Source organism: Mustela nivalis (genome assembly GCF_964662115.1).
Source record: "Mustela nivalis genome assembly, chromosome: 14".
Lineage (NCBI taxonomy): Eukaryota > Metazoa > Chordata > Mammalia > Carnivora > Mustelidae > Mustela > Mustela nivalis.
Window position 1 is genome coordinate 300907 of NC_139033.1, and position 141890 is coordinate 442796.

The window sequence follows — 141890 nt, forward strand, 5'->3', positions numbered from 1 at the left end:
CCTAGTTAGAGGGGTGGCTCCAGTCGTGCCTCCTTGCTCTCCCCTGATGCCCCAGTGTGGGTGGGCCCCTGGGAACAGCCAAGCCACAGGCCACCATCCAGCCCTAAACCTGGCTCTAGACCCCAAGTTCTTGCCCTGTGCTTTTGTGCCCTTGAATTCCCTGTCTGGGTTATGGTCATTCCAAGTAGCAAAGCCAGGATTCCAACCTGCTTCTAGTTCAGGCCAGAGGCTGGGCCTCCCAGGCTGCCTGCCTCCTGGGTTCCCCCGGGGTGCTGTGAGGCCGCAGGTGGGCTTCGGCTCCATGTGAGGGGAGGGGCTGCTGGAGTGTCTGGAGGCGGCCTGAGCCACGGTGTGGGACATGATGCCGGAACCCGGCTTCTTTTTACCGTCCTTGCAGCTGTTCTCATGTTCTGTGTTCTCATCTGTAAAACGGGGATGATTTTGTCACATACCTGATGGCGCTGTTGTGAGTTTTGGGAGATCAGTGAAGCTCAGTCAGCTGCCGCTTACATACCATTTATGGTCACCCCTAGAGGCCTTCTGTATAGCTGGTCACCCAGCACGACCCCTGGACTGCTCCCCCAGGGTGTGTGGGGTGCTACACTTGGTTCACTGACCCAGTTGCGAAGGGCTTGGTGCCGTCCTGGCACCCACGTAGGGCTGTGTGCATAGCAGGGGAGGCCTGCATCAAACTGGGGGCTCTCCAGTTCCCGCCCCAGGCCAGACGGCAGGCTCCCCCATGCCTGGGCAATTAAGGCGGAGACAGGATGTAAAGAAGAGTCCAAACCATGGGGTTCAAAGCCCACACTTGCTGTGTGACCTTAGGCAGGTCACTTCACATCTGAGCCTCGGTTTCTTCCTCTCAAACACCTACTACATTGCAAGGATGTGGTGAGGCTCCAGGGACATACAGTGTGTATGAAAAGGCCCAGCACAAATGGACTGCTGATAAACATAAAGTACCTTGGGTGGTCTCCTGCAGATGCCCTGCCCCCGACCCGGCACATGGGCCCAGGTGGGTGTGTGCTGGGGCTGCCCAGCCTCTTTGGCCTGCTCGCAGTCACACTGCCCCCCTCCCCAAGGAGGCTTGGAGAGTGTTGGGGACAAAGGAGAAGCTGGGAAGGAATGTAGTGCGACCATCCCCAGACCATTCTGGGAATGAGCCACCGGGCCCGGGTTTGGTCCTGCCTCAGCCACGCTACAGACTGATCGCTGGCCTTGGCCCAGTGGCCTTTAGCCTGGGTGCTGGCATGTGAACAGGGTACATGACAGCGTCCCCCTCTCAAGAGCTAGAAAAGTAAGTGACCCACGGAATGCCTGGTGCAGTGGGCACCCCTGGCCCACTTCCTCAGGGCTCTGTGCTGGGTCGGCTGGGGAGGAGATGGCCCCGTTCTACTCCTAAGGGAGGGAAGGCAGAAAGAACAAAACAGGAGCTACAGAACAATTCCACAGCTGAGACACCATCTGTGTTTTCCTTTTTTCTTTCTCTTCGTTTTTAAAACAATATAGTGCAGACTGCACTTCTCACAGTAGAATATAATGGTCAATTTTAGTATAAAAAAAAAACATTCTCAGAGATTTGTAAATGCACTTAGTGCTTGAACAGGCCTTGGAGAGATACAGTACCGATTCCGGAGTGCCAGAGGGGCCAGGGCTCAGGGAATTCGGGCCTTGGGGATATAACCAGGGGTGGGGGGTGGGTAGAGAGGGATCCCTGCCTGCCTCCCTCCCCAACCCTTGATGGTGCCCAGCCGGCTTTGGAGGGCAGCTTGCCGGAAGGGAGTTGGATTGGGTCTCCCAACTAAAACCAGTAGGTCGCCTCCTGGCTGGCTCCTAGGAAAACCCCAGAAGGCAGGGTAGGTTCCCTCTGACTGGTGTCTAAGATGGCAGGCCCACTGTTAGCCCCTGTGGTGCCTTTGTGCGAATAGGGAAAATGGCGCCCCTTCCTCAAGATTCAGAAAATTGCCATAATAAATATACAAGTCTAGGATGCAAATGGTGTCTCCTTGGACGAGGTGCCCTTGTGCAGTGCACAGCCTGTACAGCTGTGCCCAGCAGCCCTGTAAGATGTGGAGAGAAGGGGAAGGTGGTAGTACAGGGTTTGGAGAGAGTGGGAATGGGGTACAATTCTGTGTTGGGAAGGAATGGTAGGAGAAGGAGAACCCGGAGGAGGAGGAGCAGGGGGGGCTGGTAGTCCTTGGAGCCTATATTAGAATGGTCTTCACCTGGATTAGCCAGTGGGGGACACTGTAGGCCCTGTGACTTTCTATACCCCTCCTTTGCTCCATTTCCAGGAGACTGGGGAGCTCATGGTGGGAGATGTCTGACCCCTGGAGGGCTGCTCTGACCCCACCCTGACTCTAGACTGTCACATTTCTTCCTGTATCCCACCCTGGCCTGAGCTCCTCTCCTGGGAAAGCCAGAAAGAACCATTCCTGTCTTGAAGTGGTTTCTGTCTCCCTGCCTCTGCTGGCTTGGATGGAGGCAGTGGTGGACGTCAGCAGCTGCCCTGGGCCCTCCCCTAGCGCAGCCGGTGGCAGGGAGGGGCCTTGGGGAGTCTGGCGACCATGCTCCTCCCCATCAGGTGGCTGCATGGCAGCAGCCTGCCTGGCTTCCCTGTGGGCATCCATGGGCACTTGGGCCCAGGATGAGGCCGGGTGCCCCTGTGCACCACCCACCCTGTTCCGCAGCCTGCCTCCCCACTCGGCGCCCTGTCCGTCTGTCCGTGTGGCTGCCGGGCGGGCCTTATCTGTAGACGGGCAGGCGGATGTGGGCATGCTGGTGGTCGAGCAGCCGGGGCACAGCCACGGTCTCGTAGCCCTTGCCCAGCATCTGCTCCTTGATGCAGGGTGGCCGGATGTCATTGATGAGATACTCCAGCGACTGCAGGCTGCTGCTCAGCACTGCCGTGTTGCACACACTCTTGCTGGGCAGGCCCGAGAGTGCCTCCGCGGGGGGCCCTGCCAGCTCCCGGGCCGCCCCCAGCCCCAGCTCAGTGACTGCCACAGCCGCCGCTGGGTTGTAGCAGTCGCTGGTGGGGGTCACCAGCACGCTGTTCCAGGGGGCGGCGAAGTACTGGCCCACAGTGAAGCCAGTGGGCAGCCCCAGGCTGCAGTTGAGGGGCGACCCACCAGCCCTCTCATAAACCCGCCCCCCGCAAGCCTCCGGGGACTTGCTGGCCACCGTGCCACCACTGTAGGCCCGCAGTGGCTGGGGCGGTGGCGGGGGTGGCTTCTGCGGCCACAGCAGGTAATCCAGGCCCCCATCTGCGTACCCTGCAGGCTTGGTGGCCCCAGCCAACGTCAAGGCCGCTGCGCTTCCCTGGCCCAGCTCGGCGCCCTTCCGGCAGTCAGGCAGGCCAGCAGCAGCCGCATAGGCCATGCCGGGGAAGCTGGGCACGGGGCCATGCTTGGCCGGGCTGGGGTGGGGACCAGCCACAGCCTGGCAGGCGGGGGGTGCGGCACCCGGGGCCTGGCACTGCTGGTTGAGCTGGTACAGAATACTGTGGATGGAGGGCAGGTTGGAAGGCGGCAAGGGCAGGCCGCGGCCAGGCAGGGGGATGACGGAGGCGGCAGTGGCAGCAGCCGCGGGCAGGCCGGGCGGCGGGGCAGGCGTTTCGGGGGGCTTGGGGTAGGCCAGGGGCCCTAGAGTGCTGGGCGCTGGGTAGGGCGCGATGCCCACCTGCACGGCAGCCGGCGACAGCTTGGTCCGCTTGCCCTCGGCACTCTTGAGCACGCTCTTGGCGGGCCCGGCGGGCGCAGCGGCGCCGGAGGAGGACACAGCAGCCTTGACAATGGCCAGCAGGCCCTGGTAGCCAGCAGTGTGCTGTGGGTAGGGGCTGTAGCGCTGGCCGCTGGTGTCATAGCCATTGATGGTGCGGCCAAGGTGCTTGTGCTGGGGCACCCGGATGTTGGTGGGGAAGATCTTGATGGACAGTGGGCTGTTGGCCACCTTCTCCGCATAGGCGTCCAGCTCGGCCGGGCTCGGGTAGCGGGACGAATGCATGGAGCTGGCCACTGTCTCGCCTGCGGGGACAAGCGGGAGAGGAAAGCACAGGTGAGAGCCGCCTCTGTGACCCAGGGAGCCCATGGCCCGCCACCCGCAGCGGGGCTCACTCTGCCCCTCTCTCCATCGGTTCCCCATCCGTCCCGTCCCCTCGCTCCTCCAGCTTGTTGCATCTATACTCCAAAGCGGCACATCTAGCGTCAAGTACGGGAAGGAAAGTGCACGTCGTCAGCTGAACTCGCACAGACCAAATGCACTCCTGCAACACCCCTGCGGCCGAGCGATGGGACACGGCCAGTTCCCCAGAGTCCCCTGCACCCCTGCCCAAGTGAACAGCTGTCCTGACTTCTGATGGCAATGTCAGGCGGGATGGAATCCTGCTACGCGTCCCCACCCGTACAGGCCTCTGCCACTTAGGGTGGCTTGTGGGATATGCCCAGGTGTCATGGTCCATGCGTTCTCACTGCCCTGTGGTCCTCGTGTGGGATGCAGCCATCACAATGTACTTGTCCTTGTTCCTGTTGATGGCATTGGGGGCAACACACTTAGCACCATATGTCCTCATGTACACATTATCCTGTGACTTCTGTTGGGACTATGCCCAACAGGGGGATTTGGGGCAGATGACTCTGCAGCTCTAGAAGAAGATACCTGCAGTCTGCCCAGAAGACTGTCCCAGGCTCCACTCCCCCATAGAGCACAGACATTCCGGGGGCTCTGCAGCCTCAGTAATGCTCGGTGTCACCTGTCTTAATACCACACTGCCGGGAGTATTACTCCTATTGCTTCATTATCCTCTCTGTGCCTCCCTTTCCTCATCTGTTAAATGGGGTGATGATGACCTGCCACCCTCTGTGGGAGGGTTAAGCATGCTGCTCCAGGAGCGGAGCACAAGGCCTAGAACGGGGGGATATGGTGCAGGCAGCAGCTGCTGCGTCAGCTTCCAGCCTTTGCTCCATTAGCAGGCAGGTGAGGGGGAGTTTACCCACCCCAGCTGCCCAACCCCTCCCTGTCAACTGCAAAGCCAGTGGGGTAACCCCTGCCTTTTCTGCATGCAGTCGGCATGGGGCTGAAGGGTGCACTTTGTGTGACAGGCTGACTGTCCTAGTCTTGGTGGCACAACTGGTGCCTTCTATGAGGCAGGTGGGTTGCTGGTGGGCAGACCCCCTTCTCTCATCCAAAGCCCCTCCCTGGGCCTGAGATATTCCTCAGCATTACCCAGGACCCTCCGTGGGTGGGGAAAGGAGCAGGGGCCTCCCAAGAAATAGTTGGGAAGACCCTGGGCTTTAGAACTGGTGCGATGGGTAGAATCCTGTCTGGTTGTGGGGCTTTGTGGCTCTGGGCAAATGGTCTGGTTGAGCCTCAGTTTCCCCACCTGTGGAATAGGCATCAGGCATAATTATGCCAGTCTTGCAGGGTGGCTTGGGGGAAGGGCTGTGCCAAGGGGCTGAGCAGAGGGTGTGAGGCTCACAGTCGGTGCTGAGAAGGGGGTGACCTCTCTGGGCCCTTGGGCGAGGGGACCCCTCAAGGTCTCCACAGCACATTGCCTTCTTCCTGCCCCATGATCACCCCTGGAACCCCCTGGGGACTTGAGAATGAGGCTTCCCCACACTATGGCTCTGTTTCCTCATCTGTAAAATGGGCATGATGTTCCTGGGGACACTGCCTCCCAGGGTGGCTGCAAGTTCCGATGAGTTGTGCATGGTGGGGTGCGTCAGCAGAAGCAGTTGCTCTCTAGGTGGAAGTGGTAATACCCTCCTATCTGCCTGGGACAAGGGCCTTCCTGGGGAAGAAGGGGCAGCAGCTCAGGCTGCCCTTTCTGACCACAGGTGGGCCTGGCATGGTGGCTGGGTGGAGTGCTGACCCCATCACCTGCCCTCCTCCCCCTCGGTTGGAAGGCCTCACCCCACATCCCATCCTTCCAGAGCCTCAGCCCTGGTCCCCTTGTTGGGCTCACAGCCAATCTCGGCAAGGTATGTGCTGCGATGGGAAGGCACAGGCATTTTGGGGTGCGGGGGGGGCTTACTCAGGCCAGCTTCGGAAAGGAGGATGGCTTTCTAGAAGAAAGAGCATCCCAGTTATGGCAATGTTGAAAGGGGTGAAGAGAGAGCAGACAAACACATGTCAGGCAAAAGAAAACAGCACAGGCAAAGGTCCAGGGGCGAAGAAGCCTATCCCAAGTGGGAACTGTAATTCAGAATGAAAGCAGAAGCCAAGGGCGACAGTCGACAGTCAGGAGAGAGAGGTGGCCTGGGAGGGCATGGGGTAGGGCAGTGGCTTCCCCTACCCTACCCTGAGGGCACATTAGCCAGTCTGGGGATGTACTTGGTCCTCACACTTGGGTTGTGGGAGCCACCACCCCAGCTCCGGGGGTCCAGTGGGTAGTGGCCTGGGATGCCATGGGACATGGCACACATGGGACTGTGTCCTACAGTGCACAGGACCACCTCTGTGCACAGAGAGTATTGGAGAAACCCTGTCCCAGGCCATCGGCAGCCAGGTGAGGTTTGACACTGGAGAGGGAGGCCCAAGCATGCATGTTAGAGAGGTCATTCCCCTGCCCTGAGGTGCAGGAATGCGGTCTGACCTGGGCAGGGCAGCAGGTAGGGAAGAGGCAGGCAGCCCTCAGCATCCCAAGGAGCCCGGGCCAGTGCCCCTCCATCCCTTGGTCCTAATCTGGGCCAGCAGGTGGAGCTGACCCCTGGCAAGTCACTGGCTTCCATCCTTGACCCTGCCTGGGGCAGCCCCCTCCTAAGTGGCCTAAAATAAACTCCGTGTGGAGAATGGAAATGTCACTTTGGCCAACGGGGGAATCTTTCTCCGAGATTGGATTTAAACTACATTATACAAGCAATTTCATGGGCACTTAGCGCCGCTCGGAGAGTCCCGCAAAAAAGGGACCAGCTCTTCATTTACCAGCCATAAATCAGCAGTTGCTATAATGAGCACAAAAATGTCACTTTTATGCAATTTTACAGATGAACAAAACTGGTGAAATTAACTGTGGTAACCTACCAGAGTCAGCAAAAGCGGCTGCTGGGGAAAAAAATTATATCTGTATGTATTTTTGTTCCTCTTCAACCCCCTTCCCAAGCAGGTTTCTGCCATTGTGGTGTGAAAACTCATTTGTCCTCACCATTATACTTTCATTTGGAGTTTATCTTGAGTATCCAATGAGCCACCAACTGTGAAAATGATTAAATCTACAAAATCTATCTAATGGATGGAATAAATTAGGTGTTTAAAACCTTTAAGAAGAAGAAGATGAAGAAGAAGAGGGGGTTTGTAAAAAGGGTTCAGCCTGTTACTGGTTCCCATTCGCTGAGAGGAGGGGCCCATCTGGGCCCCACTGGTCAGCAGGGCTCCCCCAGGGCGGGTTGGGGCCTCCAGTATTTGCGGGAGCCAACGGGGGTGGGGGGGTGCCCTTTGGCTGCACTGAGTACAGGCTGGGCTCTGGGCCCACAGCTTTTCTCGACATCTCTTGTCTGGAGCCCCTGAGCACTCTGAGAGCCGGAAGTGGGGGAATGGGCAGTGACAAGTTCAGCACCACGGCACAGCCCCATGGGGTCAGGGACTCATAGGTTTATGTGTGGCAGGCAGGGGACCTGCTGGGGGACCCCAGGGCCTGTCTTTGTGCTGCTCCCTCCCTGCCTTCCCTGGTACCTCTAGCTGGACTAGGGGACCCCTACCCCCCCAGCCTGGAGGTCCCATTAGTGCCTGGGTGTGGTCACCACAGACACCGCAGCAGATCCCGGTGGCTCTGGGCTTGTCCTGCCCCCCAAGACTCGGGCTCCCTAGCTGGCCTGTCTGCCGCTGTGTCCCCCAGCATCTATAGGATACATAGTAGGTCTCCAGGAATGTCTTACTGGATGACTAGGCTGTGCCCAGATGGACCCATCCAGCCTGGGGGCCTCTGTGCTGCCAGTCACAACACTTGGAAGAACAAGTCCCAGGAGGGACTAAGCTAAGGAGACAACCCATGGCAAGCTGCCTCTCCAAAGCCCCTTTCCAGCCCCATGTCCAGACACTTCCTAGGCCCTTGTCTATGCAGGCAGCACACAGGGCCTTGGAGAAGCAGCAGCAGCCAGAGCAAACCAAGGTTCCCGCCCTCACGGAGCTGACAGTCTCGCAGGGGCGACAATCCTGAGACCCTGTCAGGCAGCCACAGGCCCCAGGGACAGGGACAAAGCAGGCGTGGTAGCTTGAAAACCTGTCCATGAATCCTTTGGCACTCCTCCCACAAGTAGTGGAGGCCCATCTTCCTTCCCTGGAATGTGAAGGAACTCAGCTACTGGATTCTGCGCTGAGTGGGTGGAGTGGGTGCCGGCGGGGCAGGTGGGGATCGTGGGGGGTGGGGCGCCCTGTGGCCCTCCTGGCTGGGCGGTAACAGGCAGCGTGGCTTCGCACAGACACCAAGGTGGCTCTGTGCCGGTCTGTTGGGGTGTCTGTCCCTGGAACCCAGCCACTGTGCTCCGGGAAGCCCCGGCCCCACGGCGGGCCACATGTGGGTGTTTGAGTGGACCGCTGGCATCCACCACCTGACGTGGGAGGAAGCAAGCCCTCGGAAGCTTCCAGCACCAAGCCCAGGTCTCCCTCCCCCTGCTCCCAGCAGCAGCACAGAGCAGACACACCCTTCCCACTGTGCCCTGTTCTCCCAAGCGCACCAGATGGCTGTCAGAGGTCACTGAATCGGGGGGTAGGTTGGTATGCAAGCACAGTAAGCAAAACAGTGGGGCCTGGGGGGCGAAGTGACCCCACAGAGGGGTGCCTAGTGTGGATGCTGTGATCAGCGAAGGCGTCTCTGATAAAGTGGCCTTTGAGGGAAGCCTGCAGAGTGAGGGAGTGAGCTACATGGCTCTCTGACAGAAAAGCCGTCTTCGCAGGGGGACAGCAAGTGCCAAGGCCAAGGGGAATGGGCCAGGCATGCCTGGGGAAGCAGCGTCAGCAGGGGAGGATCGTAGAAAGTGGACAGGGTCAGGCACTGTGAGGACCTGGGCTCCTGCTCCGCGTTGGAGGGCAGGGACCAGAGGAGGGACAGGATCTTCCTCGAGTTTTGATGGACCCCTCCAGCTACTGGGTGGAAGATCGGGCAGGGAGAGGGGGCCTCACAAAGAAGTCCTGGGAGCAACTTCACTGTCCCCACGAGACAGAGTGCCCAGCAGGTCCTCAGTAGAAATGTGCTTTGCTGGGCATTGAAACTTGGGTTCTAGAAGGTTCTGACGAAATGGGCAAAGGTGTACCAACAGTACAGGTCTGTGGAGACAGGAGGTAACAGAGGGGCTGTACCTGCGAGCCCTTGGCCTCTCTCCTTCCCTCTCGCCAAGCCAAGACTTAAAGACAAAAGCCCTAGAGGCTGGCATGGTCTTGCCTGGGAGGGGGGCATTTTAGTTCTCTGTGCTTTTCTGTAGTCCCCAGGGGCTGGCCCTGGTGTCGTGTGAGGGTAGGGGACAGGGGCGCAGCTCTCCTTTCTCCCAGGGCTCTGCCCTTGTCGCCTGCGTCACAGCAGCCTGCTTCAAAGCCACCTCCTCAACTCTTGGCCTTGAGCTGCCCAAGGCCCTCCCTGGCTCCCAGCCTGGGCCCCCGCCCCCTAGGGGAGCGGAGCACCAAGAGCAGCTGGGAGCCTTTTGAGAAGGCATCCTAGAGCGGGGGGCTGGGGAGGCAAGGGTGGGCTGAGTCAGGCTGCTACCCCTCTCTGGGTCTCAGTTTTCCCTTGTGTAAAGTGGAACACTACTGCTGGTCTTGGGAGAGTTTTTATGAGCATCCTCAGGGAGGGCTATGGTTGCTGGTGGTGATGGCTTCACTAAAGTCCCTTCCACAGCCTCCAGGCCCCCCGATGCATCTCTGTACAACTCCCTCCATTGAGCCCCCATGTGTGTGTGTGTGCGTGCGTGTGTGTGTGTGAAGTCTGAGCTGCTCAGGCTGGCATCCAAGGCCCTGGCCATGGGACCCTAACCTCTCTCTACAGCCCTCTTTTCCCACAGCGCCCTGGACATACCCACAGTGTCCCTGGGCTCCCTCTCACATACTGACAGCCATCCTCGGTGGAGTGTTGTCCTGGGCCAGGCACAGTGCCAGCTCCCTACAGCCCTGCCCTTTGGATATCCTCACGACAGCCTGGGAGGTGGCCCTGGGTTTCAAAGGTGGAGGGGAGACATTCAGGGAACAGAGTGTCAAGTGTGGACTGCAGATGAGTGCCCCCTCCTGCCGCATGTTATTGCTGACTACTGGAGGACAGAGGGGCTGGGGATGGGCCAGGGGCCAGAGGCCAGGAGCCAGGAGGCCCAGGCTGAGGGGCGGGGACTGGGGCAGGCGTGGAGGCTGTGCCCGGTCCAGAGGCGTGCACACCCCTGAGATTGTGTTCGGACACCATGTAGGCCCAACCGTATGCCTGCTGGCTGGGAGGTAGCCCGAGGAGCACCAGTTTGAGAACTTGGGTGGCACAGAAAGGATCTGTGAGCCAGGTTCTGAGCTCTGTCATCTGTCCCCTGGGACCAGGCTCTCTGTCGCCAGGCATCACGGACACCGTGGCTCGGGACGGGTGTCTCCCTCCACAGGCTTCTCCGCAGTAACCAAATTCTCCCAGGTCCTTTAGAGCCTAACTAGGATGATGCCCCCCTGTGCTCATGTCCTTGGACATCCACCTCACCTGGTCTATGTCCCACACCCTGGTGGGAAACCCTCCATGTCCGCCTCCCCTCCTCCACCCCCCCCAACCGCTCCTGCAGAGCCAAGTGAATCTGGGGTTGGGTGGAACAGTCCATGTGCTGCCTGGTGCACAGAAGGCACCTGAACTCTGCCCTGGGAGGACGGAGGAAGGAGTGGGGCTTATACCCGGCTGGGGTGGTTGGCTTCGGCCTCCGTGGGGATGGGCTCCACACACCCCTCCCCGCCCCCAGGGCACCCATGCTGTAACTGTTGTCTTCAGGGCAAAATACTGAGGGCAAGCGTGGCTCTTTCTCCCCACCCTGACCCCTGGGAAGATGTGTGGGGTCCCAGCAGGTGTCCACAGAGTCCAATGACTCCCCCCACCCCCACCCCGTTCTGAGGCCCATGGGAGGTGGCAGGGGCAGGAGCCAGACAGAACTGAGACTCCGTGTGCAGAAACCATGGCCCCCACCCTGTGAGTTGGGTCCTCCCTGCCCCACGGCCCCCATTAAAGTCCTGTCAGGAAGTTTAAGAGGCTGGCTGCCAGTGCGGATGGGCCGTCACTGCCATTACGTTAATGTTATGGGCCTTTTACAGGTGCCTTAAAGAGATGTGGTTATTAACGAGTATATTAAGCCAATTAAAAGCAGCCCTTTGAGTGGGATTTAATGTTGCTACAGGGAGACGGGAGAGTGGGACTCCGCAGCCCCTGGAGGAGGGGAGAAGCATGGGTGGCCAGGCGGGGGCTCTGCAGGAGGGATGGCACGGGTGCGAAGCTCAGACCCTGGCTGGGGTCGGGCCGCGGTGTGATCACTTGCTGTGAGACACTTGGTTTCTCATCTTTAGGGGGAGAAGGATGGACAAATCACAGGGGGCTGAAGTCCATGGGCTCCTCTGCCCTGTAAGGCCCATGGTGCCTGCTCCTCAAGGGGCAGTGGAGGAAGGCATGTTGGTGGTTTTGGGGGTTGGGTTGTCCAGGGCAGCGGGGGAGAGGGGCAGATGCCAGCTCCCAGGCTCCAGGGGTCTCAGTGGAACCAGGCACCTCCCACAGCCATGCCAGTGCCTCCAGGTACTGTACAGCTGAAGGCAGGCTCCTGCAGGGCCATGGACACGCTCCCACAGACGTTGTTCCCTTGGGGGACCTTGGATGTTTTTGACTGTAAGGTGGAGTTCTGTACTCCTGGGAGGAGTGGGAGGACTACAGGCGTGCCAGGCACACGGTAGGTACTCAGCGAATGTCATTTCTTTCTCGTTTCTCTTTGCCTGTTGCCTCTTCCCTTAAGCCAGGGCATGTACTACCTTGCTGCGATGGGGGAGGGGTGTCCCCAGGCGCCTCAGGGCACAAGGGGTCCTTGAGCAGAGGGCCTGGCCCAAGCCCACAGGGAGTAGTCCGCATCTGCATTCCCCTTTGCTGCCGACACTGTGCCCTTGGAGGTGGCAGCCTCCTGAATGCTCAATTAACATGACACTAATTAGCTGGTGGCACCAGCAGAATCCCTAATGAGGCCGCCCAGGAAGGGGGGGTGGTGAGGAAGGCGGCTGGGCCGGGGCTGATGCAGCTGTCCTCTGGCCCACACGGTGAGGGCTGGGGGAGGGAAGAGGACGACCACCAACAACCCTGACCTGCCCCTAGCCTGCTGACCCGGGGTTGAAACCAGGTGCCCCAGTCCCCAGCAGGTTGAACTTAGGGAGGTGACCGCAGCTTCCTGGCCTCCATCCACCCTAAGAGGACAGGTCGGGAGGGATTCCACAAGAGAATGCATGTCTGAATCTTGGTACATCATGGGTGCTCAGAAAAAGCTGGCTGCCTGCCTTCCAGCTCTTTTTGGACCAGACTAGGCAGTGCAGGGTGGCGGTGATCACTGGGCGCTGCGAGAACTCTCGTTCTCTAACTACGTGTGTGCACGTGCACACAGGCTCACATGTACACACACCCAGATGCTCAGGGACACGTGTGGAGTCACAGGTGCCCAGATATTGAGGGCCGGCCTGTACACAGAGACCAGGAGATGCTCACAAGCTCACAAGTGTACCTACCCATGGCTTCCATGCCCTGGAGTGCCTGGGGGGCCCTGTGGACAGGGCTGGGGGGACTTTAATCCTTCCCAGCCTGACCTTCTTGCCACTGACCTGTGTCTGTCTCCCTTCCCTGCTCCCTGCCTGGCCTCTGAGAGCCTACTTCTCACTGTCCCCCTGTGCTCAGCCTGCTAACCGCTGCCTGCACGGTGCCCTTTGGAACTGCAGCCTCATCTCCCCTCCTTGTGGCCACACACATTCCCCCCCTCACATCTCCATCCACAACCACGTGGATCTGACTCATCCACCCTTTGCTCCCCAAGTGCCCGGCCCCCTCCCATCCTCCTTGGCACTGCTTTCTCTGTAGTCACATCCCTGCTGTCTGTTCTGGATATCAGTCCATTGTAAGTGCGGCAGACACCCTCCCTGTCTTTGGCTATCTTGATGACTTTTTTATGGTGCATTTTGCCAAGCAGCAGTTTTTTATTTTAATGTGTTCCAACCTGTTTGCTTTAATCATGCTTGTATCCCCTCTTCCCATTTGCAAGTCCTTCCTGGTGAATGTTCCCTGTCATTTGCTTTAAAGAATGATATGGTTTTGCGTTGCTTGGTACCAGATTTTTAGCCTATCTAGATGTCTTCATTGTGTGTGTGGTGTGAGGTAAGGCTCCAATGTCATTCATTCCACATGGATAAGCAGGGGTCCCAGCCCTGCGTGTCTATCCCCAGGGATCTGCAGGGCCTGCTTTGTCCCAGACTGAGCTCACATGCACATTGGTCCACATCTAGATGTTCTACTCCATGCCCTGGCTCCCTCTGTCTCAATGCTGATCCCACCACCTCAGCCTTAAGCCACAGCAGTACGACCCTGGTCCTCTACCCTTCTATTTCTTTGTCAGGCGTGCGTTGCCCATTCTTGGCCTTTTGTTCCTATCAACTTCAAAGTCAGCTTTTCAAGTTACACATACACACACACAAATGGTCAGGATGTAAGGATTGGACTGATTTTTTCCTCTACTGAAATCTCTGTCCACATGCAGGACGTACATCTACGTTTATTTAGGTCTTTAAAAAACATCACTGAATATACTTTTTCTCCACAAAGATCATTTATTTCTTCCACCAATGTATTTTAGTTTTTTAATGATACCATAACTTGGCTAAAATGGGTGGTTCCTAGAAAGATACAAACTACCTGACTTATGAAGAAACAGAAAATCTGAACAGACCTATCACCAATAAAGCACTGGAATTAGTCATCAGAAACTGCACCCACCCCCCCACTGAAGTCACCACCACAGCAAGATCCCATGTCACATTCAGGGGGTACGACTGGGATCAGAAAGCCAGGGGGTAAGTTTCAGTGAAGATGGGGAGAACTGGGGGCGCCTGGGTGGCTCAGTGGGGTAGGCCGCTGCCTTCGGCTCGGGTCGTGATCTCAGGGTCCTGGGATCGGGTCCCGCGTTGGGCTCTCTGCTCGGCGGAGAGCCTGCTTCCCTCTCTCTCTCTGCCTGCCTCTCCGTCTACTTGTGATTTCTCTCCGTCAGGTAAATAAATAAAATCTTAAAAAAAAAAAAAAAAAAAGATGGGGAGAACTGGCACCTCAGCTGTGGCCAGTGGGCACGCACGACAACACAGCTGCTCTGGAAACCTTTCTGGCAGTTCCTCAAGAGTTCAACAGAGAACAGCCATGTGCCCAAGTGACGCAACTCTCCTCAGTTTCACCCGCAAGACCCATGGAAACCTACGTCCCCACATGAATGCATGAACATTCAGGGCAGCATACTCACGATCGCGCCAAAAAGTGGAGCAACCTGCACGTCCGTCTATAGACACGTAAGGAAAACATGCTGTAGCCACGCCAGGGAAGATTACTCAGTAATGACGAGGAATGACATGTGGGTACGAGCTACTTGGGGGCTGAACCTCGAAAACATAGGAAGTGAAAACAGCCAAACACAAAGGGCCACACATTGTCCGACTGTGTTTATCGGAAAGGTCTGAGACAGGCACATGTGGAGACAGAGGGTTAGCGAGTTGCATGGTCCAGACTGATGGTTCATGGGTGTGGGGTTTCTGTTTGGGGCGATGAGGCAATGTTCTGAAACTTCATGGTGGTGATGGCAGCACAGCACTGTGAATTCTCACTACAGGGTATTCACCAGTATGCTTGGAAGGCACAGAGCGTGTGGCACATGTTACCATACACGGAAAGCTGTTTCCAAAAAAAAAGTGATAGTATCTTTTTTTTAATGTAATTTCCAGCTCTTTAGCTGGAAGAGCCTGGCCTGCTGCCTGCCATTGTAAATAAAGTTTTATTGGAACACAGCCATGCCATTCATTTCCGAGCATCTGCGGCAGTTTCCGTGCTACCATGTGGCCGAGCGGAGTAAGTTGCCATAGAGACTGTGTGGCCTGGGGGGATGAAAATATCAGAAAAGTTACAGGAAATGTTTGCCGGCTCCTGTGTGTAGGGGAACACAATGGCATTTGGATGTTGGCCTCATAGCTGCGATCTTGCTGAATTCTTCCGGGGTTTCTAAGCAGCTAGTTTTACTTCTTTCTAATCCTCGTAGCTTGTTATCTTATTTTCCCTGTCTCACAGAGCCGGCCAGGACCTCTGCACCATGTGGACAGGCAGGGATTTGGATCTTTGTCTTGCTCTGATTTCACCAACCCTCAGCTTGGCTTGCGGTGGGTTGTGCTTGGATGCTCTGTAGTGAAGGAAGCTGCCTCCCTTCCTAGGGTTAGAGCTAATTTTTGTTAAATCATACAAAGGGGGCTGACTCCATCTGGCCCTCTCGCAGCCCTTGATCTCTGAGCTTCTGTCCTCTCCTAGGCATGGTTCCTGTGGCGGGGGTGGTACTGGCCCTTCCTTCTGTCCTGAGGCTGCACTCAGCGACAGCTACATAATTGAATCTGCTACCAGAGGTTTGTCTTTAATTTTATTGGAATTTTAAATTGCTTCGTTTCTTCCATATTTTATTAGTGTCAGTGGAAGCAGCTGCACCTGCAGGAATGCTTGTGGGGCCACGGGTCCAGCCTTCCGGGGTCAAGGTTGGTGGGTGAGGGGTGGGAGTGGGGGAGAAGTGCCTCTCCCTGCTCCTCCTGGGTTAGCAAGCCCTTCCTCCCATGAAGATGAGAGAGTGGGCTGGAAGCCTTTTGTCCTTTTGTGAGCGCCGGGAGGAGCGTTCCCACTCACTGCGGGAAGGTGGGACAGGTGAAGTGTTTGAGTCCGCCACCAGGCCCTAGGAGTTCTCTGATGTTTTTAATCCTCACATCACAATCGATTAATAGGCCCCAAGACGGCCACTCACTCACTTGTCCAAGACCTCACACACATACCCCACTCAGGGCACAGCTAGGATCTGACCCCCCAGACCAGCTCTGTCTCCACACCTTTGCCCTGGAGGCTCATGCTCAGGAGGGCAGTATGAGGCACAGAGAGGCTATGCCTCTCACCCAAGGCCTGGCAGAGCAAGGATGGCGGCTCACGTCAGGGTCCTGGGGTAGCTGCCTCAGCTCTTTCCTTCCTGGGTGGCAGGTCCTGGAATGTCACCCCCATGCTCCCATGGTGCCTCTCTGGGGCTCTCTCCTCAGCCCGTATTTAGAGCAGTGCACACTCCAAGTTTATGGATCAACACCATGATGAGAAAGTCAAATATTTATTATCAGGGAAGGTCCCGAGCAGCTGAGAAAAACACTTCTGTCCCAGGTGTGGGCAGGTCCTATTGGGGACCCAGGGACTCTGGCCAGTTGGGAGTAACCAAGAACTCAGGCCTGAAGTAGGGGAGGGGAAATGGACTCCCCTGCCCACTGTACACACACACACATACACCTTTTTTTCCTTCTTTTTTCTCTCCAGGTCACTTTCTCTCGTCACCTGTTCCAGCTGCCCAGGCTCCTGGACACAGGGCCACCCCCATGCCTGTCTCCTCTACTTGCCTGACCTCAGGAGCCAGAGAGGGAAATTGTGGCCATTTCTGGTTTGCTGGCCATGTTCTGGGCATATGTGGTTGCCATGCCTTGTTCAGCCTTGTGCAGGCTGCTCTGATTCCATTTTATAAAGAATGGAGGGAGGGCATCTCAGACCGGGCCATGTCCTCCCTTGACCAGGCTTTTGACATTATTGTCACTGGTGAGAAGAGCTGGATGGCTTCTTAGGTCCACCTGACTTGACCCCTTCTTTACAAAAGGGAGAACAATGGCCCTAAGAAGCCGACCAACTTGGCCAAGGACAATACCCATTGCCCAGTTGAGACCTTTCTCCTGTGGTAAGAAATGCAGCCAAGCCTATGGTCCAGTCACAAAGCTCAGGGAGAGCCTTCCCATCTCAGCTCTTCCCCAAGGCCACAGGCACAACTGCCCCACAGTTATGCCCAGGAGGAAAGGGCAGGAGCCTCACTCTGCCAAGTGTCTAGGCCCTGACCGGCAGCAGGGCACCCAATGCAATTTGCTTATCTCCCTTCCTGCCTCCCTCTTTCCTGTGCTCTTCAATTAAAGGCAGAGTCACTGTCTTTTCCAATCAGTGCAAAAATGTCAAAGGGTCTGAGCGAGCTGGAGAAGCAGGACGTCCTTGGTGGCCCCACACTATTTCATTCAAGCCTTGGAGCAGGAAGGAAGGACAAGTCCAGGGCATCACGCCCAGCCTGGGTCGTCCTGCCCAGCCCCTGCCTCCAGCCAGATGCACAAGAGCAATCAAAGGTTAAAACACACAGATCCTCTGAGCCAGTAAGTCCACGTGGGGAAGACCTTTTTATTTTTAAACAAATACACATACATGTACAAAGATCCATTACAGCCCTGTTCTGAATAGCAAGAGACTGGAAACCACCTAAATGCCCATCAACAGAGGGATGGTTTAAAATGTTATTCTTTATCCAAATAATGGAATACAATGCAGCTGTTAAAAAGAATGAGGATATTCTTTCTATCACGTGGTGAATAACTGCCAGGACATATGAGTCATGAAAAAAGGCAAGGAATTGAGAAGGGGGAACGGATATGAATGTTTATACGAAAGGTATTTATTGTTCTTCCTGAATGTGTATTTTTCAGGAGGGTATTTAAGAAACTGCCAACATTGGTTTCCTCTGAGGTGAGTTATTTTTCATTTTAAATTCTTCTGCTTTCTGAATTGGGCACCATGGACAATCTATTCAGTGAAGTACTTAATTTAATAAAAGAGAATATGTTCTCTCTGAAGGTCATATAAAGGAATGAAGGGGACTGTGCATGAAAAACATATTCCTTGAAACCAAAGCCCCCCCCCCCAAATTATCTGTCCTTGTTCGGTTTTTGATAAGGCAGACAAATATTTCTCTATACCCCTCTCTCTGGAAGAACACCAGCAGAAGAGTGAGCTCAATTTTGAGAAATGTTGATATAATACCTTCTCTTCCTACAAATACCCCCAAAGCAACATGGAACAAAACACAAGTTCCATTTTTTGGCAAAATTAGGAGACCGTTAAACCCCTAAACAACAACGGAGAGGCTGCCCGAAAGCAACAGTGATCCAGTGGGAAGTTGAGGAACGAAACAGAAAGAGTGCCATAGCTGTGCATTTCAGAAAGAACCGGCAGCATATACTTCCCAACTGTGACAAATACATCCTGTATGAGTCTAAACAAAATCTAAACCCTCTTTTTTGCAGAGAAACTAGGAATGCAGCAGCTGGTTATCAACCTTCCCTAGGCCCATGTGGTTCTGAAAAGCAAAGAAGGTAGGGCTAAATAAGAAATCCCACTAATAAGCCATACTTGTAGGAACCAGTTTGTCTCTGAGGCCACTGGAGGGAAATAGCTGGGCTGAGAAAAACTCCAGAGGCAAGTAATAAAATTGAACCAGGATGGTACTTAATCAAAAGGAAAATGAGACAGGCAAAGCCTATGTAACAGCTGGCAAAATAAATAAATAAATAAATAAATAAATAAATCCCACTTCCCATCAGAAAATGTAGCCACAAATGAGACAAAGATTATAGCCCAATATTTCACTGTGAGGGGAAAAAAAACTTTGTAAACAATTGTTTCTATAAAACAAAAACACAAGGCAGATATACAAGAGTAGAGGGAAAAACTTGTAAAAGCAAAAGGGTAACATGGAATGTATAAGAAAAAAAAAAAGTTAAAAAAAAAAGTGAGGGGCGCCTGGGTGGCTCAGTGGGTTAAAGCCTCTACCTTCGGCTCAGGTCATGATCCCAGGGTCCTGGGATCGAGCCCCGCATGGGGCTATCTGCTCAGCAGGGAGCCTGCTAACTCCTCTCTCTCTCTCTGCCTACTTGTGATCTCTGTCTGTCAAATAAATAAATAAAATCTTTAAAAAAAAAAAAAAGTGAGCAAAGTAAAAAGGGTACATCAGGAAGATAGGCAAAAGACAGACAATCGTTGCTTAACTAGAGTCTCCAAAGAAGGAAACCAAAATAATACAAGCCTGGGAGATCCCTGTCAAAAAGGCATGGTACTGTGTTCCGGGAAAAAAAGACTCTCAACGGTCAACCCCAAGGCACATGCTACTGAAATTAATAACATGAAAGACATGGAAAGATCTAAGTGAAATGTAAGAAGGAAAAATCAGGCTTCAACTTCTCCATGACAACATCCGACAGTAGAGGGAGAACACAGTATGGTCTGCAAAGATCCTCAAGGAAACAAGTGACCCAGGGAGAATTTTTCACTCATTCAAGCAGAAGGTTGACAAGATATACCTTTCTGAACTTGCAGGAACTCCTGGAGTGCTGTTCACTTGAGGCAAGCCATATACCCACGGACTAGCTTTGGGTGATGGGAAACTAAGGCACAAGAACTGGTGGTGAGCAGTGATCCTATTTCTCTAGGAGACAGACTGAAATTAACTGTGGGACTGTGACCAACATTACAAATCCTGGGAACAGTGTAATGGTATCACTAATAACAGAAGGTTGGGAAGGGGAAAGAGAGGAATGGCAGAAGCACATATATATCCTCATATTTAACAGTTGTGATCAAAAGATATATATTTTTAAGTTTTTTTTTTTTTCAGTAATTTCTACACCCAACGTGGGGCTCGAACACACAACACTGAGATCAAGAATCATATGCTCTAAAGACTGAGCCAGCCAAATGCCCCAAACAGTATTTCAAACTGATTGTCAGGTAAGGCCACCTGGGTGGTATAGGCCTGGTTAAGTGTCCAACTCTTGGTTTTGGCTCAGGTCGTGAACTCAGGATCATGAGATCATGCTGTGTGTTGAGCCCTGTGTTGGGCTCTGTGTAGAAATCTACTTGAGATTCTCTTTTCTGCTCCCTCTGCCCCTCCTGCTTGTGCTTGCTCTCTAAAATGAATAAGTCAATCTTAAAAAAGAAACTGATGTCAGGTAATGGAGGCTTAATATGAAGAAGTGAGCTCTAAGAAAATGTTGAGAAAAAAAGGAAATATATCGATTTCATAATTTTGTTCATTTTAGGAACAGTAATAGATACTGTTCCGAAGAAATAGATATCAGGGTATTACTTGAAGTTACAGCACTAGAACAAGAACAACCTTCTGTATGATCAGTAGGTACACAAAAAGCACAGATCACATAGAGAAAGACTTTTTTAAAAAAGATTTTATTTAAGAGAGAGAGACTGAGCAAGAGAAGCAGACTCCCCAGTGAGCAGGGAGCCTGACATAGGGCTCAATCTCAAATCATGACCTGAGTTGAGCAGGTGCTTAACCAAGGGAGCCACCCAGGCACCCCGAGATAAGACTTTTCAAAGCAATTAAAATAAAGCACAAAATAGATCAGACACCTGTCATATCAATAAGTGTAAAGGGCTTAAAACATTCAAAAAATTTTAAAAAGCCGTTCAGATTGTCTCACAAAGCTTAATCCAACTCTACGGTATGTGAATCACGTCTAAACCAAGTAATTCAGGAAGGCTGAAAGGAAAGGACTGGTAAAGTTTCAAGGAAAATGTGAATTAAAAAAGCAGAAGTTACCATTGTATTAAATATGGCAAAGAAAGATGCAGTTCACTACAAAGAGTTACAAGATTACTATCTGTGTGTCTTAAAGGATATTGCATCACCATGCAGAATGCTACACCTGTAGGTGCTGCAAGAAGAAACAGACTGGGAACACATGAGTAATTCATTTATTCATTTCTAATTCATTTCTCCATCCATGACAGGTAAGCAAGGATACAGAAGACATAACCAACATAATTAATGGGGGAGACATAATTGATATACACCAAGCTCTGAATCCCCAAAATAGCCACACTTCTTTTCAAGCCCCATTTGAAAAGTCGTAAAACTCACAAAAACTGATTACATCACAAAGAAAAATTTAAATCCAAAAAAGTGGAAATCATGGACAGCATTCTCTGATCATAATGCATTATAACTGGAAATAATTAATTATAAAAGCACCTACTACCAGAATGGACAGGTGGAATTCAAATGAGCCTTAGATCAAAGAAGAAATTAAAACCAAATTATAAGAGATTTTAAAAATAATGATAAAAATGCCTTCTATTAGGGCACCTGGGTGGCTCAGTGGGTTAAGCCTCTGCCTTTGGTTCAGGTCATGATCTCAGGGTCCTGGGACAAAGTCCCGCATCAGACTTTCTGCCCAGCATGAAGCTTGCTTCCCCATCTCTGTCTGCCTCTCTGCCTACTTATGATTTCTCTCTCTCTCTCTGTCAAATAAATAAATAAATAAATCTTAAACAAACAAACAAACCTTCTACCTGTAGGGTACAACTAAAGCAGTGCTCAGAGAATTCATAGCCTTAATTCCTTTTTTCTTATTTATCAGCAGCAAGAATTAAGCTTCTAACTTATTTTTTAAGAAGAAAAGTACAAAGAAGTCCTTAATAAAAACATAAATTAGTGAATTAGAAGCCAGAAAAGGGTAATTACTAATAAATAAATCCTAAAGATAGATCTTTGGGGAGGGGAGGTTGGTGACCTCTTAGCTAACCTAATCAAGAAAAATGGGGAGGCGGTGGGGGAGAAAAGCACAAAATACTCAAGAAAAAGGGTGAAATCATCATTTAAAAGAACAGTAAATTAATTTGTTCAACGTCATGAAAGTAAATTTAACAACTGGATAAAATGAATACTTTTCTAGACAGACATAATTTACCAAACTCATTCAAGAAGCAGAACAATGATAATTGATCAATTATTACAAAAGACCAATCATTACAGAAGAATCAAAGAGCTACTCTCCCACCCCAAAGAAAGGCACTTTCCCAGCCTGTTTCATGGAGGATCAACTAATCTTTAAAGAACAAATAATCTACTTCTACTTAAACTGTCACAACTGCATAGAGAAAGGAGGGAAACCTCCATTTTCTTTACAAGGCAAGCCTAACAGTGATTGCAAAACCCAACAAAAATGTGTTCCAAAAAACTGAAGACTAACTTCACAGATGAAATTTTCTAGCAAAACCCCTAGGCAGCCAAGCCAATCCAGCAATATACTGAAATATTCACCATGACCGAGTGGGATTTGACCAGGAATGCAAGGATAGTTTGATGTTAAGGAACTGCTGTTATTATTCCTATTAAAAGATTAAAGGGAAATAATCTACAATAGTCTTCACAGACACTGAAAAGGGATTTGGTAAGATGCAGCTTCCATTCTTAATTTTTTAAAATTCTTTTTTTTTTTTTTAAGATTTTATTTATTTATTTGACAGAGAGAAATAACAAGTAGATGGAGAGGCAGGTAGAGAGAGAGGAAGGGAAGCAGGCTCCCTGCTGAGCAGAGAGCCCGATGTGGGACTCGATCCCAGGACCCTAAGATCATGACCTGAGCTGAAGGCAGCGGCTTAACCCACTGAGCCACCCAGGCGCCCTAATTTTTTAAAATTCTTAATAAAACAGGAATACAAGGACACTTATTTAACCTGATAAAACATCTGTCCCTGAAATCAGCATATTTTGCATGATAGGGACATCCTAAAAGCTGCTCATTAAAGTCAGGAATGAAGCAAGCATGTCCATTATCAGCACCATTATTTTTCACTGTTGCAAGGATCACAGCCAACACTATTAAGACAAAGAAATTAAGATATAAAACCTCCAAAGTACATGCACACGATAAAACAGAGTTACTGGAAAATCTAAGAAATCAAATGGAAAAACCATTACAAACAATAAAAGAATTCAGTAAAGGGGCAGGAGTTAATAGCCTTTATGTAAATAACCTCCATTTCAGGAAGAAAAGACTAGCCAAAAAAAGGGGTAACTATCCAGAATTAAAACTTTTAAAATGTGCACGGATCTAGGTGAAACGAATATTAAAACATTTCTAGGGACACAAAAAAGTTGGAACAAACCGAGGGTTTCTCATGGCCCTGGAAGGCATCGACATTAAAAAAAAAAAAAAAAAAAAAAAAAAATCTTCCTGAATTATAAATTTCCACGTGATCCCAGAAAAAATAAAAATAAAATAGGACTTTTGTTCTTACGCAGATGAGTTGATTCTATAGTTCAGTCAGAAAAATAAATAGCCAATTTCCACTTCTAGAAATTTAGGGTAGGGAACCAACAAGGAACAACAAGCACCACCACATAGTAAAAGGTGTTGTGTACATGCTACAATGCAAATGAACCTTGAAAACACGCCACTAAGTAAAAGAAGTCAGTTGCAAAAAACCACATGCTATAGGGCTCCCTTCTTAGGAAAGAAGAAGGGGAATGAGGGGTCGGGGAGTGACTGCTGGTGGATAAGAGTTTCTTCCTCAGGTGATAAGAATTTTCCAAAATTGACTGGGGTGATGGTTGCAAAAAAAACCATTGATTGTATAAATCACATGGGTAGGTTTTATGGCATGTGAATTCTATTTCAGCAAATTTGTTAAAATTCTCTGTAACAATTAGTCATTGCCCTAATGACTTGAGTATGCTTGGATCTATACCTTACATTTTATACCATGTATTTATTTATTTTTATTTTTAAAAATTTTATTTATTTGACAGAGAGAGACACAGCAAGAGAGGGAACAGAAGCAGGGGGAGTGGGCGAGGGAGAAGCAGGCTTCCTATCAAGCAGGGAGCCTGGTGCAGCTTGATCCCAGGACCCCAGGGTCATGACCTGAGCTGAAGGCAGACATCCAACAACTGAGCCACCCAGCACCCCTATGCTCTGTATTTTTAAAAAAACTAGAAGAAACCCTGGGGAACCAAAAAAAAAAAAAAAAAAAATCTCAGCATGAGGAAGGAGACATTCTAAAATCCATGACCCAAAATCCACAGGCCCTAAAAGGAAATACAGATTTCACTTCACAAAGACAAATGGCAGAATCAAAGACAAATGGTGAGTTGGGAAACCATATGTAATTCAGATGACAGACAGAGGTCTAATTCCATCATATACAAAGAGCTCCTGTAATTCAATGAAGACAAAAACTACCCAATTGAAAAAATGGACTAAGGAGATGAATAAGTTCAAAGATAAAACAAATGGTTCCAACATGAAAAGATACTCATCCTCACTCATGTTAAACTTAATTTAAAACTGCACTGTGATCCTACTTTCACTGATGAGGTGACCAAGCCTAGAAGTGTGATACCATGCTGTGATGTTGAGGGGGTAGGCAAACAGGCTATCTCACCCAGAGTCATCTTGTCAGATGTCAGTCAGACTACATCTATCAAAATTACAAAGGCAGGCGGTGCCCCACGGGGTGGGGTGGGGGGGGGTGGCTCAGTCGTTAAGTGGCTGTCTTTGGCTCAGGTCACGATCCCAGGGTCCTGGGATTGAGCCCCGGGTCGGGCTCCCTGCTCAGCAGTGAGTCTGTTTCTCCCTTTCCCCTCCACCTGTTTGTACTCTCTCTCTCTCTCAAATAAGTAAAATCTAAAAAAAAAAAAAAAAACACTTAAAAAAATTAAAATACTCAAATAAAAAAATACTTAAGTAAAATACTAAAATAAGTAAAAATACTCAAATAAGTAAAATCTAAAAAAAAAAACACTTAAAAAAATTAAAATACTCAAATAAAAAAATACTTAAGTAAAATACTAAAATAAGTAAAAATACTCAAATAAGTAAAATCTAAAAAAAAAAAAAAAAAAGATAAACACCTATTAAGAAAGGAAAAAGAGGCACAGAATAATAAGCACAATGATGAATGGCAATCAATCCTGGGCTACAGGACAGAGCCAACAGGGAGACAGCTGTCCCCCTACATTTAAAAAGAGAGTGACAGCACATGTGCATGAGCGGGGAGGGTGGGGGGGTGGGGAGTGAATCTTAAGTAGACTCCAACACGCCCAGTGTGGAGCTGGACATGGGGCTCAGTCTCACAACCCTGAGATCATGACCTGAGCTGAATTCAAGAGTCGGACAGTTAACTGACCACCTAGCTGTCCCCAGAGCTGTCCCCTTTGAAGAGACAATAATTGTTCATTTCTAACTGAGAGCTGTAGTTCAGGAACCCGGGCCTATGTTACCAGATCCTCTGATTTTTTTTTTTTCCCAAGAGACATCAGAAATCCGGGTTATTACGCAAATTTTCCTGTTTTCAAATGTTCCCAAGGACTTCAAATTTAAAAAAAAAAAAAAAAAAAAGACCCTATGAGGGCTAAAAAAAATTGGATCAGAGAGTTTGGTCTTCCTGTCCTAGAGGGTCAAGGAAGACAGCCCCTTGGAGATCACCTTGTCCAGCTCCGTAATTTGACACACTGAAAACCAAGACCCAGAGCGGGGAAAGATGTGCCCAAGATCACACAGCAAATCAGGCCCTGCACTGGGATCCCACTCAGGACTATGTGCTTCTGCATCGTCCTCCTCTCTCCCAACAGCACCAGAAAATCATGGTGAGTGAGACAGACACAGGGCATTGTGGGGTCCCAGGCAGGGGGCTCCTGGGGAGGTGGTCACACCGTGCAGGAGTCACCCACCCAGCCAAAAGATGGGTGCCATTGTTGGGGAGGGGGTGCAGCACAGGCAAAGGCCTAGAACACGGAGAGCTCTGGACAGGGTGGTGGTGGGTGGACGATTCCTGCTGGGATCTGCCCCACAGAGCCCTGAGGTGGGAAGAGCTGGGTGCATCCGGGAAAGAGCACTCTCTCCCCACCTCCGACCATGGACTCAAGGCAGAAGAAGGGGACAGAGACAGGGGCTGGGGAGGCTGTGCACTCACACTTGCGCAGATCCAGGCTCTTGCTCGGGCAGGCCAGGTGCTGGCCTGGTGGGTTCTGGGTCCTCTGGAGACAGGCCAGCATGGCTGAGCTGGGGGCCCGTGGTGGGGCACACTGTGCAGCAGGGTCCCTGTGAGGAGGGAGATGAGATGCTTGTCACTCGGGCTGCTCCGTGCCCGCCTCCCATGTCCCCCCGCCGGCAGTTGCTTCCAGCAGCCTTCCCACTACCCAGCAGAACATCTGAGACTTTCAAAGCAGATGCCCCTTTTCCCTTATCTGACAGAGGAGGACGCTGAGGCCTGGAGGCATCAAAGGAAAGAAAGGAAAAGAACCCACATCTTGGGTGGTGGATTTCCATCATGTCGCAGGGGGCATGCCATGCGGGGGGTCGTGTAGAACAGACCAGTGGGTCACCTCCTCCAAGGGGCTTCCCTGATGCCGCCAGATCCTCATCCCCTCCCTGTTTCCTCAGCAGGTTGCCCTTCCAGCCAGGGGTGGCCTGTGGCCCTCTTGTCCGCACCTGGGAGTGGGTCTGTCCCTGCTTTTCAGTTTTGAGCTCATGGAAAGCAAAGACCCCACAGGGTCACCTCTGGAAATGACACGGGGGCCCAGGGTGGGGTGTCGCCCGGGAATTGCCAGTGGGCACCTGGGTGTTCCAGTGTACGAAGAGTCCTGGGGCATTCTCACAGCACCCCCAGGGGAAACGTCCAGGACAGCATTCCCGGGAGAACGTATGGTCTCCAACCCTGACGGGTGCTGAGCCTGAGCCCAGGTCCTCTGGGGCCACCAGGGTTCCCAGAACGCAGAGTCCCTGATGGGCAGGGTGAACACAGGCCAGGTGGGGCCTGCCCTGGAGGCCATGGAGAGGGAGGGGGGGGTTTCTCTGCAAAACCCCTCCTTTCTTCTTGTCCCAGTTAGGAGCCAGCGGCCCGACACCCCTGACATTCACTGAGCTGACCCTGCCCCCCCCCACCTCCTGACCTCACCCCACCCCCACTGGTGTCCTGAGCAGCCAAGCTGGGCCAGCTGAATCCTCCTGCCAGTTCTTAAAAAAAGGAAGAAAGACAGGGGTGGGGGGGTGGTGTTTAAGGGGGAAGAAAGGGAGTTATTTAATACTAAACAGGTGTCTGGAGCCCTTAAATTCTGCTGCTTTCTTCTAATAATGAAGTATTCATGAGGAAAAGCCTTTTTTCACTACTTTCTTAAGATACTAATTTCACAACAAGCTCCTTGTTACGGAGCAATTATTCCAATCTTGAATTTCCCCGAGACGGTTGCAGCCTCCTGTCTGTCCTGGCCTCTCGGTAAATGAAAGACAATCACGTAACCACCTTTCATTATGCTCTATTTTACTTTCAGCAAAGGTACCCTGAAAGAAATGATTTACTCTGAAAGGGACTTTTATTCAGTTTCAAAACCAATTTTCTCCTATTACTGTCTCCAAAAAAAAAAAAAAGAAGAAGAAAGAAAGAAAGAAAAAGAAAAAATGTAGGGGGTGGGTGGGGGAGGGGAGGCGGTTTGCATCCCCCTCCCTACCCCCCAGTCGCCAGCCTTAAGGCAGGCAGAGCTGCAGTATCCACTTCCCGGCTTTGATTTCTGGTAATTTAAAAATATGCCATTACAATCAGGCAAAAATTATACAGTTTAAAAAGGAAATGAAGTGGGGTTTATTGCAGGGATGAAAGCCCTTGACGGCGGGAAGGAGGCACCGCTCCTGGGGGACAGGGGACCCGGGGCCCTCTAGGACAGAGCCGCACACTCACACTGCCCCACTAGGACAGCCAGGGATGTGCCCGCAGGACGCCGTTCATGTACATTCCATTCGTCTCCCAAGGTGGGCGCCCACTGCCATCCTCCTGAATGTGAAAGTCCTCTCCATCCACAGATGGGGAAACCCAAGCCTGAGAGGCAGAACCCTGCCCAGGGCCACCCAGCAGGCAGTGGCTAGATGAGCCTGCTCCCTTACCAGTGGGCAGCACACCCCACCCCAGCTGGGCTAGAAACCTGGGACCTACAGACCCCTGCCAGGGCCAGCCATGGGACCCCAGGGGAGCTACTACCCTCCTCTTGTAAGTAGAGGCTCCCTTATCCCTCCCAGGTCATTACTCACCTCACCATGCCCAGCAGGCCCCCCTCCCCCTGCAGATCCTTTCACTGTGTGCCAGGGGCCCAAGAAGCCCAGCCCCTGTCCAGGTCCGCCCCTGCAACCCCATAGGTCACACACACTTTGCAGCTGAACAGGGCAGGCTTGGGGCTGTAGTTGTTGGGGATAAGGGGCAGGCTGCCTAATCGGGGGCCTCTCTGGACCCCATCAGTTGCCCTCTCTGTGGGGCTCTGGTTTTCAGAATGCTCTGATGATGGATGCCTAAGCAGTTCAGGAAGCCGAGAGATCACCAGCTCAGGGGGCGATAGAGGATCCCCTGGAAGGGACAGCATCCACTCAGCTCAATACAAACAGCCTGGATCACCTCAGCCTTGCTTCTGGAGGCCCCGCAGCCCGAGAGACCATCTCTACTGGAAGGCGAGGAGTTTTTCTCTCTGTGCCTCTAATCCCAGTTCACTGCTCATTTTCCCAGGAACCCTGTGCCTTGCTGCTGGGGCAGGTCGGGGGTCACCGTGGGAGGGGACAGGAACCAGCCCAGCATGGTGATGAGCAGGTTACCACCAGTTCCCACAGCACCCCAACCAGCTACAACAGGACAGAGTCAGGCCCAACATTCTTTGCCTATCCCCCCACACCACCCGCCCTGGCCAGCTCTCTTAGCCCTCCCTCCAACTGGCTGCCCCGCACCTCCAAACCTTTGCCTGTGCTGGTCCTCTGCCCAGAGCACCACGACCCCAGTCCATTTTAACTCAGACTCTGGTTCAGCTGTCCCTCCCCTGGGCATCCCCCCCTCCACAGTCCTAATCACACCAAGTTGTAATTGCCAATTTTCATGTCTGTCTCTCTCCACTGGACTGTGAGTTTCTCAGGGGCAAGGACCATGTCTTATTTGTCTCTTTCTCCCGGTGCCTGGCAAAGAGTAATCATTTAATAAATAGGTGTTGAATGACTGGCTGAATCAATGAATCATTTATTGTCAGATGAAGTGACCAAGGCCCAGAGAAGCCAACCATCCTGCACAAGGCCACCCAGCAAGCTGGGGACAGGAATGAGGCATGCGCCTAAAACACTCCTGTTCTTCCCTCGAACCCACCCTGCGCCCCTCCCTGCTTGGCATCATCCCATCTGCAGAAAACCAGCTCCTCTGAGGCCCCACCCTGCCTCATGACCAGTGCCCTCATCCCTGCGCCGCCACCCCCCCACCCCCCCCACCCCCCCATTCCCCGCCAGAGACTGTCCTGGGAACACTGCTCATTTTGAAACCCTATCTGCAAATCAGGCTGTTTATAAGCCCAAGGTCTTTTGTGACTTTAATAAAAAAAAAGGGGGGGGGGCTGGAGGGTAGGGAGGGAGAAAATGTCGCAAGCCTCAATGATTAGAATGCTTTGGCATCATTCCTGACGTGGGGGCTGATAAGACGTCTTATCTCAGAGGCACCTCTAGGAAAAGGTCCCCTCCACCAGATAACGCCCCCAGCCACTGATATGCCCTTTCATGGCTGAGGATTTAGATAAAGGAAATGTGACAGGGAGGGGAAAGAAAGGAAGGAACTTTCCCAGTCCGAGGAGGAATGGAGTCTGTGTGACTTGCCTCGGCAGAACAATACACAGAGGGTGTCTAAAGGCTGTCTTTATTTTTATTAAAAGAACAGGGAATTGGGGCCTTTGGCCCTCCCTGCCTTTTGCCATCTCTCCCTGCCTGTCTGGCTGCAGAGGACCTCAGGAAGCCCCCAGCCAGCAGGAGGGGGAGCTCACCAATAACCATACACATTAGCACTAATAAGAGCCCTGCCCATTTACCAAACATTCCCTCTGGGCCACCTCCCACATGCCTCCTGTCCGTTACCCCTCACTGCCACTTCCTAGCAGCCTCTGTGGGTTCTGTTGTTAGCCCCATTTCACAGATTAGGAAATGGTCACAGAGAAGGGAAGTAATCTGCACGAGGTCACACAGCTTTTAGGTGTCACCCCAAACAGAGACCGCACCCTAAGCCTCACACACATGCAGCCCCGACATTTGGCTCCATCGTGATGGGGGCGGTGCTCGCAGGCCCCAGCTCCTCGGCAGCTGGACAGAAAGGAGCGGAGGCTAAGGCCTGCTTCTTCCCAGTGCCCAAATCCACTTTGATTTTGCTCCAGCAGGGGCTAGGATCACAGGGAGGGAGGTGATGAGGGGAAGGAGAAGGAGGGGCTCCCAGGAGGGCGCTTACTCATCCCATAAACATTCACAGAGCACAGAGTGTGAGGTCTGTGTTGGGCAGAACAATACCAAAAGGAATAAATCCGCAGACCCTGCTTCTGGGAGAACCATTCTGAGGTGGCTGTCATTTACCCACCCATTCACTCGCTCACTCATTCACTCAGGCAGCAAACACTCCCTGAGCATCCTTTGAGAGCCATCCCTGTGCCATGAGCCCTGTACAAAAATTGGTAAGAACGTCTTGCCAATCCCTGGGACCTGCTTCTCCCTCTTCCTCTGCCTGCCACTCCTCCTGTTTGTGCGGTCAACTAATAAATAAAATCTTTAAAGAAAAAAAAAGCATGTCCTGCCAAAGAGAACATCCAGTAAGAACTGACTGTCCACTCCCAAATCCAACCTACTGAAAATGAACTTTCCTGGGCATGTGGGTGGCACAGTCAGTTAAGTGTCTGCCTTGGGCTCAAATCATGATCCTGGGGTCCCGGGGTCCTGGGATTGAGCCTCCTGTCAGCTCCCTGCTCAGTGGGGAGTCTGCTTCTCCTTCTACCCCTCCCCCTACTCCTGGACTCGCTCTCTCTCAAAAAACAAATAAAGTCTTAAAAGAAAAGAAAAGAAAAGGACTTTCCTAGCTTCTCCCTCCAGCTGCTATTTCCCAAAAGTGGCATGTGGGCAGAATGCTCCCTCATGCATCCTGCAGGTCCACGGTCTGCCCCTTGCCAGGCCGTGCTGGCCCTAGAGTGCCACAGAGTATGAAGATGTGCTTGGGCTCCACAGCAGGGTGAGGCTGTGACCTCATGAAAGCCAGGGCTACACCTCCAGAGCCTGTCCTTCCATACTCTTGGAGCTGCCGACTCTGGCCTCGCTAGCTCTACCCAAGGCCAAAGACTGGCTGTGGCTTGCAGCAGAAGGTCATGCCAGGCCCTTCCCAAGGTCCAGTAGGAGTATGATTTCACTGGGGAGAGCCAGCCCTGGATGCCTCTGGGTGGCACCTGCCCACACCAGGGCTCTGACTGGCTCAGTGACCTAGGGAAAGTCTCAGTCCCTCCCTGACTCTGTTTCCCTCACTGAATCTTGATGGGGAACAGCCCAGAAGATTTTCTGAGAGGCACTTCCAGCTTGGACATGAGGGGATGTTTCACGATTTGGTTTTCAAACAATCCATGTGCAAGGCAGCAGGCTAGGGCCTCTGTTGACACACAGAGGGAGTTATGGGTGCAGCCTGTGCTTGAGGAATTTAGAAGCTTGAGTTGGGATGAGTTAGGGAGCTGGAAAAATACAGCAGTTCACATAAAGCACTGGGGTGGATGGCTAGGACCATGCTATTCCTCAAGGCCCCACAACCTTCACAGGGGAGGGGGGAGGAGCTACACACAGTTCTCACCCTGATCCCTCCAGGAGGGACAGGAAGACTTGTTCTTCCCCCTGCCCTGGCCACAGAGTCTGACCCCCAAGTGCGAGGAACAATCTGAAGTGGTGATGAGAGGCCCAGTGGCTAGGACAGAGGATGAGCACTGGACTGGGAGCCTGGGAGAGCTGGAGTCAGATCCTGCTCTGTGGCCCTGGGACACTTTCCTGTGATAGTCCCCAGCACCACAAGCCAGGCCAGCGCAAAGCCTCAGGGAGAGCAGTCCTCCTTTCTAAACAGTGAGGGACAGGAAATCACCCGCACCTGGCCAGGACTGCTGTACCATAGGGAGTCTGGGTGCACAGCCCCTCCCCCACAACAGGAGGCTCCACTGTCTCTTTCTTCCTCTTCCCTCTCTCCCTCTCCCTTACTCCATCTGCCTCCCTGTCCTGCTGCCTTCCTTCTTTTTTCCTGCTGTCCCTCCCTTCTTCTTGTTCCCTTCCTTACCCCACTCTCCCCTGTTCCTTCCAATTCCCTCCCTCTGGCCACCCCCCAACCCACCCTGCCTTTCAAGGCAGCCAGAGTAGAAGCCCACCCCCATCCTCCTCCTGCAGCCCCCTCCCCCATCCCTGTTCTGAGCCTGAGGCCTTCCAGGGGACCCTGTTAATAATTAAATGTTAATCTAAAAAGCAATTTGAGCTGCGGCTAGGCAGATCTGGTTAGAGATTACATTAGCATGGAGGAGGCGAGGGTAATTTTCTTTAACCCCTCTCCTGATCTCTCAAGCCCAAGAATCTTCAAGTCACACCGCCACTCCTGATTAAACTGGTGCAGGGCTGAGCTGTGGATAAGGGGTCTGTGAAAAGTGATTATTTCCCCACTGCCATTTGGGCCTCAGCACCAGAATGGGATTTTCTCTCTCTCTCTCTTTTTTTAAAGCTTGGGATGGAGGGGTATTGCCCCCTTCAGCAGGAGGCCTCATCTACTGCCATATCCATACCTACCCCCCAGGGGGCCAGAGGTCTCTCTAAAATGCAAATCTGGCTACAAGGCAGGCATACCTGGCTCCCTCTGTTCACCACACAGAGATAGATGCCAACCCTGAGCCTGGGAGAAAACTCTCCATTCATTCTGGGCCCAGCTCTGGCCAGGACACTGGAGCCAGACATGCGGGTAGTTCTGGGCCAGCAGGAGAGACCAAAAAGTGAACCAATAATCACGAAAGCCAGAGAGCAGGCAGCCCTTGGGGGCCCTTGGGTAAGGGGGCATGAGCTTCTTACCACCATCCTTGCAGGCCTTTGCCTGTGGAATCCCTTCTGCCTGCCAGCAAGCCCTTCCTGAATCTCTACCCGTCCCATGAAATTCTCCTTGACTTTCAACTGAAGCTCGGTCCCTCAAGGGCTTCTCAGAGACACACATGGTCCTTGATAAATGTCTGATCAGTAATCGAACTAATGGAGTTCCCGTGTGGCTCTCTCTGATTTCTCCTCTGTGGGTTCACAGTGCTGTGACCAGTGACTGTGCACAATGGGCCCCCAGAAAACCATCTCCTGGAGGAAGAAGGGGCCAGAAGCACAAGGCAGGGCTCAGTGACACACAGGTTCCCAGCGGGCAGTTCCCCGGAGCACTTCAGCACCATGGCCAGCTCCCTGTGCACGTGCCTAGAAAAAGGGAAGGGGTGGAACTTGGGAGCCTAGTCACGTCAGTGGCGAGGGGACCTTCCCTGAGCAGCACTCCAGCCTCTGGAGATGTGATAAATTAAGCACCTACTGTGTGTGAGAGGCTGAGACAGTGACAGACCCTGACAGCGGGGAGGGGGCATCAGGGGCAATTACAAGGTAAGAAGACAAGTCGTAGCCAAGGTGGGGCCAGCCTACCTAGCCTAGGGGTGTCACTGTCAAGGGACAGACCCTTGCCCTCATAAGGAGGATTAACAATAGCTTCCAGTCTTTGGATCCCATGCCTGAGCTTTTTTTATCTCTTAACTGATGCACAGGGCACGTCGCTCTGAGACTCAGTTTCCTCTTCAAAAAGAGGGGGTTAATTCCACAGGCTGTACAAGGGGGTGTACCACAAATTGTACTAATAAAGTGCCAGGGTCATTGAAGTACCTGCCCAATTGGTAGCTATTATTAGTACAGTTTACGATTATCACGAGCAGTTGGTGGTAAACAGCCAGGTAAAGTTGGGGGGAGAAGGGGTCTGAAGCACAGGATGGCACACTCAAGCCTACGAAGATGTAGAAAAAAATCAGGGAATGTGAAGAGCTTAAAGCAGCTCCAGAAGGGAGAAGAAGCCCTCTTGATGAATTACCAAGAGCAGCCCATCTATGTTAAGGCCAAGCAGGGTCACCAGGGCAGAGGGAATTGGGGCAGGGAGCCCAAGTTCAGGGCGGCAAGATCCACCTGCTGAGGACAATTGCTGGCTCAAGGCAGGGAAGAGCTGAGAGAAGGTGCTAGGTGGACGGAGGGCTCATAGGAGGGTTGAAAACTGCTCTCTCTCACGATGGGGTGAGGTGGCAGCTGCCACTGGCATCAGACCTGGTGAGCCCTCTCCCAGAAACAAGGGCCACCCAGGAGCACCTAGGGAGTGAGAGGGGTGAGCACTAGGGGTAGGGCTCATGCTCAAGAAAGCGAGCCTTTGGGAAGCCCAGCAGTCCAATCTCAGACACTCCCATCCAGCTTCCCCTCCCTGAGAGCCAGATTCCAAAACAGGAAGTGTGGGCGGAATGGTGCAATTGTATAAGTCATTCATTCTTCCCCTAGTTCTGGCCTGGGCTTAAGTGACAGCCAGATCTCCCTTGTCACCTTCCAGCCAAGGGGTGAATCCGGGCATCAATATACTGATGATCAGCAGAAATGTCCCAACCCAGCTTTTTTGCTGGAGGTCATAGAACCTTTGTGGAGGAGAAACATACAAGTGGAGACCAAAATGATAGTGGGTGCTCCCACCCATCCTCTCCACCTATCCCCCCGCTGCACCCCCCAGGTCCTTACACCCTACAGTTCAGGGTTAACCCAGCCACAGGGAATGAGAAAATCTAATAATCAGAGCAGTAATAGGAGCTGGTTTTTATTTTTAGTGTTCCCATGAGTTCAGCACTTTCCAGACATCACCTCATTTAGCCCACCCCACAACACAGAGAAAGAGAGGATCACTGGTCTGTGTACCCATGAGGAAACAGTGGCCGGGGATGGGGGCTGTCCAGGCCGCAGGACAGGCAGGTAGTTGGTGGAGGGGACAGGGAAGCCCAGCAGAAGAGGTGAGCCTGGGCCAGACTTAGACCCCAAGGGCAGAGAGGAATGGAAGAAAACTGGGCCCAGGGCAAGAAGGCAGGCTTAAGACACCAGGAGAGAGAAGCCCAGGTTGGGGGATGGGCTGAGGGGAGGACTGGTCTGAGCCAGGAGCCAAGGATCAACAGATGCTTCAGAGGATCAGGCTAGAAGAGAAAGGAATAGAGCCTTTGGGACGGGGTGGGAAAACAGGACAGGGAACAATACTATCAATGTATTTATATACATGTTAACTCCCCAGGGCCAAGCCCTGCTTGTTTGTGGGCCAGGTGTCCTTTCCTGTGAGCTGGGCTGGGGGTGGCGGCAGAGCATCTCTAAGCCCCCATCATCTCTCCGCAGGGTACCATGATCCTAGCAGTGGGATGCTGGGGTCAGACCACCTGGGTTCAAATCCCAGCTCTGCCTCAGGTTGGCAGAGGGGCTGTGTTTATCTCTAGGGAGAATGACTCTTCTTTGTGTTTCTACTTCTAATTTTTCTTTTCTTTTTAAAAGATTTTATTTATTTATTTGACAGACAGAGATCACAAGTAGGCAGAGAGGCAGGCAGAGAGAGAGAGAGGGGAAGCAGGCTCCCTGATGAGCAGAGAACCCGATGCGGGGCTCGATCCCAGGACCCTGAGATCATAACCTGAGCTGAAGGCAGAGGCTTTAACCCACTAAGCCATCCAGGTGCCCGTAATTCTAGTTTTTCTACAGTAATCGTGCATCCCTTCTGTGTGTGTGTTTAGGTAACTTTTTGGAAAGGGATTTCAACCACAGGTCTTCTGGAGGCAAGGAGCTGGACATACTCTAAATTCTTGGCTGTGACAGGGAGCAGGAAGAGACAGTGAAGAGACAGTGGCCCGGGAAGGTGGGGATAGGTAGAGGGAGAGGCAGGGGCAGGAGAAAGCCCAGAAGCTTTGAAATCTAGCAGCAAAGAAAGCAAGTTTGGTCCAGGCAGCCCTCCAGCAGGTCCTTCCTGCAACTCTTCCACAACAGACTGCTGCTCTGATCACGTGCCTCATCACGTCCCAAGGTCCTGGGGCCACTTCATGCTATTCTCTACCCTGCTGGGGCCAGGCTGGGCTTCCACCCAGCCTGTGGAAGGAAATGGAACTCACTTCCTTCTCCACTCAAAACTCCCCCGCTGGCTCCCACAGAGGATATTTCTAACAATATCCTCTATGGCTGTGTGTGAACCCCCTCCCCACTTGGTGCCCACACTGTCCCTCTGCCTTTGCTTACCCTGACCTTCCAGCAGGTCAACCTTGGTCTCATCTCAGGACCTTTGCACCTCAATATTCTGCCCCAGGGCTCTCAGGTAGAAATATAATGTAATTACGAGTTTTCTAGTATCCACAAGAGAAATTACTCTTCTGTTTGTTTTTTTTAAAGCCCAACGTGGGGCTTGAACTCATAGCACTGAGGTCAAGAGACATAGGCTCTCCTGACTAAGCCAACCAGGCACCTTGAGAAATCACGTCTACTGACATATCTTATGTAGTCTAATATATCCAAAATAGTATCACTTCAGCATATAATCAATATTTAAAAGTGATTCATGAGATATTTTTTTCCACACTAAGTCTTTGAAAGCTGGGGTAGATTTTGCTCTTCCAGGACATCTTAGTTCAGAAGGGGTGGCACTCTCCATGCCAGCTCTAACTCCTCATTCACACTTCAACTCAAACATCACCTCCCCCAAGAGGTCCTCCTTGACTGCTCCAGCCACTATCCCATCACGGGCTGTAGTTCCTTCCTTGTCACTACCACTCCAAAATGACCTTATTGATGAATAGTTTAGCATCTGTCTCATCTACCAGAACACAGACTCTGCTGTGTGTGCCCACTGGGGCGCACAGGTGGTAGGGGCTGGGGGTGGGGCCCCAGGGCCCTTGTCTGTGCACCTCATTCCAAATTCTACTCTCGGTGAGGAAAGGCAGAGGCCTGCATGTGTGTGTGTTGGGGGGGGGGGTGCTCGGAGGGGGGCGGATATGCACAAACACACATACACCCACAGACACACACACACCCACAGACACCCCCTCCTCCTGCTTCTAAAGAGCAGGCCTAGAAGATGGGCCTCCTTTCAAAATCAGCCTGGCGCGGAAAAACAGCTGTGACAGCACAAAGCCGAGATTGAATCAGCAACGGGCCCGATTGCCTGGTGACGGTTACAAATGATCTGATGTGGAGAAGACAGGATCAGATGTGTGCGGAACAACGGCTGCTCCAAGCCCCTACGTGCCAGACAACGGGCTGCTGGGCGGGCAGGCAGGCAGGCAGGTGGCTCCCGGAAGCTGAGGCTGGAATGTGCCCACTGGTATGGGGCCCATGACAGGCTTAGCACAGAGTGGGCCCCTCCTCTGGGCCAGGCCTGGCCTTGGCTGCCTAGGTACTCACACAGGCCCCACCTGACAGGATGGTCACTTCTACAAGGCAAAATCAGACATTGCCCAAATACCCAATACCTGGGAACAAAGTCCTCAGCATGAGACCAAGTGCTGAGCTCTGAGCAGCTGGATGCTGGCTGAATTTTTCTTCATTGGACTTGTTTCCAGATACCAAAAGATGCCTTTCACCTTCTTCCTCCTTCTTATACCCCCCTAGCCCCCAGCCATACATAGGTCCCCAACAGCCACAGGAACCAGCTCTTACCCTCCCCCTAAGAGTTGGGAGGGATGAACCCCCTGTGTGCGAGAGCCCCTAGGCTCTCAACCACTTAGTAGTACTGAATGTCAACTTCGGTGACACTCTACGCTGCCCTGTCAAGAAGACTGAGTCCTGGGAGAGACCGTGGCTTGCCCAGAGATGCACAGCTGGGAAACGGTGGAGCCTGGGGCCTTGGGAACCCATCTCTAGGCTCTTGTTACACCAAAGCCAGGAACCCAGGAGATGCTCAGTATATCCCTTTGAACGAGGGACGCACTGGGCCTCTCCTCCTCGACCACTGTGTGGCCCAGGGCTCACATGCTCTCACAGCTCCCCCTCCAGTCACCCGCCCTGGCCCCTGGCACTTTTCCCTCATTTCACCGCACAGCATACCTAACCTCTTCAGTCCTATCAACCCCTCCGCACATCTGGAACACAGGGGACCCTGGAGAACCAAGTGTGGGTGTTTGACAATGCAGGTGGGTGAGTGGGATGTGGGCTGTGGCAACAGGAGCTCCACCCTTGGGGATGTCAAGAAGGTTCCAGGGCTGGGAAGTTTCTGGAAAGGGGATGGGGAAGGGCTCCTTCCTCACGAGGTCCGGACAGGGGGCTGCTTCACCCAGCCTGGAGCCCATCCTGAGGTATAGGCAGAGCCATGCCTCCCATTCTCCAGAGGCAAGTAGAGGCTCAGAGAGGCCCATGCCAACCTGTCAGATGTGGACGCAAAGGCAGGTCTGCTGTACCCTGAAACATGTGGCAGAGCCATGCCAAAAGAAGGCTGGGATTCTAAGTGGGCACCCAGTGTCCCATGGGCCACTTCTGCGAGGGGCTCTGCGTCACCTCCCCTGGACGCCACCCTGGGCCTGAGTAGTGGGCATGACTGCAGGTTGAGAGGCTAATTCCAAAGGGGCCGCCCTGAGTACCTTCCACCACCACCATCACGATGGCATCCTACTGGGCCTCATCCTCCAAGCTGGAAGGTGCTGCCTGCTTTAGCCCCTTATCAGCAGTATCCAGTAAGGCCAAAGCACAAACCCAGAACCCGGACTCTGGCACTTCCAGCAGGCCCTGCTGGAGGAAGTGGCCAGGTCCCTTGAGGGCCTCAGTTTCGCCATGTGAAAAACAGGGCTAGAAATAGCAGCTCTGTCACCTGGCCATGGTGAGGACTAAGCTGGATAACGTCTGCATGGAGTGTGGTCACTTTCTCCATGGTGCCCTCCTAGCTCCTTGAAATCCCGCACTCCTCGGCAGCCCATGGCGCTGGCAACGTCCACCCTCAGCTTTCACCGTCAAGGGCCAGAAATGACAGCAAGTGGCTTCAAAGAGGTGAAGGGATTTGTCCATGGCCCTACAGAGCAGGGCGACGGGACCACGGAGGTATGTGTGGCCTTGGCCTGGGGACCCTTGGCCTCCAAGACCTAAACCCCAACTCCAGCACAATTTATCCTCAACTCCCAGGGACAAGCCCCACATGCACCCAGTGAGTTAAAGCCTCTGCCTTCAGCTGAGGTCATGATCCCAGGGTCTTGGGATAGAGCCCCGCATCGGGCTCTCTGCTCAGCAGGGAGCATGCTTCCTCCTCTCTCTCTCTGCCTGCTTCTCTGCCTACTTGTGATCTCTGTCTGTCAAATAAATAAATAAAATACTTTAAAAAATAAAAAAATAAAACCTTGCCCGAGCCCCACCTTCGGGAGCCACATGGAGCACAGAGGCACCAAATGGGCTTAGAGAGCCAGATGAGCCGGTGGGGGATCCCCACCCTGTAGGCAGATGCCAGAGATAGTTGTTCACCCAGTGAATCTTCCTAAACCCCCTGAGGTAGAGACTCTTATTTTCCCAATCTTCTGGGAGGGTAAACTGAGGCAGAGAGCAAGGTGGAGCCACTTGCCCAAAGCCATCCAATAAAGGACTGGTGAACAGGGATCGGAACCCATACCCATTTGGCTCCGCAATCATGACTACCCCACCCACGGCCCCTCCATCTAAGAGAACACGGGACAGGGTTGGTGGTCTTGACAGCCAGGCTGAGGGCTCAGCTCACCACCCACAGACCACGGGGAGCTACAGAGGAGGTGTGGTGATTATGGTTAGGACTCTGGAGGTGGCCTGTCTGAATTCAAACCCCAGCTCTTCCACTCAAGTGACTATGCATCCTCGGACAGGTCAACTAACCTCTCTGGGCTTATTTCCCCATTTGAAGGAAAGGGCACAGGACAATGAAGTTGAATTTGGGCACACAGTGAATTTCACGTGTTTATTAAATTGGGGGGACAAAAAAAGAAAGAAAAAGAAAAAAACCTGAAGGCTGGCGGACCGAGACAGTGCCTCATCAGGTTTGGGGACAATCTGGTTGCTGGGCCTAGGGCATATTTTGGCTCAGGGCAGTGGCCACAGACTGACCCGACCCAGCCTGGCCCAGCTTGAGCAGGGGTGCTGGCCCAGGGGAGGGGGCGGCAGCAGCTCAGGGCCTTGCTGGGACACGCGCCGGCGTGTGCACGCACACGGCTGTGTCTGTTGCTGCAGCAGCTTCTATGCAAACATGTTAATTTGTTTTCATTTTGTGTTTTTTTTCCCTCGCAGGATAATTGGGTGAGTTTGAAGTCTTGGCGAGGCTGCTGATTATAGCTATTTGGGTGGTGCCCTCGCGGGGCTCTGGGCCCTGCCTCCTGCCTCTGGCAGTGAAGGCAGTATCTGGGGGTGTCTGGAGGGGTGCATGGGGCTGTGGCTGGGTTCTGGGGGCTCTAGCTAGCTGGGGATGGAGAAGGCACGACATCCTGGGGCCCACTGCATGCTCCCTGCCCAGAAAATACCATATCCCCAAAGGGTGCAAAATCCCACCCACAAATCTTTTCTTTGCCCTGTTTGCTGTCGTTAAAAAAAAAAAAAAAAAAAAAAAAAAATGACATGGTTGCCAATATTAAAAAGGAAAGAAAAACAAAAATTTCACCCCAAATTCTCATTGTCTGGCAGGTCTTGAAAACAAACAAACTAAAACTGGCAGCTCTGGGGCCTCCGAGCCCACACTCCCATAAGGCCCTGCAGCAGCTGCTTTGTTCTTCACGTCACCTGGCCAGCCCCTGTGGGCTCCTGAGTGTTCTACCCTGGAGAAGGGCACAGGCTTTGGGGTCACATTGTCTGACGCTGAGACCAAGGCTCTGCCCTCAGGAGCTATGTGGTCTCAGCCAGTATCTGCCTTCCCGAGGCTCTTTTTCCATCCGAGAAACCCCTGCCTGGCCTTGGCCTTGGGAGGACTGAGATAAGATTGCGGGGATTTCAGGAGCAGAGTCAGGGTGTGGAAGGGTTGGTTGGCTCCCTTCTGGAGAGGTGGGTTGGCTGGGGTGGGAGTTTCTTGCTCCCTGGGTATCTTGCACTTGATCCCACCCTGGGACAGGCAGCCTGGTCTCTGGTCTGTTTCGTATCCCTTTCTTCCACTGGGCGGGGACCAGGGGTCTGAGGCCAGGGCTGTGTCTCTATCTTGGACTTCACTGACAGCCTACTATGTGCCACACTATGGCAGAAGAGCTGGGAGAGATGAAAAGGCGTGGGAGCCAGTGGCAGGAGGCAGGGTGTGGGACCCAGGGTGCAGGGACTCCAAGCCCCATCGGGATGGAAGACTACTGGGGAGAGCGAAGCTGGACTTATTCTACAGAGAAGGGAGCATGTTTAATGTTTCTTGAGGGGGGATGGTGTGTGTGTGTGTGTGTGTGTGTGTGTGTGTGTGTGTGTTGGGAAGGGGAACAATGAAGGCAGTCTCGGCGGAAGCTTTGGGTTGACAAAGGCACAGAAGAGGGAATGGCCTGGTGGGTGCGAAAGGTCCCAGGTTGCTGTGATAAGCCGTGGGAAGCCACATGGCCTTTGGGGCTGCCTGTCAGTGCTCTGGGCCTCCCACGGCACGGAGGGGACTTGGTCAGTGTCTATAGCAGACAGCTGCCCAGTGGGCTGGGTGGAGGTCAAGAAGAGACGAAGAGCTAGGCCTTCTGGGAAACTACCCTCCCTGTGTTCCCAGGACCCTTGACAAATCACTTCAGTTATCCAAGCCTCAGTCTGCTTTTCTGTAAATGGGACTGCAGCAGGGACCCACTCCCCGCCATGAGACAGTCCCTGCAGTGTGTTTATGTTCCTAAGACTTACACTACCTGCCGGCCCCTGCACACTGCCTCAGCCTGTCCTCTTGTCTCTCCCAGGAGGGGGCAGGGGTGACAGGGGGCCCAGGCCATGGTCGTGCAGCCTGAGCAGGTACAGGCTCTGAGCTCAGCCCTTCACCCGTGTCCTGGCACGTCTCCCAGTGCCCTCCGCAGGGGTTCTATTCCATTCCCATTTTTAAGCTAAGGACACTGAGACTCAGAGGAAATTTAACAGGTAGGGCAGCCCTCAAAAAAGGTCCTGTCATCAATCCCACTAATACAACAGCTGTTAGCGCAGAGCCTGGCCAGGACGGAGGGACAGAATGGATGCCCTGGTGCCTGCCCAGGGAACAAAGGCACCCGGCAGCCTTCCTAAAGCCACCTAGGCAACAGAGACAGGCACCTCAAGTCACAGCCCTAGGTCCTGGGACCCAAGACCAGTGGAGCACAAAGGGCCACTCCACAGAAAGAAAAGGCATTAAAATGGGCCAAATACTGGCCCCAAGAGCAGCTGGGACTATGGTGAGTCCCCTGTCCTCTCTGAGTCTCTGTCTTCCATCTGTGATGGGACTACTGCCCTTTACCCACAGGGTTGCTGGAGTGCACACAGTAGGCCTACAGCAATCAGGTTAACAACTGCCCTTGGCTCCTCTGGCAGCCAGAGGTTCTAGAACACAAGAGCAGGCAAATTATGGGGGAAGGTGGCAGCTGGGAAGATGACAGGATCCCTGGCCAGTCCCCTGGGGGTGGCGGCAGACCTCTGTAGAGGGCTCAGGCCTCCCCGGTCACACAGGGTGGCAGCTGGCAGCATCCCCTCCCCCACTGAGCACCACACAAAGGGGCCTCTATTCCCCTGCTCTGAGCATTTATCCTTGGCCGGCTGGGCCACACCGCCCTCCCCACTCTGCTGGCAGCCCTGCCTGGCCCCGGCCTACCCGGGCCTATACAAAGGCCGGTGTGTCCCCGCCAAGCCAGCCTGGCCTTAGAAGACCCCGTCTGCAGGGAGTGAGAGAGCTCAAAATGGTCCTGGGGCGGGTGCCTAGTGTGTGGCAAGGCCTCACATCCAGGCCACAATGGGGAGGCAGCTAGGAAGGCAGGGGAAAAAGATTTCGGAGAGAAAAACCTGAACGTGGCTCCAGCTGCCCATAGCTGTGTAATCTCAGATTGGTCTGGACCTTGATTTTTTCATCTGTACAATGGAGACAATGACCAACTTTCAGGGGCTCAGTTAGGTGATATACGGCCTAACACAGTCAGCACCTCAGGGCCAGATTAGAGGCAACAGGAGGGGGTGGGGAGCCTGGTGGGCCCAACTACCAGGGTGGGAGGGGGCACAGCACCTGTGGTAGGCCCCTCCATCCTCAAGACCCACATATTTTGGTGCTGACCCTCAGGCCGGGTGCACCCCTGCCTGAGCCCCGCTGCAGGGGGTGGATGACAACAGTTACTCCTGATGAAAACACCGGCTGTGTACTAGGACTTTCAGATCCATCACCTCCTTTCAACCCTACTGGCATGATGACAGGGTGCAGCCAGGTGGCGTAATGGCGACAGGCTCTGGAGCCAGAGAGCCCGGTCCAAATCCCCACACCACTTCTGGCGGTGAGACTCCTCTGGCCCCGCTGGGGACAAGGGCAGGGCCCAAGCAAGCAACAATCCAGTGGAATGCCCAGCATCCTCAGCCTGGGGCACAGTCCCAGCAAGCCTGAACTCCTCATCACCAAGCTATAAGTCCTAATTCACAGATGGGGAAACTGAGGCCCAGCTGGAGAGCCAAACATGCCTGGTGTGCAGGAGGCAATAACCCCAATGGATCATTCCAGGAGCAGGACTCAGGGTGCGAGGCTAAGGCTGCTGGACTCTGACTCCCCCTTTTCTGCTAGAGGATGCTGCAAACACATTTTGGCAATTTTGCCCCATCTTATAGCCGTCCTCAGCTCAGTGGGCTGGTGGGCTGCAAGACCAGTGGAGGGTGGGACAGGAGAGCAGAGCCTAGAGCCTGACCCATCCCCCTGGCTGACCCCCAGGAGCCCTCACCCTGCCTCACCAAGTCCCCCTTCTCTTTCCCCGACCCGCACGGGGCAGCCAAGTGAGCAGCGGAATACCAAGTAATTAAGTCAGCTTACACCATCCAGGCGCCTAGGAACACTGTGGAGTTTCCCTTTTATGTTTATAGCAATTGTATGAAAATGTGCAACATGGAGCGGCACCAGCTGACAAATGAGACGAAACAGACAGGATTCCGGGCCGGCTTTTTTCCGGGCCTGATTGGCATTAATTGTGAGCGTTTACAAAGCACAACTCGGCGCCTGACATTTGCTTCAAGCGAACATTTCCTTCTAATAGTTTTAATGATTACAACGGGAGCTGGTGATCACTGCCGGGCAGGGAATGGGCTGCCTGGTGCCTGGCCTGGGCTCCCGCCAGAGGTCTGACCAGGCTGTGCTTGCCCAGGGCCCAGGGGTCCCACTTTCCCCTGCTACCTGTTGTGGGAGGGCTATGCCAAGTACCAGGCCTGGGGCACCAGGTCCCCTGTGTGGGGCCTGGGTGCAGGCACACACTGAGCCCCCAGCTCAGAAGCTGACGGGGGAACCCCCAGGCATGGTGATCCTGGGTACAGACCTGAGGCAGAGGGAGGGCAGGGGAAGGAGGAAGAGCCATGGGATTTGGCTGACCTGGCTGTGAGGCTGGGGGGCCTAAGGTGCCTCATCTCATGACATGGGGTAGGAAGGACCCCACAGACGCTGGCAGCTGTGTCTTTGCCACATGACCCACCCCCACTCCAGGCCTATCCTCCTTCACCTAGGACATGAGCATCAGGGACTTGGTCAGCCAGTCACACCTCCATGTTCTGGTCCCAGCTCCACAAACTTGGGGGAGCCCCTTGGTCTGAGCCCATTTTCCTCAACTGCAGAACAGAGTTCAGAATGCCCACAGGCTACAGACTGGTTCCTGGACTCCAGCAGAAAGGGTGCAAAAACCCTGAATCTCTGGCCAGCCAAGAGCCTGTGGCCCATTTCCTCCTGGAGAGTCCTCCCAATACCTCACCCGCTCACATGTCCACTCAGTAGACCTCAAGTGTCCTGCTTAGGAACCTGGGAGGAGGGGCACCTGGGTAGCTCAGTTGATTGAGCAACTGACTCATGATTTCCACTCAGTCATGATCTCAGGATTGTGAGATCGAGCCCTACAACGGGCTCTGTGCTCAGCGCAAAGTCTGTTCAAGATTCTCTATTTCCCCGCTCCCGCTCCCTCTGCCTCTGCCTCTCCTCCAACTCAAGCACATGTGCACTCTCTCTCTCTACACAAATAAATAAAAGCTTAAGAAAAATAAAAGAAAAAGCCACCTGGGTGGTTCAGTCAGTTTAGCATCTCTACCTTCGGCTCAGGTCCTGAGATTGAGTCCCACATCGGGATCCTTGCTCAGCGGGGAGCCTGCTTCTCCCTCTGCCCACTCCTAGCCCCGTGCTCATTCCCTCTCTGACAAATAAATAAAATCTTAAAAAAAAAAAAAAAAAAAAAAAGAGAGAGAGAGAGAGAGAACCTGGGAGGACATCACTAATAAATGCAAAGACCCTCCCCTGAGGACAAGTTATGACGGTTTGGGAGGCACTTGGGATGCATTATCCTACTGACTTCTCCTCATTCTACAGAGGGAGCAACTGAGGCACAGTGAGGGAGAAATGAAGTCTCCCAGATGGGATGAGTCCTCGAACCCTGGCAAGCTGCCTCAGAGGTGAGTCCTCTCAGACCTATCTGATGACCAGCCAGCCCACTTGAGCCCTGTGTGGAAGCACCCCCCTTCTGAGGGGCAGAGGAGGGCTGACCCCACAAGTGGGGGGTTCAAGTACCAGCCAGGCTGGCAGGAGGCCCAGACCACCCAGAGGAAGGGAATCTGTAGGGCCTGGACAGCCCCCTCCTGATGGGCTGGAAATAGAAGGGGGTATCCCTCATCTGTGGGCCCCACAACACCACTCTTTCCCACATCTCCATCAATGTGGGGCAGAGCCGCACTCCATGACAAGTCCTGCTGTAGAGACCAGCCAAAGAGCATCAGTGAGGTGGCTGTGAAAGGACAGTGGGTCCTTGGATAGCTACACAGCATGTGCAAAGGCCCGGAGCTGTGGAAGACCCCTGGGGATTCAAAACGCTGGCAGTTTGCAGAGGCAAACTGAGTGATGATCAGCAGTCCCCCTTGTCCCCCCACCAGCCCCCTGACTTTGCCAGGCCCACTCAGCAGGAAGCCCCCGGGATGCATCCCTGCTCTGTGCTTGGCTCCAGCCACCAAAACCTTGGCAACCACTCCATTTGGAGTCAGTTTGGGGTGTGGGGCAGGGAGAATTTTTTTTTTTAATGGGAATTTTTTTTTCCCTTTTGCATATGGTGGCACAGATGGGCCCATGATCCATAAAAACTGTTTGCAATTAAACTCCCACTTTGCATGGCTGGATTTGTCAGTTGTTTGAACCTCGAGTGTGGGTTCCACACAGACGGGGAGATGGGATTCAGGGCAGGGTGGGGCTGGATACTGCAGGATGGGCGGAGGCCCAGGAACCTGCTCTGGGCGTGGGGCCCAAGCTGATGCGGTATCATGACAGCCCCACCAGCTCCCTCTCTGGGTATCCCCCAGCCCTCGCCAGGACTCGGAGTGTGGCCAGGCAGCTGGGGTGGGGCTTGGCAGGGTTTCCCAGCCCGGTGGAGACTTGGCCGGTGCTAGGTGCCCCGGCTGCGGGGGTAAAGAAGGGGGAGAGAGAGGAGCTAATCACCCCTCAGCCCTGCCAGAGCATGGGTCTGGGACGAGGACAGGCAGGACGGTGGCCGAGGCAGTATGAGCCATCACGGGGGGGGGGGGGGGGTCCAGCAAGCAGAGTGCAATGGCAGGTTTGAGGCTGAGAAGCCAGAACCACTGGCCCAGTTGGCAGAAATGTCTAGGATGGTGCCAGGAAGAACTGCCAGGAGCCAGCAGAACTGGCTCCTTCCTCGTCCCCAGGGGAACTGGTCCAGTCTCCCTAGGTCTCTGGGAAGCAGGCAGGGAAATCAAGGCAGACACTGAGAATATCTCAGGGGCCCAGGCTGCCCTTGCCGAAGCAATAGGCTCTGCTTTTGGGAGTTTTTTCGGAAAGATTCTAGAATGGGGGCAAGGGGCCTGCACCCCTTCTACTACTCTTGGCCTCAAAATGCCAGCCTACCCTGCCCCTTCCTACCCCCCCAGCTGCCGCCCAGGGATGCTTGCTTGTTTGGGTTCAAAAATGCATCATTTGGCTTTGGGAAATCCTGAGATCGCTAATAATTGTTCCCCGATGAAAAGCAATAAGGCCCCGATACCCCCTTCCCCCGCCCCTTCCAAGCTGGGAAAGAAAAGTCATAAAAATAGCTTGTTATCTCACCTATTGAGGCTCCGACTGGATGTTACTGCTAATTGGGTATAACATCCTTGTCTTGTTCTCTCAGAAGCTAAATCAAGAAAGCGCCACCGCTGCGCACTAATTATATCTCCGGCCTGCAGCCCGCAGCTCGTCTCTCCCTTTACGGAGTTAAAAAATGGTCACGAACCCTCATCTTTTATCCCCCCAAGCACCGGGTCCAGGCTGCCCACCAGGCGTGAACAGCTTGGGGGAGAGGCTGAGGTGGGGCTGTGGGGATGGGTGGCAAGGTGTGGAGTGCCGACAGCGAAGCCAGGGCCCCGGGTATTGGCCTGGCTGGCTGCCTCACTCCACCACCACCCCAGGCCTCTGGTCTCTCTCCTCCACGCAGCTGGGCCTCCTGGGAAGTCGGGAGCATGTCAGCCCAGGGAGCATCCATTCGCTTATTCATTCAACACTGCTTCGGGCTAAAGCTTCTGGTAGACCAGAGGTAGCCCCAAGCACCAGCTAACCCGCCCTGGGTTTGAGGAAACACTGAATGAATATACCAAGATGGGCCAGGAGCATTCCTCTGCTGAAAGAGCTGCCACAGTTCCCTACCATGGAGTCCAGAAGCCAAGACCAGCCCTGGCTCCTGTCATAGTCCCCCATGTCTAGCCACATTATAGGACCCTCAACCCACACTAGGTCACTCCTGCCTGCCTATCTCTGAGCTGCTTCTCACGCTGTTCGCTTCACCCAGAAGGGGCTCCACCCCTTTCTTAGAAGGACCAGCTCTGCCTGTCAGAAGCCTACCAGGGCTTTAACGACACCTCTTCCAGGAAGCCTGCCTTGGCTGCCTGCCACACTTGAGCCAGCTTTAGGCTGTGGACCTTGAGATCTGAGTGTGAATGTCAGCATAGCTGCTCATCAAAGTACATTACCCTATTCTGTTTAATGGCTCTGAGCCTCAATTTCCTCATCTCTAAAATGGGTTAAGATGTCTTCCTAGAGGAGCCAAGAGGCACAATGCAGTGCTCTGCAGAATGATGAATGAGAGGGTATCTGTGAAGGACCAAACTCTCAGGAAGAGCTCAGTAAAGGCTGTTATTATTATGCAGGTGGAATGCTTTTGGAATCCACCCAGAGCACTTGAAATGAGCATGCACTGGGCCACACAGACATAGGTCTCTCCGGGAGCTGGAGGAAGGTAACGGGACTCTTATACTTCAACAGCTCCTTCGACCGCAGAACCACCTACATCCACGGAGAAGACCCCCCAGTGTCCCTCATTCTGCTACCATATGGAGATGAGCCGGGAGAGACCTCTGAGCTCATCAAGGCCAGGCAGGCAAGCAGGCTTCAGCTCACAGGCCCCACTGATTGATTGGAGCTGCCTGCCCAGAGCCCTGGAAAGAACCCAAGGTCAGGGGAAGAACTCAGCAGGGGAAAAGGGCGGCAATTGATTGGCGATGTCTGCCAAGGGCACAGCGGTGGAAGGCAAGCCAGGCCTGCCACAGATTTGCCATCCTTGACATTTTACAGAGGACACAGCTGAGGCAGGGCTGGGGTGGGAGGTAACTTGAGCTCAAGGTCATGCATCTCATAAGGAAAACAGCTGGCCTAGAACTGGGTCCCCTAGGCCCCTGCCCTAGGATCCTAGGATACTCTCCGCCTGCCTTCCTTCCCAGGAGGAAGACAGGCAGAAGCTAGCACGGATAGCCAAGGGGATTCTGCTGATCTGCCAGGGTGCCCCGGGCTGTCATTTTACCTTGCTAAGCCTCAGTTTCTTCATTTACACCACAGGGATAAAAATACCCTTCCCACAATCATAGGAGGATTAAATGAGAGAACAAAGTGTCAAAGCAGGAAGCTTAGTCTGGGGCACAGCAGAGGCTGGCAGTGTCCTGTGAGCCCCATAATAGGCAAAAAGGGTTTAGACAGAAATCTCCAAGGCTGGCCATTGAAAATCCCTCCTCTTCCTCCTTCTCCTCCAGGGAGCCCTCCCTGGTTCTCCCAGCTGGTAGTAATGGCTTCTGCCTCTGATTTCCTAGCCTGCTTTGAGAAACTGGAGCCCCGAAAGGCAGGGGCCATATGAAGCCTGTCCACTGCAGTCCCCCTACCCCTGGCATGGTGCCTGCACACTGTGAATTCTTGTACTGTGGTGACCAACCCGCTGCACTGTGATGGGGGGTCTGAGGCCTCACCACCTTTTAAGGCAACTGGGCATGCTCACTTCTGTGTCCCCAGCACCTGGCAGGGAGCCTGGCACAGAGCAGTGAGCTCTCTGAATGAACGGGTGAATAAAGAGTAAAAATAGCAGGTCCTGTTTACTGCCCGCTCACTATGGGCTCCTGCCAAGCCTCACAGCTGCCCTCCGACATGGACCCCTGGCCCATGTAACAGATGAGGAGAGGGAGGTCACACAGACGCTGAGGGACAGGGCCAGGCTCCCAGTTCAGGTCCCAGGGACTGCAGGCTGGAAGGCTATGCCCCTCCACCTCTCGCAATGCCAAACTCAGACCTGGCCCTGTGGGGAAGCTGCCCTTGCCTTGGCAGGGGATCCTGGAGCAGACAGCTGGCTGCTGGACTGCCCTCCTCCTCCTCTTCCTCCAAGGGAGGCCCCTCCTCCCCACAGACTCCGGGTCATTAAGTTCTGCATCATTAAGTCCCCATCCCCAGGAGCCTGTTCAAAGCCAGCCTCGGCCTTACTCCCTGACCTCCCAGGCCTTTGTCCCCTGTGCCCTCTGCACAATGGCAGGGGCTTCCCAGGGCCCCAAACAGCTGCTGTGGCTGGGATGCTGGTTTGCTGTGGGGCTGGGGTGACTGGTTGGGGCCTGTGCCTGAGCCCACCCACTTCTGAAGGGCTCCGACTCACCCGGGGAACTCTGCACACTTAAACGCATCCCACCCACAAGCCTGGGGGCAAACTGCCAGTACTTCCTTCAACGAATGAGAAAAGTGAGGCCCAGAGAGGCAAAGTGACTTGTCTGACGGCACACAGCCGTGAAAGTGCAAGAGCCCAGGGTTCAGGCGCAACTCCTAAGGCCCTGCAAAGGTTGCCAGACTGACCTCTCTGCACCCAGATTTGCTGGCTTCAGGTTGTTCTTCCCTAGACACATCAAGTACTTACTTAGCTCAGTACTTGAGGCCCAGCACACTCTTTTAGTTTTTCTCCCTTTACCTCTTCCCTATTATAAGCTCCCACTGCCCTTCCTGGTCATGTCCTGGAATCTCAAAGTCCCTCTGCCAACATCATCATCATTTACTCCACATGGGGCAGATCTACCCAGTCCTCAAGCCCAAGAGCAAAAGCCCCCTCTGTAAGGAAGCCCTCCATGACCAGCTGCAGTTTTTCCATCCACCAGCCCTTCCTCTGGCTCTGACCAGAATTCGAGTTAACTGCAGGCTCCTCTTCCTCCCCATGGAGGCTGTGGGCCATCTGATGGCTTAGAGCCCTGCCACACAGACAGTGGCCAGCAGGGTGCCCTTGCCCAGCTCAATGCCTGATCCCAAGCGGACCCAGGAGGTGGGGGGGGGGGGGGGGTAGCTGGAGCCCCAGGCTCACTCTTTCATTGGCTTCTCACTGGCCATGTTGCCTTCCGCACTCCCACTTCTGGCCACCAACGGACTTCTTGCTTGTGCGCCTTCCTGGCTCTGTGACCTTGGGCAGGGAAGTTAACCTCCCTGTGCTTGTTTCCTTCCCAGTAAAATGTAGTAACAGCGCCTGCATTCCTTAAGGCGATGACATACATCCCAAGAGGTACCAGACAGGTGACCTCCAACCCAGGAAGGCTCACCGCTATTATTTCTGTCTACACCTCATCCGGGGACCAGCACATGAATTGGGGGGGGGGGGGCAAAGAGACCTGCAGTTCCAACCACTTATTGCATATATGACTCTGAGCTGGTAGCTCATTCCTCCAGGCCTCTATTTCCCCATCTCTGAAATGGTACTAACTCCGCCCACACGAGCAACCGCAAGCCCGATCGGAACCTCTCTTTTGTTCCAGGCAAGCAGGAGGCACTCCGGTATTTCTCAAGTAACGAATCAGTGGTCCAGGTGTAAGGAATCCATCCCCCTACCAGCCTCCTCCCCGCCCACCCCAGCCTCCAGAATTCCCTTCCCCACCCCCAGCGCGTGCAGACTAAAGTAGTCATTAGGCAGATTTCAAAAGATGTCAGTAGCTTATAATTATAGTCGACATCCTTCTGAGATAAAAGTGATTACCTTGGATGCAAATCACTTAGCAACCAATCAGGGCGGTGGGCGGCGCCTGCGGAGGTGACCGGCCCGGCGCGCAGCCCTCCGCCCGCAGTTCGCCAGGCACCGGAGGAGAAAGCGCACAATAGCTCTTGACACGCAAATGGGTTAACACAATAAAGGCGGCTCCGGCCGCTGCTGGGGGAGAGCAGCAATTCCCGGCCCGCGGGAGGTAATAAAGCGGCCCTTTTGTGCGCGCCTCCTCGTTCTCACCCCCGCCCCGAGCCCAGAGGAATCGCCGCCTGATTGAATTACGGTTCATGAATATGAGCTGCTCCTATTGCTTCCTCCGGTTTGTGAAGGACTAGAAGATGGAGGGGGGCGGGAGAGGTTTTGGGGGGCGGCAGGAGGGCGCTGGCCAGGGCCCAGCCCTGTAGGAACTCAGGTAGGAGGGAGCCACGTGTGCTCACCACGTCGGGTGCCCTGTGTAGGTAGGTGGGAGACCAAGTGGAGGGTGGCTGTAAGGGTCTCTGCCTACCCTGCAGTCTTTGATCTTTGGCTCCAGGAGGGACTGGGCTGAGTCATTCGAGGCATTGTTCTGAGGATGAGGCTCAGAGAGGCAAAGCTGCTCACCCAAGGTCACACAGCCAACAAGGGTGAACCCATTCCATCGCGTGGCTCTTAACCATGAGCCACTGCCCACCAATGGGGTTTAAGCAACCCAGCCCAGGCCATGGCCAGAACAACTGTGAGGCTCAGAAGAGACACGGGATGGGGGAACTTACGAGCTTAGGTGGAATTAGACAAGTGAGATAAGGATTACTGGGGTGAGTGGGAGCTAACCTTGAAAGAGGAGACTGGTCAGGGTTACCATCCCTGTTAAAGAGCCCTAACTGGATCCTGTTCCCTGCTTCAATCTCTCCCATCCCACCTAAGTCTCCAGGGTCCCTGCTTCCTCTCATCCAGCACACCCCAGCACTCATAGACCACACCCAATGCCCAGTACATGCTCTGCACTCTGTCTGGTGGATTCTGTTTGGTCCCAAGAGTCCCAGTGCACCCCTCCCAGAGGGCCCTTGCCAACCTTCAGACTGGTCAGGAGCCACATCTACCAATGTTGCTGTTGACCCATCGACATCCTTGACTTCTCTAACAGGGGAGTGTGTATCTGGAGGGTCCCTGAGGTGACAGAGTGCAGTCTCAACCCTCCTGGTGGGGAGCTAGAAGGGGCATCTCTCTCAATGCCTCCCCATGAAACGATGGGCAGGTTTCATGGCCCATCTTACTTCCCCCAGTGCAGGAGAAAGGGGGTGCCAGGGGTGAGGAGAGCAGGCTGTCCGCAAGGCCAGCAAACAAGTTACTACTCAGCTCAAGAGTATCCAGGATTCAAACTCAGGTTTCAGTGTGGGAAGGCCTCTTCATGGCCAGACTCCCTCTATAGCTGACAGCTCACCACTCTTGTGGGGACCCTGTCCAACAAGTGGTGTAAGGCTTCCTCTCCCCACAGGGAAGGGTGGGAAGACCTGGGGACTTTGGTGCTGGTGCCGAGGCACTTCAGAACTGTGGGGCTGTGCACCTGAGACTGTTTTCCTCATCTGTAAAATGGGCCACCACGTGTGAGCCACTCTGAGTGGTAACTGAGCTCCCCCTATGCAGTGCCTGGCAAGCGGGGAGACGCCGGGTAAGCTGGCATCCCCTCCTGCTCGTCGCCGGATACTACTGCCAAGCCCAGGGAAGGGAACAGAAGGAATTGCCCAATTCTGACAGCCTTTCCCTCCGCTTTGGCTGTGAAAGTGTAAATACTCCGAGGAGGACCTCCAACCGCCTGTGTTTGTGGAGCTCTGGCGCACACTCCAGGGTTTGTTTCTAAACTGGGAAGCTTCGAGAGGCAGCGCAAACAGCCCTTCTGCCCACCTCTCCCACTTCTCCCCCCGCCCCCATCTGCTGTTGCTCTGTCCTTGGAAGCCTGTTTAATGACACCATTTCAGCTGGAAATATCATCTCCCTGCCAAGCCCCTCAAAGCAGCTCCACTGATATTTATTGACCTGTTAATCTAGCTAGAGAGCCTGGGAGTAGAAGAGAAAAAATGCTACCTGCATCCAGACTGGGGCCTGGCTCTCATAATAACCCCACACACACTTCCCTCTGCTCTCACCCCGCCCCACAACGAAGCAGTACCACGGTTCTCTAACCTTTACCTCCAAATGCGATCACACCACTTTCACCCACATCCGACAATAATAGCAATTGCTGGAAGGAACTCAAGACGAATCGAAGAACCCAGCAGCAGGATACTGGCTGGGGGTTTTCTGGGCCTTCACAAGGCACAGGGCCAGGGCTAGGGCATTGTGAGGGGCGGGGAGTGTGTGGCAGAGAGGGCCAGTGCCTGAATCCCATCAAAGCTAGCCCCTGGCAGGGACACACTTTTTTCAGACCTTGGCACTGACGGGACTGACTTGCCCTCCATTCATTTAATGAGCACCATACTGTGCTTGTCAGAATCATCTTAAACAGCAAAAGGAGAGCGGGGAAGACAGGAGTCCAGGCTTGGCCAAGGCCCTTCACCTTGGTGTTGTGCAGCAGGGGGAACCCCTGGACTTGAGGGGTAGCAGGCAGCAGCTCCTCTGTACCTTCCCTGCACCTTTTTCCTGAGCGGAAGTGGCTTCTTTTGGGGGGGACCTCTAGGCCTCCAGGGTCTCTCTAGGGACCCTGGGAACTTCAACCTGCTGGCTGGGTTTATAATGGGGTTCGAGGAAGTCTTCTCTGTTGCATCCCTTTTGAAAACACAAAGTTGCTCTATTTGGCAGTCCTGAGCCCCCAGGCAGTGCCAGGCTATATGGGCAAAACGGAACACCTGTCCTTGGGGGGAGGAGCATCAGCAGGGACAGCTGGCACTGCTTCCCTCCCCCACCTCATGAAGAGCTGGGGATTTAGGTCAGAGGACCGCAGTTGAGGCTGGGGGCGGGGGTAGGATCTGCCTTCATCCCCTCATTACCCAAAGACATCCAGGTTACCATGACCCTGCTCCCTCCGACCCTAGGTCAATGCAAGTCCTGTCGCTACGGCAACCCCAGTGAGGTCAGATGCCTGGCAGTGACGTCAGGCTGTGGCCCCACTGGGAAACCCACCATCCCCGTGAGATTTTTGGAGGAATGAGGGCTGTACGGGAGACCCTGCTATGATCTAGCATTGGAGGGCACAATCCTCAAACGCAACCACCTGCATGGCTGGGACTCCACAACCACCGCTAAGTGGATGTCCCCTGAGGACCTAAGAGGCTGCTCGGGAGCACCCCAAGGGTTCCATCCTGGATACCCTCCTCCTTGGCCCTCCAAGACGCGGGAGTTCCCTGGGAATTTTCGCAAGATGGAGCTACTACCTTTGTCTGTTGGCTTTAGGGGTGGGGTGACCTTTCCTCTCTGGCATACGCCTCACCCGAGGCTCCGTGGAGTCCCCCAACAGGCTCCCAAGCTCCATGCCGGCCGCTTGGCCGGTCTAGACAAGTTGTGTGTGAGCGGGAAAGGGCGGGGGCAAGAGAAGGAGCATCGCTGCTTCAGGATTCCCAACAGCTCAGGGCCCCTTTATTTCTGATCCGGCCGCCCCGACGCCAGGGAGTGCCCCCGGCTCCAGCCCGGAACCCCGCCCCGCGGAACTCACCAGATCAGCCAGGCCGTTGAAGGGCACCAGGTCTCAGCGGCGACGACTCTTCGCTCGCCGGGTCGCAGCCATGCAGAGGCGGCAGAGACTGCCTGAGGGAGACCCCCTTGGGGGCCGATACCTTTCTCCGAGTGAAAAGGGACGCTGTCCGTGAGGATGATCCAGGCACCGACACGCGCCGTCCGAAGTCAGGGGTGGCCGGTCTCTCCGCTCAGCGTGGGTCGTACCCGCCCAGGACCTGGGCCGTTCGGGCGCTCAGGTGGCACATCCTCGCCGGGGCCTGTGCTCACCACGTCCGGCGGGCGGCGCTGCGCCTCCCCTCGGGGTCCCGCTCAGGGCTGCAGCTCTGCCCGCGCCGCTCCCCGGGGCGCCCTCTCTGCTCGCGCCAGGAGCCCGGCGGCCACGGCCCCTCTCGCCGGCCCCAGCTGCAGCCTGTCTTTGTTGCTTCCTCTCGCTCGACCGCCCGCCAGAGGCTCGCAGTGCCCCGGTCCGCCCGGGTGTGTGAGGGGGGTCGTCTCCTCCGGGGTTGCACGCACCTGCAGCGGCCCCGGTTCCTCGCCGGGCAATGCACCGACCCCCGCAGGTTGCAAAGAGCGGCGACGAGAACGTACTGGCCCCTCCTCCTCCTACTCCGAGCCCTGGGTGTGGGGGGAGGGGAAGCTGGAGAGTGGCGGCAGCGGCGGCGGCAGCGGGCGGCGGAGGCTCGGATGGCAGCCCAGGGGGCCTCGGCGCCGCGAAATAACCGGTCCGGGTGGCGCAGGGCGGACGTAGGAACGGCCCAGAGCACGGTACACCGGGCGTGCGAGCTCGCAAGCTGCAGCAGGGGCGGCGCGCGCCGGGCTCTCACGCGCCCATGGCCCCTGGCGGCGCGCAGGGGCTCCCGGGGCTCAGCCTCGCGCCGCCTGACGCGCGCCGGCGCTTCGCCTCGCCTCGCCTCGCCTCGCCTCGCCTCGCCTCGCCTCGCCTCGCCTCAGGCCCAGGTGCCGCACGCCGCGTCCCGCAGGTAGCGGGCTCGGCTCTTCACCTCACTCGGCTAGAGCACGCAGCCTCTCCGCAGAGCCGCCGGCTCAGCAGTACTGCCAGTTGCTCCGCTCCAGCCCGACTGACAGGCGAGAGAGCCGGAGCGGTCGCGGCGTTTCGCCCCCCGCCCGCCCCCTGAGGTCCGGCCCAATCAGCGGCGGCCGAGAGGCGGTTACCAGGGTGACGCGGCGCCGCGTCCTGCGGGGGGTGGGGCCGGGGGCCGCCACGCGCGCTTTTCGCGGCAAAATTCAAAGGCCGGCAGGGCGGCTCTCCAACCTCCTCCCCCAGGCTGGGGCGAGGCGGGACCTGCCTCTCGAGGACTGCAACTCCCGGCGTGCAGCGCGCAGACGCCGGGCGGAGGGGCCCCGACTTGGGGCGCAGAGCATGCTGGTATTTGTATTCCCTTTGTCGGGACCCCGAGTTGGAAAAACCGGTATTTTTTATTGAGCACATATTTGAGGCAAGACACTCTGCTAAGAGCATTATCTGCATTGTTTCTTTTAATTTGGAAAACAATCCTATGAGGAATTTGTTAAAGATAATAAACTAGAACTTATGTAACAAAGTACTCTAATGTTCACAAGCTGGTAAGATAGGTATTATCACCTCTATTTTACAGATGAGAAAACCGATATGGTAGGTACTATTCTCCCAGTTTATAGAGGAAATTGAGGCTAAGATATATGAAGTGACACTCTGTCCGGAGTGCTATGCCCCAAGGCATATTTTTGGCATTGAACGATTTTTGGCATCACAGTTGAGATCATGCACCACGAACTATATACCCCGGCACTGTGCTGAGCTCTTCACAAAGTCCACCTCATGGTATCCACACCACAGATATGGACGGCAGGTCCTGGTATTCTCCTCCATTTAACAAACAGGGAAACTGAGGCACAGCATCACCTGGTACCCAAATTTTGACTCCATCAAACTGTACTGCACCTGGCCTTTTACTTACTTTCTTTCTTTCTTTCTTTCTTTGCCTTTTACTTTCTAAGCAGTTTCATAGGTTCTCAACAGGTCTGTCTGACAGCCCATGGGTGGCTTGCTTAGCAGTCCCATTTTATAGCTGGAGAAACTGAATCCTGGGAGGGATAGTTCTCTCAGTTGCCATGTGTCCATTCCACAGCAAGTTGGGGAGCCAGCTTTCCAGGAGAGACTTCAGGATCCCTACAGTAATGCAAAGCCGCAGCCAGAACTCCTCTGAGCACGGTCAAGCTATGTCCATGTGACCCCGTGGGTGGGATTCCATCCTTGTCCTTGCTAGCTATTGGCTTTGGACATGTACCTTCATGGCTTTGTGCCTCGTCTCGTGTCTGTGTATCATAATGCCTATCGGAGGGGGTTGTTGTGTGGACAAAACGTTATTGCTGGAAAGGATTCAGAACACAGTAAGTGCACAGTAAATGCCAACTGTAGTCATCTAGACCTGGAAGGCTTTGAAGACCCTTGTGAGTGTACCCAGTGAGATGGGCTGCTTATACAGGCTGGTGGGGATGGGGGCGGCGGGCACGGGTTGGCTAGCCTACTTTATGCCAGCCAACCTCCCCCTATCCACAGCCTGAGAGGCGCCCGTGGGGGAGCTCCAGGGCTGACCAAGTAGGCCACCCCCTGTCTTATCTAGGACAGGAGCTGGCCCTGTTTCAGGCCCTCGAGCGGCTGCCACAAGTGCCATTCCCAGCAGCTCCTGGTTTTAGGGTCCTGCTCTAGTTCTCCTGGGCTGTCCCACCCAACCCTCTTGGAGTTGGGGTGGGGGTGGGGATTTACCTGTGAACTTGATCCCATCCCCGACTGCTTCCTCTCTCACTGCTCCAGGGGCCAGCCACCAGACCTGTTAGTGACGTCAGGGCAAGTTGCCAGGGCAACGCACTGGGTGGACCCAGGGTGTGGACAGGTGGAGAGAATATGGGGCAGGACTCAAGCCAGGTGCAGGGACAACATGGTAACAACCAAAACCCTGTGAAGAAAGGGCGGGAAGTGGAGAAGAAGACTGTGGGGCCAAACCATCTATTTTCCTAAGTTTGGGCTTTTTTCCATCATAAGTTGGCTTGGACACCTACTATGTGCAGGGCACATGCTCAGTGCTGTTTATATCATGTATTTCTACCTCCTTTTACCTTCACAGCACCCCTGGAAGGTCTATTCAATTACAGTCCACATCTTACAGCCAAGGAAGGCCATGTGACTTGCACAAGGTCACACAATGACAGAACCAGGTCCCAAATGTCCGAGCCCCTGATCTTGATTTATTGCACCCTGTGCCAGCCACTAATTGACAGGGTGTGGCCTTGAAGGCAGGATTCCTCTCATCTTTGGACCTCAGTTTCCTCTGTTGTAAAATGGAGTGTGGGACATACAACCCAGCCCTACCAATCAGGCTGTTGCGAGCTGGCGCCCCTCCCTGACTTAGTGGCTTCCAAAGGTTCAACTGTGGTTCCAATGTCCAGCCAGGGGTTTAGAAGGTCTCAAAGGCCCCTCTACCTCCAAAGGTCTGTGAGGCCATGATGAGCTAGTGGTGGAATTTCAGGCAGAACAGGCTGGAACGTAGCTCCGCAGGTGGACAGCTCCATCTTGCAGGTGCCTCTCACACCCGTCCAGGCAGGTGAAGGGTCTCAGAGATGCTCAGCTGCAGGCCTTCACATATAGCCTCCCACACTCATACAGTGCCCATCTCCCTGAGTTCAGGCCTTCCTATCCATGCCCCCTGGCTGCCCAGTTCCCAGCCTTGATCCAGCCTCCCCTTGCTGTGGTCATGTGCAATAACTCTGCATTATGTAAATGGAGACAGTGTCAAGATAGATTTGCCACGGTCCACGGAACCACTAGGCAGGCCAGCGCTTGAATGTTGGCTCTGGCCAGGGGTTCAAGAGGCCCTGAGGGGGGTTGGGTGACAGAGAACACCTCAGTCCTCACTGACCCTGTATACCTCCTATGTTCCCGTCTTGCTGAAATGCCTGCACATCTTCCCAGGTGTCTCTCTGACTTCCAGTCCTTTACCCATTCTGTCCATTTCAACTAGTTGACTCCCCCCAGGTAGTCAACTCTTGCTCCTCCTTCAGATTTTAGCTAGAGTGCCACTTCCTCTGGGAAGCTTTCCCTGACTACCGCCCTCCAGGCTGGGGCAATTCCCCCTTCATATAAGGGTCCACTTATTGGACAGTCTTCCTCACCAATCAGAGGACTCTGAGAGGGCAGGGGCTGCATTTGAACTGTGTTAGCCCTACCACAAGCCTGGTATACAGTCAGCACTCGATATTAAGTTTTATTGAATTAATCTCTGAATCAGTGAATAAATATGGCTCAGGTTTTCTTTGTAGTGGAGAAGCAGGGAGAGGAGGAGGGGGTGGAATCAGACCAACTGGGTTTGAATCCTGACTCCAGCCATGTGACTCATTTGTTCTGTGCCTTGATTTTCCCCATCTGTGAAATGGGGTTAATTGTCACATAGACAAGACCCTCAAGGGGTCTGGAACCTGAAACTTTTGCTCCCACCCTCCCATGTACGTAAGGTTAGTCATGCCCATTTCCTCTTTAACTCTGCTCATTCATTCATTCATTCTTTCAGCATTTCCTAAGTGCCTGCTCCGTGCTAGCCACTAGGGATTCAGCAGTGATCCAAACACAGTCCTTGACCTTGTGGGACTCAAGTTTCATGGGGGGACAGATAAGACAACTAGCAGTTATCATCTCAGGTAACAGGAGGAGGAAAAGCCTGGAGCAGCCACCTGCCCCAGCTGGTGGGTTGGGGATGGTGGAAACGCTGATCAGTAGCCCTGTGAGAAATGAATAGAAGGTAGCCAAGGGGAAGGATGAGGGGAAGAGTGGTCCTGGCAGAGAGAATCACCAACACAAAGGCCTAGTGTCCCAAGTGAGGGGGATATGAATGCCCCAAGAGTGGAGATGGTCAGAGTCTGAGCTGGCCTGGGGAGGAAGGTGGGGAGGCAGAGACTGATTTTTGTCCTGGTTGGGGTAGCAGGCGTGCCCTAGCCTCCCTCTCCAGCCCCCACCTGCCTCACCTGCCCTTGTTGCCATTATCTAGGCCAGAGCCTGGAGGGAGCCGAGCCCCCATTGGTGCATACCATGTAGGTTTTTCAGAGATAATTTAATCAGAGCTATTAATAAGCAGAAAAGAAAGAGCGCTTTATGCTCCTTCTGGAGAAAAGGGGAAAGAAGAAGCACGTGTAACCTTGTTATTCACCCAGCCCTGCCCCCCAGTACCTGGAACCTCTCCCTAGGGCAGGCCCAGGGAGATGGTGCCAGAAGCCCAGGAGATGGGGGACGAGGAGGCCCACAGAGCCTCAGGGACCAGCCCCTGCCACACTTACCTCTAGCCAATTTGACCCTCTCTTGATCACTGGCAGGTGCCAAACTCTTTCCCTGATCCCTTTGCCTAAACTCTACCAGGAATACTCTTCCTTCCGCTCTTTGCACGACCTTAGTCTCAGCTCAAATGTCACCTCCTCTGAGAAGCCCTTCCTGACCACCCCATCTACAGTTATTCTCCCCAGAGTCCCTTCCTTTGCTTTCCCTCTGCAGTGCTTATTATTGTCGGCAACTCCCTGGGCACTTGTGGGTTGACTTGTTTATTTTCTATCTCCTGGTCTCCATGGTCAGCTCTGCAGGGGGTGGGGAGGACTGCTGGGCATCATCTTTGGTGCTGTACTGCCACTACCTTGCACACACTAGGTTCTGGGTCGATATTTGTGGATGGAATTGGAGAAGGTTCAAGATGCCTGGGGAGTTGGGATAGCCACCAGAAGGTGGTGGGGTCCCTTCCACTAGGAAAACCCAAGAGAATCTAGGAATTGTTAAATCCCTCTTATTTCACCCCTGGGGATCAGGAAGCCCAGAGAGGGGAAGGAAGTTGCACAAAATCATGCGGTAAGTTTGGACCAGAGGTGGGCCTTGAGCCCAGAGTCCTCTTGGGGCATCCAGTTTCATCTGAGTCTCAAGTCGAAGGGAATTCTGAGGCCTTACCAGGCCCAGAAGGGAATGAGTGCTGTGCTGCCATCAGTTAGTGATGTCAGCCGAGTCTGGGGTTGGCTGTCGGGGGTTTGGAAAGAGCACTGGACTGGGAGTCCAGGATTTCTTTCCTTCAATCAGCACCACTAGCTTGTCATGGGACCCCTCGGGACAAGCCAGGCAGCTTCCCTAGGCCTCAGTTTTCTCAACTGAAAGTTGGGACTACTTAACCCTGCTTATTTCAAGGAAGGACCAGAAGCATCGTATGGGCTCTGCAAAAGGTCATCAGTGATGATTAGTGTAAAAAAAAGAGGCCACAGTAACAGGGATATGCATCTAGTGAGGCCCCGCTACGGACCAGGCACCACCCCAGGTGCTTCTCATCTGGGATCTGTAAACCTTGCAGCAAGCCCATGAAAGTGAACCTCTGGCCCATGTTACGGATGTGGACCTTGAGGCTGGCATCAGTGGCCTTGCTGGAGGTGGCATGGAGCTCCTGGGTGGGCGGCACCGAGATCTGAACCCTGATGGGTCTTTGTGATAGCTTTCTGACTTAGTTGAAGGCCTTAACACGCAAGAAACAGTGACTGGATGTGGGGGTGGTCCCCATGTCCCCCCACAAGGTCGATCTCTGCTCTTCTGGCCCCGCTGGGCCGGGTTCTCCCAGGCTCTAGGTGGCAGGGAGATTTCCAGAGGATTAAACCCAGCCTATCCTGCCTCCCCACCCCACCTCAGCCTGGAAAGGCCAATAGGCCCTCCCCCAAGACTGCCCAGCAGCTCTCCTTTTGTATAAAAAGTTATTGACTTATCAAGGTTAAAATACATTCAGCGCAGGCCAATAAAACAGGGATACGGCCGCATCCCGGCTGTCACGCGCGGCCTGGTTTTCATGGCAACAGGCTCTCTTCTGCACATGAAACGGTTCAGTTGTGCAAAGTTCAGGCGTTACATAAACAGGGAGTTAACAACAGCCGCAGAAATCAATGTCTGGCCAGGCATGGCCTGGGGAGATAGCATTGATTGGGCCCTACGCTGTCGCTGTCGATACGCCAGGTCTCTGCTTCCTGCCCAGTTGCTTTGGGCTCTCTCCTGAGGCCCCAGCCCCTGGCTCAGGGCCAGAGAGCTCCAGAAAGGTGCCTCCGCCCTGGCCATAGAGCCCCTTTCTGGCTGGGATCCAGCAGGGAGGGGATCTGTTAAGCTGTCTGCAGCTGTTTCATAAACTATTCTATGGCTCAAAGATGCCATCCCGTTGCCTTAAAATAAGTTCACCCTATTGTTAATAGGAAAAGCATCTCTGCCTTTTGAGCCCTCCTTGAGACAAAGGACAATCCCATTGTCCCTGTGTTTAGCCGTAAAAAACCAGCCATATGTCAAGATGTGCCCCAATCGGGTCAAATGGATCAGGATATGAAACCAAACTGGCTGGGTGACCTGGGATAAGTCACTTGACCTCTCTGAGCCTTGGCTTCCTGTTTTCTAAGAGTAACAGCACCAACTTCATGGGGGTAGGGAGGAAGAAATGAGGGGACACGTGTGAAGCCCCTCGCTTAGGGCCCGTGTCAGGAAGCTAACCCGCCATGTCTCTCTTCTACTATGCATTCCAGCAGGTACCTAAATGGGGTAGAAAGAAACAGGGAACTAGGAAGTGATATTTGAGCTCCAATCCCAGCTCCTCTGCTAGCTGTGTGACCTTAGGCAAGTCATTTGAGCACTCTGAGCCTGGGCATTCATTCCCTTATGTAGTATGGCAAAGGTGCCTTTGCAAGAGTGAAGAACAAAATAAGCTCACTGTTCTGGGCAGGCAGAGGTGACCAGTAAAGCGTCATCAAATCAGGTCCTTCCTCCAGTATTCCAATGTCAGATATACCCACCCTCAGAGAATGGAAGCTCTCATGGAAATTTCTCTCAGGAATGGGAGGGTTCCAGAGGAAAGAGTTATCTGTCCCATTTACTGGAATGTTCTTAAGGGCAGGAGCCAATCCTTGTTCATCTTTCCGTGGTCAGTGCTCGGTGCAAAGCCCAGGTCTATAGTAAGATATCTGTGCGTGTTTGTTGAACGAAGTTAAGCTTATCCCAAGAGCTGACTAGGCCTTCTCTATCTGGCATGGGATAGCATAGAGACAGCAGGATGGCTAGGATGGTTTAGGATGGGTTTGGAGTGCTTCTTGCCACACTGGGTATGGCACAAACATCTGTTCATTTGCACCAGTAAGATGTCAGGGGCTTGTTTGTTATAGCGGTAGTGTTGCTGTTACAAACTCATAGGACTTCCCAAATACAAACACACCAGCACAGTCCTCTCCAAGCCATGAAATGTTATAGAGCTGAGAGAGGGACCCTTATTTAATAAAGCAAGTGCATGAATGGAAGAATCCAGGTAGTGGATATTGAAGTGTTTGTGGTAAACGTCTTTCAACTTTGCTGTATGTTCGAAATGTTTCATCATAAAATGATTGAAAAAAATATCTATTCCGATAGTTTCTAATTTTTCCTAGAAACCTTAGGGCTTTAGGAAGATGTGTCAGGGACCACTGGTTATGGTGGGGGAGGGCAGAGGAAGCTGGAAAAGGGAGAGCCCCAGGGTCCCCGCTATCATCCTCTGCCTCACTCACTTCAACTAGAGCTCGGTCCATTTCTTCTCTTTTTCATATTGGAGTTCTGCGTGTGATTTTCATTCAAGGAAAGGTTTCCACTGTTCTGACAATAGAAGCCTGAAAGCCACTGAGTTCAATCCTCTGGGGTGATTGATGGGGAAATCAGGTTCAGAGCAGGAAGAGACTTATACCAGATTGCACAGTTAGCCGGTGGCTGTGTAGAAATTCACACCCAGGTCTTCTGGTCCCCAGGACATCATTCTCCAAGGCTTTCTGGAAATTCTATGGGGATTCCAACCCTGGGGACTGCTTGGAGGCAAAGAGGGCAGGTGTGGCACTCTAGACAGGACTCCTTCATATCCTGTACCCTCCAGCTAGAGCCTTCTGCCTTTGGCTATGTTCTATGTTGGGGTCCTAGGTATTTGACCTAAGTGTTCTGCAGGTGGGGAGTGACCACTTGGGAGGTAATGGAGGGGGACACTGAAGAAGACTTCAGTGGGGCCAAGAGTTTCCTGGATTGGAATCCTCCCCTTCGATCCCTGCACCACCCCCTTCTCTCTAGCTGTGGTGAGATGGATGGGGAGAGTCAGGGCTGGGACAGACCACTCAGGAATGATGGATTTGGGCCCTGACCAGAAGCTCCCAGGGTCATCTGGGGCCATGGGCAGAGGTGAGAGTTCAGCCAGCGAGGGGCAGGTGGGTCAGTAAGGGCTAGGGAGTCAGCTTGGGGGTTTGAGGGCTAATAATGGAAGGAGTGGGGTATACCCTAATCCCGGAACTCTTCTAGTACCAGCTGTCATATTCATTCATTCATTCATCCATTCATTCATCCATTCATTCATTCATTCATTCTACTATTACAGCATGCCAGGCTTAGGCGGGGCACTGGAATTCCAGGATAAATGGGCACCATTCCTGCAGGGAGAAGGGCAGCAAGGCAATGAACAGTACAACCTCACCCTGCCCTAGCGAATGATCAGTCACATGTCCCTGGGCAGGTCCCATCAGCCCTCAGAGCATCAGTTCCCCCTCTAGAGAATGAGGATAATTGTAAGTCCAAACAGAGAGCCTGTGATGCAGGGGGTACAGAGCTCGGTGCAGAGAAATGGTGACCCTCCTCCCCAGGCTGCCGATCAGAAGAGAAGTGTCAACCTTGCCCATATGGACTGTTTCCAGGAATCATGGGCATGGATTCAAATCTTTTTTTTTTTTTAAGATTTTATTTATTTATTTGACAGACAGAAATTACAAGTAGACAGAGAGGCAGGCAGAGAGAGAGGAGGAAGCAGGCTCTTGAGGAGCAGAGAGCCCAATGCAGGGCTCGATCCCAGGACCCTGGGATCATGACCTGAGCTGAAGGCAGAGGCTTTAACCCACTGAGCCACCCAGGTGCCCATGGATTCAAATTTTAACTCCACATAGTAGCTGTGTGACCTTGGGCCAAATCACTTCCCTTCTCTGGACCTTGGTTTTCTCCTCTGTAAAAGAAGCATAGTATTAACAGTAACTTCTTTATCTGATGGTTGTGAGGTTTCAATGAGTTAGCATATGAAAGCATAGGGTCACCTGGCTGGCTCAGTCAGCAGAATGTGCGCCTCTTGATCCTGTGGTCATGAGTTCGACCACATGGGCGTGGAGCCTACTTAAAAAAAAAATACATATATATATATAAAATGTAAGATATATTTATATAAAATATATTTGTATTTATTATATATTTATATAAATTTACATTTATATATAAAATATATTTTATATAATATATGTAATATATATTATATACATATAAACATATATATGTATACAGAGAGAGAAAGAGAGAGAGAGAGACTCTGGTCTATTACAGCAATAATAACACTATTGGACTATTGGTGAATATCAGCCTAGTGCTAGGGGAGACCTTGCTGACAGTCTAAACCTAGCCTGGTGTCCAAATGCCAACTCTGACCCATCTGGGGGAATGCCTAGAGCTCTGGTTTGGACTGGCTTTACCAGCCTCTCCAGGCTCAGTGAGAACAGTACCACAATAGATTAGCAATGCCTGCCATGGGCAAGGATGGGGAGACTGATGAGAGGCATGCCTTCTATTAGCCATTCCCAAGCCCTCCCCTTGTACAGATGGGGAAACTAAGGCTCAGAGAAGAAAATAAGACTTGCTCAGGGCCACACAAACAATCACAGACATGGTTCCTGTGCCCGCCTTCCTGATTCCTCACTGGGCCCTGGTCTATGTCATTTAATCCTGTGGAGAAAAGTCATTATTTCTCCATTACATTTCTCAGCCTGTTTTCTGGAAGGGAGTTAATTGATTTAAACTTTTCCAGGATGATTCTCCCTCCTCCACCCCTCCCCTGGGCCCCCAATTCTATTACCGCTCTGCCTCTCGGAAATGAGTAGGTGGCATCTGTGAGGACAGGCACAAAAGTCTCTAGGCAGGGCCTCTAAGTGGGTGTGAAGAGTGTGGACCTTCCCTGAAGTTGAGTCTTCTGGGGACCTCCAGAGTTAATGACAGTAACTGCCAGGACCCGAGTATGTGGTGTTCTTTTTCCTCAACCAGCTCCTGCTTATGCTGTGTGCTAGGTGTGGCTCAGAGTACGTGGCTGGTCACATCTGCCTAATTTACAGACAGGGGAATGCAGGCACCGGGATGGTCCCAGAACTGGGATTCAAACCGAAGACTGCCTAGCCCCGAATTCTTTGTTCTCTCCTCTCTCTAATCACTGCCTCCTTTGCTCTGTCGAAACTCAGTCACCCTAAATGCCCTTTCAGATTCTCCCTCCAGACCCATGGGCTTGGTTGAGGGGTGATCATTGACACGCCACTGGATGGATAAGGAAATCGAGGCCAAGTTGGGGGCAGGTGGTAATGGATCCTGAGCCACATGGCAAGTGCGGCCAAGACTCCGTCTTCATCTGCCCCTGTGGGGAATCAGCAGAACAAGAGAGGCTCAGAATAGGGCTGGTATGGCGGTCATCCTGGCTGATTCATCTTCCAAGCTGCAATATTTATTCATGCACCCCATTTAATCAGGATATGCCGTAATTAGCGGCAGATTTGTGCCTCCTGCCTGTGGTATTATTTATTTCAGCTTCTGGGCAGCCACTTCCCTGGTCCCAGTGTGCACTGGGCCTGGATTTCAATCAGATGGGGCCGTGGCAGAGCAGTCCCGGGGGACCTCATGGCAGCAATGCCCCCCTCGAAATGATAAATGAGCCCGCAGACAGCTGCAATGTTGCCCAGCTGCTCTGGGGGGTGGCGTGCGTCGGGGAGGAAGGGGTGTTCTCACCAGTCCCAGGATCCTGTCACTGAGGACCTTCTCCACCCCCAGTGCCAGACCATAACCTGGCATCCCCATCCTCAGAAAGAAACAGCCAAGAGAGACAACACCATGCATGCCCCACCACTGTCCTGCTTCTGGGGTCCCAGGGCTGGAAGGAAATTGGAAGAGCCACCTGTCCCTATTGTTGTCTTGGTTACCATTTTTACCTTGGCATCTCTTGGCCTTGACAGTGAGGAACACACTCTTCTCCTTGCAGCCCCCATGACTCAGAAATTCCTTCTGCTGTCTAACTTGAGTCAAGGTAAAAGAATCTGCAATGTGGTCCCCTAGATGATCCCATAAATGCCCCCCTCTGTTGCTATCTAGAAGGAGGCAGAAGATAGAGAAAGGATAGGGAGTGTGGACAGGGGTTCTTTGGGTGCTCAAGGGATTGGAACAGAAATAAAAGCTTGCCTTTATTGATTTGGCCTCCTGTGTTAAGGTCTTTATGTGTGTTTGGATGAGTTTCTTAACCTCTTGATGCCTGTGTTTGCTCAACCATAAAATGGGGATAACAGTGGGAGCTACTTCCTGTGATTGCTGTGAAGGTTAAGAGTTAATACACTCAAAGCCCTTAAGAAGTATCCACCACACAGTAGGTGCTCAGTTATTGTTCACTCTTGTTATTACCTGGTGATTATTACACTAACCTGACAAGCAAGGTTCACACCATTTTACAGATGAGAAAACCGAGGCCAGTAGCCAGTGCCTGACCCACGAGATGGCTGTCGTCATCCTCATTTTTCAGCAGGGTTGGGGGGGCAGGGTCTGGAACACCAGGGACGCCCCAAGGTCTGCATCCAGCATGGTGAGGGCTCTGTGGATGGTCCCCACCCCTGCTTTGCCCTGGACTCTTCCAGAAGGTGGGGACAGAGGTACTGACCTTGCTGGGTGTTTTGGGAATCAAGTGAAGGCATCTGTGGGGGGCACCCAGTGCCTCCTTGCCTGGCAAGGAGAGAAGCCCCGTCGGGGGTGTGTAGCTCGTATTCCGGCCACAGATGAGCTGAGTCCTGGAGCTGGCTCAGAGGTGCTCCAGGCAAGTGTTTCCTGGGTGTGTAAAATGATCACAGCAAAGCTGGCACACCTCCCGGGGGTGGGGTGGGGGGGGCGGTGCCAATTAGGCCAAATGCCCACAGGGGGATCCCATTGTGGCTGGCCTAGTTGGGACGGGTTTTGTGGCCGAGCTTCCGCCAGGGACAGCTGCTTTCAGGCCAACTGCCTTAACGAGGTCAGTGAGAGATGTGGCTGTACAGGTGTGGGGAGAGGGGAGCGTGCACCTGGGTCTTGTTTTGTAGATGAGGAAATTGAGACTCAGCAGACAGGTGACTTGCTGGGTGGGGCACAGGCTGTAAACCCTGGAGGCTATGGGAGGGCTCCTGATACAAGGTTCCCTGATGGCCACATCCATCCATTTTGCTCCAGAGCCAAAGCATCTTTGCTGTGTGGCCTTGGGCAAGATACTCAACCTCTCTGAGCCTCCCTGGCCTCAGGCACCATAAAGGGAATACTACTTACCTGGGGAGGGGCATGGGGGCATGATAGGTGTGAGCAGCACCCTGCTGCTCCAAGGATTCTGATCTTGAAACAGAACAAAGGAGTTTTGGGGGGTGATCACTTCTGTGTCTATACCCTGTTCCTTCTCACTTTTTTTCAGGCTGTTCCTAAAATGCCCTTCTCTAACTTTTCATTGTTTGGGTCCCAGCCCAACTGTCCCCTCCACCAGGAATCTCTCTTATCGCTCTTCCTCCACATATGGGATGAGTTTCACGTATGTACTCCCTGGTCTCCCCTTGATCACATCGAACTGTGTCACCTGCTTCCTTGCAGTCGGTTCTGGGGCGAGGACAGGGACCCCAATTATCTGGTTTATACTGCAGCCCTGGTGCCCAGCATGGGTCCTGGCGCCCGGTGGGTGCCAGTAAACATTTGTTTAGTGACTGACTCACTCTCTAAATGAGTGAATGATGGAACCAATTAATAGGATTCACTGGTATGCCTCTGTGGTCTTGAATGTGTCCCCCTAAAATCCATACATTAAAAACCTGATGCCCAAGGTCATGGTAGTAATGGGAGGTGGGGCCTTTGGGAGATGACAAGGTCCTGAGGAGAGAGCTCTCAGGAATGAGATCTGTGCCCTCAGAAAAAAGGCCCAAGAGCTCCCCTAATCCCTTTAGCCACAGGAGGACATAATGAGAAAGTCTGCAACCCGAAAGAGGACGGTTGCCCAACTGTGCTGGTTCCCTGACGTCAGACATCAAGACTCCAAAACTGTGAGAAACAAGTTTCTGTAGTTTATAAGCCCCTGAAACTCTGCGTATTTGGCTAACAGCAGCCTGAACAGAGTAAAACACATGCCCACCTCTTCTGGGTCAACTTTCATCCCTCTTCGCAGCGAATCAGGAAGCTGACAGCTGAGGTGGCCACAGTTTAGTGTGGATCCCTGTCTCAGAGGCCACATGGGTGTAAAGCCAGGTTCTTTGCTCTGGGAGTTCACTGGTTTTCTCCAGAACGGCCGCGCTGGCTAGATGCTGCTGGAGGGAAGCTAGCTTTGGGCTGTTCCGCTTGGGTACCTTGGTATAGCTTGGGAGCAAAGAAAAGACTGGAATCATGCAGGGTCTGGTTTCAAATTCCAGTCTTGGCACAACTGAGCTGGGGTCTCCAGGCAAATGCTTTCACCTCCTGGGGCCAAAAGGTCCTCATCTAGGAAATGGACTTGGCATCCTGAAGCTGCGGTTCATACTTAGAGACGACACTGGGATGGGGCAGGGGGATGCCTGCAGGCATATTCTGTTCCATAGCTGTACCTCCTCACCCGAGGGAGCACCCAGGCATCAGCTCAAGGGACCCTGACCATCTGCCAATCCCATCCCTCCTTCCTCTTCCACACGGAGGCTCTGCTCTCCACATGGAAATTGCCACTGGGAGAAGAACTGCAACTATTCACGTTCATTTCCTGAACACCTACTATGTGCCGGGCACTGGCTCTTTCTGCCCTCATGGGATCCTTCCCATTGCCCCACCCCACCCTGTTTGACAATTCAGGAAATGGAGACTCAGGGAGGGAGAACAGAGGCCCCCAAACATACAGCTGAGAAGTACTGGACCCTGGACTTGAACTTACACCCCACCCCACCTCTGGAAACAGCCTCGCTTTCAGTGATGGTTCTGTGGCCCCTCTGACATCAGAGAAAACATATATCAAAACCCCCATCCCAACTGGGGTATGAGAGCAGAAGGGGGGTTAATTTGGGGGGAGTGGGAACCAGACAAAGCAATGCAGCTCCTTGTAGAGACCACTGACTAGGATTATTGCAGTCTGATTAACAATAATAATCGCCCAGGAAAGGTTTTGAGCCCACCAAGGCCTCCCAACTCTTAGGATGGGTTCAAAATGTACCTCCATTTTATGGGAAAGTGAGGCTCAAGAAGTCGAGGTGGTGTTTTGGGAAGGCACCCAGCTTGGAAGTAACAGTGCCATGATTAGAATCCCAGGAATGTCCAAGCTTATGCTCCTTGGCCAGGAGCCTTGTCTGGAAATGATCAGGAAACATTTGTTGATTGACTGACTGATGGACTGAAGGAAGGAATGATTTAATGACTGAATGGCCAGCTCTAGGATGCCAACTGGGGGCACTGGCAGAGGCTGAGGCAGAAACTCCAAATCCAACCCAAGCCCCTCCTGACCTTCAGTGGGGCCTTGCCTCCTACAGGGCAGAGGTGGGTGGCCAGCCGGTGGCAAGGCAGGGGTAGGGGCCCAACTCCCACAGCCTCCATCTTGCCCCTGAATGCTCCCACTGTTTGTGACTTACTGTTTAACTTTACAAGCTCCTTGGCTTTTATGAGGGTTATTTATAAAGCTCTGGGCTTTGATCCGCAGCATAAAAAAAGCAAACTCCTGTGTCTGCAAATGTCACCAGGGATTAGGGAGCCTTTGAAGTCCCCTCCCTGCAGTCAGCACCCGCCCAGCTTTCCCTCCAAAGGGTCTCTCAGCCTGGGAGCCCTGGCCAGGGCCTGGGGGCCCTCCTTTGGGGTGGAAGTGGCCCCCATGTCTGGATGACTGACAGGTAGGAGGTCCCCCCCCCCCCCCGAGCACTCCACCCAACTGGGCACTGTTCCCAGTTCCAGTCAGGACTGAGCCTTCCTGATCTCCAGATGTTGGCAACATCTGTCTCTCACGTTTATGGACAGTCAGAGGCTGCTATCTTGCATTCTTGAGCCCAGAAGTAGGGACTGTGGGGGTTTAAAAAAATGGATTATTACTACTGGCTTATTAGGAGGGAGGGGTACAGGGAATGTTAATAGGCAGGTGGGGTAGAAAGAACAACTCTCAATGAGGCCTCCTAGCCCTGGGGTGGGACCTTCTCCCCTGCCTGCTCGAGAGGGACCCCTCATTTCTTTCTTCCCTTCTCTTTAGTCAGGTGACAGCTGGAATGGTTTAGGCTAGTTCACGGTAGGGGGGTGATGGAGAGAGGGACCCAAGTAGCCAGTCTAGAGAAGAAGCAGTGTTTTTCCCTGCTCCCTGCCTGGTTCCCAAAAGGAGAAACCGGATGACCTGGCCTGGGTCCATTCAAACATTCCCAGTGGCCTGAATGTGTTTAGGACATTTCTCTCTCCTTCTCTCTCTGGATCTTTTAGGACCTCCAAGCACCTTGGTAGTGAGCTGGCAAGGAGGTGAAATCCCAGCCTGTCCCTGCTCTGAGCTGTGTGATCTCAGCCAAGCCCTCGTCCTCTCTGAGCTGCCCTTGCCCTATTTCCAAAGTGGGGGGCCTCATACCAGATAAGAGAGTATGGGGATTAAACAAGGTCATTTGCAGAAGCATGGGGGATGCTTGGTAGCCCTGGAAGGAACTGGCCCTGGCTTCCTTCTCCAGACTCAGAGAAGGCAAAGCTGGGGCCCCAACGAAGAGAATCCTCAGCGAAGGCCCTCTGTCTGGCTGTCTGCACAGCTTTCTCCCAGACCCAAGTTCCGGCCTCACCTGGTGGAGGAGGTGGCTGGCCATGATCCTCCATGAGGCTGGCCTCACTGCCATCACCTTGACTTAATAGATTTTAAAGCTCATAGAGGAGGAATATGGTTCTTCCGTCTGTGAGGGAAAGGCAACACCGTGGCTGTGGGTGAGTGCAGGGCAGGGGGTCAAGTGCGTATGGTAAGGGAGCCAGGAGCCAGGAGAGGGGAAACCAGAGCACTGTGGGAAACCAGAGCACTGAAGGCAGGGCCACGTGGGCAGGGAAGTGAACAGGTATGTGAGGAGAACGAATTGGTGAGCAAATAGAGAGACTGTGGTCCACTCATATCCGGAGCACGACTCAGGGATGCAAAGGAACAAACTCTCGATGTAAGCAGCAACGAACCTTGATCTCAGACACCAAACCAACCCAAACCACCATACATTTGCACCTGCTAAGCCAGCCAGCTGCAGAGCTGCTTCCCTTACCCACCACCCCACCCTCTTCCCCTTTATGTGGCTAAACTCCTCCCTCAACCTTTAGAGTCAGACTCAAAAGCCTAGGTACTGTATGATTCCATGTGTACAGAATTCCTGAAAAGGCAAAAGAATAGTGACAGAAAGGAGATTGAGGGTGGCCTGTGTTGGAGGTAGGAGGGAATAAGGGGCAAAGCATAGGGATAGGAATACACCACAAACGGGCAACAGGGTAATTCTGGCAGTGATGGAAATGTCCTATACCTTGATCATGGTGTTGTTTACAGGACTGTATTCATTTGTGTACAAATTGTATGCATTTATATAAATTTATAAACTCATCCAGTTGCTCGCTTACCATCAGCAAATTTTGTTGTGTGTAAATTACACTTCCACTGAAGTTAAATGATTAAAGTAGAAAAACCTGCAAGCAAATAAGAAAACTACTTGTCACAGAAGAATATAAGATGAAAAAGTAAACAAGTACAACTCTCTCCCACCTTCAACTCTTCCCCCCAGAAGCAACAATGCATTCATTCATTAAGTCACCCAACTAATTCTGATTGCCTATCTACCTACTATGTGCTAAGCACTGTGGTCATCACTCTTAATAACCGTAGGGGTGTGTGTGTGTGTGTGTGTGTGTGTGTGTGTGTGTGTGTGTGTGACTTTCTGGAAACACATTTTGGATATAACTTTGCTTTCAGGTGAATATGAACAGACCAGAGTCCATTTTCCACATTTTGTTCATCCAACAGCCCAGTCTAGAGAGATCTAGTTCTGCATGAACATATTCATATCTCCCTCATGCTTTTTCAAGGCTGTGTGTGGGTCCATTGAATGTATGAACCAGGTTTATTAAACCTGTTCTCTTTTTTAAAAGATTTTATTTTTGAGTTATTTTACACCCAGTGTGGGGCTCGAACTCACAACCCCACTATCAAGAGTCACATGTTCTACTGATGGAGCTGGCCAGGTGCCTCTAGACCTGTTTTTTTCTTGACAATTCAGTAGGTTCTGTGTTTCAGCACTGTTTCATATACAACACTGTAGTGGACATCCTTGTACAAGAAGGTGGCTTTATTCACAGAGCAAACTCCTGGTTGAGGGGAAGGTCAAAGAATTTTTACATTTCAAATCTTGAAAAAAATCTAAAATTTAAATCTCTCAAGCCAGACCTCTACTTGACATTTAGGCATGTTTCTACCCCCTTAGAAAATGAACCCAAATCCCCACTCATGCCAGCAAGCTGCAGGGTCCTGCCCCTATCAATTCCTTCAGCTTCATCTCTCTCTGTGCTCCAGCCATGCTGATCTCTCTTTCCTACCACTGGGTCTTTGCACCTGCTCTGCCATCTCCCTGTAAAACTTGCTCCCTCCCTCTTGTCCCCCTGACCTTCCTACAGGAAGGAAGTACTACTTCCCTCATTGCTCTGACAGAACATGTCTCCATTATAGCTCTCAGAGACTCTGTTCCTGACTCTGTTGCTTCCTTTCAAAGCACTGATATATATTCATTTATATTATATATATTATATATTATATGTAACATATATTGTATATATATATTCATTATAAAGAAATTTGTTTTGGGGGCACCTGGGTGGCTCAGTTGGTTAAATGTCTGACTGTTGGTTTCAATTCAGGCCTAAAATCTAAAGATTTTATTTATTTACTTAAGAGAGAGAGCAGGGGGCAGAGAGCACGAGCAGAAGGGAGAAGCAAGCTACCCACAGAGCCCCATGAGGGATTTGATCCCAGGATCCTGGGATCATGATCTGAGCAGAAGTCAGATGCTTAACCAACTGAGCCAAGGCACCCCAGAAATTTGTTTTTCTAAGACTCTGAGTAATACCTGTCTCCCCACTAGACTATGAGCCTCACAGAGCAGGTCTTAGGTTGGACACCGGCACACACAGAAATGGCCAAAAGGACCCTAGGTGACCTGAGCAGGGCACTAATTATACCCACTGCGGGTGACATCTATTTTCTTCACTATCCTAAGCACCTCATATAGTGCTTGGCACAGAGCGTGCAATCCAGAAAGACTTGGTCAGTAAGTGAAAGCATACAGGAATACACATGAGTTCATTCAGAAGGAATAGCATCAGCTAAGGCTCAGAAGTGGAACTGGGCAGTGACGCCTGTATCAGTCCAATGAGAACCAACTGTTACATTGTTTGGAGTTGTGTGAGCCTCTTGTGAAACACAGTAATTCTGCCACATTGTAATTCTGCCACATTGTAATTCAATCCAGTTCTGATGTTTAGCCACCTGGAGTTAGCCCCAGACTCCACTGTACTGGTGAACATGTATCCCAACAAAATTGCAAGTTCAACAATCGCTACTTTCATGACCAAATAGGTATAATTTCAGGGGAGCCCCAGAATTCCCTTCACATCTGAAACGTTGCTGGAACAGATCAGAGAACTCAGGGAAGTGCTATACTAAGATGTAGTATAGTTTTGTTATAAAGGATGAAATTTGGACCAGCCAAATGAAGTGTGCGGACTTGGGGGTCCCAAATTCAGAGCTTCTGTGCCCTCTTTCGGTGAAATTAAGCGTCTCACCCTCCTGACACAGCCGTGTGTTTACCCTCCAGGAAGCAGTACTGAGCTTTGGGGTTTGGAGTTTTTATTGGGGTTCCAGTACCTAGGCATGGTTGATCGAATCCTTGGCCACGTGCTTGAACTCAGTCTCCAGGCCTCCCCTCTCCTTGAAAGCCCTTACCTGATCACATGGTCAGTCTTTCTGGTGATTAGCCCCATCCTGAGTCACTCAATCTCTTAGCATAAACTCAGGGGTTATCCAAGTGGCTTACAAATTACATACGGTCCTATCACTTCAGAAAGTCCGAGGATCAAGTCTTCTTCCTGGGAACCAGGGACATAGGCCAGCCACACTCTTCGTACACAACACACAGTAATTACTGATGTTTAAATTACACAAACTTACAGCTAACTCAATTATTTTATAGACAGTAAATACTCAAAACTCATCATCTCTTAATGTTTTATTCTGTTTTGCTACTATCTGTGCCCATGAAGTTAGTTTTACCTATTGCCTCTCCATGGTGGAAATACTATACAGTGAGATCGTGCATCTCTCCCCAGGCTCATGCTCACCATCCTGTCGGTAAGTTTGAAATCTGAGCATCTGATGATTGATCGTTGGTCACTGGCAAGTGTTATGAATCTGGGCTTAACTCCGCGTTGATCGTCTACACTTAACAATGGAGAAACTCTTAACACGGAGGAAATCTGAAAATATGTTATGTTTCTAGCCATTACCTAGGGATAGCACAGGAAACTGATGAAATGTTCTTCCACTATTCAGAATCACTCTGCAGTTCTGCAAAGGACTTGCTCACATCACCGACAAGCAAGTGAAGTTTCGACACCCACCTTCCCCGTCCCACTGACAGTCTGCCCATTAACAATGAAATGAAAGTATCAACCCAAATTGAAGTCTGAGCCACATTTGTTTCATCACTTCCCACCATAGGATGACTATCGATATCAGAGTTTGGCAAAAATCAATGAAAGCATTTTAGGAGAATCAGCTGGTTCTAGGAATTTATAATAAAGACAATTGTATATTTTGCTATTATTTTAAGATTGTGTGACACACGTCAATATCAATTATCAGTAGAAGTTATATTTATGCACATACAGGCATCACAGAGATACTATTTTTCCCCAGAGAGCTGGGATTAAGCCACCGTGATCCAGCAGGTTGGCTGGAGTGGAAGGGATGGCATGCCTGAGAACTGAGGCTGGAGAGATGAGGTCCGGTTCAGACAGTGCAGAAGCCTGAATACCAGACTCAGAGAGAGAGACAACCTAGATTGAAGTCACACAGCCAGGAAGTGGCAGAGCTGAGTTAAGGGTTAGTAGCAGGGACCCGTCCCTCGGTCCTGGGTCCTCTGCTTCCCTTCCCACCCAGGGCTCCAGCTCACATTTCAGGGGCAAACCTGGAGTGGTCTGGGTATGCAAAATTAATCCAGCCCAGCCTGGGAATCCCATAAACAGAGCCATTTGTCAGATCTCGGAATACCTATTAGTGGGGCAAGAGCCTGATTAGTCCCTGTAGCATGACGGATTTGGGAGAATTAATCAGGCCAGAGGTGGTGGCAGGGAAGGGGTTGGGGGACATGGGAAGTTGAGAGGAAAGGGGGCCATGGGTGCTGAGTGCTGGAGGACCCAAGTGATCATTCCTTAGATCGGGCCTGCTTGGTGGGAAGCAGCTGAAGCTCCTGGGAGATGCCGTGGGAGGAGGGGTATTCTGGGGAATCAGGAGGGCCTGCCTGCCCTTCCCTAGAAAGATGGTACTGGGTTTTAGATACAGGTGGCTCAGGAAATGGCTGCAGATGGGGTTCTGCCTTCCGTGCCGGGAGGGTAGAGGAGGGTGGAAGAAGGGGGCTAAGTGGGATAGGAGGGAATGATCTAGGGCAGCTGAGCAGAGTGAACTAAGTCATATACCCCTCCTCATTGGCCCCAGTTTCCCTGGGAGAATGTCAGGAACTGTCTCCCACCTGCTAAGGCTGGGCTGGCTGTTCCTGGCATGGAGACCCACTGGGACTCCACCTTAAAAGTGTCACTTTAGAAGCTGGGCAGGGGTTCTCAGCCCCTGCCAATGTGTTTCCAGCAGTTCTGGGAGCCCGTATGAGGGCTTTGCTAGCATTAGGAAAAAGCATCCTGTCTGGGCAGACCGATTAGGAAAAATCACCCTTCTGGGTACAATAATTACCAAAAGGCTGCATTTTCTCTAGGCTCCTGAAGGTTCCTGTTACAAGCCTCAGCTCGTGGATGTAGAGCTGAATTTCAGATACATTTCCCCTCCAATTCCAGTGCCTCAGTCAGGTGCCTCTAGGTACAGAACAACTGAACAGGTGTATCTTGCAGCCCTGTTCCCAACTTGGGGAACCCCAGGGATTGCCTTGGGCCCCTCTGACACCACAGAGAGAGCACGGGCTCCAGAACCAACTAGCACTGGACCTGAGTCCAGCACTGCCTCTAGCTTTTGGTGCCCTCCCACTCCTCTCCCCTGACCTTGATTTCTTCATCTCTAAAATGGGATGCTCACAGCTCTTCCATCCCAGGGCTTAAGGATGATTGAAGGAGATGACACGTGGGACCCATTGAGAGCACTCCATACATCTTGGGCCTGAATGCCCGACATCAGCCCAGATCTTGGCCTGCACCCCCACCCCATGCCCCTGAGAACAGGGTCGGCTTGTCTCTCTCTCTCTGTCTGTGGCAGGTGTAGAACCGGGCTGGGGTCTGATAACTGGGGAGGCTGGTAAACAGCCTGAGGACAGGGCCTGGAGTCTGGAGCTCAATAGCATGCGACAAGAGTCCAGACCAGGCCCTCAGGGTCCTTGGCTTTTTTGGGAAGGTGGTCATGGACCCCTTTGGGCATTTGATAGAAGCTATAGATTCTCTACCCAGAAAAAGGCAACTGCACACACATAGTTTTTCATATTATTCTAGGGGCTCATGCTCATGAACCTATCCATGGACCCCAAAGAATTCCCACCCTACAAGCAGCAGGTTCTGTTCCCACTCCCTCCAGAGGGGCCATCAGGGCAGTGGATTCTTCCCCAGGGCCGGATGAGAAGAAGGAAGGAAGGAAATTGGCATCTGATGAGCTGACTTTACGTGTTTTATTAGGTCATCGAAGGCTGTCAGCAGCCCTAAGGTATAGCAACTAGTCCCTTAGGACAGATGAAGAGCCTGCCCCAGCGACTAAGAGACTTGTCCAAGCTCACACAGCCGGTGATGGGGCCAGGACCCGCATCTTAGTTGTCTGGTAACAAAGATGATCTAGTCAAGTTGGAGGCTTTTTCCTGCTGGTCAAATGACCTGGTTATGACTTTGCAGGGAGAAAGGAGGGAGTCAAAGGCTTGTTTTTTCTGCTTCTTCTGCCTGTTCATCTATCTACGTATCCATCTCACCTCTGCATCCATCCATCCATCCATCCATCCATCCATCCATCCATCCACCAACCTGCCCATCCATCCATCCATCCATCCACCCACCTACAAATCCACCTACCAACCTGCTCACCCATCCATCAACTATGAATCCTTTGTCTCTTCATCTATCCGTGTATCCATCTCAACCATCCAACCATCCAACCGTCCATCCAACCATCCATTCATCATTCATCCTTGCATTATCCAACTATGTTTTCTTAGCACCTCCTCAGTGTAAATTTCTAGAGATAAAGTCAAGAAGAAAGCATCATATTTGCTTTTAAGAACTTCTGGTCTCCAGGGGAAGATGAGATACATAGCTAGATTATTTTCTCAAATATGTCTTTCCCATCCTACCCCAGGGTGTCAGGAAAAGAAATGTGGGAAATGTTGCCTATTAGATACCCTCTGGGCGATTCACTACTCACATTGTTAGCACATTAAAAGATCTGACAAGTCCTACAGTCAAGATCTCTTTTCAACCACTATTACCCCAAATGACTTGTCTCTAGAAGCTATTTTAAGAGGATTGCCTGTTAAAAATCCCATGGAATGAGATTGTCTCAGAATAGATTTTGGGAAATGCTGATAAACCGAGGAAGAAAGAACCAAATGTCACTTAAAAACCACAGAGTAGTACTGGATTATAACCCAAAGTATAAAATAAATATCCATGAGTCCAAACTGATATAAATGACTAAATCAATAAACAAAAGGGAGAATATACAAATCCCCTGTGCAGAAGAATTTCCAATAATTTATGTAGATACTCTGTCGTCCAGGAGTGGGAGCATAGCTCCCCAGTCCTTAAGTGTAAAGAAAACAGTATGCATAGAAGGAGAACAGTCACTTTCCCATGAAGCCAGACAAATGCTACTCTGGCCACATGATCAGGATTAAGATCAAGAGTGATATCTCAAATTCATAGTACGTACCCTGATGTGATGAGAGCGGCACTTTACCTCTGTGATCTTGCTAAAACACATTAACCTCAGTCGAATTATGAGAAAAATGTCAGACAAAGCCCAGTTGTGGCACAAAAGACCTGAACAGCACTCCTCAACATTGTCAAAATCATCAAAAACAAAGAAAATCCGAGAAACTGTTGCAGCCAAGAGGACCCTGGGAATAAACGACAAATGAACACACTGTGGTAACCTGGGTGGGATTCTGGAAAAGAAAAAGGACGTTAGGTAGAAACCAAAGAAATCGGAATAAAGAACGGACTTTAGGTAATAATAATGTACCGATATTAATTCATTAATTGGGACAAATGTAGGATGTTAATAAGGAAAACTGGGTGGGGGTTATGGGGAAATCTCTATTATCTGTGTAATTTTTCTGTAAGTCTCAAATTGTTCCGAGATTAAAAATTATTTTGGGGGCGCCTAGGTGGCTCAGGTGGTTGGTTGGCTGACACTTGTTTTTTTTTTTTTTTTTTTTTAAAGATTTTATTTATTTATTTGACAGAGAGAGATCACAAGTAGGCAGAAAGGCAAGCGGGGGGCGGGGGCAGAGGGAAGCTGGTTTAGCGCTGAGCAGAGAGCCCGATGGGGGACTTGATCCCAGGACCCTGAGATCACGACCTGAGCTGAAGGCAGAGGCTTAACCCACTGAGCCACCCAGGCAACCCTGACACTTGGTTTTGATGCAGGTCATGATCTCAGGGTCCTGGGACTGAGCCCTGTGTTAGGCTTGGCGCTGGGTGCAGAGTCTGCTTGCTTTGCCTCCCCCTCTGTCACTCTCCCTCTCTCTAAAATAAACAAGTAAAATCTTTAAAAAAAATAAGTAAAAAATAATAGAGAAACGAGTAAATAACATTTAACAAGCCAAGTACAGGGTTTGGGGAACAGCCTAGGAAGACACTGGTTAGGAGAGGAGGTCTGAAATCAGAGAAGCCTGAGTTCTGTAGCTCACCTACTGTGTGACCTTGAGCGAACGACCTTATCTTTCTGAGCTTGTTTCTTCGTCTGTAAAATGGTGATTTTAAAATGACAACTATTAGTTGATTTGGATTAAAGGAGGCAATGTCCCTAAAGTGCCAGGCACCAATAAACACTGTGGAACTGTTAAATTTACTATTGTGTCATTTGGGCAGGTAAGTGGAGGATCTGGGAAGGCTGCAGGGAATGGGGAATACTGACACCCACCCTTGAAGAACAGGTAAAATACGGATGGGGTTGGCAGTGGGAGGTCATTTTCCCTCCAAGCAGAGAAGTGTTCTCTTCTGTCCCTAACTCTCACCCCTTGGTTCCAGAGTCAGTCTAAGGGGGGAGATAGAGACCTCCCAGACAGGCTCCCAACTTCCCACCCCAGTGATGGCCCTGGCTTGCCCTTCTGTCTGCCAGGGTCTCTGGGCTAAGTAATCGCTAATTTCTCCCTGATGAAGCACCTGTATCTGTAAGCAAATGAGCTGGCAGGTGGTGGCCAGGATAAAATATGACCTGCTCAGCGGGGGATTTGCTTACCAGTTGGGAGGCAGCCCATCCTGCTGCCTACAGCCTGGAGGCCTCCTGGATAAAGCATAAATCATCGGTGGCCACAGGGCAGGCGGGAGGGCAGGAGGCACCCAGAAGAGCAAATGCCCCTGCTCAGTTCTCGGCCAGCCGTAGCCCAATGAATACCTTCTCAGTGGCTTGGAAAAGAACCAGGACCGGAAAGCAGGAGACAAGGGGAGTTCATTCTAGCTCCACTACATACTTGCTGTGCAAGTTGAGCAAGTGACTTTGCCCCTCTGGGCTTTAGTTCTCAACTCTCTCAAATAAGAAGGGCTCTTTCCCTCATGGATTTGCTACAAAAAAACAGAGAAGAAACTGTATGGAAATTCACAAAATTTGTTATAATCTTGATTACTACCGTGTTGTTACTATGTTGCTCTTGTGGAAACCCCCATGAGCAGAGCTCAGGGGCTAAGTTTCTGGTGGGCTGGTAGTTTGAGGAAATTACCTTCAAGGCTATAGTATCTGTTGGCAGAAAACTGATCAGAGACTTTTCTAAGGAAACAACAGGATGTCGGGAAAAGCAGAAGGGCCAGAGACATCAGAGCTCGGTTTGAATCCTACAGCTGCTGCTTATTAACTGAAGGGATGTGAGCCAGTCAGTAACCTTTCCTTCTGATCCTCAGTTAACTGATCTAGAGAGCAGAGTGAAGAATACTATCTTTTCGGTTGCGGTTTATAAGGTATAAATGAGATTACATTCCACAGTGCCTGACTCATAAGCAGCTGCCTGATAAAGGCTAGTTCTTCAAGGCTGAACCAGGTTTACAAATCAGATTTCCTAACTTTCTACTCAGCTCTTTGCTGAGACCTCAGAAAGTCTTGGGGGAATCTCCAGGCCTCTGTGAGTTAAATCGCTGCCCCTGCCCCCAGTCCCTTGCCAGAAGACTTCTGCAACTTGGACCTGGAAGACCCCTTGGGAAGTGGCTCCAGCCCAGAGGCTACGGGGACTGCATGATGAAGACAGAGCCGTTTGCTAATACCATGTGGCTGCTGTGACAGTCTGTTAATGCCATTTACAACGTGCTGTAATTATGTCTCACACATGCTGGCGGCCCAGCCAGCAGGAACATTCCCTGGGAGGGGCCTTGGAAAGATTCCTTTAGCAGGATGGGGGGTTAGGCTTTCTTAGGAGGTGGGGGCTAGGGGGTTGGAAGCCACTCTGAAGGGGGAGGAGTTCCTCCCCTTTTACAGACCTACTTGGCTGCCCTGGGCACCTGAGAAAGAGTTCACACCGACTCACCGAAGGATCACCTTCCCTGAAATAAGGATGTGGAGAGAGAGAAGAGAAATGTACCAGAGCAGTAGTTCTTAACATTTTTTTGGTAGCATCTCTCTAGAAAAATGCACATACTCACATCCAATCCCGACGTATCCTGCATTTTCAGGACTCTCGTGGGCCACTGAAGTCCATTATAAGGCACCCATGACACCAGGCCAAGACTCTTGGTCTAAATCATCTCATGGACCCACTACGGATGTGTTTCAGGTTATTTCTCTCTCTGGGTTGTGAGGTCACTATCTGCCGGATGTTGCTGCGTATTGTTCGAGACGTAGGTATTCATGAGAGTCAGCTGCTTGCTCTAGATTGGGTTCCTTATCATAAAACACCCAGAGTTGTCTCTTAAGGCCTTCTGCCTTGAATTTAATGGGCCAGCTAATTTCTACAATGTGGCCCAAACTAACATTCTAGGATCTTGCTAGTAGGTGATGTGTATAACACTTGAGGCTTGTTAAAAAGAGCTGAGCTTTGGAGTCAAACAGGTCTGAGTTAGAGTCTCTCTATGCTTCTTTGCTCTCAAATGACCAGCTTCCCCTAGCTTCCGTTCTCCCTTCTAGGGAGTGGTTTATCATGAGGGCTAAATGCATCTGTGCCCCGCAGGTGCCTAGTGCAGAATAAGCACCCAACACCCGCCAGTTCTTCTGCTCCCATCACTTCCCCTCTCTTGGCCTGGCCACCGCTGCAGCCTCCGCTGCCACCGCCATCACCATGCTGAGCTCAGACCCTCCTCTTCCTTTCTGGAGGGAGCCGAGAAGGAGTCTTGAGGAAAAGCTCTCAGGAATGGAGAAGCCTATTTCCAAGTCATTAGTCCCCCAGTGTTGGGCTGCAGGATGGATTTTGATCAAGAGCGGGATGACATTTGGCAAAAGTTGCTGATGAGGGATTGAATGATTAATCGTCATGACAACCAGGCTGGAGTAATGACAGGGATGCGATGGCGCCCGAGTTAAACACAAAGCGGCCCCGCGAGCCGGGGCGGTAAATTACTAGGCATGTCACCGCTGCGCTTTTGGAGAAAGCGGCCGTGCGTTCCTAATGAGAGGTTAACTGTGTCCCCAAAGTAATTACAGCCGATTGAAGAGGTGGCTGGTAATTAGAGGATTAGCGGTGATGAGGCTCACCTGCATGGTTGCCATGGTGACGGAGGGTGGGTGGGGTAGGGAGGGGAGGACAGTCCAGACTCCTCCCCAAGGCAGGTGCCAGAGACCTCTCTAGTGGCGCCAGGCTTGGTGACCTCGACTGATGGGACAGGCCCAGGAGAACTGGTAGGCAAGCCCCAAGGTTCTGCCTCTGGTGGTTGGGCCTCAGTCTTCCCATCTGTAACATGAAGGCTCGAACCCATTCAAGGACATAGAATATCAAAGCTGGAATTCTGGGACGTGCTGGTCAAGTCATGTGCCATCTCTTTCAGACTCCAAATAGACTGCCCCCACTCCCAAGGCTGGCATTACTGGGACCCAGGAAACAACACACAGATTCCACTTCTTGGTTGAGTGACTCAAAGTCAGGGGTCTGAGCGTGAGCCTCCATTTCCTCACCTCTAAAATGGGAGAACAATGGTTCCTGCTTCCAGGGGTTGTTTGGAGAATGAAGTGAGGTCCTCATTTCCGAGCCCCTAGGACAATGCAGGGTCACTGCAAGAACTCTATAAATGTTAGTGTTTGCGGTCGCCTTTACAAACATCTCTTCTTTCCCCTGACTTGGGGTAGCTGGGGACAGGGAGGGGTCAGGGGGCTCAAAGTTTGTTGAGGAATGGGCTAAGCTCTCCCACACGTGACAGGTGACAGGAACTCCAGGTGAAGACAGTAAGCACACACTTTTTGCTCACCTGCTATGCATTCTTGGTCAAGTCTCTTTGCATCTCTGAGCTTCCGATTCCTGTCTGCCAGCCTGCCTGTTCTGTTGGGAGAAAGGAATAAAATGCTGGATTTGTGGTATACTTGGCATGTGCCAGACCCTCCTTTGGTGCTTTATAACTCTTACTTGATTCTCCACATAACCCATAAAATAATGACTTTGTCCATTGTTGAGAGATTTTTTATTTTTAAAAAAGATTTTATTTATTTATTTGTCAGGGAGAGGGAGAGAGAATAAGCAGGGGAGCAGCAAGCAGATGGAGAAGTAGGCTCCCTGCTGAGCAAGAGGGCTGACCCGGGGCTCCATCCCAGGACGCTGGAATCAGGACCTGAGCCAAAGGCAGACGCTTAACTGACTGAGCTACCCAGGCATCCCACGATTTTTTATTTTTAAGTGATCTCTACACCCAATGTGAAACCTCGAGATCAAAACTCATATGCTTTACTGACTGAGCCAGGCAGGCACCCTAATTCTGCCCATTTTTGAGAAGAAAAAACCAAAGGCTCAGGCAGAGTGACTAGCCCCAACGCCGTGAGCTGGAGTGAGAGAGTCGGCATTCGAATACAAGTCCGCCTAAATTTCTTGCACTCCCTACCACGCAGGAAGCCTCACATCCCAAGAAGCCAGGACCACCACCTTCACCTAAGGGGGTGGGGTTCCCTAAAGACATACTTGCAGGAAAAGTCTCCCTGGGATTAGCCACGGCTGTAGTGACACCACGAGGCCAGGGCTCTCCCTGTGACATAGTTGTGGGCAGCAGCCCCAGCTGCCAGTGGAGACCGAATGTCCCAGGGTCTGGATTGAGAGGCTGAGGGGTGGAGATGGTGACAGCGATGTCCCCAAACTGGTCCCTGGGCACAGGTCTTAGGGAACCACTGAGCACAGTGGCTTAATTATGCTATCCATAAATGATAACCTCGTTCATTTCCAGGCCTTCATGACAAATTTATGTCCTTACTTAATGTGCTCGCTGCTGACCTTCCCTGGGATGGCAGAGAAACCGTGGTGGGGGAAGGGAGCCTTTCTGGAGGGTGTGGTGGGACATTCTTGTTGCCCTAACTGCTGGGCCTCACGGCCTCTCCCACAGGAGCCATCGAGGCCTCTGGCCTGTTGCAATTTGCAAACCTGTTTTCCACTGCTTTGCTTCTTTGGGGAGGTGCTGGAGGCAGGGCCTCCAGAGTCTGAAAGACCCTGGTTCAAGTCTAAGTCTTATACTTTTGAGCCATATGACCTTAAGCTGGCATGCTTCTCTTTCCACCTCCCAGACAAGGTCAAACAGCTGCAAATGTTCTGTGTGTAATAAACACTCAATATAGCCTAGTGGTTATTGTTTCTCGGGGTTTTTCACATCCGATTTTTTTGGACTTATTTGTCTTTTGAAGCCACTGCTTGGGGCCTGGTGACTCCGGAATGAGCCACACCTTAAAGTAGGAGGACACCCAGGTTTGGCCACAAGGCCCTGCTCCTGCTCTGAGCAGAAAAGGCTACAGAAATTGTTGGCTGCATGAGCCCAGTCCTGAGCAACCAGGAGCCTGGTTCCTGTGTTAGTCCCACCTCTAACTCTGAGCTGGCCTTGGTGACTCCCACCCCTCCCTCAGTTTCCTTATTTGTCACAGGGCCTGCCAGCATGATGCTCATAGGTGTCACGGGCTAGACGGTCCAGTGTAATCGAGGAATGGCAGAATGACCTTTGTGGGGGGCCAGTTTCTGGGCCTACACAAGGCCCCCAGCCGAGATGGGGGACAGGCATTGAGTGGGGTCTGCATGCAACATCCAGAACCACAGGACCTTAGAGCTGACCAGGCGCTCAGACTTCCTCACACTTCCCTCACACTTCCCAGATGAGGATGCTCATAACACAGTCATCATATATTAAGTGTTTACTGTATACCAGGCACTGTGGTCATAGCTGCCCCTCTATTTGTCTCATTCAGTCCTCACCACCACCAGATAAGGGCCAGGTAAAACTGAAGGCATGGACAAAGGAGGAATCCAGAGGCTGAGGGAAGAACAGAGACTCGTGGAAGGCCACACAGCACTACCGGCATCCAGTTCCTTGAGTCTTTGCACGTTCTTGCCCAGGCATGCTTTCTCATGTCTGTACTTGGTTTCATGGGGGTGTCACTATAAGGAGGAGAACACACCACCTGTGCACACATGTCGTGCCTGCACCTGTCATTCCCAAAGCACTGGTCCTGACTCCCTGTCCAGTGCTCTTTCACTCCACCCAGTGCCATTCCACAAAGAGCTGGTTGGAAATGGAGCCTTTCAGCTTGGGGCGCGCCTGGCTTCCCACCGTCTTAGGGAATGAGTTTAATTTGCATACTGATTTGCATGCCAATGCAGTTGCTCCCTCAGCAGGGCCCAAGCCTGGGCAGGGAAAACAGCGTGCTCCTTTCTACACTGCCTGTAACTCCACCCGTTAGCCGGCCATCTGCGGCGCTGTCTCCACGAGCTCATTTCTATCATTACCCCCACTGGATAGATCACGAAACTGAGATTAGAATTTCTGGGCCAAGGTCATGCTGCCAGCAAGAGTTGCAAAACCAGGGTCTGATGCTTGGTCTGAGAAGCCACACCCAATGTTCTTTCCCCAATCCTATCCTGCCTGCAGCTTTGAGGCGGACATGGAGGAGTGAACCATCGGGAAGGGCGTCAGGAAGAAACCAAAGAGCCCCAGAAAGTTCCCTTTGTGCATGTGTGTTCCGAGTAGTATGGGTATAGAAGGGAGTGTTTAATCATCTTCCAACCAAATGACTCAGCCTCTTATGTGACAGGCACATAAACAACAACAATAATAAATGGCATAGCAAACATGTATCCAGTGTGCATGGCACACCAGGCAGGTGAGTTCTAGTAATGTATTTAATCCTTAAGACAACCCTGGGAGGGCGCCTGAGTGGCTCAGTGGGTTAAGCCGCTGCCTTCGGCTCAGGTCATGATCTCGGGGTCCTGGGATCGAGTCCCGCATCGGGCTCTCTGCTTGGCAGGAAGCCTGCTTCCTCCTCTCTCTCTCTGTCTGCCTCTCCAACTACTTGTGATTTCTCTCTGTCAAGTAAATAAATAAAATCTTTAATAAAAAAAAAAAAAAAAAAAGACAACCCTGGGAGATGGGAATCTTATCGGTCCCCTTTTACATATGGGGAAACAGAAGCACAGAGAGGTGAAGATACTTGTTCAAGGTCAAACAGCTGGTAAGTGGCAGAAGTGGGATTCAAACCCAGGCCATTCAGGTCCATGGTTCACGGTTCCAACCATACCACTGTCAGGCTGTGCTTGTTCCCAGCATGACAGCACATGGGATGGTGTGCGGGTGTGTCTTAGCTCCGGCTACAACAATCAAATACCACAGACTGGGTGGCTTAAACATGGTTTAAACCCATAGACTGGGCTCTCATGGTTTAGAGCCCAGGAAGCTCAAGATCAAGTTGCTAGCTGATTCAGTTTCTGATGAGATCTCTCTTCCTGGCTTGCCGACCACTGCTTTCCTGCTGTGGACTTACCTGGTCTTCTCATGGTTTGCGCGCATGGAAAGAGACAGAACTCTGTCTCTGGTGACTCTTCTAAGAAGAGCGCAGTCCTTTCATGATGGCCAGACCATCATGACCACATTTAGCCCTTATACCATCTCCAAATACCATCATATGTGGGGTTAGAGCTTCAACATAGAGAGTGGGGGGAGGGAGACACAGTCAGTCCATTGTAGTCTATCTGCTATACACATACACATGTGCACGCATACATGCATGCACACACAAATGTATTCAAATGTATTTGCATTTCAAGTGCATGTTCATGTGGAAGTACGTGTGGGTATATAACAATGTAGACATATATACGTGTGTGTGCATGTGGGCACACATGAGCCTGCACGTGTGTACATCAGAGCGTGTGTACATGGGTCTCTAAGAGGTTGGGTAACTTCAGCCCAGGTCAGCCCCTCGGCCAATAGCCCCATGAAAGCTGGGGTCACACAATGGGAGAGCCTAAGAGCTAGTGCTCCCTGGATTGGAGCGGGAGGGAACTCCCCAGCTGCTCACACCCATCACCCTAGCCTCCAGGAGACATTAATAATAGATCAGCAAATTCCAAATGTAAATAGGGCAATCAGGCCCGAAAACACAGACATTCATCACCCAGATACAAATTACGCTGCCAGCCCTGATGTAATTACCAGAGTTCAGCTCGATGCATCGAGCTACCCCACCCTGTGCTCCAGCACGTTGCTCTGTGGTAGTGTTCTCCTCACTGAGAAGGCTCATCCACCTGACCCCAGAGGGTCTCTGTGGCCATAGTCAAGCATCTCTAGCTGTCTTAAGCAGGTATGTAGACATAAAACCCCTGTGATTGTTGGGCCTTCAAGACAGAGCTCCAAAAGTCTTGGGAACGGACACCAGACAATGATTCAGATGCCTGCTTCTGGCTTTTTTTTTTTTTTTAAACTTGCTGGGTGACCCTGGGCAAGTCACTCACCCTTTCTGAGTCTCAGTGTCCTCTTCTATCCAAAGATGCTAACAATGCAAGAGCTAACAATGCAAAACAAGACAATACAGCTTGGGGCTTTGCAGTCAGAAGAATCCAGTTTCGATCCCATCCTATCACACTCAGGCCTGGAGATCTTGGGCAAGTTTCTTCCCTACTCTGAGCCTCAGCTCCTTTATCTGTAAGTGGGTATAACAGTGCCAACTTCATAGGATTATTTTGAAGAAAGAATAAAATAAGATTTTTCTTTTAATTGGTGAATTTAACTCATTCACATTTATTGTGATTACATTATAATATCACATATAAAATATATATCAGTATGTCAAAAAATCCGTATCTTTATATAATGATTATATAATTATGTGTTTCATGGCAGACCTCTTTCTTGCCACATTTGTTCATGTTTCCTATTTATTAGTCTTCTGTATATTTCTTTCTTTCCCATGGCTCTTGTATTAGTCATCTATTACTCCAAAACTTAGTGACTTAGCACAATAACCATTGAGAATTTCATAGTTTCCATGGGTCAGGAACCTGGAAGAGGCTTACGGTGGTTCTGGTTCAGGATCTTTCAAGAAGTTGCAGCCATGATGTCGGCCAAGGTGGTGGTCTCATTCAAAGCTTCGATTTGACTGGCAGATCCACTCCCAAGGTGGCTCCTCAGTTCCCCATGTGATCCCCTGTGGGGCGGCCCAGTGTCCTCATGATACAGCAACTGGCTTCCCCCAGAGCAAGTGCACTATGAGATCAGAGCAGAGGTTGTAATGTCTTTAATGGCTGAGCCCAACAGGGGCTTACCAGGATGCAGGGATCCTTGGGGCTAACTTGGAGCCTGGCTCCCACTCCTGCCTTGTGCTGGATTGAATGATAGTGCATGCAAAGCTCTTACCCCAGGCACTGAGAGAAATTCACAATCCCTGTGACCCCCAGTGCCCAGCACAGTGCATGGCACAGATGAGGGATCCACAGATAATGGGATGGTGAGACAAGAGCTATAGCAGAATTGGTAGGCTCTCTGCAGTACCTACTTGCAATCCATATCCTCCTTCCAGGGTAGGGGTGGGGGAGTGCAGCGAGCCTCAGAGGACTAGGAGCTCCTGCCTTTTCCGAAGCAGAGAGGAGAGTCTAGACCAAAGGCAGTTTCCAGGCCTGTCTCGTCCCAGCTTTACATTGATCAGTAATTAAATGCAGCCTCCAATTACTATAACGTTTGGCGAGGCACCAAGCTCGCGTGAAACCTTGCAATAAACATCTGCTTTATAAATTGCCTTTCAGTGCAGCGCACCAGTGGGGTTCTTGGGGGCTGGGGAGAGAGAAAAGCAGGGAGCTGGGGAGGGGAGGAGAGGGACAGAGGAGAGGGGAGAGGGGACTTTCCAAGTGGTGGGAAATGAGGGTCCAATCGATCCTGTGCAGAATGCTCCCTCACCACCCTCCAAGGTGGGGGCCCTGATTTTAACCTAGAGCTGGGGAATCCTTGTCTCCTGAGATTGTGTCAAGAGCTGCACACATATCTAATGCAAATTACTTTTCTGTTGCTTTTTCTTTTTCCAAAACTCATAACATCCCACTCACCTGCCATTTACATTTAGAGGGAGAAACCTAAAGATTTATTAGCTCTACCAGCAGCCTCCGTCGGGGGTGAGATAGTCTTTGGGCTGCAGAGGAAGAAGAGGCCCAGTGGTTTTTCACCACTGTCCTGGTGCCCTGCCCCACCAGACACATAAGACACCCCTGAACCAGAAGTGGGCCTGTGCACCCCACTCCATCTCCTCTAAGTCTTGCTCATGAAGACCACAAGAAAAGGGGACCCCACGATTGGAGGTCCGATGGAACTGGGCCTGAGGAGGGCTGGTTCTGCTCACTGGAGACTTTGGGGCAAATGACTTTGACTCTCTGGGTCTCTGTTTCTGCATCTGCGAAATGGACATAAGGCTCATGGAGGTTTGTGAGGATTAAGGGTGCAGTGGAAGGGGGGTAGCAGAGTGCATAGGGCAGGAGCTCTGAAGCCAGGCAGGCCTGCTCCCTGGACATGACCTTTTCCTTTTCAGCCTCTGAAAATGGGAAAGTAAGAGTGTCAGCTCACGGAAGTGCCGTGAGGCCTCAGCCAGCTGTATTCACGGTGGGCACTTCCATGCTAGGGAGCCAGGACTCTCCAGGGCCTTCTGGGCTGCCCTCCCTAGCCTTCTCTCCATCCCCTTTCCCACCTCTCAGAGCCCCTGCCCCATCTGTTGCCTGATACATAATACCTGGGCTCTCCAGGGAAGACAGTTTGATTGATCTGCTGTTCCCACCACTGTCCCGCTCTCCATGCAGGCTGTTTGCTCACCCAGCACTGGATGGGGTCAAGGACTTCTGGTGGCTGGAAATGGGGATGAAGGGGAGGACCGTCCGAGGCCAAACTGCCCATCTGGGGAACCCCACGACTGCCCACGCAGCTGAGATGAAATGGTTAACACGTGTGTTAACGCCATGATGATCTGAAACCTCACCTGAGTGCTGTGGGGCGTGTCCCTCCCCCTTACTCCGCCCACTGGGCCAGGTAAGATGCGAGGCCAAGTGAGTGCCACCTCCCATCTCTACATCCATGTGAGCCGCCAAAGCGCGGGAGTCCACCCTCAGGGACGCATTCCTTGGCATTAGCGTTGACCCTTGGTCTTTCAAAAAAAATGAAAACAGCCCCCAGAATCCTGGCCCAGGGAGTCCCCTTCTACCTTTAGCAACAAATCATCGACGAAAAGAGCCAATCTGAGAGTTAGTGGGGACGTTCATCCTAGTGCTGGGGTTGTGGTTAAATATGAGATGAATGAAATATTAGTGAGTGAATGAAACCCAAACTCCGTCTGGCACTGGCATCGCTCTCGGGATGCTCACTGCATGGGAGTCCAGCTCGCTGCAAACTTTTCTCAACACAAGAAACTCATTGCCTAGGAGGCAGCCTGGTCCGCCTCTGAACAACTCCAGCCCTGAAATGTATTGCATATGTTGAGCTCCAACTCACTTCCCTGAAACTTCTCTAGGGATTGCCTCACTCCTGTAGCAGGGCTCCAAGGTCAAAATCCTAAATTAGAGATAAGCCATTGCCAATAAGTTTTGGAGAAGCTTGCCCTACCGCATCAGGATGCCTATCAATGAAACTGACATAGCCCGCGAAGTTTCATTCCGCCGAAGCTGTCAGCCCAACGTAGCATGCGGGCTCCTATAAGGTGGCAGGATTGTAACAGGAGCTCCCCCGAGCCAAGTGCCAGGCACTACTTAAATCTTCTCACGTGTATTGACTCACCTACTGCTCCCAGCCCTCCAGGGAGGTAGGTGCTAGGTAGGAAACTGAGACTCAGAGAGCTTAAGTAACTTGCCCAAGATCCCACAGCCACAAGGTTATCGGGGCCGGGATCTGAACCCAGAGTGTCTTGCTCCAGAGTCTGGGCACCTAAGTCTTACACGGAACTCCAGCCATATTTACCTGTGAATCAGGATTTTCTTCATACTGGGCAACTCAAACCAGGTGCAGCAATAAATCAGATGTGGGGTTGAGACAAGACAGTGGCTGTCATCCCTAGCTCCCGATTTCAAAGGTTTATGTCTGTCAAAGCAACTTCATTGTTCTTCCTAACTGGCTTTATAAATAAATATATAATTTAGCCCACTTTGGGTTGTGACAGAAAATCCAACTAGCTGGAACATAACTGTTCCAGCAACAAAAACCTCCAGGGGTGGGGCTGGCTTCAGGCACAATGTGATTCAGGGGCTCTTGTGATGTTCCGAAGGCACAAGTTTTTGCCCTCTTAGCCTCTTGCAGAATTGGCTTCATTCTTAGACTCTGACAGTGAGCTCTGGTGCTTCTGGCCTTGCCTCATCCCCAACCTTGGGCTCAAAACCAGAAGAAAAAGGACCTACTCTCCCTCTCCAGTCTGCGTGGAAGTCACAAGACTGAGCAGCCCACACTGCTCACAGTCTAGTCCCTGTGGCAGGGAGATACCTTGGCCATTGGCCCTTTGGTGTGGAGGGGGCTGAGAGTGGGGGACAAAATAATCCCCTCAAAGGAAGATTGGCGTGTTGCCACCAAAGGAAGAAGACAGGATGCTATAAACATCCACTGGGTATAAATGTCACACTTTGCTACTAAAATGTTTTAGTTCCTGTTTTATACATACAGGGCTTCCACTTAAGATTTTATTTGTCAGTGGGACGCCTAGGTGGCTCCGTGGGTTAAGCAGCTGCCTTCAGCTCAGCTCATGATCCCAGGGTCCTGGGATCGAGTTCTGCATCAAGCTCCCTACTCAACCAGGAGTGTGCTTCTCCCTCTGCCAGCTGTTCCCCCTGCTTGTGTGCTCTCTCTGTCTCAAATAAATAAATAAAATCTTCAAAAAAAAAGATTTTTTTTTTTGGTCGATGAATTATATACCTAAAGCTTGATGAAGGACCACTGGCCTATAACATTTCAAATAGCCTCACAGGGTCTGTAATGAGGATGGGCATTAATTCTCCAACTGGGACGACACGCGAGGGTTTGCCATTGCTCTCTCTAGGATAATAACAATATCGTGATAAAGTTACCAGTCATCGCATACTTGCTCTGTAGGTACTATTAATACCTGATATTGCCCCAAGAAGTTGACACTCAGAGAGGCTAAATGACTTGCCCAATATCACTCAGCTGATGAAGGGAAGATTGAGAACAGAGCCAAGTCTGCCTGATGTCAAAGCCAACAGGTTCTTCATTCAAAAACTTACATTGTAGGGGACACCTGGGTGGCTCAGTGGGTTGAGCCTCTGCCTTCGGCTAAGGTCATGATCCCAGGGTCCTGAGATCGAGCCCCACATCGGGCTCCCTGCTCAGTGGGGTGCCTGCTTCCCCCCACTCTCTCTCTGCCTGCCTCTCTGCCTACTTGTGTCTCTCTCTTTCTGTCAGATAAATAAATAAAATCTTTTTTAAAAACCTTACATTTTAATATAAATATAAATATATTATGGTACATAATAGTTTATACATAATATATATATATATATATATATATATATATATATATATATATAATGGTTGTTTGTGTGGGGGGAAAAAAACAAGCCCATCTCAAGCCATAGGGAAAAATGTAAAGGAAAAATTTAAAACTACCCCCTTACATTGAGTATTTTAAAGGATTTTAAATTTAAAAAAAATTTTTTTAAGATTTTATTTATTTGACAGAGAGAAACACAGAGGGAACACAAGCAGAGGGAATGAGAGAAGGAGAAGCAGGGAGCCCGATGCAGGGCTCAAACCCAGGACCCTAGGATCATGACCTGAGCCAAAGGCAGACGCTTAATGACTGAGCCACCCAGGTGCCCCTAAACTTTTAAAATTTTGAGAATCATACTGCTACCAGCACAGAGTAAATTAAACCAGCACATAAATATATGGGATGAAGCCCCAGAGTTGTCTCCACCCCCCATTCTTCGGTCTCACTTTCTAAAGAGAATCACTGAGAATAGATGTTTGCTCTTTTCATCTATTTTTCATGCATACCAAACCTGTGTATGCTTCCTTTTATGTAAATGGTAGCACACTAGAAACTGTCCTATAGTTTGCATTTCCTGCTCAATAATAGCTCATATACTTCCATCTCTACTGGTCTGCACGGAAAGCACGCATTCTTTTTCCTAGCTGCGTAGTACTCCCCTTAAATGGTAGCATTATGACTTACATTTAACCAGTCCCCAGTTGATGGACACTTAGGCTGTTTCCAGTTTTATGCTTTGTTTTTGTTTTTTGTTTGTTTGTTTGTTTATTTACTTAAGATCACCATGAATGTCTCTGTATTTTCTCTTCGCCTGTTTTCATGCACAGAGCCTGTTCTAGGCTGTAACCGCCCACCACACGGCCCTCTGCTACATGGCCACACTCCACGTCTCCACCAACTTCTACCTGGGGGAACCCCTTGGCGGGGTGGAGCTCCCTGCCTCATGTTGCAGCCAGTCCCTGCTCTGTCTCCTCCGGAGGCCCAGCTTAGAGCTCTCAATGTGTCTCTTGATAAGATAATTTACATTTTGTTATTTTTCTTTTTCAGCGAAAAGGGAGCACTTAAAGTGAAATATCTTTTGACACACTGTTAACAAGGATTCATAAAAGTGAACTGTTCACCTTGTCTGTTGGCCGCCAGTTATGCAAAATCAATAGCATGCAGAGGCACCTTGTTCGTCACGTCTGAGCTTGTCTGTTTAGCGGTGAGGACTGGCTTCTCAAATGTGCCCCCCAGGGGCTGGGGCATCTGGAGGTGTGGGGCTCCTGGACCCCGGTGCCGGCTCAGGTCAGAAGTCAATGCAGAAAATGCATCGTTTGTGCAGAGAACACTGTCCAGCCCTATATCCCTCACTGCTTTCTTCCCCAAAACTACCGTGAGAACATGGCTAGAATGCCACAGTTTCTAGAAAACCCTGCCCTCATTTACTCACCAAACACACATGGAGGCTTCTGCTGTGGGACCAATCTGCCGGGCACCTAGAGATGGCTCAGCATGGTCCCTGCTTTCTGCACGTTGAAGCCTGACAGGCAAACAAGAACTCACCACAGGGACAGGGTGACACAGCCCAGAGAGCATGGGGATGAACCAGATGGAGTATAGAAGGAAGGCCTTGTTGAGCAGAAGGAACAATACACGCAAAGGCTCAGAGGCAAGAGGAGGGAGGGCAGGTGGGTCTAGGGACATTAGCAGTTTAATCTGACTGGAGCACACATGCACAGAGAGGAGATGGAATGGTAAGGGGACCAGTGCCCCGCCACGGAGGGCCCTGCAGATTCTGCTGAGGAATGGGGGACCTGATAGGCGATGACACTTCTGATGGAGGTATTTAGGACTGAGTTTTAATTTCTCTTTGAAACTGTCTCAGATATCTTCATTTTTCTATAATGAATCTGTGTTACCTTTATAGTAAGAATTTTAAAATAATAATAAAAACCCTGCAGAAGGAGAAAAAGGAAGAATGGGAAGTGGTAGTGATAGTGATGGCACTGGTAATAGTAACTGGTAATAACAGGAATCTTGGAAGTAATAGTGGCAAAAGTAACAGTAACAGCAGCAATAATGGAAGGAAAAGTAGTAATAGTGGTGGTAATAATGGTAGAAAATAGTGCTTGTGGTAATAGCAATAGAAATAGTATTGCTGGTGGTAGTAGTGACAGCAGTAGTAGCATTAGTAATGGTGGTAATAGCAATAGTAGTGGTAGTAATACTGCCAGTAACAGTAGTAATGGTACCAGTAATAGCAGTAATAGTGGTAGCAATGGTGGCAGTAATCGTAGCAATGGTAGCAGTAATAGCAGTAATGGTGGTAGTACTAATAGCAACAGATGTAGCAATAGTGGCAATGGTAGTGATAACAATGGTAGTAATAGTAGCAATGGCGATAGTAATCGTAGTAACAGAGGTAGTAATAGTAATAGTTCAGACTCTAACTTGTAGGCAGAGGGGGCCACTGAAGAGAAGGGAAGGATGACAGTTTGAGTTCCAGAAGACTCAGGAAGGTGACTAGTGTGGAGGCAGGGCTAAACTAGCCTGTCCTAGCTCTGCGAGGGGCTAGGTAGGTCCCTATTCCTGACCATCTCCTCTTTAATAATTCACCGGAGCAAAGTGATCCATTTCCAGAATATACCATCACCCCATCAGTAACCAGACTTTACAGTCAGTCAGATTGATTCAGTTGTGGCTGCTGTGTGGATGGAGTGAGGGTCTGGACAGATAGGTCTCTCTAACACCACTTTTCCAGCATCCAGAACCTTGTCTCTCTCTCTTAGAACCCTCAACAGTCAGAATTATTTTCTTAAATCTTTTGTTTTCTGCATCTGTTCATCCACTACCCATCACTCACCCATCTATCCTTCCATCCATTCATCCACCACCCATCCCTCATGCATCCATCTGTCCATCCATCCATCCATCCATTTTCTTATTTTCTGTAGTAGAAAGATCCCTTGATTAAGGTTCCAAATGTTAATTTCTGGGTAGTGGAATTGTGAGTGATTCCCCTCTTGAATCTTTGTACTTTTTTTCTATTGTTGGAATTTGTATAACAATATCCATCACAGGTGTGTAAAAACAATGCATTCGGGGCACCTGGGTGGCTCAGTGGGTTAAAGCCTCTGCCTTCGGCTCGGCTTGGGTCATGGTCCCAGGGGCTTGGGATCCAGCCCCGCATCAGGCTCTCTGCTCCGCAGGGAGCCTTCTTCCTCCTCTCTCTCTGCCTGCCTCTCTGCCTACTTGTGATCTCTGATCTCTGTCTGTCAAATAAATAAATAAAATCTTAAAAAAAAAAAAAAAACCAATGCATTTGTTAAAACTAAGATAAAAAACACAAGCCAACATTTCAGAATGCTCACCCTGGAGCTAGTCAGCTACCTAAGAAGCCAGACCACTTGGAGATTGTCATGCTGTGAGGAAGCCCAAGCTAGCTGAGAGGAGAGGCTGCAGAGAGAATGGGGAGGTGCTCTGCTGGCTCCAGTGGTCACAGTCCTGGGAGTGAAAGAACCATTTTAGGCATCTCAGCCCCAGCATATGCAACCTGGAGAAAAACAAAGGGACTCATTCAACAGCCAGAACTGAGACCCCAGACCCATTGCTAGTCATTCAGGGACCCCACATTAGGATGTCACCAGTGAGCAGACATAAGCTGTCCCTGCTGTGCCCTGACTTGGTCAACATACACAAAAGTTGTTCACACGTGCACACACATACACAGTTTGCATACGACAACAGGCAGATCCTTCTACCTTTCTGGTCTCACTTTTTCTACCAAGAGTCAGATGACAGAAGGTGATACATTCCTGGACACCCCCCCACCCACCCCACCCCCTACCCCCACGCAGATCTCTCAGCCGCCATATCTGGAAGGCAAAGTCGTGGGAGTATAACTTGGTCTTTGGAGTCAGGCTCCAAGTTTAAGCCTTGGCTGTGGCCTCCATGAGCACGTGACCTTGATTCTCTCTATGCAATGCTCAGCTTTCTTTCTTCTTCTTCTTCTTTTTTTTTTTCAGTTTTACTTTTCTATCTTGATGAAAAACATGTGATGTTAGATGTCATGGCAAACGGGATCATGGCTAATGCGGCACGATTTATATTCTGGTACTCTTGATGCTTTGAACATGTTTCAGCAATATAAAAAATGTTTTTCCTTCTGCGGCAGAGCTGTTGGTGGGCAGCAAACGACTCCCTCCTTGCCTTGAGCCTGGATGGCCAAACTACTTGAGAAGCACACAGATAGGATGGGTTGGTAGAGCTGGGGGCAGCCTACAGGCCAACCAACCAGCTCCGATCAAGATGGAATGAGGACCTTGGCAAGGGCATGCCCCTGCAGCCTGTGAGTGTTCATGTGTACGTACACACACACACATACACACACACACACCATAGCAACTCACACACCCGGCCTGATTAGAGTCAAAAGGGTGAGTAGGGGCCAGATTAAATATGTGCTGATTATGCGAGCCTGAGCTCCTGTTTATTTCTCATAAATAAGACATGAGCCCTGTTTTCCAACCCCCAACACACATGCGTGCGCGCGCACACACACACACACAAACACTTCCTGGGAATGATATTTATTGTATGCAAATCAGAAACCGAACTGGGAGGAGAAGTAATCACCTGTTTATCAGATGGCGTGCAGATCTGGCGGAAAATAAGCCGGGGTAATGGTGCTGTGTCTATTTGTCGGAAGATGACAGACCAGGGTCTAGATTTGCTGTACCCTGGACACCTGGAGGAATGGCCCTGGGGACCCATTGCCCCCCCCTGCCTGGTCAGGTCCGCCTAGTGGCGCTTGCATCCAGGAAGCAGCAGGGTGAGGACTGCTGTCTGCTTGAGCTTGGATGGCAGTTTGGGGACAAGACCTTGGACAGCAGGCTGACCTGGTCCTCGCTGTGTGACCTTGAGCACACTGCTGTACTTCTCTGGTCTCCATTTCTTCCACTGTTAAATGATGACAATTGTAATTCCAGTCTTGTAGGGCGCTGGGAGCATGGGAAGCTTCAGGTGTGTCTGGAGCAAGGCACTTGGGGTCACCCTAGATCTTTCTCTCTTCCTCACTTCCCATTTCTGCTTCCTAACTGCTTCCTAAATGTGAACACGGCCTGGCCCCTGGAAGTGCCTGCTGAATGCTGTCGTTGTTCTGCTATGCTTCCCCTCTTATCGTCTCTCACAGATGGACATCTTGTGGGCTTCACTGTCTTCTGTGTCCTCTCCAATTCGTTCCTCACCCTCAGGAGAAGAGAGGGCTCTTTCTAATGGGAATATCCCATCATCACATCCTGCTGCAGCTCCTCAGTGCCCTCAAGACAAAGAAATCCACACTGTGCCCCACGAGGAGCCCAGGTCCAGACTGCAGCAGCCTGGCGAACACCTCCTCTACCAGGCTCCAGCTTCTCCCATCTTTATTCAGGTCCCAAAACATTCCAAGCCAGTTCCTGCCCCAGGGCTTTTGTTCTTGCTGTGCCCTTTGCCTGGAACCTTCTGCCCCCGGCTCCTTTTCCACGATGCCACTGAAATGTCACCTCCCTGGGGAAACTGCTCCATCTGAATTAGGTTCCCTGCCAGCAATTCGCCTTTTTTGGAAACCTTGTCAGTTTCCTTCATGACGCTGATTGCGATTTGTCCTAATGTTATTTATTTGGGTTTACTGGATTGTGGCTGCATCTCCAACTGACGGTGAGCTTCAGAGAGCAGAGCCTGCCTCCGTTTCACCCACCAAGGTGGTCCCAGCGATCTGGTGCTTCACCAGAGGATTCGCTTTGCAGATGCCCTTGGAAGAGCTGTGGGTATAACCAGAGAGGCAGAGGGGTGCCCTGGCCAGGGCCTGTGTGCCTCAGAGGGGAGGGAGCTGGACACCTGGTGCCCTGCCAACTGCAGGGCCCCCCAAGGGATGTTTTTGTGCATCTCCCTAATGGCCTGACATACAGGGTCCCAGTGATAAAACTCCTTTTGATAAAAGATGCAAAACTAACATCTGGCAGTTAATTAATAAAGAGCAGTGGTGTCTGGCTGGGGCACGTGGTGTGCTGATGCTGGCATTTTCTTCGCCTGCCCCAAGAGATGCTGACACCATGTTCGAAAACAGGGTGGTGGGGGGGAGAGAAAGATCAATTTCGAACAGGCCCTGCTGACAAGGTTCCGAGGGGCAGGACACCCCCTCCCCCCTCTCTTAGGGGCTGACACCCAGTCCTCTACCAAAGGGTTATGGGTGATAGGAGGCTGAATTTCATTTACTGAAGACCTATTATGTGCCAGGCTCTAAGAGGCGGATGTCTCTGTTCCCACTTCCATCTAAGGAAGCCGGTTTACGCACAAGGAAACCGAGGCTCGGTAACCTGACCCAGAACCTAGACTCCTCCTCCCTCACTAGGAATCAGGGCTGCTGGGCAGTGCCAGATGGGGAGTCACTGGGGCGCCTGTCACAAATGCAGACTCCAGGGCCCCAGCACCCTGGAGTGGGGCCCAGGAGTCTGTGTTTGTAACAAAAGCCCCATGTGAACCTGGGGTGGGTGGATCCAGTACCCCACCTTGGAAAACACAGGTCTCATGAATACTGTCAGACGCTTCCTGAGCACCTGCTGTATGCCAGGCCCCAGGCGGATCCCAGGAACACTCTGGCTGGAAGGACAGATGTCTCCATTTTTTACAGACGCGACCCAGAGAGAAAAAGAGACTTGATCAAAGCCACACAGCAAGACAGGAAGGCTCCAGCCCAGATCCTGGGACTGTGCCTGTCTCCACCTAGCCCCTGGGAAGGGGGAAGGACCTGGCCTTCAGCTGTGGGAGTCACTGGCCGGGACTAGGTCACTGAGATATTAATAGGGCAAATGTTTCAGTTACGATTTGGGATACCTTGGCAGGCCTGGTCACTGGTCAGCTGAATGTGAGCACCAGGGGGACTTTATACAAGTGTGTGGGGAGATTTTACGATTTTATTTATTTGAGAGAGAGAGAATGAACAGGGGGAGGCATGGAGGGAGAGGGAAAAGTGGGCTCCCCGCTGAGCGTGGAGCCCAATGTGGACTCCATCCCAGGACCCTGAGATCATGACTTGAACTGAAATCAAGAGTGGGACGTTCAACCAACTGAGCCACCCAGGTGCTCCCAGGCTGCAAGAGATTGATATCCGAGCAGTCTATGTCTGAATGCCAGCTCTCAATGGGGCTGGGCGGGGTGCCACCTGGAAACCAGGCACATAAAGGGCTTCCCACAGCCATGGTGTGTGACCCCGAGTTACTCGGAGAAGTGGGAGTTTCAGGCAGACAGGTTCAAACCGTAGCTGCATGAACCAGGCACCCCTCAACGTGGCTGGGCCTCAGTTTCCCCATTGTCTTCACTCACGGGGTCCTTAGGGAAATTACAGAATGCAAAATGCTTGGCATGGGGCCTGTCCTTAGCACACACACTATCACACTGATGGTAATGTGCTTGTCTTCGTATTGCCAGCCCCATGATCAGATTGGGAATTTACAGGCCCCTGTTGCATACCCGATTCGGGGTTTCCTGTCCCCGCTGAGCCCGGCCAGTGCTCTGTGTGGCCCTCCCTGCTCCAGGAGTCCCACCTGCTTGTGTCTGAGGGGCAGCAGGGTCATCTGCAGTGGGAGGGGGCGCCAGCCAGCCCAGAATGTCTTGGCATAATTGAATTGTTACTGATGTGCCCTAGTGACTCTGGCCTGTTGTACATGATAACGATCCCAGGGGCCGAACTGGCTCCCACCCTGGAGACCTCCCGGCAGCCTGCAAGGTGGCCTGCTCAAGGCCGGGAGCTGGGGACCCATGGGAATTATAGGATATGTGTGTATACTTGGGGTGCTGCCTCTGCAATTGACTTGCTGTGTCACCTTGGTCAAGTCCATTACCTTCTCTGGGGCTCTGTCCCTCAAGTCAGCTTCTGTGTCTGTGCCTAAGTGTGGGAGGTGGGGGAGCAGGAAGGAGCCCGATTTGGGGGCTCATATGAGGCTTCTCTCCCATCTCCCCCAGCCAGCTCTGGTGCATTTCCCTCCCCTAACCATTCTCAGTCCTGCCTTTAAGGCTTCCACAGCAGCCAATGCTCACTGCCCACAAAGTACATCTTGACATGAACCCCATTTATCAGCTAGGCACACTGAGTCTTGGAGGGGGAAGATAACACCCTTAAGGCCCATAGCCAGGAAGTTATCAGATTCTGTACTTGAACCCTGTCTGACTTTCCAAAGCCTATGTGCCCACCCTCCCTGCTCTCCTGCCCTCCTTTCTGCCCCATCTTCCCCTTGGCCTGGACCACAAGTTGGGGAGATGCTCCTAGCCACCTCCCTCCTCCCCCACCCCAGGCCTGCCCTGGGCAATCAGGTTCTTCAGATATGATTTGGGATTCTAATGAACGGAATGATTTGGCATTTAAATAATTATCCACTCTCTAACTGTTAGTGCTGCTGAGTCGGGAGAAATTTCCGCATCTTATTTATGAATATGGTTTCTCCCCCTCATCGTGTGGAGATTTCCCAGCCACCCCCTCCCAGCGCCTCCTCTCTTAAATGCCTTTCCAGAGCCCGCCTCCAGCGGAGCCTTCCCCAACACGAGCCCCTAAGTGCCTATTAACAACGTCTCGCTTCCGCTATCAGCACCCGTTCACGCCCCTTTTTTATCTTTACATTTCAATATCATTACAAATCCTAGTGTTATTCAAATTGCATCAATTATTCAATTTCTCCTCCCGGAGTGGAGGCAGCGGCTTCCCAGTGGCTGAGCAGGAAAAAGCAAAGGCCTTTCAAGGAGGGCTTGAAATTCACGGGGGATTTAGCCGGCTTCCATTAACCTGGGCTTTTTGGCTCCCACAAACCGTGGCATTGATTAAAACACACACACAGTTTCAATTTGGTTTGGGGAGAAAGCCTGCTGCCGAGAAGCATTTGAAGAGCAGCCTGGGAGATAAAATGCTTTTGCTGCCCTGGGATCTTCAACCATGGATCATTTATTGAGCCCAGGCTGTAAGAGTAGCCACCACTTATCAAGCACCTACTGTGTGCCAGACATCACTAAGGTCTTTGCAGGAGATCCCTCCTCTATCTTCAGGACCAGTTAGTGAGGTAGTGTTTTTAACAGGAAACCGAGGCTCAGAGAGGGGAGATCTCTAGCCCAAGGCTGCACAGTGGTAGGGACTGGCTTTGTTTTCAGGACCCGATCTCTTAACCATTATGCTATCAGCTATGGTGGTGGGGCTTTGGTGACCCCAAGGAATGGCCAGAGAAGGGCCTGAGGGAGTGGGAAGGAGAGAATGAACACTTCTTCCCACAGGGCCCTTTACTGAAGAATCACATGAGAAAGGGTTCACTTCTCATTACTCATAAAAGTCAATTTCTTTCCCCTAAGTGACTGGGAAATGTCTCAGCTTATGGACATTGAATCATATCCTGGTCACATTTCCCTCTTTGCTTTGGCTGCCAGGAAACTCAAGCTACTGATCACAATCATACAAGAACTTAGCCCACCACGTCGCCCTCCTGGTGCACTCATCCAGGCCTTTCTTGTTTGGGCATGGTGGTGTATGCTGGCAAATTCCTAAGCCTTTTTGAAATGAGGCCAGCTATAATCACTTTTAAAAAAGGCTTTTAAGCATCTATTATAAAACATCGATTTAATGCAAGTTCTCATTTGACCTTGGCAAGGGGTTTATTCCCACTTCACAGATGATGAAACAGAGGCCCAGGGAGGCTATGCGACTTGCCCAAGGACACACAGTAAGTGGCAAAACCAGGACGGGAATAGAGTGTGAAGCCCCCAGCCCCAGCCTCCTCCCATGACCCAGGGGAGGCAGAAGGCCAGCGAGTGTGCTCCTGCCCCAGGCTCCAACGTCCCTCCTCTGTGTCTTGGTCTAACAGGAAGATGTCAAGAAAGAGAATCTAATCATGAGTCAGGGGACATGGTCCCTACCACCTTGCTGTGTGGCTATCTCTCTGGGCCTCAGTTTTCCCACTGAACACTATTGGGTCACCTCCAAGGCTCCACACAGCTCTGACCTCATCTCACTGTTTCTGCCTATTTTATCAGCACCTCCGTCAGCATCTGAACCACAGTCGCCACTCCCCGAGGCAGGTGCAGACCCTGGGGAGTTGCATCACTTGGTTCCCAGGCTTTCCTGATGCCTCGGACAGGAGAAGGGAGCCGCCGTGGTGGTGACAGGCCTGTGACACATGTCTCCCACACCAGCCACCTGCGAGGTCCATGATCCTGGGTCCCTGACAGGCAGCACCTTCCTGCCAAGGTGGGACTTCCCAGGATGAGGACAGAAGCGGGGTGAGGATGGGGAGAGGCTGAGATCTGGGTGGGGCTCTGTCCCTTCCCGAACTCGAGGGCCCCGGGTCTAGGGTCCAGGGTGCCTGCTTGGCCTCGGAAGATCTGGGCTCCCAGCAGGCAGGCAGTGGGCATCCTAGATTGCCAGGTGTTGGAGAATGGGGGCAGAGAGCTCCACTGCAGGTGAAAGGGACCGCATTTATGAAGGACCTACCAAGTGCCTTACTTTCCACCAGAGGCTGCAAACTGGCAGTCCACACATCAAAGTCAGGCCACAAACAGGGTTTCTCTAACCTACATTGTGCTTTTAAAAAGCTTGAATTCATTTTTTTCCTGACACTTGCAAATAGGGAAATCCTACAGAAAATCAGGATTTAGGGTTCTTTTGAGAAGTCAGACCTCTAGGCAATGCTGAGCCCCCTTCCCCATAGGATTGCTGGGGGCTTACGTGGAGCTTGCTTCTCCTTGCCTGCCCCCCCAATCCAGTTCCCACCCAGCCCTATCATCTCCCTTACATCGCCTGGCCCCCATGGGCACCCCGAGTGCTCACCCCCTCTTACAACCATGAATGCCTTCTGGGGGGATGTTATTATTCTCGTTTGATAGATAAAGAAACTGAAGGCCACCAGATCACACCCATCACAACAGGTAAGCACTGGAGGCAGGATTTAACCCCAGCCTTCGGCCCCCCAAACTCCTATTTCCACCGCTGCCCACTCTCTCCCACGCAGAACAGGCAGCCCCAGAAGCCTCCCTCTGCACGGGTTTCCTAAGTCCTTGGCGTCCTTGTGTAAAATGAATGGCTTCAGATGTTCCTGCTAGCTATAACGTGGGTAGAGGGGTGTGGCAATTGGAATTCGGGCTCCCTGGGGTTGCAACCAGGAATCTAATCAGCAGTCAGGCTCTGTGCTGGTAATTCTGAACACTATCTCTTTCCACCCTCATGACAGCTCAGGAGCTTCAACGATCAGGAAACTGAGGCTCCACCACCGCCCTCCCCAGTCCCATACCTCTGCCTTCCTTGCAGCTGCTTGATGTGTCCTGCCCCCCTTCATACCTTAAGGCCTTTGCTCATGTTGTCCCCCTTTCCTGGACTGATCTACACCCTCCCACACACAAGCCTTTATCAACCTTCAGGTCTTCCCTGGCTCTTGGAACAAAGTCTGGATTGTTCTGTTACTGTCTCTTAGAGTCCCTAGTCTACTTTGTAGTATTAATAATGGTAGTAATACCAGCTAAGACTTTCTGAGCACTTCCCATGACCCAGGCACTGTTCTAAGCAGTTTGATTATATCATCTCACCCTCTGAAGTGACTGTGATTATTGCCCTCCTGTTAGAGATGAGGACACTGAGGCACAGAAAAGTTAAGTAATTTGCCCAAGGTCACATAGCCAGTGTTGAAATTTTTACCTTGGGTTGTCTGACTGACTGACATCTGCAGGGACTATGCCCTTGGGGAGCCTGCTCTCGATAAATAAATAGGCTTTAAATGAATGAACACACCAGGAGTATAGCTCCAAATTCCATGCCCATGACCACAAAGGTTTAGGATGGTCACCTCCCTCTCCTTGCTGGAGTGAGTCACCCACTGGATCTGCCACCAGATCCTGTCTGGCTTCCAAGGAAATGCTAAGGTTGCCAGCCTTCCCCACCCTCACCTCCAGTGAGAAAGGGGCCAGATAGGATTCAGTAGGGCAGACAGAGTCACACCCCCAGCCCCCCAGCCCGCCTTATAAATGCCCCCTCCCCCAGGCTGGGGCTGTGGACGGGCCTCTAGGAAATTCCCAAGGAGTCCCTCGCTCTCCCCTTGTACCCCTCCTTACTCACCACCCTCCCCTGTACCAGTTTACTGCCAATGACATTCAGATAAATGGCTGCTGTCAGCCAGGCTGGTCCCATGGAAAGGCGTGTCGTGTGATGTATGACACCATCTTCTAGAACCACAGGACTTGCTGCTCAGGGGCTCTGAGGGAGTGCTCCCCCATCCCTGTCAGCCTTCGACCCTGGGCCACATCTGGGCTTCGGGGTCCCCCTCCTGTTCAGCCCTGGGGAGGAGTCTCCCGTCAGACACAATTACTGGGGTCTTTCATCACATGCTGTTAAGAGCTAGGCCCACTCTTTACTCTCGGGGCCACCATGCCATCCCAAAGACAACCTCCATTCCTGTCTGCTCTTGGTTGGCACTCCTGGATTATTCTGGGGCTGAGGGGGCTGCATGGGTAGTGGTCATTGGTTGGACCTTCTGCTTCTGGACCCAGAGGGAGGAGACCCGGCCCAGCCCCGGCCCCAGTATGGCAGCTAATGAAACTCTGGTTTATGATTGTGTATTAATTCATTCAGCACTGTGGGGTGGTGGTGTGGGGAGAGTGGGCATATCAGGAACCTCTGCCCCTTGGGCCTGCCAGCAACCCCTGGGGAGGGCTGGGGTGTCTGAAGCCACCGGGTCCTTCTCTTGCCCTGGCACTCCTGCCAGCCGCCAGCAGGTTTGTCATCTTTCAAGTGGGATTAATGATAATAATAGCACTTATAGAGTTCCATGCAAATGTTTTATATGCAGCAAAACCACTGTCATAATATTGAAACGTGGGGCTGAAGTATTTCATCGCAGAGTAGGGAGTCACATGGGATGCTGACCAAAAGACTAGCGCCAGCCAACGGGAAGACCTGGGGAACAAATCCGGGTATATTCAAAAATTCACACCGTGACCTTGGACATGTGGTCCTCGAAACAACTACCCGGAATCGTTGCCATTACCCCATGTCACAAACGAGGTAGACTGAGGACCAGAGAGTTTCACAAACCCGCCCAAAGACACACAGCCAGTAAATTGCAGGGCTGAGATTTGAGTCCAGGAGATGGGGCTCCAGAGTCCCTGCTCCAGCCACCAGCCCAGCCTGGCTTCCAGACCCAGTGAGAATGAGCAGGTGCGGAACCCCCCCGCCCCGCCCCGCCCAGCCCTGGGCACCAATATCACCCGCCTCTTAGAAGCATCAGTGCCCATGGTCCTCAGTGGCTAATCGAGCCTATTTTTCTTCCCCTAGCCCCTCTGATAGAATCTAATGGCCTTTTGTATTTTTTGGTCCTGAGCTGGGGGGATCTGCTTCCTCACCCCTCAGGCCCCCCTTTCTGGCAGAGGTGGAGATGGGAAAATCATATCCATAGCATTAAACTTAGCAGGCGAAAAACAGGGAAAACCTACAAGGGCGCAGGCAAGTACAGACACATGCCCTCATGGATGTTCCCTTTTGTAAATAATGTGTTGAGCACCTACTGTGTGCCTATACAGCGCTGCTGGGAAGGAGGGAAGGCAAGCGGCCCCGAGGCGCTCTCAGGAGCCAGCTTACCCTGTGTCTCCCGGCACTGGGGCTGCTGTGACCCAACCCCATAGGGGGGCTAAGACAACAGACATTCATTTTCTCACGGTTCTGGGGGCTACAAGTCCAGGAACGAGGAGCTGGCATAGATGCTTCCGGTGAGAGATGGCTGCCTTCTCGCTGTGTCCTCACATGGCAGAAAGAAAGAGAAAAAAAGCAAGTTCTGATGTCTCTTCCTGGAAGGGCACTAATCCCATCACCAGGGTCCCACCCTAATGACCTCACATGAACCCAAACACCTCGCAAAAGAAGCCACCTGCTAACACCATCCCATCGGTGGGTGGGGTTTCCACGTGGGAAGTGGGGGTGGGGGATGGGCAGGGGAGACAAAACTATCACAGGGGTTGAACTGGGGAGGGGCTGGGTTCCACTCCAGGACTCATGTTGACTCACCAAAAATTGGCAGAGCTTCGCTATGAATGTGGCACCATTGTGGGCACCAAGAACAAGACAGACCGGGCTCCTGCCTGCTTTCGTGGAGGGAGAGAAAGGAACACTAACAGAGAAGGGCCAGTGCGGGGAAGAAAATAAAGCAGGGGGATGGGAAAGAGCGTGATCAAGGGGTCAGGAGGGGCCTCTGCAAGGAGCCGGCCAGGGGGCTGAGACGAGAGGATAGGAAGCCAGCCCCGTGAAGAGCTGGGGGATCAGCATTGGGGTCGGGGGGACGGCAGAGGCAAGGATTTGGAGGTGGAAAGGAACAGAGGATGCTTGGGGAATCAGGAGAGGGCTGAGGGGCTGGATCAAGGGCAGGCAAGAAGGGCCGTCCTTTGACCCTGTGACTCTTGGCCAGAAAAGAGGGCGAATGGCCAGCAGTACTCTACCACACCTGTAGCTTAGCTGCCCTAACAAAAGAAGCCCACACAGAGAGGCTTACATAACGGAAATTTATTCTCTCAAAGTCCTGGATGGGGGATGCTCCTGACCCAGGAGTCAGCTAATCCTGGTTTTTTGGATCCTCTCCCCTTGGCGTGTAGACATGGCTCTCTTCTCTCTGTGTCTTCACGTGGATTCCCCACTGCGTGTCTGTGTCCTAATCACCAGTGAGATCTGGGCAGGTCCAACCCACAGGACCTCACTTTAGCTTAGCTACCTATGTAAAGTGTCTATCTCCAAATAGAGTCACATACTGAGGTCTTGGGGGTCCGGGGGTCCGAGCTTGAACATATGAATGACAGGGGTACAATTCAGCCCCTACTAGTGTCCCACCTGCATCCTCTCACCCTTATAAACGGGGTGCCCAGCAGCCCGGCCTCTAGCTCGCAGCACCTACATTTCTCTGCCTAAAGGTTTTCTCGGAAGCCTGGTTTGCCACCTGTAAGCCAGGATGGAAGTGCTGGGGAGTTCGTGCTCTCTCCGGGGTCCCCCCAGTGGTGATGTGGGTCAATTTGTAAATACCTGTAAATACCCCGGCTCCTTGAGGATTGTGGGTATTCCCTGCTGTGTTCCAGAGTCCCCCCACCCCGGGCATCACATACCTTTTCCTACCTCTCCTCCCCAGGAAGGAATCCCGGGGTGAGCATCACCTCCAGAACAGACTTGCAGTCCTACCCTTGTCTCAGGGTCTGGGAGCCTGGCAGGCAAAGCGAGTGGCTTGTCCCACCAGGACTCCAGAAGCTTGGAGATAGGGAGCACTGCCAAGGACCGTCCTCAGAATGTGAAAGGCAGAGGGAACGATTTACCATCTGTCTCCTCTCCAACCCAGGCATCGTGTCTAATACTCTCCCAGTCTCCTCCTTTTAAACCCACCCATCAGCTCCACCTGGTGCAAATTCTATTCTTAGGCCCCTTTTACAGATGGGGAAAATGAGGCTCAGAGAAGTTCTCATTTCCCTGAGGGTGCAGAGCTGGGTTCCCAACCAGCCCTCTATCCGCTGCCATGTAAGGTTGGGACCTCAGACACCCCGTGTTCCGACTTCCCCGGGATGACAGCTCCTCAGGGACCCCTCGGTGCTCGCCAGGCTGGTGACGACACCCCGCCCCATGTTCTGCCCCCCTCTCATACCCCGCCCACACAGCCGGGACCGTTATCTGTTTTGTGCACGGCCTGCGCCCGTCAGGGTAATGGACTGTGCTTGTCCTAGTGGAGGTGGCCTCTGGCAGGGATGATGTATGAGGCGCTATTGTTTGATATGAATGCATTAGGCGACATTCCCGATAAAGACTTTACCAGCAGAGCCGTTCATGCTGGCAGCAGCCCCCATGGAGGGAGGCGGGCAGAGGCAGAGAAGCCCGAGTCCCCATCAGGCTGGGCTCCTGAGGACCTGGAGGCAGGAACCAGCCGCTTTCAGGGAGGCAGAGACCTGATTGCTCTTGCTTTCAATCTCTCAGATCCCGTGTCTCCCAGCCTTCCAAGCAGCTGTGTAGACCGTGGGTCTCAGATGCACTCAGTCTCGACGTTTTAGAATCACCTGGGGACCCAGCTAAAAAGGCCAGGTTCTGGGTCCCCCCCACCCAGACCTGCTGAAACAGAAGCTCTAGAGTGACGCCTGGCATTCTGCCTTTTTAGACCAGTTCCCTCCAAGAATCTAGTCTAGCTGAGGTCCCAAAACGGATGTGGGATGAAGAGAATGGGGTTTGAGGTCAGAACCCCCTGGGTTTGAGTCTGGGCTCCTCTGAGAAGCCGCATGGAAATCTTAGGCAAGTCACTCAGGTGCGCAGTGTGGCGAGCCCGTCCTTGAAAAACAAGCCTCAGTCTTCCAGTCTGAAATGTGGGCATAGTGGCAGACCTGCCGTGGTCGCCTCCTGGAGTCCGAGAGCCGGAGTGCAAGAGCCCACCTGTGCTCTATCCACACACTCAAACCCCCAGGACCAGGCACAGTGGGCCCTCCGCATCTTCCCCCCGTGCCTTCTGAGGACACCACACTCTTATCTGGAGGTACCAGGGATCCCAGGCTCCATACGAGGGAAAGAGAGCCCTTAGGGGGCTAGAGGGTCCTTCAAAGTATCCACTCCATGAATCTCTTAGTTTGGGTGGGGATATAGCAGTTCCCTTAGGCTGGGGGGAGGACAGGATGGGGAGGGGGTTCTGATGGGTGCAGAGTTTCTTTTGGGGGTGGTGATGATGTTCTGGAAGTAGACATTGGTGTTGCTTGCCTAACTTGGTGAAGACTTTTAAAGGGTGAATTTTATGATATATCAATTACATCTCAGTTTTTAAAAAGATTTTGCTCATTTATTTTAGAGAGAGAGAATGAGTAGGGAGAGGGGCTGGGGAGAGGGAGAAAGAGATAATCTGGAGCAGACACCTCGCTGAGTCCAGAACTCGATCTGGGACTCAGTCCCACAATCCTGAGATCATGACCTGAGCCCAAATCAAGAGTCGGATGCTTAACTGACTGAGCCACCCATGTGCCTCAATTATACCCCGATTTTAAAAAATATTTGAAGTCACAGTTTGCGATACTCATGGGAGAGGCCAAGAGACAAGCTGGACACACGGTCCTGGCATTTGGGGGTGAGGGGCACTGGGCACACACATGGTGGTTAAAGCATGAGACTGGATGAGATCCCAGAGGCAGAGAGAGGGATGGAGAGGGCAAGAGCCCAGCTCAGGGTTTTCTGTCCTTGGCAGGTGACACGTCATCTCTCTATCTCTAGAAAGGGGAAACCCTGACTCTTTTTTTTTTTTTAAGATTTTATTTATTTATTTGACAGACAGAGATCACAAGTAAGCAGAGAGGCAGGGAGAGAGAGGAGGAAGCAGGCTCCCCGAGAGCAGAGAGCCCGATGCAGGGCTCGATCCCAAGGACCCCAGGATCATGACCTGAGTGGAAGACAGAAGCTTTAACCCACTGAGCCACCCAGGTGCCCCAACCCTGACTCTTTTAAAAATGAAAATCTGAGGGGTGCCTGGGTATCTCAGTCAGTTGAACAGCTGTCTCTTGGTTTCAGCTCAGGTCATGATCTCAGGGTTGTGAGATCGAGCCCCAAGTCAGCTCCACACTGGGCAAGGAGTCTGCTTAAGGTTCTCTCTCCACCTGGGCTGCTTGGGCTCCTAGAACCTTTGGCTCAGGTCATGATCCCAAGGTTCTGGGATCGAGTTCTGCATCGGGCTCTCTGCTCGGCAGGTACCCTGCTTCCCTCTCTCTCTGCCTGCTTGTGATCTCTCTCTCTCTCTGTCAAATACATAAATAAAAATAAATAAATCTCTAAAAAGAAAAGATTCTCTCTCTACCTCTCCCTCTGCCTTTCCCTCCCACATGCATATGCATTCTTTCTCTCTCTCAAAAAAGGAAATAAATGAAAAGGGGAGGGTGTCACTTGTATGAGAGTCCTGTTGCTACTTTAATGAATGACCCCAAATTTAGTGACTTGAAACAACAGACGTTTGTTGTCTTACTGTGGTGGAAGTCAGAAGTCCAAAGCTGGTTTCATGTGGCAAAAATCAAGGTGCAGAGCCACGTTCTTCTTGGCAGCTCTAGAGGACGATCTACTCTGTGCCTTTTCCAGCTTCTAGAAGCCACCTGCTTTCCTTGGCTCATGGCCCCCAAGCCCTCCGACCACTGCCTCTGTTGTAACGTCTTTCTCTGCCACGGTCTCTTTTAAAGACTCTTGTGATGACATTGGGCCCATCCAGATAGTCCCGGATAATCTCCCCATCTCAAGGCACTGAACTTAATCCCACGTGCAAAGTCCCCTTTGCCATGGAAGCTAACACATTCACAGGTTTGGGGGATTAGGATGTGGACATCTCGGGGGGGGGGCATGACTTACCTCCCACCACCACCCATGCCATTCTTCTGCTTAGAACCCTCCAAGCAGGGCTCTAACCAGAGAACTTCTCTGGTTCTCAGGATGACATCAGAGCCTCTCATTCAGCCTCCAGAGTGTTTTCCCTGCTACCCTAGCCCCATTTCCTGCTTTTCCCTGTATCCCCATCGCTGTGCAGACAACACCCCACTGATGTTCATTCAGATCCTGCGTCAGCTCTGGCCCATCCCTCTGCCTGGAATGTTCTGTGAGCGCCCGTTAGATTCTAGCCCATGGGTGTCCTCCTCCCAGAGCCTACCCTCGCTGCACCTAAAGCAGCCATCTTCCCATATCCCATGATCACTTGGATCCTGATGACCCTACAAGGGGTTCCCCACAGGTTATGTTTTGGTTGTGGGGAGAGGCCAAGAAGGAAAAATAAATCTCTAAAAGAAAAGATTCTCTCTCTACCTCTCCCTCTGCCTTTCCCTCCCACAGAAAAACTTCCAAAGCACCAAGTGTGGAAAATCCTGACTCCCCTTATGGTACCAACCACAGGTCTGCCAATTAAAAATGCAGCGTGGCCTCTTGGGCTACGTTTCATCAATTCCAGGACACACATTTCTTTACATTTGACCATCTCTGAAATTGGGGTGTGCCTTGTAGCGGCGGTGACGTCTGGTCCCACCACCCTCCAGTGGATTTGTTCATACCGGTGGATCCTCACTGGGTGAGAACTAGTCCTGTTGTCCTCACTCATGTACATGATCATATAATCAGCATTTTAAGGATCTTCAAACCAGAATAGCAAAACATTGGTAAGTGTTGAGATTAACTGACGGGTTCATGGGAGTTCATTTCTGTTCTTTGCACTTTTTCATGTGTTGAAAGGTTTCCATCAGGGACCCTGCCTGGCTCAGTTGGTATAGCCTGGGACTCTTGATCTTGGGTTTGTAAGTTCGAGCCCCATGTTGTGTGTAGAGACTACTTAAAGAAAATAAAATCTTAAAAAAAAAAGTTTCGGGGCACCTGGGGGCTTGGTCAGTTAAGTGTCTGAGTCTTGATTTCAGCTCAGGTCAGTATCTCAGGATAGCAAGCCCCTTGTTAGGCTCTGCTCTCATCAGGGAGTCTACTTGGGATTCTCTCTCTCCCTGTCCCTACCCCCTGCTCTCTCTTTTTCTCTAAAATAAATAAATAAAGTTTCCATAAGAAAAAAAGAAAAGATTTCTCAACACAAAAATTTCTGCAAACACAAGTCATTCAAGGCTTCACTTTGGAGTGACGAGCACTGAGGATCAGAGACGTTAAGAAATCTACCCAGATCCAACCAGCAAGCACCTAAGTCCTGGGGCTGGGATATTCAGGGACATGTTTTCCTCCTGATCCAGCCTCCCCAAAAGAGCTGTTCCTCCAAATATCTCAGTGCTTCCTCCCTTCTGGGCCCCTGGGTCCTGAGCTGGGCCGACCATCTCTAGCCCAAGCTGTGCATGTCGAGAACATTCCCATTTTTCCATCAATAATCATTGAGCATGGCTAGTATGAAAAAGACAAGAAATAATGATGTGGAACCAAGGGAACTCTTCTGTACTGTTCTGTACTGTTGGTGGGAATGTTGGTGCAGCCACTGTGGAAAACAGTATGGAGGCTCTCAACAAATGAAAAACAGAACTATCCAGCCAATCCCCTTCTGGGTATTTATCCAAGGGAAATAAAAACACAAACTCAGAAAGATACACACACTCCCATGTTCATTGCAGCGTTATTAGCAATGGCCAAGATATGGAAGCAACCTAACTGTCCATCCACAGATGAATGGATAAAGAAGATTTGGTCTATATCACTGGAATATTATTCAGCCTCAAAAAGGAAGGACATCTTGCCATTCATGACAGCATGGATGAACCTAGAGGGTACAACACTAAGTGAAATCAGTCAAAGACAACTACTGTATGATTTCACTCATATGTGGAATCTCAAAAACACATCAAACAAACCAGATCAGAAACAGATTCATAAATACAGAGTACTCACTGGGGGTCACCAGAGAGGAGGGGGGTGGTGGGCAAAATAGGTGATGGGGGTTAAGAGGTACCAACTTCAGCTGCCCAATAAGCTATGGAGATGAAGAGTACTGCGGAGGGAATATAGTCGATAAAGTTGTAATAACTTTGTACAGTGACAGATGGTGACTACACTTACCATGGTGAGCATTTCCTAACCTATATAAACACTGAATCATTATAGTGTGCACCTGCAGCTAATATGATATTGTGTGTCAACTATACTTTGATTACAAAATAGTCATTCAACAAACGTGTATGGGACAACTGTGGTGTGCCTGCCACCGTGCTGGGAGCTGGGGTTCAGCAGGAACTAGAAAGACATGGTCCCTGTGCAGGGAGCAAATTCCCAAAGGCCACCTCCTGGAAACTTAACCCTCCCCCCCCTTTTTTAAAAGGTTTTATTTATTTATTTGATAGGCAGAGATCACAAGCAGGCAGAGAGGCAGGCAGAGAGAGAGAGGAGGAAGCAGGCTCCCCACTGAGCAGAGAGCCCGACGCAGGGCTCGATCCCAGGACCCTGGGATCATGACCTGAGCCGAAGGCAGAGGCTCTAACCCACTGAGCCACCCAGGTGCCCCATGGAAACTTAACCCCTTAATCTCAGGATACGCCCACCATAGTCTGTTGCCAGGTTCAGCCAGGCCATGCAGGAGAGTGAGCCCCTCAATGCTGTGTCTCACTCATCCCATGTCCCCAGTGTCTGGGGCAGAGCCCGGCTCAAGAAATGCTCAAGAAATGGCCTGTGGAATTGAGTCGGTGTGTGACTGTGAGGGCAAGGTGCTGGTCCTGTATACAGTAGGTGCTTAATATGGGATGCCGCCCATGCATGGTGGCCCTCTGCTTGGATCAGGAGAGGAAGAGGAGGTCCTGGTTCCTACACTCTGACCTGGGGTCAGGGAGAGAGGCTGACCCCACACACAGACACACACTCACACACTGACACTCACACACGTGCATATGCCCTTATACACTTATCCACACACATATGCTCACACATGTACACACACACACACACGTGACACCCTTCCTTGGTCAAGTGTGAGGTGAGACAAAGAGGCAGAGGAAGAGTGGAAGCGCCTGGTTCGGGTCCTGGCTCAGATACCCCTTAATGCAAGGGTCTTAGTTTCTTCATCTGTGAATTGGGGATGGTACAAACATCCCTCACAAGGACATGGTCAAGATCAGACTAAGTGAAGTGGGTTAATTTATAAAATAGTCTGGGTCATGGTATCTCCTTGCTCCCCATTCCCCTGCTGGCTCTGGCCTCCCAACTCGGTGTGGCGGACAGAAGAAACATGGAGAAGGGGGTGACAGTGAGTCTATGGGTACGGGGCTCTCAGCTGTCCCCTCCTCCCAGTGTCCTCTTAGACACATCCCCTGGAGTTGACCTGTCTCTCTTCCTCCATCTTCCAACATCCGTCCCTTCTCAGTCCACGTCCGTTCATACCCTGATTCCACAACCCAGGACAAGAATCCCACGTCCTCTGTGTCCCGAGCCCAGATGCATTTTAGCAGAAGCTTCTAAACACAGTGGAGCCGACAGTGGAGGTTTCAGGCATGTATGGGACCAGCTTCTGCCCCCCACCCCCACCAGCCCTAGACCCAACCAGGGTTCGGCAGGAAATAGACTGCCACGTGGCGGCTGCAGATGTGGTTGTTAGAGCTAATTTATGCTCCGTTTACACAGGCTCCAGATGTCACGGGCTCCTCTGTGGGTTTATCCAAATGCCAGGGAAGAAGGGAAGGGCTGGGGGCTGAAGCTGCAGCCCACCTCCCCTGTCAGCCTCTTTTCTCCTACTCCTGCTTGGAGGACGGTGTTCCAAAGAGTGGCCACCCGGGCAGTTCCCTGCCCTGCTGAGCCCAGCCCTGCTCCCCAAAGCTTCGGGCACATGTTTTGGTCCTGGACTGCAAGCTCTGAGAGACCAGAAACCGCGTGCCAAGGCCACTTGGCGGGGTGAGGGGTTGCTTCTGAAATGCCTCTAGTAATGGGATGACAGATGGCATGAGGTAATGGGGAGAACTATATCCTCCACCAAAGATAATGTTGAAGTCCGAAACCCCGGTACTTGTGACCTGGACTGTTTTTGGAAAGAGGATCTTTGCACATGTCCTCAAGTCAAGACAATATTCAACTGGATTAGGGGTGGGCCCTAAACACAATGACTGGTGTCATTATATGTTGAGGGAAATTTGGGCACAGACACAGAGGAGAATGCCACGTGACGGCAGTACTGAGCACGTGATGGCTCAGGCAGAGACTAGAGCGACGTTCCTGCAAGCCAAGGACACCAAAGACAACCAGCACCCACCAGAAGCTAGGAGAAAGGTACAGAAAGGTTTTGACCTCAGTGCCTCCAGAAAGAACCAACTCTGCTGATACCCTGATTTCAGACTCTGGCCTCCAGATCTGCAAGAGAACACCTCCTGATGTCATAAGACATGTGGTTTGTGACACTCTGTGGCAAGAACCCTAGCAAGTTAACCCAGCAGGAATGAGGGTGATAGTCCAGCCAAATCCTCTTTTCCTGACACCCCCAAGACTCTGCCTTACGTGGGGCTGTCACTGACCCCCACCTGGAGGACTGCACCTGTACCCCAAGTCTCCCTGGCTCAGGCCTGTCCTCTCCATTCATTCTGCCCCCAGCAACTGCGGCATCTTTCCAGCTCACAGCCTGAGGACTTCACTCTGTTCCTACCTCCCACCCACTCCCTAACAACCTGCTCTGGCCCCCATCCCCTGCGAGTGCTCCCCTCTATCCTAGACATGTTCCAGGCCTACCTCAGAAACCTCTCTGAGGCATGGGACATTGTTCTAACCCCTTCCTTGCAACTCTCCCTTCAAGTCTGGGATGTTTTCTCCCCTTTCTCCCCACCATCTGTTCCTTTTTCTGTTCGTGCAGCCTCCTCTTCTTCTACCTTTCTCCTGAATCTAGGTGCTTCCCAGGGCTCTGTCCTTCTCCCTCTTCTTTTTCCTTCCACACATGGTGGTAGTGATAGCAGTGGTGGTGGTGGTCATGATGGTGATGATGATGATGATGGTGGTGGTGGCAGTGCTGATAATGGTCATTATGATGGTGATAATGGTGGTGAAGGTGGTGGTGGTCATGGTGATGGTTGTCATGGTGGTTATGGTGTTGATGGTAGTGGTGATGGTGGTGATGGTAGTGATGGTCATGATATGGTCATGATGATGATGCTGGTGGTAGTGTTGGTGATGACAGTGATGGTGGTGTTGGTGATGGTGGTGGTGGTGGTGGTAGCAATGGTGATGATGGTAATGATGGTACTAGTGATGATGATGATGATGGTGATGGTTGTGGTGGTGGCAGTGGTGACAGTGGTCATGATGATAGTGGTGGTGGTGGTAGTCATGGTGCTGGTCATGATGGTGATGATGGAACTGGTGATGATGCTGGTGGTGGTGATGGTAGTGATGCTGGTGGTGGTGATGGTGGTGGTGGCGATGGTAGCAATGGTGACGATGGTGATGATGGTACTAGTGATGATGATGACGGTGATGGTTGTGGTGGTGGCAGTAGTGACAGTGGTCATGATGATGATGGTAGTGGTGGTGGTGGTAGTCATGGTGCTGGTCATGATGGTGATGATGGTACTGGTTTATGATGTTGGTGGTGGTGATGGTAGTGATGGTGGTGGTGGTGGTGGTAGCAATGGTGATGATGGTGATGATGGTACTAGTGATGATGATGGTGATGGTGGTGATGGTAACAGTGGTGACAGTGGTCATGATGGTGATGATGGTGGTGGTGGTGGTGACAGTGGTGACAGTGGTCATGATGGTGATGATGGTGGTGATGTTGGTCATGGTGCTGGTCATGATGGTGATGGTGGTGGTAGTGGTTACATAGTCATGATGATGATGATGGTACTGGTGATGGTGATTGTGGTAGTAGTAGTATGTTGGTGATAGTGGTCAGATGGTCATGATCATGGTGATGGTGGTAGTGATGATGGGGGTGGTGGTGCTTCTGTGAAGAGATGTCTCAGCACAGGAAGTATGCTAGGCCAGACTATGCCAAAGCTTTGGATTTCCCAGGGCTCTCCAGCCACTGTGTTTTGCATGTCCTCCTCTCTTCTCTCTTGTCTTTCTTCTCTTTCTCACACCCTCGTGCACATATGCTGTGCTCACTGGCTAGGACTGCCAGAAGAGAGTACTACAAACTGGGTGCCTGAGACAACAGAAGTGTATCCCCTTGCAGTTCTGGAGGTCCAATATCAAGATGTCAGCAGAGCCATGCTCCTGCTGAGATGTTGGGTGGAATATTTCTTGCGTCTCCCGAGCTTCCGAGGCTGGCCACCAATCCATGGCATTCCTCAGCTCACAGCTCTATCCCTCCCATCTCTGCCCCTGTCACCACATGGCGTTTCTCCCATGGGTCTCTGTGTCTTTTCTCCTCTCCTTAAAAGAACACCAGACATATTGAATCAGGGTCACCTTGACATCCTCACTGTAACTTGACAACATTGGCAAAGATCTATTTCCGGATAAGGTCACGTTCACAGGTACTGGGAGTAAGGACTTCACATCTCTTTTTAGGGACACATTTCAACCCAACACACACACACACACACACACACACACACACACACGCACTTCTTTTCACCTTTCTGTCTGGCTTCTATCATCTTCATACCGCACCCTGTGTGCTATCCAACACTGGCCTCTCTGGTTATCTCTTACCTCATCTGTTTGTCCCTCTTCCCTTCTCTTCCTTCTTTCATTCCTTTTCCCCTTCATTTATTGAGCTTCGCTCTCCCCCAGGCTCTGGGCTGGGGAGATGCAGAGACAGAGGTGCCAGGCACAAGCCCTGTCTTCAAGGAGCTCATCATCACCACAGGGAGTGAGGCCACCTCGCAAGGGCTTTCATGGGGGCTCAGGGGCTCAGGGGTCTGTGGGTATATCTGATGCACCTGAGCCAGCCTGTCCTGGGCACCTGCCCTGACCCCCAGACCCCACTTCACCACCCAGGCCATCCTCCTCAGCCATGACACCCAAGGCTGCTCTGATACTCACCTGCCTCCTGGACCCCCATGCCCTAGGGCCAGTGAGGTCTTCTGGGGGATGTGCATCCCCCTCTCAGGGCACTCATGCACACCTCTCTGCCTCCCACCCTCCTGTTCCCTGTGCACATCTCTTTAAAGAGGCTGCAGATTGCCCAGCCTGTCTCTGGGCTTTGCAGCAAAAGGGCTAAATGATATGCTGACACCTTAATTACGGCCCATTGTCACGGAGCTCTGCGGAAATTGTCGGAGTGATCCCTGGAGAATGGGCGCTAACAGGCCCGTCAGAGCCTTTGATTCCCCATGGCAGATTGGAAGATGACACAAATGGCAGAGGCCCTGTGTGACACGTGCAGACCACTCCTCTCCCTGCACCTACCTGTGTGGTCGCTGCAGGCAAGGAGTCCCTCGAGGGCATGGACTGGCAGTCCTGGCAGCCCGCCTTACCTCCAAGGCCAGGGGTCTGCCTGTGCTCCCCCTGCTTCTATCCACCGCAGGGCAACTCCCCAATCCCCCTCACCTGTCACCTCCTGGGGCTCCCACATTTGCTGAGATCAGCTAGTCCTGCCGTGAGCCAAGCTCTGCACCTGTAACCCCAGCAGATCTTCACCCCGACCCATTTTACAGAGGAGGAAATAGAGGCTCTTGTGTCAAAGCCACCTGCGCCAGGTCATCAGCTTGTGAAGGGCTCCCAGCCTGAGCCTTGACCACTGTGGGACACCAGTCACTATATAGGTGGTGGCTAGAAGCCCCGGGTTGGGGGGGGGGGAATGTGAATTGGTCAAGGTCTTATGGGCTGCCCAAAGCAGATAGGGGCCAAGACCTCACTCCCAGTTCAGGAGCATCCTCCGGCCATCCCCCCTCCGGCAGTGTTTTGGAAAGTGCATTTGCCAAGGATGTTGACAATAATAATAACCCAATAACAGCAACGACCCATCACTGGGGTTGACAAAGCATGGACTCTGAGTCTTCAGCCCCAGAGGATTTCAGCTGCACAGTCGACAGTGCCGCCTTTGTGATGATTATGTGAGCTGGTGCAGGGACAGAAAGTCTGGACTGGGTTGGGGGGAGACCTTGTGTCCCCTCCCCTTCCACGGGCCCACAGCCTGCAGGGGCCAGGGGCCGATTCCCTGGCAGAGAGCAGTGCCTGCGGATGGGTGGGGAGAAGCCATGGGGACAAGACCTCTGACCACCCTCTGGACGCCCCTCCCTCTGCTACCATTTCTGGGTGAGTGAGGCGTGGTGCTGGGCACGTGATAATCCGGACTTTTCCAAATCTGGCTGACAGGGAGCTTGGCTGGCTCCGTCAGCAGAACGTGGGACCCTCGATCTCAGGGTTGTGAATTCAAGCCCCACGAGGGACACCCAGATTACTTGAAAACCAAATCTGGCTGCATCCTGGAATCACAGCCAAGTGGACCCGCTGCCACCACTAACGGCTCCATTGACTGGAAAATTGGCGAGAGCATCTCTGTGGAGAAGAGACACTCCTTTTGCACCCCCAGGAAAGACAGACCTGGGGCCCCGGACAGGCTGTGCAGTAGCTGAGCCACAGCCTCCGTGCTGGAAAGGGAGACAGGATGGCTGGAGAAGTGCTCTGTCCTACATATTGACCATCACTACTGTCTTTTCCCAGGAGACCCTGCCCCAAGTAGGGGCTGGTGTCCCATGCACATCCCACACCCTCCCCGTAGAGGATCAGAAAGAGGCAGGAAATCTGTCTGCAAAGCGCAGGCCATGTGCCCTGTGCCTCACAAGAGATGTCATGGCCATTTCACAGAGGAGGAAACTAAGTCACTATGTCGTGCATCCATTTGGCAAAATCACTGGGTCCCTGCTTTGTGCCTAGGCATGGGGCCACACCAGGGGACAAGAAATAAAGAGTCCCACCCCTCTTACAAAGCAACCAGGAAGAGGCAGGACCAGGTTGAGAACAGGTTGAGGGAAGGTACTTAATCTGGCAGACTATAGGCTGGCTCTGTGATCTCAGCAAGCGATTTCACGTCCCAAGGCCTCAGTTTTCCCATCTGCAAAATGGGCACCATGATGACACCTCTCCCCACCCAGGACAATAGAGTCAGGGCTCTTCCCCCTCCATCCTTTGCTGGCAGAAGTAGCAGTGTTTCCAGTGGACACAGCATTCTCAGGACCCTGCCCACACCTGTGCAGGCAAATGGCTCCCAGTGAGGCTTCTCACTCCAGCCTTGTCATTTCAAGCCATCTCCACTGACTCTGGGAGCTTCTGTGATTGTCCCTGTTTGGCAGATGGGGAGGCCAAGCCTCTGAGATGGAATGATTTGCCCAGAGGCCATGGCAGGTAGCCCAGAATCTCTCCACTCTCATCTCCCCCCCATCCTAGCCCTCCTTCACCACCTCTCAGCCCAGGCTCCTCCCTCGCTGCCCCAGGAGAGCTACCAAAACACCATCAGCCAACCCAAGCACACAGCCCAGCAATTCCCCTCCTTGGTCTCTACCCCTGAGAAGTGAAAGCAATGTTCTTCATAATGGCCCCAAAAGGGTACAACCCAAATGTCCCGCCTGAGGCATGGATAAAACATCTATATAGTGGAATATTACATAGCCCTAAAAAGGAATGTAGCACGAGTCTGGGCTGCCTCATGGGTAAACTTTGCAAACATTACGTCTAGTAAGAGAAGCCAGCCTCGAAAGATCACTTAGTACGTGATTTACAGCTGTATGCCCAGAATAGGCAAGTCCATGAAACAGAGTTAAGAGGTTGCCAAGGGCTGTGTGTGTGTGTATATGTGTGTGTGCCTGGCTGCTAATGAGAAGTAGTTTCCTTTTAGAAGAAACAATAAAATGTTCTAAAATCGTGGTTCTGATTACAAATTCGGATACTCTTCAAATGTGTGAATTTGACAAAAAGCTGTTGCAAAACACAAAAGCCAGTATACACTGGCAAGCGGAGCCCTGGGCAGCCTCTGCTGGATTCCCCTGCTGCACTGTGCTTAGGGGAGAGTCTAGGGCTTCAGACTGCCCTCAGAAGCTGGGCAGGGGCCCCTAGCACAGCCCAGGAAGTCACCCAGAGACCCACCACCGGAGATTGATCCTGAACCTGATCCAACATTCAGAACTCATTTGATGTTCCAGGCCCTGTGCTGGGGCTGGGACTCTGTGGGAAGCAAGGGACATGGGAAGCTGAGGGACAGAGAGACGAGTGGTGGAAAGTGGGGGGGGGGGCGCTGACCAGGAGGCAGAAGTGACAGCCCAGGGTGACACTGCTATCCTCAAGGCAAGCACAGAGAAGAGGGGCCCCTAACCCAGACCTGGCCCAGGACGGTCTCCAGAGGAATGAACTTGTAGTAGAGGCCCAAAGGAGCAAAGAAGAAAGAAAGCAACTTGGAAGTGGAAAAGTATGTCAGGCAGAGGGAACAGCAGATGTGAGAGGTAAGAGGCTCCAGAGAGTGTGGCTTCTTCAGAAGAAAGGGTGGGTTGGAGGGAGGGACTCAGGGGGACCCTGGGCTGAGACTGGGGAAGCCTGACTCAGCTCTAGGGATTCCCTTCCCAGGAGTAGAGCCAGCTCCAGGCCACCTCTCCTGCCTGCAACCACCCCCCAGCACCCCACAAGAGGGGGTGTCCAGGCCCACACAGCCACAACTCCTGACCCGCTTCCTTGGCCTCCAGGTCCCCTGACTCAGCTCTAGGGATTCCCTTCCCAGGAGTAGAGCCAGCTCCAGGCCACCTCTCCTGCCTGCAACCACCCCCCAGCACCCCACAAGAGGGGGTGTCCAGGCCCACACAGCCACAACTCCTGACCCGCTTCCTTGGCCTCCAGGTCCCCTGACTCAGCTCTAGGGATTCCCTTCCCAGGAGTAGAGCCAGCTCCAGGCCACCTCTCCTGCCTGCAACCACCCCCCAGCACCCCACAAGAGGGGGTGTCCAGGCCCACACAGCCACAACTCCTGACCCGCTTCCTTGGCCTCCAGGTCCCCCTCCCACCCGGCCCTCCTGTGCCCTGTGAGTGTTAATCACAGCAGACAGAAGAGAGAGACTAAATTTTCATAAGACATCTCCAGGATGTCTTAAGCTGCATTTAAAAAGCTCCTAAGCTTCCCTCGACAGCGGGACCCGTGTTAGTCCTGGTAAATATTTACGGCTCCACCTGAAAAACCAGGCCCATTTTTCATGCGGGATTTTAGATCATGCCGAGAGTGAGACATCGAGGAAAATGGAATCATGGGCGGCCACAGCACCAACACCTGAATTATGGATATAAACCTGTCCCCAACTTCTTGTTTTTAATTAAAAAACCCTTTTCAGTAATTCCATTAAGAGGCAGCAGTGGTTCAACAGTCTTCCGCTCGTTCTCTTTAAATTATGAAATGTCCCGTTGGCTCCTTCCAGTTTCAGGGGCTGGAGGAACAGGGGTAAGGGGAGTGTCAGGACTCTGGAGGCTGCAGGTCAGGCTCTGGGGGGCTCTCTGTCCTGAGCCCCTCACGGCCATCTCCCCTGCTCCACACCTCGGTCAGACTCCTCTAGGGCATGTCACCATGTTCTGGGAGCTTCCCTCCCCATCGCCTCTCTCGCTACCCACAACCACCGTGTGAAGTCAGAATGCAGATGTCTTGTTGAAGAGTGGGGGAAGCTGAGTCTCAGAGAGGGGAAGGAACGGGCCTGAAGTCACACAGCAAGTACATTTGGGAGGTGGAAATCAGCTCCGGGGTCACCCGACTCCAAGAATCTCACCTTTGAAGCCTCCTCTGAGTATGGGGAGGGCCTGGTGAGGGATGGAACACCCCGGGGCCTGGATCAGCACAGTCCTGGCTTTCAGGGAGAAGGGCCCTCTGCCTTGGCCTGCTGGTAGCAGAGCCCACATTAGTTCAATAAAGGATCTCTGAGCACCTGTCCTCTGTGGGGACCCAGGCCGGGAGCTGGGGATTCAGAGCTGAGAGATGAACGTGGTCTACCCTTGAGCAGTATGCAGCACCCTCCCTTCCACTTAAGTGTAGCTTGCCTCCTCCTGGAAGCCTTTCCTGACCACCTCAGGTATTATTCCTCCTTCCACCTGCTACTCAGACCCTAACCTCATACTCATCCCCCGACCCGTCCGTCCTTCCACTCATCTATTCTCCCTCCCTCCCACTCATCCTGCCGCCCACCCCCCACCCTTTCAATCATCTACTCACCTATCCACCTATCCATCTTTCCATTCATCTGTTGTCTCGTCCTTCCTTCCATCTACCCATCCTTCTGTCCATCCGTCCTTTTTCCATCCGTCCTTCCATCCACCCACCCACCCACCCACTCACCCAGTCATTTACCCATCTACACACCCACCCACCCCTCCATCCTTCCACCCACCGTGTATCCACCATGAAAAGGATTGAAGACATCTCAAGCCCTCACTATGTATCCCCTCATCTGATTCTCATAGTCCCTCTGCCAAGTAAAGTCTATCATCTTCCTTTCACTGATGAAATGGAGAAACGGAGGCTTTGAGATGTTTATGTTGTTTGTCCAAAGGCCAGGGAATAGAGAGCTAGTTATCTACACTCTAGGCAAGGTGACAAGCCACTTAAGGGTGGTGTGTTTGGACCTGTAAAGAGAGGCCTTCCAAGCCCCTGCATGTGGATGGGCTGCCCGTTTCCTCTCTCCCATCACCACCCGGTGTAAGCTGCTCTGCCCCTCTCCCCTTGCTCCCCGGTGGTGCGCTGGCTGCCGGGGCCATCGCTTGTCCTCAGGGTGATGCAGGGAGAGGCAGGGCCCCAAACACAGCATGCCTACTGTGCTCCTCCCTGGAGCACAGGCTCCGCATTGTCTGCAGGAAGTTGCAGGTGGGCTCCAAGCTGCTCCTGAAACCCAATGTCCATCATCTGGCTTTGATTGTCACCATTGTGCGACCACAGTGGCCTTTTGTCTCTGACAGAATCGCTCTCTTTGCCTGCCCCATCTTCCCCCACACCAGCCACCGTGCTGTCCGCTTAGGATGGTAGAGAATGACTGGGAAGGGGTGAGAGAGAACACCGGCTTGGGAGTCCAGAGACCCCAAAACATCTCATCTCTGAGACTCAGTTTCCCCTATCTGTAAAAGGGATGTTAATTCTTGCCATGCCTCATCCAAATTGGAGACAATGGTAGGGGATGAAGGGGTTGTTCTGAGTATGGATTTGGTCTTTGTTAATCTCTTGCTGTGTGGCCTTGGGCAAGTCATCTGCCCTCTCTGAACCTGTTTCTACATCAGCAAAGGGAGAACAAAGAGGAGCTTAGTGTGACATACAGCATGCAAATGCCAGCCCAGGGCCTGTGCTGAGACAGAAGCTGCCATCCCCACCATTGTCCCCAGTGATGGTGGCAGAGGGAGCCCTCGGACGCTGCAGAGCTCCATGCCATGTAAGGCATTCCACTCTTTCTGCTGTACTTCCTAGCTGCCAAGCCCTTTTTAGGCCATCTCATGGCTTGACACAGAGAAGTTAAGTAATGTATCTAAAGTCACCCAGCGAGACATCATCAGTCAGGCTCACAGATCCTGCCCTGACTTCCTTCTGTCCCAGTATAGGACGCTTCCGCCATGCTGTGGAGTGGAAGCCAGGAGGGGCTTTGCTGCCGAGGGTGGTCTAATGGGTGTATTCCTGGACTGATCTGATTGAACCTCCTTGGGCCTGGAACGGCTCCCCTTCTTGGAGAAGATCCATAAGCGGATGGATGGAAGGTTCTGGGAGCCACGCAGAGACACCAGACTTAGAAATAACTGGGCTGGGGTCCAGCCTGGAATGACAGGCCCTGTTGCTGCCGCCCCTGAGAACTTAGGGAGGTGTTGGGGAGGCACATCCCTCTCTGTGGAGGGATGACAAAGGGACCCAGAGTCAGCCCTGCCCTGTAGCAGGCACCCTGGTCTGTGTGCAAGGACCGTGGCCTCTGCTGCCTCTAGTCTCAATCCAGGGCTCAAGCCTTGGAGTCCAGGCACACCTGGGGGCAGCTGGGCAGAGTGGCCCGGGCCGCAGTCACGCACATCTAGTAGTCACTGAGCTCAGCCAGGGCCCACGGCCCAGCACACATTCTCGATCATGAGAATGCACAGTCTGAGCCCCTCCCAGGCGGTAGCATCCCCTGGGCACAACAAGGTCACCCATCAGTGTCACAAGACACACATAGAGGGTGTCACACGGCCACGTCCTAGAGTCATGGATAATCAGTGTAACTGGAACCGGAGCGTCCCAGGCAATGCGGGGCCTGTGACTTCCACTGGCATGATTCACCAGACACGGCATCACACACAGCGCAGACCACACCTTATTGGTCCCACGGAGACACGTGCGGCCATGACCATACACGCATCCATATCACATGTCCAGAGCCGAGGGGCCAGCACCTCCCAGAGCAATGCAGAGGACTGCCGGGTGGGAATCCTGGCCCCATCCCTCCCTCTGTGTGTCCCCCATCCTGGTCCAGGACTCTATCTCCTCCTCTGGAAAAGACAGAGAGAACATTAGCCTCCAAGTTACCCTGTGTGCAGAGGGCCTGGCAGAGGGTCGGCATATAACAGGTGCTTAATTAAGGTCTGTTGCATCCAGTGTGGTTGTGGCAGTGGAAGGCCTAGGCTCCAGCGGGATGTATAAGCCTCTGGTTCTCTGAGGCAGGCCACAGACATGCCGTGGCTCCATCCGTTCTGGGGGTAGAAACCCCTCCGGATTTCAAGGGCCAGCCTCTGATGGGGAGTGGCACGGACGGAGGGAGCCTGGTCCACCCCCTCGGCCACTGTGAGCAAGGCTGGCTGGTGGCAGTACCAGTTGGGACTAAACCACATGCTTTTAGAAGGCTGACCACACCTCTCCTGTGGTGTGAGGCGTCTAGAGGCTGAGGGGATGGCCCCACCAGGAGCCTGGGTCCTGGCTGACCACACTCAGGAGGCCAGGATCCCAGTTCCTCTTCTTCCAGGTCATCGGAGCTTCATCCTCCCAAGACAACCTTGCCTCCCCAGTGGGCACTCTCAGGCCCGAGAGGTGGTCAAGATGTGGCCTTCTGAGGGGGACACCGTGACCCAGCCTGCCTGACAGGCTGATGTTTCTATTGTGTGTGAGCGAGGCCCTTCCAGTTCTGGACACAGCCCACAGTGGGAAGAGAAGGCTGATGGGTTGGCGGTGGGGCCCCATCTGTACCCTCATCCAGACCCCAGCGAGTGTCCCGGGCAGAGCTGGTGGGGAACTGGGCCCAGGACTGGACAGGGCAGCCCCCAGCACTCAGTCGCCCAAAGAGAGCAAGATGCTTGCTTGTCAGGGGCAATGTCCTGCACCTGACAAGTGACATTGCGGGCCTGGGACTCTGTCCAACCCCAAATCTGATTAGGGTCCTGACGTCCCAGTCCTGCCATGGGATCCCCCGCCCATGGGACCAAAGATTCCAGGCCAGAGCCCTGGAGCCTGCTGGTCGACTGACGCATGGGTGCACAGAGAACGCAAGCCCAGAGCTGGTCCAGGAGCCCTGCGCCGTCGCCACACCAAGCCAATGACTCCAACCGAATCAGGCTCTCCGGGACAAAAACGAGATTCAGGGATTCTGTCGGGCCTGGGTTCCAATCCTGCCTCCATCCGGTCTTGGGTGTGTGGCCTCCGGAAACCTAAAATTAATCTCTCTGAGTCTGAGTTTCCACTCTGTTGGAAAGTGGAGATAAAACCTGCCTCCCAGGGATGTTGTAGGGATCAACTGCAATCATGGCTTTGATTTCTCTCTGTCTCCAAAGCCTGCACAGACGTCCTTGGCCAGTCCTGGGGAAGCATTTGTTGAATGAATGATTTGGAAAGACAATCTGAAAAGTGGGACAGAAGGAAGCCGGAGAACCTCACCCAGCCCCCAGCTCCAGAAGCCCCCACCCCCCCGGCACAGCTGCAGCCCCTTCTCGGGTTGGGGGACCCCTAGCCCCCATTCGGAGCCCCTCCCCAAGCCACAGGAGGCCCAGACACATGTTTGGAGGGGGTATTATCTGTGCTCAGTTGACTGTAAACGTTTAAGCGGAATTGACTGTGTACTCAGCCACTTTCAAACACAACTAATCTTCATCGGGGCGACGGGAAGTGAAATATGTTATTGTCGGCAGCAGTAAATTACCCGTGCCAGAGCTGGCTCGTGAGGCATTACGGGCCGCGGCCGGCGCACTCCTTCACCCTGCCACCACCTGCCCTCAATCCATTACCGCAAACGGCCCTGGTCACCTCCTTCCCTGCCCCAGGGCTGTGGGGCCAGTTGCCACCTGCCCAGGCCTGCTTCCTGCCTGCCCTGGGCCGCAGGATGAGAAGTTGGAGAGGGGACGGGAGGCTCCCTGATGCCGGGGGGCAGCGGGGTTGGGGGAAACAGAAGCCCTGGCAAGACCCCTGCCCAACAGATTCTTGGAAGCTGGCTACCAGAATGGGGGATCCCGCCCAGGCAGGGTAAGGGATTTGGTGTGAGATCTTCTGAGCCTCAGTTTCTGCATCTGTAAAATGGGGACCCATTCGTTGTTTTGTTGTTGTTGTTGTTGTTGTTAATGTATTTGCAAATGTCTTCAAAGTCTGGATTTGCAGAAGACAGCTGGATTCTCACATCTGCTTCTGCACTCACTCTGTTGCAGCGTGTTTTGCTGTTTGATGTAGGTACAGGACACGAGGCCTCAAACAGATAGGGAGGTGGGAAGCGATATCCCCGATATCGACCTCAGATTATGATGGAGCTGCTTCTTTGGTACGAAAACACTGCTCCGCAGGATGGAGTTTGGCTGAGGGTTAACATTCATACTCCATAAAATTAAAACCCCCGGTCGCTTTTGTGGTTGAAATGGATCTTCTGCGCCTTCTGTAAGGTAACGAATTGGCCACAGGGAAAATCGTGGTTTACCAGGTTATGCAGCCCCTCCAAAGGCTGACATCTTCCATTATACGATAAAAAAAATAAAAATAAAATAAATCACATTCTCTTCAGGAAAGACTTTAAGTAGAAAACTGTCAAATCGACAGTGGCAGACGCCAAGTTCTCCAAAATTCTAATTTTTGCTCGGAAGTCAAATTTTAGCCTTGGCAACAAATCGGTTGACAGGCAACCTTGTTCATTTTCGAGAAAATATCTGCTGAGTAGTCCAAGCCCGAAAGGCTCTCGCGTGTCGGTCCGTCATTATTTCACATGACAACGGGGTCCTGCGATGAAAGTGGCTGGCAGGCTCGAGATTCATGTGCTGGGTTTTCGGGAGCGACAAATGGTACAGCGGAGAACCTTGGTGGGCATGAAAGGTGTATACTCAAAGGTGGAGATTTTGTAAATAATAGTAATAATAATGAATTAATAACTTTTACTTTTCATGAGGAGCATACTCAAGTGAAACAGGTTTTTCAGTTTTTAAAGGAGAGGGTGTTTGGGGTAAAGAACTCAACGATCTCTGTTACAGTTTGATAGTTGAGTGCCGTGGCCATGATTCACGCTTCGCGACCAGCCGTTCATCCGCCCGTTATGTTTATGGCATTAGTGCAAAAGCGAACACAGTGAAAAAGGCTAATAATATCTCCGTAGGATTATGAACATGGTTTTGATCTTCTCGGTACCCTGAGAGGGTCTTGGGGACCCCCAGAGGTCTGAGAACCTCTGGTCTAGGCTGATTGGCCCTGGGGCCACCAAGGGTGCTGGTAGATGAGGCTGGAAAGACCTTAACAAAACACCCTACCTTGTCAGGCACCAGCACCCCTCCTCCTTCCTCTGGGGCTGCCTCCCCATTCTGGGGGCTGTCCCCCAGCCTCATGCCCTGCTCCTCCCTCAATCCCAATTCTAAGTCTGCTAATGAAAACCCACTGGCTCTTTCAAAACCATCCTCAAAGTCAAGGTCCTTCTGATGCCTTCCTGAATACAAGCCTTTGGCGGGGATCATGTGTCCCTCCTCTTGAACCTCCCATCCATTCAGTATCCCCCTCTTAGCCTCACCTCATGCCCTGAATTCTGCCTCAGACCTAGTCAGCCCTTGGTTGACTCGGATTGATCCAAAGGAATGAGCTGGAAAGCTGGGCTCGGCCAATGGCTGGGGCAGATTAGTGACTTCGGCTAACAGTGGTTAGCAGATCAGAGGACTCTGGAAGACCCTGTCATGCATCCCTGAACAGACGCATATGTCCAAGAGCTGAGCACCCGGGACCAGTACCCTGAGGGGACTGGGACGGGGGCGGGGGGTTCTGGACAAGAGGAAGGGGTTATCCATTCTCCGAGGACCAACCTAGACAAAACTGTAACCTTGGGGTGCCTGGGTGGCTCAGTTATTAAGCGCCTGCCTTCAGCTCAGGTCATGATCCCAGGGTCCTGGAATCGAGCCCCGTGTTGGGCTCCCTTCTCAGCGGGAAGCCTGCTTCTCCCTCTCCCACTCCCCCTGCTTGTGTTCCCTCTGTTGTTGTCTCTCTCTCTCTCTGTCAAATAAATAAATAAAATCTTAAAACGAAACTGTAATCTTAATGAAAATTACATTTAGGTAGGGTCCCTCTTGCTGTGGGACCGTCAGGAAACCACTTAACCTCTCTGGGCCTCAGTTTGCTCATCTATCAGATGAAGAGTTTGGGTCAGTTCCCAAGACTCCTTACAGCTCCCGAAGTTTATAGGTCAGTGATATTCATGGGCTAATAGTTCCTGATGTTGAAACGTTATCTTTGAAGGAGAGGAACTTTCCAGAATTCTGAGCCACTGTCTTTCCAACGTAGCATGATGCTAACGTTCCAATGTTCTGTAACCTCATCCAATGCTACTGACATCAAATAGCCTCCGATGCTAACACGTAAAAAGGCCCATTACCCTGATGTCCGATGCTCTGTGACAGCATGCTTGCGTGCCAGCTACAGACCAGTCATGCCAACAGCCCTGGGACTCCAAACACTGTCCCTTCTCGGAACTTTTCTCTCCAGCAACCTAGATTCTGATGGCAGCACCAGAGAGTGGTTTAGGGAGACTTTACCTGTCCTCGTCCCCCCAGAGTCTGACCCTTCTCTTATCTGAAGGACTGAGGAGGGTCTTAGCATATGGCAGACGCAACTTTAACACACGTCCGGGACCATTCTTCCAACTGGGTTCTGCCCCACCCTCCCCCCAAAATCCAAACCCATCAATGCCATAGCCCTGGTTTTGCAAGACTTCCCTGCTCCCCACTTCCCACCCAGGGTTTTGCCAGCCAGAACATGCCAGAGGGAGCATCGGAGAGATCAAGGCTTGGGGAGGCACCCCCACAAGGGGAGGTGGGAGGAATGTCCTGGGACCCCCTTCTTCTACCCCCTTGTCTTCCGGCTGAGTCTGGGGCTCCCCGAGGGGCATGGGAGACCGTCACCAGCATGACCACCGTTCCACAGGCATGGGCCACCATGAGACAAAGCCTTGGATTGGCTTTGTGGCTTCTGCCTCTCTTTTAAAAAAGAAAAGAAGGAAGGAAGGAAGAAAAGGAATTCCTGCAAGTTGAACAATCCTTGTGTTGGATTTGGGAGATGTTATTCCGAGTGACAGACAAGGGCAATTATCTGCAATCCGCCAGCAGTTTTAGCCTAATTTCATTACTGCTGTGCAATTCTCCCTGAGCTGCTAGTCTATCAATGTCTTGCAGAACGGATTAGCGGGCACTTTCTTCATCTTCAAATGAATTTTAGCTGTCATGCCCTTGATGAATAGAGCAGGGACAGGAGGCTGACCTGGACCGGGGAGTGTCTGGGGGTGATGATGGGCTGGGCGGCCTCTGGGCCTGGAAAGAGGTAAGGCGGTAGGGGAGAGACGGGGGAGAGGAGGTCAGGGGAGGAGAAGGCACCTGAATGAGCCATCTGGCCTTCGGAGGAGGTGGGGGGCCCTCCATGCCCGGACACAACTCCTGGGGCTTTGCATGCTGTGCCTGCCATCCAGGTAGAGCTTCCCAGCCCCTAGGGGACTGCTGAGGATGCCAGGACACCCACCCCGAAGCCCTCGGGGCCACCCCCGACACAGCAGCCAGACTCCGGAAACTCCAGCTTGGAGTCTGCCTCCCTGAGACACCACGGACCTCACAAGGGCAGAGTCCAGCACCGTCTTGTCACTGCTGCGTCCCCAGAGCCGAGCTTGTAGGAGATGCTCTGTCAGTTTTCATTGCAGGACAAATGATTCTTGGTTTCTCTACCGCTTGGGTCGGGGCCTGGTGAGGGCCCCGCACATGGCAGGAGAGCAGGCGCTATTAGACAAGCTCGTGACGCCACAGGTGATGTCACGGAGGCTTATTGGAAAGAGCACAGACCTAGGAAGGAAGCAGATGGGGTCTGGAGTACCCACTGTGTGTCAGGCACTGTGCTCTGTGCTTTGACTTTGCAGATATAAACTCTTTGACCTCAGAGAGGTAAAGCTGCTAAGCCCAGGACACCAGTCTGTTGGGAACTAGTGAATCCAGGCCTGGCTGGCCATCCTCTCCAACTCACATTGGAGCACTGTTTGGCGAGCACTAATGCGAGGTGAGATTCTTCTGGGCAGGGTGAGGCCCTCCCTCCCTCCAAAGAGAGAGAGAGGGGAGGTGAAGCCACGTGTGGGGTGAAGACCATGCCTGCTTAGGACTCCCTCATCTCCACTCCCACCTAGAAGCCAGGCTCCTTCCCCTCCAAAACTTTTCCAAATTCCCGGGATGAGGGCTGTGCTGGGTTTTTCCCATTTCTACCCGTCCACCTTCTACCTGTCCCCCCTTTCTTCTCTGTGCCCTGGGAAGCTGACCTCTATAGTCTCCCAGGAGGGATCATCCCAGGGGAGACCAGGATGGCTAGAAAAAGGGATGTGGGAGCCCCATGGCCCTGCTTGGCAGCGTGGCATTCATTGACAGAGGCTGTGACCCTTGGAGCCCACGACTCCTTTCTCATGGCACTCCCTCTGTGCCTCCCCAGCTACTGGGCTCTGGTAACTTCATTTCTGTCCCTTTAGGTCTACAGGGTCCCTGTTGCTCCCAGGCCCTGTTGGTCTGTGCCTTCCTGCAAGAACTCTCCGTCCTGAAATCTCTTCACCTGTGCCCTCTGAGTGACTAATCGAGCCCTGCCTGGATGCTCACAGAGGCAAGAGGAGAGGACACCTGGTCCAGCGTGCTCTGAGCCCCTGTCCGCCCCACACCTGCTCCGTGGCGGGTGCTGGGGCTGGGCTGAGGGCAGCCACTAACCCACTGAAAATCCTGCACTGCTGGGTATCAGAAGAGAGCTCTGTAGCCAAGAGAGGCCAGGAGACAGTGGTGGGGGCCCTTGTTGGGGGCGGGGGGGGGGCAGTCAGGATTTGAAAGTTGTCCACCTGATTCTGAACCCGCCCTTCTAACCCCCCTACAGCTTTTCCCCCTCAGTTTTGCCCCAACCAGAAACCAGAACCAGCAGGCAGCTCTATGGAATTGTACTTTCATGGCTCTCCAGAAAGACCAAAAGTTTTCCTTCACCTTCAAAAGGCAGCTATAGAAGGAAGCTTTATGCTTCCTTGGCCCCCAGCAGGTGGTTGGGTGGAGCCCCAGAGAAGAGCCACCCCACCAGCCCCTTTATCCCCAGGGAGCCTGCCCTCCTCCCAGAATGTATGGGAACAGAAGGAATATCCCTGGCTCAGGGCAGCCCGGCCCCCATTTTACACACGGGGAAACTGAGACTCAAAGAGCCAAAGGGACTTTCTTGCTCCAAGCCAGCAGGATATCATGCAGAGCCGGGCCCCAACCCCTGAAGCTGAGTAGCCTTCACCTGAGCTGGAAAACGAGGCCCAGACCTGTCAAAGGCGGGCTTCTCTCCCCGCTTTCAAGTTCTGGTCCTTTCTCCAGGCACCTGGGAGACTCTCCCGACTTTATCGATCGCCAGGACAGCCTTGAGTCAATATGATGCACTTTGCTAATTAATCTTTTCCAGATAATTGCAGAAAATTATTGGTTCATGTGAAGCAGTAGGAGAGAGGCAGCCTCTGTCCTCCCCCGACTCCCACCCGCCCAGAGTGGCTTCTGGCAGAGCCCAGGATGCCGGCCTCAACCCTCAATCCTGCCTCCCACCCTGTACTCACCTCTCTCTGCCTTGAATCTGGGGCAATGAGCCCTGTTCCCTCCTGGCACCTACCCAGCCCTCTTCCAAAATCTTCAGCCTACAACCTCTAGGCCAGCTCTCCCATCACTGCTCTGGGATGCATGGGAAAACACCGGGAGCTGGGATGGTCCTGGGTTCGAATTCCAGCTCCAGCAATTACGAAGCGTTTTTAACTTCTCTGAGCCTCGGCTGAAAAGCAAGATAGAATTTATCATTTCTGCATCCTGGGCTGCTTCTAAAGACAGAACAAAAGGCGGCATTTTAGTAGTGATTGGCTATGACTTCTACAACTAATAACATCACCAACACTGAAGGGAGGCTTTGCTGCCTTCCAGGCAGAGTTCAGAGCATCTGATAGGCGCTATTACCATCGCCATTTTATAGAAAGATAAACTAAGGCCCTAAAGGTGCCCAGATAGCGAGAGGCCGAGTCAGAGATCTTGCCCTGGGATGCCAATCTCTGCCTTACACAGTGTCACCAAGCCCAGCCTTGTCACCAGGAATAAGCCCTCCATGTGCTCAACTCTAACACCAGAGGGTACGAGCCCTGTGGGAAGGAGATGGGGTGGGATGCCAGAGGTGGCGCAGGCCTCAGAGGCACTCGCGGCTTCCCACTCCAAGCTCTCCTGCCCCCCAAACCCCAGGCCCACCTCAAAGGGCCTGAGGGAGTCATCAGCGGGCCTGGGGAGGACACAGCACCCTCCCCCACGCCCCACGGTAATTGATCCAAAGGGGACCCTCCTGGCTAAAGCTTCCCATCCCTCTGGGGTTTCTCTTCTTCTCCCAAATACCATTGACTACATCACCTCGCCGGGCTGTATGTACCTGTTCCTAATAAACCTCTAAGACTTTAATGAACTAAATAGCAAATTACTTTTTTATTCAAGAATGAAATTTCATCATATTCATAATTCATATTTTATTTCAGACATCTGCTGCTGATTACATTACATTTAACTAAAATTAGATGATGCTCAGAATGCAATTAAGGCTCTGCCAAATTCTCCGGCCCACCAATGCCGGCAGAGCTCAGCGGGGGCCGCTAGGAGCCTAATATGTAATTAGGAGCTATTTTCTAGCTGTTTTTAAAGTCTGAAAATTAGCTGCCTTTATTAATCACACAGACAAATATAAAGTGGAACCAACGCTCGCTGAAATTTCTAAAAGGGATTTTTTGTTTAATTATACACCACAGAGCGCTGTGACTGGGTTCGCATGTTGATTTGTTGTGCGCTGACATTTTGACAACTGGTTCTCAATTTGTCTGTCGTAGTTAGGCAACAACAAAGCCGACGGTAATACTTTAACTTTCAAAACCTTCAGTGTGCCGGGGAGAGGGAGAATGGCAGTCCTCGCTGCAGGCCCGCGGCTCAGGCTCTGGAAGCGGCGGGAGCCCGAAACACAGGGAGGAGGGCAGGCCGGGCTCAGCAGAGAAGCCGGGTGGGGAGGTGGACCCGGGGTCTGGAGGCGAGAAGCAAGCACCGGCTCTGCAGGGGGTTGGGGGTGGGGATGGTGCTCAGCGTCCTCCTGTGCACCTGCAGGAGTCTGGAGCTAAGACCTCGAAGGAACCTTAATGGGCTGAGACGGTGTCTTCTCTCCGCGGTGTGCCAGGCCTTGCCCGAACACGTTCTCGGGGGCAGCATTTAAGCTGTGCCCCTTCGAGGGCCACTTCCGTGATCCCACCGTGCAAAGCATAAAGCCAAGTCTCCATGGCTAGTCGCCGGCCGGCAGTGGCCACACCAGAACTCAGGCTCAGCTCCGGCTGACTCCAGCATCCATTGTTTTAACTACTGTATGTTATTCACCTGCCCAGCTCGGCAGACCGAAGCAGAGGCGGCCCTCCGGGCCCCTGTTTCTCGTTGGCGCAGCTCGGATATAGTGACGTGGCATGGCGAGGCCCAGGTCTGACGCCGTGGCCAGCTGCCCCCTTAGTCGCTGACCGTCCCACCCGCCGTAGCTCTGCTGGGGGGCAGGGAAGGGGGTGCGCAGAGGGGGTCATGGGGTGGAGCACAGTAGAACTCTTGGCTGGGTCATCAGCCCCCATACACCCCCTAGGCTGGCTCCAGGCCAACACCACCCAGGGAAGTCTAGAGCGTCCTTGGGACAGGGGGCTGGCAAGGGCCCAGTTTTATGCATGCTTATGCCAGCAACACCAATGACGAGAGGAATAGCAGACAGCATTTTGTACGTGCTAGCACCGGGCCACTTTGCTGCCTACACTCTCACAGATCCGACGAGCTGGAGTCACAGCCCAGCTGGGAGTCTCAAAGCCTGGGTTTGAACCACTTCTGCCCCTTCCTGGCTGTGGTGGCCTCAGCCAGGCTGCCTCATCACTCTGCCCCTTTCATGTGAGGATCCTGAGGGCACCCAGCTCTCTGGGTTCTGGTAAGGACCGGACTGGATACTGGGTACTTGGTCCAGATGAAGCCTCAGCCAATGGAAGCTCCCTGCTGTGACCCCCATTTAACAGATGTGGCCACTGAGGATCCGTAGGGCAGAGTACTCGCCCTACAGTACGCATGGCTGAGCTGAGAACTGCACCCAAGGGGTCTCACATGCTCTCACCCCAGCCTCCCATTGCCTCCCGAATCCCCACCAGGGAGGGCAGGAGAGGGGCCTAAAGGGGCACCATGGGGACTGGGCTGCCTCATCTGGCCCCCAGGGGTATTTCCAGGGGCCCTGCGGTCCTTCTCATCTCCCTCCTGCCCCTTGGAGGGTGTACCAAGCAGTCTTTGCCTGGAGAGAGACATGAGGTGGGGGGGGTGTCTTCTGCCCCTGTTGGCCCCAGGACAGGGGAACCAGTGCCCACCACCTGCCAAAACCTGTTTTCCAGAGCCAGCCCTCCTGCCCCCAGAATCACCTGATGAAAATGCCAAGGGAGAAAAGGAGGTTTTTTTGGGTGACAATGAAACTGTCAATAAAATCTCAAACGCAGGGATAGGCAATGACTATTTCACTTACTCTGACAGTTGAGATTTTGCTGGGGAAGGAAAGTGACAGGCATCTGCTGACATCAACACCACTTCCTCCAGAGAACAACCCACGGAAAAGGCAGCCCCAGAGACCTGTCTCGCCCAGATGCTGGCTGGGCCCAGGCTGCTGTGGTTGTCAGGGGTGTGGGGGTCAGCACAGAGGACAGGCCGGACACCCTGAATTCATCAGCTCATCGTTCATCCCATGACCCCCTTCTGAGCACTCACCACGCTCTGTGCTCGGGCTGGCAGATGAAGAAGGGAACCAGGAAAACTCTTGACCTTAAAGGTGTTGAGTTCCATTGTGTTCCCCCCACAAAAGACACCGTGGGGCCTTAATCCCTGGTACTTGTATGTGTGAGACCTTATCTGGAAATAGGATCTTAGCAGACATCATCGAGTTAAAATGAGGCCATTAGGGTAGGCCCCGCGTCCCATGTGATGGGTGTCCTTATAAGAAGGAGAAATGTCACATGAGACAGAGACACAGGGAAAAGCCATCATGTGGCCACAGAAACAGAGAGTGGAGGGACATAGCTGCAAGCCAAGGGATGCCAAGGACAGGTGGCGACTGCCAGAGTTTGAAGAGAGAAGAAAAGATTCCATCCCGAGTCTTAGGGGAGCCTGGCTCAGCTGACACCCTGCTCTCGGACGTCTGGCTCCCAGATCCATGTGAGGATACATTTGTCTTGTTTCCAGCCTCCCAGTCATGGCACTTTGTTGTGGCAGCCCAAGGTCACTAAAACGAAAGCCACCCATGCAACTAGGGGATTGGCAGAGAGCCTACCCCTGGCAGGAGACCATCAGAAACGAAGTGTACTTCCTCTCTGAACAGAGGAGACAAACTGGACCCCCCCCCCCAACTGGAAGGCCTCTCCAGGCACCCTGGTTGTCTTCTCATCCATCTCCATCCTCTCCATCCATCCCTAAGGCCACTGCCTTCTTCCAGACATTGCTGTCTCTCACACCCCATGCAACAGCTGTGACCTGCCCTGCTGTGCCTAATTCCCACCTTGGCTCCCAGGGCCCTCAAGATAAACCTTGCCTGTGTCGGCTCCAGGTGCCATCTGAACACCAAACCACCTGTGGCTTCTCTGCGCATGCTCCAGCACTGCTCGACTCAGTGTCTTTGCTGCTGGGAATGCCCTCCCTCACCTTCCAGCTCACCCAAATTCTGCCTAGGCACCTCCCTCCTCCAGGAAGCCTTCCCTGACCCCCTTCCCACACACCAGCTGGGATGTGTACCAACCTTTCCTCGGCCCCCATGAATAACTCAGAACCTGCTGCTCTTTCACTGTCGTTGCCAGTTTGCTTCTCTGACTCTGCCCTGGGAGCCGTGGAAGGCAGAGATGGGTCTCATTCATCCCTGGAACCCCAGGGCCCAGCACATGGTTTGAACTTGGGTAATATGCTGGCTTCCTTGACAAAGAAGCTCACTCTGGGAAGCAATGTTTGTCCAGCCATTTAACCCTGGGCTAAAGAGCCTACTGCCTGTGACATCCTGAGACTGCCCAGGGTCAAGGGAGATAAACTGTCTTTGGGGTCAGAGGGTCTGGGCTCAAGTCCCACTTACCTGCTGGCTGGCCTCTGAGCCTCAGAATCTTTATCTGTGGAATGGGAACAGTAAGACCTATAACTTTGGGCCTAATTATAATGATTATTAATGATTATTGTCATTATAATGATAAATGATTCATTGTAATTCTGGTATCATGTAGACTTCCATTTCCATAGTCTCAGGCTAGCTTCAAAATCTTCAAGGTTAGCTTCCCTAACTCCTCAGAATTGTGAATCATACATGCACCCTTGTGAGAGTGTCATTTAATTCTTATAACTATTTGTCATTTAATTCCTATAACTCTTTACATATTAATATGTTACCCTCCCAACTGGATGACATCTCCCTTACCAGTATGGACCATGTTATACTTCAGGGGCCTCTGAGGGACTCAACTGTTGCTCGATCAATTTGAAACCCTCACTGCCCGCTCAGGGCTTAATACAAATTTGAAGCAATCTGGGGCACCTGAGCTGGGGAGGAAAGTGCAGGGCAGTGACTGCAAACTGGATTTGGAGTCAGCCAGTCCTGTTTCCACCTGGTTCTGCCTCAAACAGGCTGTGAGGCTGAGGACCAGCCATTTCACCTCTCTGAGCCTTGGTTTTCCCTTCTGCAGAATGGGGGACAGACTACCTACTCCCTAGTATGTCAGGCGCCCATGCACATGAAAGTACCTGGTACACAGCCCTTAGATGGACGAGCAGGCCTCTGACCCTGGTCTTGGGCTTTACCCCAGCTCCCATCCTTCCCTGGTTGGGTGACATTGGCGACACCCCACCACAACTCCGAGCCTCAGTTTTCTGTTCTGGAGAATGGGGATGATGTCCACCGCAGAGAATTGTGTTGAGAGTGAAGAGAAGTTGTGTCAAGCCTGACATGGGGAACATGTTCAGGAAGTGATGGTTGTTATTTTATTGCCGTGAACTTGATAAAAGGCCAGACCTATACTGCCCCAGGGCCAGGCACACACCGCCCCCCAGTCTGGTAAATGGAGTGAGGAAGGGGGTGTGGACAGGTGCTGGCAGCATCACCCCCTTCCCTGACATAGAAGACATTTCCTATGCCTGGGGCTTTGCAGCCCAGAACTTCAAAGGACTTTAGAAATGCTATTTGTCTCACCAGTGCCCAGGCAGCTGGAGAGGGAGGGTCTGTTGAGGACCTTCTGGCCCTTTGAGTGAAGAAAAGATAAGAAAGGAAGTGCCCCACCCCTCTCTGGCAAGATCCCAACCCCCACCCATTCCTAAACTCAGCAAACCCCTTTGGAGGGCCCGGCCAGCCAAGTCCCCCAGGCAGTAGCCATCCATATTGCAGGCAAGAGGGGCCACTTCCTGTCTACTTTACTTCTCCTCATTCACTCATTCATTCATGCAGAAAACCTTGAGCTCTTATGTGCCAGACACCGTGTTAGACTTGGGGAGACAATAGCAGGAGAGCCGTGACACCTGCCCTCAGGAGGGGGGCTGGTGGTTTACTGGGGTGACAGGTGATGTAGCAACTAATGACTGCATGATTTGGAAATAAGTCAAAGGCAGACATGGGAGGTGGCCGACGTGTTCTAGGCAGAGGAAACGACAGGAGCAAAGGCCCTGTGGTGGCACTTGATTCCACCATGTCGTCATGGTCACTGTCTCTGCCGTCATCTGCCTGGTACCCCCCCAAGTAGACTCACATAGTCCCACGAATCAGTCTATTCCCTACCTCTTACACTGGAATGTAAGCTTCCTAAAGGTAGGCACAGGGTCTGCTTGGCCCCTTATGACTTCCTTAGTGACTCAGACCAGCGCTGGGCACAGAGGTGTCACTCCTACATCTGTTTCCTGGCTTGATCCCCACAAATCACCTGGCGAACTGATAAACATCACCTGGTTGTCTGATAAAGATCACTGAGGCTCAGAGACATGAAGGTGCTTGTCCAAGGCCACACAGCCAGCAAGTGACAGAGCTGGGGTTCTGACCCTGTTCTGCCTGGGCTCTTTCTCTCCACTGCCCAGGCCTCGAGTGGAGGGGTCTGGGTGGGGTGGGGGGCGGGAACCATGCAGCAGACAGCAGGGCCCCCAGCAGCTCCCCTCTCGCTGCCCGCCCTCCCTTGCAAAGGAAGCAGGTCTAAAGGGATGGTACTCTGGGCTCCATAAATAACCCAGGTCCCTGGGCCCTGCCGGAGGTTCAGCGGCCCGAGAGTGTGTGTGTAATACAAACAGCTCTAATCCCCTGTCAGTTAAACTGGATATCAGAGGAGACAAGCTTCCGAGCGGGGAGGCCTAATTGAATCGAATTGAAAAGGCGGAATGGGCAGCCGGGCCATGGAGGCGGGATGCAGGGCGTGCAGGCGGGCGCAGCTGGCTGGGCCTCCCGTGCTCTGTCCGGGCCGCACTCCAGCCCCCTGCTGCAGGAAGGGGGGCTGGGGGGGGGCACCCCAGCCAGGGCACTCCGCCCCCTCCGGCCTCCCCTTTATCTGCTGGCTCTGCCATTTTCTCTCCATTGCTGACCCTTTTTCTGTTCCCTCTGTTATCTCAAATAATGTCACTGCCTCTTTAGAATCTATTCATCAGAGCAGAAAGAAGCCAATGCTGACTCTGATAAAAAAAAAAAAAAAAAAAACCATCTGTGCCTCCCGGGGAAGAGCTCTCAACCCAACCGCTGGTGTCCCCGCCCGCCTGCCATTTCATGGGGGCGCCAAGGGGTAATCAGATTCCACCAGAGGGAGGCAGGGTGCCCTCCCACAGGTGGTGCCCCCACTCCCGAGCTCACTCACCAAAGCCAGGAGGGAGGCGGTCTCTGAAAGAGGTCTCAACCCCGGGCAGCTTTCCGTTGGCAGAAGAAGAGCCTGATTTGGCTATTTGCGTTTGCCTTTTAATTGGTTTTTCTTTACTGGTTGACAGTATTTTAAAAACAGGGTGTTTTATGCAAAAATCTAGATTCTGCATTCTCCTTAAAAACTGGATTGGAAGATTTGGCGACAGTGGGCCCACCACCCACAGAGCAACAAAGGGCTGGAGCTTAGGGTGGGGGCCTCAAGTCCTCCCCCAGCCTGATCTGACTCACCTGCCTTGGCTCTGGAGATTTGCAGGCCTGAGGCCTCCCAGTGGGCAGATCTCCTTGGAGGGGTGCTGAGGGGCAGGTGGAAAACTCCAGGGCACCTTTCATGGGGCTGGAAGTATCTTCAGGAAAGAGAGCAGACCAAGGCCCAGAGAGGGGAAGCCACTTGTCTACATCACACAGCATTTCAGAAATCTCCCAACTTGTGGACAGTGTATTTCTCAACCATAGGAGAGAGATGGGAGGGTGGCCCTGACTCTGGCCCACCTGTTCCCCATCAAAGCCCATTAAGACTCCTGTACTATACACGTGCTGTCAGCCCTTCTGGAGGCAGGTTCCAGGGTACGGGCATCTGGGGCAGGCAAAGACACGTCCGGCAGTCCTCGCCACCGGAATGCCCCATCTCAAGCCAGTGCCTTCCGTCATGGGGTCTGGGTTCGGGTCTCAGCTCTGCCACAGACATACTGTGTGACTATCACCATTCTTCTGCACCCCCATTTCCCCATCTACAGAGCATAAGGCCCTCAGCTCTATCAGGGAATGCTCTTGATAGGAGAATGTCCCCTCTCAAATGGTGCTCCAGCCTCGCCAAAGCAAGTGGTAGGACATGGGTACCAGGCGTGTGTGTGGGGGGGTGTAGTATGTGTCCTTTCAGTCTCCGCTGAGCAAGGACAAGGCCAGCCACACGCACCGTGGGCCATTACATATGCTCCCCACCTCCAGCCCGCCTACAGTGACGAGCTGTCCCCACCCTGTGAAAGTCAAGGGGGGGCACAGAGCAGATGGGGCTGCTATCCTGGTAACAGAAGGCAGGTGCTTAGAAG

General features: G+C 52.3%; 1 protein-coding gene and 1 long non-coding RNA gene across 2 annotated transcripts; both read right to left on the reverse strand.

Moving 5' to 3' along the window:
- Window positions 1-1465: 1465 nt before the first annotated feature.
- Window positions 1466-54820, reverse strand: FAM222A (family with sequence similarity 222 member A). The gene is made up of 3 exons (XM_082699607.1): window positions 54688-54820; window positions 25790-25917; window positions 1466-4025 (listed from the first exon to the last, which is right to left on the reverse strand). The coding sequence occupies exons 2-3, from the start codon at window positions 25869-25871 to the stop codon at window positions 2746-2748; spliced, it is 1362 nt and encodes a 453-aa protein (XP_082555733.1). The 5' UTR covers window positions 25872-25917; window positions 54688-54820; the 3' UTR covers window positions 1466-2745.
- Window positions 54821-56181: 1361 nt separating this feature from the next.
- On the reverse strand, window positions 56182-60176 carry LOC309848256. The gene is made up of 3 exons (XR_014302926.1): window positions 60036-60176; window positions 57478-57667; window positions 56182-56880 (listed from the first exon to the last, which is right to left on the reverse strand). It is a non-coding gene; the product is annotated as an uncharacterized lncRNA (long non-coding RNA).
- Between the last annotated feature and the right edge of the window lie 81714 nt (window positions 60177-141890).

What these genes read in the sequence shown, in the direction of transcription:
- FAM222A (XM_082699607.1), bottom strand. Translation starts at nt 25,871, where the DNA reads ATGCTGGCCTGTCTCCAGAGGACCCAGAACCCACCAGGCCAGCACCTG. An exon ending in GAGCCTGGATCTGCGCAAGT is followed by an intron (nt 4,026 to 25,789) that starts GTGAGTGCACAG and finishes TTGTCCCCGCAG; the next exon opens with GCGAGACAGTGGCCAGCTCC.